General features: G+C 36.5%; 6 protein-coding genes and 2 pseudogenes across 8 annotated transcripts; 6 read left to right on the forward strand and 2 right to left on the reverse strand.

Annotated features, from left to right (window-relative positions):
* Positions 1 to 10,776: 10,776 nt before the first annotated feature.
* Positions 10,777 to 13,958, forward strand: LOC115923737 (insulin-like growth factor-binding protein complex acid labile subunit). Its single transcript, XM_030985010.1, has 2 exons — positions 10,777 to 10,867; positions 11,273 to 13,958. The coding sequence occupies exons 1-2, from the start codon at positions 10,777 to 10,779 to the stop codon at positions 13,588 to 13,590; spliced, it is 2,409 nt and encodes an 802-aa protein (XP_030840870.1). The 3' UTR covers positions 13,591 to 13,958.
* A 5,215-nt stretch (positions 13,959 to 19,173) lies between these two features.
* Positions 19,174 to 21,575, forward strand: LOC115923738 (insulin-like growth factor-binding protein complex acid labile subunit). Its single transcript, XM_030985011.1, is given in 2 exon segments — positions 19,174 to 21,547; positions 21,550 to 21,575. Coding segments are annotated over 2 exon segments (2,400 nt in total).
* A 6,531-nt stretch (positions 21,576 to 28,106) lies between these two features.
* LOC115918613 (tectonin beta-propeller repeat-containing protein 1-like) lies at positions 28,107 to 44,357 on the reverse strand (the record flags this gene model as incomplete). The annotated part of the gene is made up of 9 exons (XM_030985068.1): positions 28,107 to 32,902; positions 34,133 to 34,240; positions 34,941 to 35,047; positions 35,537 to 35,629; positions 36,272 to 36,407; positions 36,976 to 37,257; positions 37,550 to 37,601; positions 39,251 to 39,337; positions 44,257 to 44,357. Coding segments are annotated over 9 exons (1,134 nt in total), but the record flags the coding sequence as incomplete, so codon positions are not given.
* Positions 44,358 to 45,421: 1,064 nt separating this feature from the next.
* LOC115923779 lies at positions 45,422 to 48,501 on the forward strand (annotated as a pseudogene).
* A 3,820-nt stretch (positions 48,502 to 52,321) lies between these two features.
* On the forward strand, positions 52,322 to 55,149 carry LOC591392 (toll-like receptor 3). Its single transcript, XM_030985069.1, has one exon. The coding sequence runs from the start codon at positions 52,322 to 52,324 to the stop codon at positions 55,136 to 55,138; it is 2,817 nt and encodes a 938-aa protein (XP_030840929.1). The 3' UTR covers positions 55,139 to 55,149.
* Positions 55,150 to 55,161: 12 nt separating this feature from the next.
* On the forward strand, positions 55,162 to 60,790 carry LOC115923780 (annotated as a pseudogene).
* A 5,926-nt stretch (positions 60,791 to 66,716) lies between these two features.
* LOC115923781 (insulin-like growth factor-binding protein complex acid labile subunit) lies at positions 66,717 to 69,532 on the forward strand. The gene is given in 3 exon segments (XM_030985071.1): positions 66,717 to 66,726; positions 67,213 to 68,358; positions 68,361 to 69,532. Coding segments are annotated over 3 exon segments (2,328 nt in total).
* A 5,891-nt stretch (positions 69,533 to 75,423) lies between these two features.
* LOC591448 (tectonin beta-propeller repeat-containing protein 1) lies at positions 75,424 to 116,197 on the reverse strand. Of its 3 annotated transcripts, XM_030984210.1 has the most exons (24): positions 116,070 to 116,196; positions 113,559 to 113,930; positions 112,162 to 112,350; positions 111,222 to 111,350; positions 110,577 to 110,699; positions 109,254 to 109,434; positions 107,360 to 107,457; positions 106,547 to 106,669; positions 104,543 to 105,797; positions 100,787 to 100,920; positions 99,904 to 100,059; positions 98,542 to 98,694; positions 97,970 to 98,115; positions 97,258 to 97,382; positions 95,855 to 95,957; positions 93,959 to 94,037; positions 86,480 to 86,559; positions 82,023 to 82,085; positions 81,458 to 81,632; positions 80,735 to 80,870; positions 79,921 to 80,013; positions 79,332 to 79,438; positions 78,462 to 78,569; positions 75,424 to 77,219 (listed from the first exon to the last, which is right to left on the reverse strand). In XM_030984210.1, exons 2-24 carry the CDS (start codon positions 113,796 to 113,798, stop codon positions 77,052 to 77,054), a joined length of 4,164 nt encoding a protein of 1,387 aa, XP_030840070.1. In that variant the 5' UTR covers positions 113,799 to 113,930; positions 116,070 to 116,196; the 3' UTR covers positions 75,424 to 77,051. The 3 variants fall into 3 exon arrangements, with proteins under 3 accessions (XP_030840070.1, XP_030840071.1, XP_030840073.1); XM_030984211.1 differs by lacking the exons at positions 110,577 to 110,699; positions 111,222 to 111,350; positions 112,162 to 112,350; positions 113,559 to 113,930; positions 116,070 to 116,196 and adding an exon at positions 110,435 to 110,491; XM_030984213.1 differs by lacking the exons at positions 75,424 to 77,219; positions 78,462 to 78,569; positions 79,332 to 79,438; ... (2 more) ...; positions 81,458 to 81,632; positions 82,023 to 82,085 and adding an exon at positions 84,221 to 84,437 and having other exon boundaries at positions 116,070 to 116,197.
* Positions 116,198 to 117,907: the final 1,710 nt, after the last annotated feature.

Here is a 117,907-nt window from a genome sequence, read left to right on the forward strand (position 1 = left end):
TATTCTAAAGAGCTGATTTTTATCTCAGGCTTTTAGTATGGACCAATATCAAGTCTTCAAAAAGTACAAATTGTCTATATTTTTATTGCAATTGCTTATGTTAGCGGGGAGTATAACATCCCCCTCTCTCTCTCCCTCTCTCTCTCTCTCTCTCTCTCTATATATATATATATATATATATAAGTACATATATTAGATGAATACACTCTTTAATGTTTTTGATTTTGTATCAATAGATTTAAATGCATATGATGTAGAAAGGGATCAATCCAGGGCGCGAAAACAATATAAACCGTAATTTTTAATCTTTCATTTATGAATATAAATAACACTTTTTACCTCTTGCGCTTATACTCATGACATTTTGCCAGGCACCAAAGTGACCCTTTGATATTCTTAATACCAAAGTGTATACAATCATATTACTTTATTAATTAAGGGCTTATTTGCATTTGACCGATCGACTGAATGAATTGATGTAATCATGCTAAGTCTCAGGTACAAACAATCATACTATTAGATTAAAAATGCTGCTTAGGGTTAGGGTCAGCAAGTCTTTGATACAAACAAATATATAATGATATAGAAATATTTAGAAGATAAGATAAGCATAACATAAATTGAATACGATCTTCTTTCTCTGTGAGAGTATAAGGGCTGCATTGTTAATCAGGAAGGGTCTGGTATCATATCTTTATTGATCAAGTAATTTATATTTATCTTAAAAAATATCATAAATGTGGTATTTGAATGGATACAGGCTAATTAACACCCTCAATTTAAATAAGACTAATTTTATGCTGTTTAGCAACACATAAATTACTCTTCCAGGGCAGGTTCAAATAAATGGACTAAGTTTGGCCCAGACCAATTCCACGAATTTCTCGGCCTGTACATTAACAGTAAAAGTAAATTATCATGGAATGTTCATATTGATTATTTGTGTTAAATTCTGTCAAGAAATACACGTATTTTATATTAACTGAAATGTTATTTTCCTTCTCATGGAATGCACATCTTATATGGTACATTATTATCACCCTATCAAAATTATGGTATATTAGCATGGGGGAAATGTTCAAGGGTATTAGTATTGATAAAATGTTCATTATTAAAAAAAGATCAATACGAACAATTAACTTTGCTGATTTTTACTCGCATACTGATGGATATTTTCGTACTGACAACATACGGAAAATATCTGATTTGTACTATTTTTGTCTTGGCATCTTCATATACCAGCTTAACAAAGGTGGCTTACCCAGTGTCTTTACTCATAAAAAAACAATGCCGTCCACTCATATCGCAACAGACGAATTGATCATTTTCACCTTTTCCGTGTCCGCACTGTATTTGCACTAAAAACAATAATCCATTCAGGACCAACATTTTGGTAGGCGCTGAACAGGGAGATAAAAAAATCCCCGTCGTTGAATTGTTTCAAGCCCAAGTTTGAACTGTCCTTTTTGAATTTATATGACCCGCATTATAATTCAAGTACTTATGATATTCTACATTGAACATTCCAGCCTTGTCCGATAATTATGTTCTGATGCATGCGCGCCTGTCCTCGGAGGGCCCTTGGGAATGCGCACGTTCTCGCCTAGATGTGTCGGGTCCTTGTTTTTCTTGCTTGGGACGTCAGCATGAATCAGTTGTTTCTAGGTTGGCAAGCCATGTAGCTTGTCCGGCCTGGCAACGGCTGTTGTAAACTGATTCAAGCGAGATGATACTGCGGGGAAGGCGTGGGGCGTGGCGCAGGTGAATGTGTTTGCGTGCCTTAGTGCACTCTGGGAGCAGACGTGCATTGATTTAAATGCATGTTGGAAACTGTGGATTGTGTCTGGGCAACGACCTACATATTATTTTTTATTAAACTAAATCATGATTGTTCTTTTATACTGCCTCGCTCGAGTGCGGACCTCGATCAATGACCTCGTTCAATGACCTCAATATTTTAAAATGACTAACGCGCGATTTTTCTTCTTAACAAATTAATTTCTTTGCTGTATTTGCTATTTTTGCTTGTTTCACTTTGTATATCATCTTATGTTAAGGCCTTATTATGGTTACGTCTTTCACCATTGCAACCACTTCAATCAAATGATAGTTTTATTTATGGGAACCTATAATCTACAAGCTGAGCTTTTCAGTAGGTTCCTCACATTTTACCCTGTAAAATCTACTATTCAATACAATTAATTTCGACGTCTTTTCAAAAGAATCGATTATAAAATGTGACACTTTTATTATTTTTCATTTTATTTTCTAATTTTGTCAATTATGTAAATTCTTATTTGTGAAATGTGAAACAAAATAAACTTTAAACTTGGAACATATGCTTTCATTCTAACTGTTATCTAAAGGGTCGATTCCTATCACATGGTTTTATTTGAACCAAGTTTAAGTATTTAAATAGTACAAATTTTCTATAGTTTTATTTCAAATGCTTATGTTACCGGGAAGTATAACATCCATTCTTTCTCTCTCTTTCGTTATATATATATATATATATATATATATATTAGATAAATACGCATTTTAATTGAAATGATTTTGTATCTATAGATTGAATTTCATGTTATGTAGAAGAGGGCTATAGGGTTAAGTGTAAACAAAACTTTTACTTAGGTCCTACTTCTTATTCTGGAACGTCTCGCTACAATAATGATGTAGAAATGAATTGGGTTAAAAACAAAAGAAAAACATGAATGTACGTCTGATGTATTAAAAAGAAAAGGTATTCAATGGATGTGCCATGTAGCACAATGACAAGTAAATTTATTAACGCACGCATACTTCCTTTTGTCATTGCCATTTGAAAATATGAAGTATTATGTTCTAAAAATGTAATATATCATTTGTTAATGTCTATATTCATGTTCCTCCAAGGCTATTCATTATAAAGTACTAGGGTTTCTCCTTATAAGTCTTTTCGTTTGAAGGCTGTATGTTTGCATATATTTTTGTTCGTATGATATATATTTTTTTATTGATACATATTTTTCCTTAGATATATATTTTTCATAGGATCACGTGTAATTGAAATAAATGTTCCAATAGGGAAGACTGCTGAATATTTATTTGATTCCATGTGTGATTCATACAGTATGTTTTCAATACAGACAATTTAAGACGTGTGTGTATACTACACTGATGGTCAAAAAGGTGGAATAATTATTTTTACCCAAATTTGTCTAATGATTTCGAAAATTATTCATTCCTATTAGATCTAAGTGATAGTTTACATTCTCAGATTTATTGAATAATAATTTGCGAGTGTTTGTTTTACGTGACTGCTAAAGCACGTGGGTGCTAATATGCTAATTAAATAGGGGACCTACGTCCTTAAGTCATAACTGACAGTAATGAGGATAATGTCTCACGAAAGGGCACTAATATAGTTGATCGACACAATTCTGATCCTGGGGCCTCACAGTTACAAGGTCATTGCTTAGTCACTTAATCATAACTGTACGCAGCGGGGGGGGGGGGGGTAGGGTACGGGGCCGCCCAACAAATAAAAAAAAAATGCAATAAATTATCAATAATTCATTGCATTTTCCTCCGGTCCCCAACAGGAAATATTCCTCAGTAGAGGCATGCATTATGGTTCAAGGCATGGCCACACAAAGGATTTATTCCTGTCGGGTATCGGGGCAAAATGCAATCAATTATTGATAATTGATTGCATTTTTTTTGTTTGTCTTTTTGTATTTGTGGGGGTAGCCCCGTCAGTGGCTAACCAATTGCCTCGTTACTGTGACGCCCCATGATCAAAACCGTGTCGATGTGCAATATTAGTGCCCTTTTGTGAGGCATTAATCCTCATTTCTGTCAGTTACGACTTAAAGACGTAGGCCCCCCTATTTAATTAGCATAGTAGCACACACATGCTTTAGCAATCACGCAAAACAAACACTTACAAATTATTATTCAATAGAATCTGAGAATGTATATCATTATCTAGATCTATTAGGGATAAATCATTGTCAAAATCATTCGATAAATTGTGGTAAAAATAATAATTTCATCATTTTATTTTATTCATTTTATTATAGTTTTATGTTTTACGTTTCATTAAATTATTAGAGAAAGAAGTCGATTTGTTGTACCGTTGTCGACTCTTAATCCTCGTCCAAATCAATATGAAGAAAAAAAACACGAGGTAGAAGGGCATAGCCGGGAATCGAACCGAGTACATCTGTATTGTGAAGCGATGTCTTATCAACAAGACCACTGTGCTTAACTGATATTAACTTGTTCTGTTCAAAATGTTAACACTTTCTGATGTTAATGACTTTAAAAAAATATGCTGATAAACTACTTGTACTCCTTTTTTTGAGGAGGGGTTGGCCCCTAAACAAAAAAAAGAGATGAATAAAAAAAAACGCAAAGTAGAAAGCCGTAGCCGGGAATCGAACCGAGAACATCTTCATTATGAAGCGATGTCTTATCCACAAGACCACTGTGCTTCACTGATAATAACCCGTTCGGTTCAAGATGTTAACACTTTCTGATGTTAAAGACTTTAAAAAGATATGGTGATAAACTACTTTTACTCCTTTGTTGAGGAAGAGGGGGTGTCCCCTAAAAAGAAGAAGAGAAGGACAAATCAATATGAATAAAAAATGATTAACCAAACACGAGGTAGAAAGGCGTAGCCGGGAATCGAACCGAGTACATCTGCATTGTGAAGAGATGTTTTATCCACAAGACCACTGTGCCTCACTGGTATTAACTTGTTCGGTTCAAGATGTTAACACTTTCTGATGTTAATGACTTTAAAAAATATGCTGATAAACTACTTGTACTCACATTGTTGATTTTCATAACTCTAGCTTTTAAATCTATATTAAAAAATTATCAAAATCATATTCATATTTTATAAAAGGAGGAGGATATCTTAAATTAAGGGGAATATATAAATTACATAGAAGAACAGTTTCAGATTATTGATTTTCCATAACTCTAGCTTTTAAAATCTCTTTTTAAAATAATTACATAAAATATAAAGGATATTTTAATTAGAGGGGAATATCTAAATTACTTTTCAGTCACTGGACTTTTAAAAGCAAGACAGGTCCTCCTATCATAACTGTTAACATCTACTTGGTTTTGACTTTTAAGAGTAATCTATAAATAATGATAATCTTTAGAATACAACAAAGAAAAGTAAACATTAAATATACACAAAGGCATTGATTAAACAGAAAACATTTGATGTCTGCATATATAAAATCACTCTTCTTTTAAAAGATGTTGGAAAATGAAATATAAAACGTACAGAATATTTTGAATTCCACCTGGATTTTGGAATAACTAATCAATTGAAAGTTAACAAAGGTCCCTGACATCTATTTTTTCTCCTAAAGGGCCTCACTGAAGTTCTATTCCCTATCAACTCATTAAAGTTGGAGAAATCTAACTAAACAAGGGAAGGGAAGGTGGGAGTGAATGAGTGGGTGAATGAGTGACTGCCTGAATGAATGAGTAAGTGGATGAGGGAGTGAGTTCTAAGTGGGTGTGTGGGAGAGTGAATGAGTGGGTAAGCGAAGAGGGAGGTAGTGAGGGGTGGGTGAGTGGGTATGGGAGTCAGTGGGTGGGAGAGGGAGGGAGGTACTGAGGGAGGGAAGGACTGAGTGAGGGAGGGACTGAGGGAGGGAGGGAGCGAGTGAGGAAGTGAGACAGGGAAGGAGGGAGTGAGTGTCTAAGTGGGTGAGTGGGAGAGTGAATGAGTGGGTAAGCGAATAGGGAGGGAGTGGGTGAGTGGGTGAGGGAGTCAGTGGGTGGGAGAGGGATGGGGTACTGAGGGAGGGAGGGACTGAGGGAGGGAGGGAGCGAGTGAGGAAGTGAGACAGGGAAGGAGGGAGTGAGTGTATGAGTGGGTGGGTGGGAGAGTGAATGAGTGGGTAAGCGAAGAGGGAGGGAGTGAGGGGTGGGTGAGTGGGTGTGGGAGTCAGTGGGTGGGAGAGGGAGGGGGTACTGAGGGAGGGAGGGACTGAGGGAGGGAGGGAGCGAGTGAGGAAGTGAGACAGGGAAGGAGGGAGTGAGTGTATGAGTGGGTGGGTGGGAGAGTGAATGAGTGGGTAAGCGAAGAGGGAGGGAGTGAGGGGTGGGTGAGTGGGTATGGGAGTCAGTGGGTGGGAGAGGGAGGGACTGAGTGAGGGAGGGAGCGAGTTAGGAAGTGAGACAGGGAAGGAGGGAGTGAGTGTATGAGTGGGTGAGATTTGGAGAGTTAGAGGTAGGGAGTTACTGAGGGAGTGAGGGAGTGAATGAATGAGTGAGGGAGGGAGTGACTGAGTGAGTTAGGGAGTGGACGGGTGGGTGAGAGATAGAGGAAGTGCAGGGGTTTGTGTGTGGCTGAGTGAGCGAGTGGGTAAGTGACTGAGTGACTAGGTAAGTGAGGGAGGGAGTGACTGAATGAGTGAGTGGATGGGTGGGTGAGAGATAGAAGAAGTGCAGGGGTTTGTGTGTGACTGAGTGAGCGAGTGGGTAAGTGACTGAGTGACTAGGTAAGTGAGGGAGGGAGTGACTGAATGAATAAAGGAGTGAGTGGATGAGGGAGGGAGGGAGTGAGTGAGGGAGGGAGGGGTGAGTGGGTGAGGGATGGAGAGAGAGAATGAGGACCTGTGTGCAGGGGTGTGTGAGCGAGTGAGTTAGGGATAGAGTGAGGAAGGGAAGGTGGGAGTGAGTGAGTAGGTGAGTGAGTGATAGTGTGACTGAATGAATGAGTGAGGGAGTGAGTGGATGAGGGAGTGAGCGAGTGAGAGAGTGGGTGAAGGAGGAAGCGAGTGTGTGAGTGGGTGATTGAGGGAGTGAGCGAGTGGGGTCAGTGAAGAGGGAGGGAGTGAGTGAAGGGGAGAGAGTGAGCGAGTGGGTGGGTGAGGGAGTGGGTGGGTGAGAGAGTGTGTGAGTGAGTGAGGGAGTGGGTGCAGGGGTGTGTGCGCGAGTGATGTTTTGTTTTTTAACTTTCTTATTTTTAATCGAAATTTGCTGACCTATTCACTGACCTATTCCTCTCATTTTTTTAGTTTTTATCAAAATCAAACTCGCAGTGTCCATTCAGCTATAACTATTGAAATCAATCGATCACTCCCTAAAAGAGGACCTGGTTTTTGGAAACTTAATTCTTCTCTATTAATGAATGAAAAGATAAAAGAGGAAATTAGACTATCCATTGTCTCTTTTTTAAATGAAACTGAGGAAACAGAAATGGAAAGGAAATGGGAATATTTTAAATTCAAAAGAAAGCAAAAAATAACCTATTTGTCTAAATTAAATAAAAAAGAAAATAATCGAAATATAGATGAATTAAAAAAAGAATCGAAAAAAACACAACAACGTTTAAATTTGGATCCTCGAAATGATGAATTGAAAGAATTGATTGATGTTTATGAAACGGAATTGATCAGTTTACACGAAATTTACATAAGAGGTGTAATGGTTCGTACAAGCGCAACTTGGATAGCTGAAGGGGAAAGGAATAAACGATATTTTTTTAATTTAGAAAAACGGAATTTTGATAAAAAACATATAACAAGATTATCTGTCGATGGGAGACTAGTGATTGAGCCAAAAGATATTTTGTTAGAAGAAAAGAATTTTTATGAAAGACTGTATTCAACTAGACAAACGGAAAAGGAAAACAATGAATTTTTTGGGGATGAATATGACTTGCCCGTTTTAGAAGGAGAATCTGCAGTTTTATGTGAAGGTCCTATTACAGAAGCTGAATGTTTTGAAGCAGTAATGTCTATGCCCAATGATAAAACGCCCGGATCAGATGGGCTTTCTGTTAATTTTTATAAAGTGTTCTGGCAAGAGTTAAAAGATAACTTATGTCAGGTATTTAATAAATGTTTTGAAAATGGTGAACTTTGTCCCTTAATGAGAAGAGGAATAATTACTTTACTCCCTAAAGAAGGAAAAGATCATTTATATTTGAAAAATTGGCGTCCAATTTCTTTATTAAATACAGACTATAAAATATTAGCTAAAATAATAGCAAATAGAATAAAGAAAGGTACTTCCACTCTTAATATGTTCTGATCAAACTGGTTTTATGAAAAATAGATATATTGGAGAAAATATTCGTTTGTTTTTAGACATGATAGAATTTTGTAAATCACATTTTGTAGATGGTCTTGCTTTTTCTATTGATTTCGAAAAAGCATTCGATTCTTTAGAATGGAATTTTTTGTACATATGCTTAAAGAAATTTGGTTTTAAGGAAAATTGTATTCAATGGATAAAAACACTTTATAATAACATTGAAGGTTGTGTACTTAATAATGGATACTCCTCACCGTCATTCAATATACAGAGGGGTGTAAGACAAGGTTGCCCTCTTTCACCATATTTATTTTTAATTGGTGCTGAAATTTTAGGGGTGATGATTAGACAATCAAATGACATTATAGGGATCCGTGTAAACGACTCGGAAGTGAAACTTAGTAAATATGCAGATGATACTGTTATTTATTTATCAGCGACCGAGGATAGTTTAGAAAAATGTTGTAATATGTTATCACTATTCGCAAGTATATCAGGTTTGAAAATAAACATAGAAAAGAGCAATATCGTTCGTTTAGGTAATTTTCAGGGTACTTTATGTAGATAAGAAATTTAAATGGGTTTCTGATTCATTAATTTATTTAGGTATAAAAATACCTGTCTCAGATGAACTCGATCTATATGATTTAAATTTTGAAGAAAAAATTAAAGAAACTGATAATTTGCTAAAGGTTTGGAGTTATAGGAGTTTGTCTTTAGTTGGAAAAATTGCAGTAATTAAAACACTTGTGATTCCAAAGTTTGTATATTTATTTAGTAACACTCCTAGCCCACCCAAAAAGTTCTTTGACACTCTTCAAAAAAGATTATTTAAATTTATTTGGAACAATAAAGGTGACCGAATAAAGAGAAGTATTATGTATAATAATTTGAACGATGGTGGATTAAAAATGACGCATATAGAGAGTTTTTGTAAAGCCCTAAAAATTGCATGGGTAAAAAGAGTTTTGGACGAACAAAATGACGGTCATTGGAAAAAGTTGTTTTATGCCAATACTAAACAAATAGGTGGAGTGTATATATTTTTGTGTAATTTTGTAGGAAGTGATTTGAACTATAGCGGCATAAATGGATTTTGGAAAGATATTCTTTTTGCTTGGTCACACTACAGGTACTACAACCCCGTGAAATTTAAAGATATTATGAATCAATCGCTATGGAATAACTCTCATATCAAAATTGTATAAAATCGGCATACACAACTCTCCAGTCTGTAATTTCTGTAAAAAAGAACCACAAAGTTTATTGCATTTGTTTTGTACATGTTCTAAAATTCAACAATTTTGGTCTGATATAAATGCTTGGTTATTAAGAAAAAATGTAAACACTCAAAAATTTTCATACCTAGATATTTGTTTTGGTTTTGGCAAAAAAACTCACCATCTTATAAATACAATTATATTTTATGCAAAATATTTTATTTATAAAACAAAGTATGAAGAAAAGAATCTTTCATTTTTACGTTTTACAAAAGAACTAGATTTTCTTCAACAAGTACAGTATATAATTGCATTCAGAAAAGGAAAACAGAATACACACAAACAAAAGTGGAGACCTCTAATTTAATTTGATTTGATATTTGATATCTAATTAATTCGTTTACATGTTCATTTGTTTACTTTGTATTGTATTGTATTTGTTATGCAGATCGAATGTTAAAATGAACAACGAATGTAAATATCTTTGATTTGAAGCAATAAAAACATTTTTTTTTTTAATTTTAAAAAATCAAACTAATATCAGGGTGGGCTTTCCCTTTAGGAGCACTTACTTTATTATTACTGTATGATTTTTAAAAGAGCTTAATTAAGATCTTACTGTATGAACTCTTTTGCATATTGCCACCCTTCCTTGTCTGTGCTACCATGATAGCTGAAGAATAAAGCAATATGAACATTTAAACAAAATTGAAAATTATTGTCAAAAGACTGTTTAATACTGTTTAATTATATTAATTATGAATGAAAGCAAAAACATCCCTGACAGTTTAAAGAGTGAAAATCAACACTAAGCATACATGTAAAAAAAATGTCTCTGGTCATTTTCCATAAGAACAAAGTTTGAATGGCCTCAAAATCATTTAATTGCAAGTTCTCCTCATCTAAGTTTCATTCAGGAAGAGCTACACACTTCCTGTTTAGATAAGATTACAGATTTGAAAATGAAACATAAATTTCAACAACTTTAAAGCAAGCATACATTTTTGGCAAGGTTTTATGTACAATTTTTCATGTTAAAATTGGAAGAAAAATACACTTTTGAACAACTTTATTCAATATTAAAACTTAACCAGCACAAGATGACTTTTGACTATGTATGAATAATAGATATGGACTATACAACAGGGATCTGTATATAAGTTACATGTATATATTTATATATATATTCTCTTTAAGGCATAAAAGTATTGCTTCTTCATAACAAACAAAACTAGTTTTCGTCCTGTCATCATGATGACGCAGAATTTATGAGATTTTTAATATTTCCTGGTATCAATATTTTGAGGAAGCTATAGGATTTCCCTCACAATTTCATTTCAGGAGTTGTATGAATAGATGTACATGTATTGCGCTGTAACTCTACATAAAAGTTCATTGGTGAGCATAGATGACATCTGATGCACGCTGCTGCTATTCCTGATCTGGTTTCTAAGGGCTGTATCATCCACTCTCATACGTTAAGGTCTGTGAATGAAACAATATGGCTGCTAATGTGTCAAATACCATGATTTGTGTTCATTTGGTGCTGGTTGCATCAGGAATCATCTTCCTGCACCTGCCTCAGTCAGAGGGTACTGCAGAAGATGTGGCTTCATACAAGAATCTTCCGAAGTGCCACTTCACGAACTCTAGTCATGGACTTATCGCCAATTGCAATAATCTTGGGCTAAAAGCAGTACCTCAAGACTTGCCAATAGAAGTTAATGTCCTTGTTCTGACCTTAAACAACCTAACAACCCTGCATGACGAGTCCTTCAAACACCTGCCAAATCTTGTTACACTGGCTGCATCTAGAAACCCACTTTCTGTCATCGAAAGCAAGGCCCTGTGGCCTCTGACAATGCTAAGGTCGGTCGTATTATCTCATTGTAATCTACAGACTATGTCTTCTCTGCTCTTTGTCAAAAACACGCTACTCACCATACTACAGTTAGGTTATAATCAACTGAATACTCTCCCTTGTGAATCTCTTGCAGCCATACCAAGACTTTCACGAATAGAGCTAGATTACAACAAAATAAAAAGTCTTAACTTCAAGGGATGTTCCCGATGGTCTCATTTGACGGAAGTAATTCTTCAAGAGAATGAGGTGCAAGAAGTCCATCAGAGTGACTTTCTGCCCCTGCAAAATACTACTGTTGGTACTTTTTCACTGTTTAGGAATAGTATACAGAAATTATCCCCAAAAACCTTCTCTCATCTGACTTTCATAGACAGTTTTACACTTCAAGGAAATCTTCTCAAATCATTTGATATTCGACCATTTTTAGGAATGACTTATATAAACAAATTATCAATATCTGCATGTAAAATCCATCGGCTTCTCCCACCTGACAATGCCACTGATTATCATACCCCTTATCCATCTATTTTGAAACTTAACATGAGGAGAAATTTTATTGAGAATGTACCTCCTGGATCATTTTGGGGTTTCATATGGCTTAAGAAGCTGCTTTTATCTTATAACAAGGTAACTTCTCTCTCCAACGAGTCCTTCTGCCTGTTGACATCGCTAATAGAACTTGACGTATCCTCTAACAAACTAGTTGCCTTACCACCTGAAACTTTTGCTTGCTTGCCAAATTTAACAACATTGGATGTATCCAACAATTTACTTCAAAATATCTCACCCCAATCCTTTGACGGAATGTCATTAATACGGTTAATCTCCCTATCCGGTAATAGAATCACCGATCTTAACATTGGTAAACGACTTTGGACACTTGGGACTCTCAGAGTACTTGACATATCTAATAACGATATACCATTCATTTCTAAAGGGAGGTTTAAAGGGCTCACCAATCTGCAGGTACTCGATGTATCTAACAACCAACTTACCAGTTACAGTGAAAATGCATTTACGGACCTTGTACTCTTGAGGAAACTGCATTTGTCAAGAGAGAAAGTAGTACTCTTGAAAGACACCTTCAAGCAACTTCGGACAGTGCTCTACTTGGATCTGTCATATACAGATATTCAGGTATCTAGAAGTTCTATTGAACAATTTTATAATATGACATGTTTAGTAGATCTAAACTTAGAACGTGCCGAGCTGAGAGATACCGATTTATACAATGGGATTAATAATCGGTCGCTTTTCTCTGGTCTCTTTTCCCTAAAAAAACTACGACTCAACGACAATTACTTAGTGAGCCTGGATGAGCGAGTATTTCACAACCTTACAAAAGTTTACTATCTTGATTTGAGCAAATCAATAATACAAGTGCTGAGGCCGGGAGTCTTCAGTCCCCTCTCTTCTCTCAGTCATCTGTATCTCCGTGAAAACAAGCTGGTGGAGATGGCAGGAGACATTTTTCATGGTCTCTATCTACTGAGTGCTGTGTACATCTCAGATAACATGCTCAGTGGTCTGGAACCGACGACATTTGCCCAGGCTCCTCGACTGACCGTGCTCTCTTTATCGGGAAATCAAATCAGCACCGTTGAGCATGGGACAGTGCTGCCAGCGAATACATCACTAAGGTTGGACATTTCTAGAAACCCTTTCACATGTACATGCACCCTGACATGGTTCAGGAAATGGCTGCAGTCAGCTGACATTGATCTCCAACATCCAGAAAAGACACTGTGCTCTAAGACATCCTTAAAGGGATTGGTGAATCAGCCAATCATGGCATTCCATCCAGAGGATCACTGTGGTGCGGACATTGTCCTCATCACGGTTCTTACATTCACAGGTGTAGTGATTGTGATGATATCCATTCTTGCCTACAACAAACGATGGTGGTTGAATCACAAACTCTTTCTCCTCAAACTAGCTGTCATTGGATACGAGGAAATGGCAGAAGATTTCAATGCAGATACCTATCGTCATCATCTCAACCTCATGTTCGAGGAAGAAGAACAGGAATGGGTTGACCGGATCATAAGGCCTGCACTGGAGGAGAGGATGCCACATCTACAGAATATCATCTTTGGAGACGAAGACCTCCACCTTGGTATGTACTACATCCCTGCACTCTATGATGCCATCGACAACAGCTTCAAGACTGTCTTGTTGCTAAGCAACCATTCTGTCAATGATGCCTGGACCATGACCAAGCTTCGTATGGCTCTGGAGCATCTCAACGATTCGGGACTCGACAAAGTCATCTTGATCTTTGTTGAGGACATCGAGGATGAGAACCTGCCGTACCTTGTCAGGTTGTTCCTGAGTAGGAACAAACCTTACATGTTGTGGACGGATGATGAAGATGGACGGGAACTATTCTGGGCTCAGTTTGAGAAAAGCATGAGAGCTAATAAGGCTATCAACAATGCCATTCCTCTCTAAATTGTGATGCTGACAAGCCCAACATGAAGGTTTGCAGTGGAAAATGAGATGCACAGAGCAGAAGTCAAGTCATGACAACGGCAAGTCCAGTGCATTTTCCCCAATGTTAGAACATTGTCATCAATTTTAATACACCTTTAGATTCCAATACACTGTAGGTTGACAGCCCTACCAGAGTTTAATGAGACCAAATAACATGAAAAATAAACACTTTCATTGTTGATTACTTTTTATTGAGGCCGCCATTGGCATCAAGCAACTCGTTCATTAATAAGGCCGTCTCCTGCATTCATAAATTCCGTGATATTCTGTAAAATGTGTGTTTTATTTTTTTTATTTAAAAGTAATTTGTCATTTCTGAAAATGTGGTCATCATTATAATTAAATTCCTTATCATAATCATCATAATCAAAATCATAATTTTATTTTCATAATCATTGTAATCATAATCATAACCATGACGATGGTAATCATAATATATTTTAATCATAATTTTAATCGTAATCCTAGTCATCATAATCATGATCAACCATAACAATGATCATAATTATAATCAATCATAATAAAAAAAAAAACATAAACATAATCATAACAATCGTAATCATAACAATAATCTCTTTAGTTTGATGCATCATTGGCACTATAACAAAAGCACATGTTTAAAATGTATTTTACAACTCGGAAAATGCGATGTTATGATTCAAATAGATTATTAGCTTAAAACTTCTGACAACATGGTAACATAATAGGATATAATTATTTTGCTAATAATAATATATTTGTACAGGTGAATATCAAGATACAAATTAAGTGTATATAGATTATGATTCTTAACAAATATAAGTGTATGTGAAATGTAAGAATTCCTTTTGCTAATGAGGACAATGAGGAAAAGCAATTTCTTCAACTTTCTCTCCAACATCATTGTTTGCTATTTTGTTTACCTTGAATGGCTCTTTGTTTTATATCTACCTTGTGGAATTTTTCCCCACTTTTGAAAAACACTTATTCATTCTTGCAAATATGAACAAAGATAAATTTTGATTTATCAGTTGTCTTAGCTCAAAATAATTTACACATTTTGGGAGAATGTCATAGACATCGTATTGATATTTACTGAGTAGTACAAAGTATAAATTCAGTATTTTCTTACATTTTACAAACAAACATAACAGTGATAGTGCATGATAGTTTTAATGCTTTTCGTCTCCGGTGCTGTAGTATACAAGAATTTCAATGGAAGTCACATTGTTTCGAACATAGCAAAATTATTGAACCATGGAAATTTGGGTATATACTTTTTCCATCGAGTTAATGAATTTAATTCAATTTGGCTACGTACATTAATATGGTTTTGCTAGCATCTACGTGTACGTGTAGATATGTTAGCTTATGATATAGGTTTCAAAAGTCATAGAGGAAACTTGGTAATTATAATTGCACACACTGGACATTGCTAGTGACACACGAGAGTAGTTTGAATGAATTTGGTCATCCTCATTGATATATGCGTTCAATCTTGCATCTAATTTTGTGGTCCTTGGTGCCTTACTTTCATTTAGGTACATATATATTCTGGTCTCTCGCTCACTATACATTTGCAAACATGAACAATCGTTAATGTAAATTTATGAAAATATATATATATATATACATTTACCATCATTTTTTTGTTTTACTTACCAGAATTTTTTTTTATTACTAACCTACAAGTTCCTGAAGTAAACAGTTTCCAGTGAAGTAATAAATATGCATATTATATTACACATGCATTTAAAATCATGAACTAATTTTCAAATATTTTTTGATAGCATTATGATCACAGTTAGCGATTTGGATTACCGAGTATCGTTTCATACAGTAAAAAAATCAACAAATTATTAATCATTATTTTTTGTGTGCCTTTGATCTAATTTGAAAACCTTTTTAAACAAAAGATATAAGTGTCCTACCATATTTCATGAATGATATTACAGAATAAAATAATCAAATGTTTTCAATCGTGTCAATGTGATTGCAGGGCCCTCGGGGAAAACAAATATTTATACTGATGAGGCTACCCTGGGTAAACAAGACCATACTTTTTGGTATTGTCATCATCCCCAAGAAATATTAGATGTATTAGGATTTGTATGGATCAATATGTATTGTATTTGTAGTAAAAGTACTATACAATAAAAAAATAATAATAATCAAGTTGGATAGTATAATTTAAGCTGGGCAACTAATGTTTAGATATTTCAAGTTAGAAATAGTCATATGAATTTTTTGAGAAATCTTAATTCGTAAATGCATTACACTTCTGAAATGCAAGTATTTAACTGGTGTATTTTTTGTACAAAGAACACATTAAAAGAAGATAATGGAAATACATCACACGCTGGACTTTTCTGCTCATTATTTAAGAGTTCTACTTTTATTATTTTCATAATTATAGGCAAGTTAGAATCATTTCATGACATGCAAAGAGTTTAATAATCAGTACAAAACAAAACATGTTATATTTTCCAAAAAATTACCTTTGACACAAAAAGCCATTTCGTGAATGCTATCTGCGCATGGGCAGATAAAGGTCATTTCAGATAAAATTGTAAAACCCACCGAGAGGAATATGTGCTTATGTTATGTAATCATTATTCACGTGTGCACCTACGGTACATTCTATGATACAAGAGGGCAAACAAAAGCTTTTTATGAAGCACATCGGAATTTTGGCATTGATGATTGTTTGAGGCAAGCACCTTGTTACATGTATGTGAAGTGTTGACATTCATACACATTATAAAGACAACAACAGCTTCACATTGTTGATTTCCATAACTCTAGCTCTTAAATCTATATTAAAAATTATCAAAATTATATATTTTTTTTTAATAGATATCTTAAATTGAGGGGACTATCTAAATTACGTAAAAGAACATGTTCAGATTATTGATTTTCCATAACTCTAGCTTTTAAAATCTATATTAAAAATCATTACAAAAAATATATTTTTACTGCTTGAGGATATCTCAATTTGAGGGGAATATATACATTTCTTTTCAGTCACTGGACTTTTAAAATCAAGACAGGTCCTCCTATCATAACTGTTAACATGTACATGGTTTTAGTGACTTTTAAGAGTAATCTAAAAATAATGATAATCTTTAGAATACAACAAAGAAAAGTAGGCATTAAATATACACAAAGGCATTGATGAAACAGAAAACACTTGATGTCTGCATATATAAAATCACTCTTCTTTTAAAAGATGTTGGAAAATGAAAAATAAAACGTACAGAATATTTTGAATTCCACCTGGATTTTGGAATAACTAATCAATTGAAAGCCAACAAAGGTCCCTGCATCTATTTTTTCTCCTAAAGGGCCTCACTTACAGAAGTTCTACCCATTATCAACTCATTAAAGTTGGAAAAATCTACCTAAACAAGGGAAGGGAAGGTGGGAGTGAATGACTGCCTTAATGAATGAGTAAGTGGGTGAGGGAGTGAGTGTCTATTAAAGTGGGTGAGTGGGAGAATGAATGAGTGGGTAAGCGAATAGGGAGGGAGTGAGGGGTGTGTGAGTGGGTGAGGGAGTCAGTGGGTGGGAGGGAGCGAGTGAGGAAGTGAGACAGGGAAGGAGGGAGTGAGTGTATGAGTGGGTGAGATTTGGAGAGTTAGAGGTAGGGAGTTACTGAGTGAGTGAGGGAGTGAATGAATGAGTGAGGGAGGGAGGGAGTGACTGAGTGAGTTAGGGAGTGGACGGGTGGGTGAGAGATAGAGGAAGTGCAGGGGTTTGTGTGTGACTGAGTGAGCGAGTGGGTAAGTGACTGAGTGACTGGGTGAGTGAGGGAGGGAGTGACTGAATGAATAAAGGAGTGAGTGGATGAGGGAGGGAGTGAGTGAGGGAGGGAGGGGTGAGTGGGTGAGGGATGGAGGGAGAGAATGAGGGCCTGTGTGCAGGGGTGTGTGGACGAGTGAGTGAGGGATAGAGTGAGGAAGGGAAGGTGGGAGTGAATGAGTAGGTGAGTGATAGTGTGACTGAATGAATGAGTGAGGGAGTGAGCGAGTGAGAGAGTGGGTGAGTGGGTGAAGGAGGAAGCGAGTGTGTGAGTGGTTGATCGAGGGAGTGAGCGAGTGGGGTCAGTGAAGAGGGAGGGAGTGAGTGAAGGGGAGAGAGTGTGTGGGTGAGTGAGGGAGTGTGTGCAGGGGTGTGTGGGCGAGTGATGTTTTGTTTTTTAACTTTCTTATTTTTAATCGAAATTTGCTCAAACATTCACTGACCTATTCCTCTCATTTTTTTAGTATCGAAATCAAACTAATATCAGGGTGGACTTTCCCTTTAGGAGCACTCACTTTATTATTACTGTATAATATTTTTAAGAGCTTAATTAAGATCTTACTGTATGAACTCTTTTGCATATTGCCACCCTTCCTTGTCTGTGCTACCTGAGATTGTGAAATCAATCTTACAGCCAGATATCTGAAGAATAAAACAATATGAACATTAAAACAAAAGTGAAAGTTATTTTTAACATTTTGTTTTTATTTATTTATTTATTTTGTTTTATTTACCCAGGGTAACCTCATCAGTGAGTAAAACACTGTTATACTCGGGGGCCCTGCAATAGTACAACACAAATCACAAACATATAAATGAATACAAAACTACAAATATTACAAAGATTACAAATTACAAATACTGTTTAATACTGTTTAATTGTTACGTTGCTTCTCATGTTGACCATGAATGAAAGCAAAAACATCCCTGACAGTTTAAAGAGTGAAAATCAACACTAAGCATACATGTAAAAAAAAATGTCTCTGGTCATTTTCCATAAGAACATATTTTGAATAGCCTTAAATCAGTTAATTGCAAGTTCTCCTCATCTAAGTTTCACTCAGGAAGAGCTACAACTTCCTGTTTAGATAAGATTACAGATGTGAAAATGAAAGATAAATTTCAACAACTTTAAAGCAAGCATGCATTTTTATCAAGGTTTTTATGTACAATTTTTCATATTAAAATCGGAAGAAAAATACACTTTTGACCAACTTTATTCCACATTAAAACTTAACCAGCACAAGATGACATTTGACTATGCATGAATAATACATATGGACTATACAACAGGGATCTGTATATTAGTTACATGTATATATCTACATATATTCTCTTTAAGGCGAAGAGGTTTCGCTTCTTCAAATCATACAGGGGTAATTTTACTTCCTGTCATCATGATGAACAAGAACTTATGAGAGGCCTAATATTTCCTACTTTCAATATGTTGAGGAAGCAATATAGATGTACATGTATTGCATTGTAACTCTACAGAAGTTATGCTGATGAGCATTGATGAGATCTCACGCACGCTGCTGCCATTTCTGATCCAGTTTCTAAAGGCTGTATCATCAACTCTCACACATAAAGGTCTGTGAATGAAACAACCTAACAACCCTGCACGACGAGTCCTTCAAACTCCTGCCAAATCTTGTTACATTGGCTGCATCTAGAAACCCACTTTCTGTCATCGAAATCAAGACCCTGTGGCCCCTGACAATGCTTAGGTCGGTCATATTATCTCATTGTAATCTACAGACTATGTCTCCTCTGCTCTTTGTCAAAAACACGCTACTCACCAAACTAGACTTGGGTTATAATCAGCTGGATACTCTTCCTTGTAAATCTCTTACAGCCATACCAGGACTTTCACGAATAGAGCTAGAATACAACAAAATAAAAAGTCTTAATTTCAAGGGATTTTCCCGATGGTCTCATTTGACGGAAGTATTTCTTCAAGAGAATGAGGTGCAAGAAGTCCATCAGAGTGACTTTCTGCCCCTGCAAAATACTACTGTTGGTAATTTTTCACTGTTTGGAAATAAGATACAGAAATTATCACCAAAAGCCTTCTCTCATCTGACTTTCATAGACAGTTTTACACTTCAAGGAAATCTTCTCAAATCCTTTGATATTCGACCATTTTTAGGAATGACTTATATCAACAAATTATCGATATCTTCATGTAAAATCCATCAACTTCTTCCACCTGACAATGCCAGTGATTATCATACCCCTTATCCGTCTATTTTGAAACTTGACATGAGGAGAAATTCCATTGAGAATGTACCTCCTGGATCATTTTGGGGTTTCATATGGCTCAAGATGCTGCTTTTATCTTATAACAAGATAAGTTCACTCTCCAACGAGTCCTTCTGCCTGTTAACATCGCTATTAGAACTTGACGTATCCTCTAACAAACTAGTTTCCTTACCACCTGAAACTTTTGCTTGCTTGCCAAATTTAACAACATTGGATGTATCCAACAATTTACTACCAAATATCTCACCCCAATCCTTTGACGGAATGCCATTAATACGGTCAATCTCCCTATCCGGTAATAGAATCACCGATCTTAACATTGGTGGACGACTTTGGACACTAGGGACTCTCAAAGCACTTGACATATCTAATAACTATATACCATTAATTCCTCGAGGGAAGTTTAAAGGGCTCATAAATCTGCAGGTACTTGATGTATCTAACAACCAACTTACTAGTTACAGTGAATATGCATTTACGGATCTTGTACTCTTGAGGGAACAGCATTTGTCAAACGAGAAAGTAGTACTCTTGAAAGACACCTTCAAGCAACTTCGGACCTTGCTCTATTTGGATCTGTCATATACAGATATTCAGGTGTCTCAAAGTTCTATTGAGCAATTTTATAATATGACATGTTTAAAAGATCTAAACTTAGAAAGTGCCACGCTGAGAGATACCGATTTATACAATGGGATTAATAATCGGTCACTTTTCTCTGGTCTCTTTTCATTAAAGAAAGTACACCTCAACGACAATTATTTAGTCAGCCTGGATGAGAGAGTATTTCACAACCTTTCAAAAGTTTACTACCTTGATTTGAGCAAATCAAGAAAACAAGTGCTGAGGCCGGGAGTCTTCAGTCCCCTCTCTTCTCTCAGGATTCTGTATCTCCGTGAAAACAAGCTGGTGGAGTTGCCAGGAGACATTTTTCATGGTCTCTATCTACTGAGTGCTGTGTACATCTCAGATAACATGCTCAGTGGTCTGGAACCGACGATATTTGCCCAGGCTCCTCGACTGACCGTGCTCTCTTTATCGGGAAATCAAATCAGCACCGTTGAGCGTGGGACAGTGCTGCCAGCGAATACATCACTAAGGTTGGACATTTCTAGAAACCCTTTCGCATGCACATGCTCCCTGACATCGTTCAGGCAATGGCTGCAGTCAGCCGACATTGATCTCAAACATCCAGAAAAGACACTGTGCTCTAAGACATCGTTAAAGGGATTGGTGAATCAGCCAATCATGGCATTCCATCCTGAGGATCACTGTGGTGCGGACATTGTTCTCATCACGGTTCTTACATTGACAGGTTTAGTGCTTGTGATGATATCCATGCTTGTCTACAACAAACGATGGTGGTTGAAACACAAAATCTTTCTCCTCAAACTAGCTGTCATTGGATACGAGGAAATGGCAGAAGATTTCAATGCAGATAACTATCGTCATCATCTCAACCTCATGTTCGAGGAAGCAGAACAGGAGTGGGTTGACCGGGTCATAAGACCTGCACTGGAGGAGAGGATGCCACATCTACAGAATATCATCTTTGGAGACGAAGACCTTCACCTGGGTATGTACTACATCCCTGCACTCTATGATGCCATCGACAACAGCTTCAAGACTGTCTTGTTACTAAGCAACCATTCTGTCAATGATGCCTGGACCATGACCAAGCTTCATATGGCTCCGGAGCATCTCAACGATTCGGGACTGGACAAAGTCATCTTGATCTTTGTTGAGGACATCGAGGATGAGAACCTGCCGTACCTTGTCAGGTTGTTCCTGAGTAGGAACAAACCTTACATGTTGTGGACAGATGATGAAGATGGACAGGAATTATTCTGGGCTCAGTTTGGGAAAAGCATGAGGCTATTAACAATGCCATTCCTCTCTAAACTGTGACGCTGACAGGCCAAATATGTAGGTTTGCAGTGGGAAATGAGACCCACAGAGCAGAAGGCAAGTCCAAGGCATTTTGCCCCATATATTAGAGCATTGTTATCTATTTTAGGTTACCTTTAGATTCCAATACACTGTAGGTTGGCAGCTCTACCTACCAGAGCTTAATGAGACCAAATAAAATGACAAATAATACTTTTATTGTTGATTACTGTTTATTATGGCCGTCATCGTAATCAAGTAATTTGCTCTTGAGGGCCATGTCCTGCATTCACAAATTCTGTAAATTTCCCATGTGTATTTTCTTTATGTGCTTAAAAGTAGTTTGTAATTTCTGTAAATGTGGTTATCATTATAGTTATGTTTTCATCATCGTTATAAGCATAACCACGATCATTATTACAAAAATCATAATCATTATCGTAATCATCATAATCATTGTAATCACAATCATAATAACCATGACAATCGTAATCATAATCAAAATCCTGTAATCCTAATCCTAGTCATCATAATCATAATAAACCATAATCATTATCATCAAAGTCATTGTAATCATAATCATAATAATAATCATAATCATAATGATCAAAGTCAGTGTAATCATAATCATATTCATAATCAAAACCATCACCATAATCAATATCCGGCATACTGATCATCATCATAATCATTGTAATCGTAACCGTAATCATAACCATAATCTATTTAGTTTGATGCATCATTGGCACTATAATAAAAGAACATGTTCAAAATGTATTTTACAACTCTGAAAATGCGAGGTTATGCTTCAAATGGATTAAATAGGATATAATAATTTTGCTAATAATAATATATTTGTACAGGTGAATATTAAGATGAAAATTAAATGTATATAGATTATGATTCTTAACAAATAACATTTTATATGAAATGTAAATTCCTTTTGCTTATGAGGACAATGATGAAGAAGCAATTTTTTTTAACTTTCTCTCCAACATAATTTTCTTCCATTTTGTTTACCTTGAAAGTCTCTTTGATTTATATCTGCATTATGGAATTGTTCCCAACTTTTGAAAAACACTTATTCATTCTTGCAAATATGAACACAAATAAATGTTGATGTATCGGTTGTCTTAGCTCCACATTATTTATAATTGTTTTGGAGAATGTCATAGACATCGTATTGATATTTACTAAGTAGTACAAAAAGTTTAAATTCACCATTTTCTTACATTTTACAAACGAACATAGCAGTGATAGTGCATGATAGATTTAATACTTTTCGTCTTTGGTTATGTAGTATACAAGAATTTTGATGCAAATTATATTGTTTCGAACATTGCAAAATTCTTCAACCATAGGAATTTTGTTATATACTTTTTCCATCGAGTTAATGAATTTAATTCAATTTGGTTACGTACATGAATATAGTTTTGCTAGCAACTACGTGTACGTGTACATATGTTGGCTCATGATATAGGTATAAAAGTCAAGAAGAAACTTGGAAATAGTAATTACACAAACTGAACATTGCTAGTGACACACGAGAGTAGTTTGAATGAATTTGGTCTTCCTCATTGATATATGCTTTCATTCTGGCATCTCATTGTATGGTCCATGGCGCCTTAGTTTCATATAGGTACATAGATATTTAGTCTTTCTACCTATAGGTTTGCATACGTGAACGTTTGCTCATGTATATTTATGAATACATTTACATTAACCAGAATTCTTGTATTAGTAACCAACCAATTTCTCAAGTAAACAGTTTCCACTGAATAAATAAATATGCATATTATATTACACATGCATTTCAAATCATGAAATAAAATTCAACTATATTCTGAAAGCATTATGGTCACAGTTGAAAATGAATGTAAAACGTTCAAATGAAATCATGCCTACTATGTTGAATTTAAGTTAGTGATTTAGATGAATGAGTATCGTTTCATTCAGTCAATACACCAACTTACACCAACGAATTATTAATGAATATTTTCTGTGTGCCTTTGATCCGATTTGAAAACCTTTATTCCAAAAAAGATGTTGGTGTCCTACAATATTTCATAAATATTACAGAATGAATTAAGCACATATTTTCAATCGAGTCAATATGAATGCAGGGCCCTAGGGGGGGGGAATATTAATACTGATGAGGCTACCCTGGGTAAACAAGACATTTACATGTTTTTTATTATCATTATCCACAAGAAATATTAGGTGTATTAGGATTTGTATGTATCAATATGTATTGTATTTGTAGTAAAAGTACTATGCAATAACAGTTTTTAAAATTAAGTTGGATAGTATGAATTCAGCTGCGCAACTAATGTTTAGGTATTTCAAGTTAAAAGTCATATGAATTTGTTGAGAAATCTTAATTCGTAAATATATTACACTTATGAAATGCAAGTATTTAACTGGTGTATTTTTTGTACAAAGAACACCCATGGTGTGCACCTCTATAGGTAGCCTCTCTCATTTTGAGCTCTGTAATTTGTTTCATTTTTCACCAATTTTGGTTGGATTTAGTATTTGTATTTTCAACATTGTGTTTGATATTGGTCAAGGAACAGAGGTAATCAATTTGTAAGGTGTATTTTGGTGTGAATTTGCAGTATTTCTGTTAAGTTTAATGTTTGATGTTCTTGTTCAATTTTACTGTACAGGCATGTGCATTAAGCTTTACTGGTACTTTGCTTGTATACCATTTGAATGTACTGACATTCACAATAGTCTCTTTTGTATGCTCCTTTTGTTTTTGGTGTGAATTTGCAGTATTTCTGTTAAGTTTAATGTTTGATGTTCTTGTTCAATTTTACTGTACAGGCATGTGCATTAAGCTTTACTGGTACTTTGCTTGTATACCATTTGAATGTACTGACATTCACAATAGTCTCTTTTGTATGCTCCTTTTGTGTAAGCTATTCCTGCTTGTACAATGGATGGAAAGCCATTGAAAGTGTTGTTTTCTATAGGGCTTGTTATTTCTATTCTGTACACTTTGAATCAGCCCTATATAACCAAGGAATGTTTCACTTGTACTGGCTCACACATGAAGAGCCTCCACTGTAAACATCTCAAATATTGTAGTCAACCTATACTATACTACTGTAATTCGACAGCTACATTTCGATGTCTCCTTAATTCTGGAGATATCCAGCCCAATCCTGGTCCAGTGAATCGCACTGAGAATGTTTCCAATATTGGCCATACCAACTCACCTCCTTATTCAGCTGATTGTACAGCTTTACATATTTCATACAACTTGAATGATCTCCATCAGATTAATAACCAGCCGCTTAATTTACTACCCATGAATGTTTGGAGCAGGATCTGCGATCTTGGCATCGGTCGCCGACGTCGAACTCATCGCGGACGTGGGCGGCGTACGATACCAAGGCCGGATTTCCCTCCACCAATGTCGGTATCATCCAATAGCCTCAAACTTGGCCTTTGGAATGCACGTTCCATGACCAATAAAACACACGCAATTACTGATTTGATTGTTGAACATGATCTAGATGTTCTAGTCATCACCGAGTCGTGGCTCTCTGGAGACAGTAAGAGGGATGGTCTCATATTAGCTGATCTAAGATCTGGTTTGCCTAATTATGATTTCACCCATCGACCCCGGTTATCTTCCAAGGGCGGTGGGATTTTGCTTCTCTATAGATCCACGGCTCGCTGTACCTTGAACAACAACAATGATTTTGCATCTTTTGAATTACTGGATGTCACACTCAATCTGACACCTTCATCTGCTGTAAGGTTGTACTGTATTTATCGACCACCCCCGTCTGCCAATAATAATCTCTCCAACGGCACATTCTTGGATGAATTTCCAACTCTCCTTGAAGGTGCTGTTGTAGATGATCATTTTCCTCTATTATTGGGTGATTTCAACATACATGTTGATGATCCCAATGATAATTTTGCAAAATCTGTTATGACATGTGTTGATTCGTTAGGGTTCAAGCAACATGTTCGTGAACCAACCCATCGCGCAGGTCACACTCTAGATTTGATTTTCACAAGGAATTCGGATGATGTCTGCAACGTGAACTCGCTATCTTCCATGCCTTCCGACCATTGTGCACTTGTCACCACTGTCAATATCGCAAGGCCGAAGAATCCCAAGAAAGAGGTTTCCTTCAGGAAATATCGCAGCATTGACAAGGACTCTCTACGCAACTCTATTGACACAATGTTCCATTCACTTCCTGATCTATCTTGTCCATCTGCTTCCGCGGAGCATTACAACTCATCTTTGCGGACGTTGATTGATGAGCACGCTCCAATCCAGGTCAAGACTGTATCAATCAGACCTGATGCGCCATGGTTTACCGATGATATCCAGGAAGCCAAGAGGCGAAGGCGTCGTGCGGAACGTCGTTCGATCAAATCTGGACTTTTTGTTGATAGAGAGCTGTACCGCCGTGAATGCGAGTCATATTATGAGTGCATCTTCAATGCGAAGTCAGCGTATCTCAAAGATCTCATCAAGAATGCTGACACTAAAGAACTGTTTCGTCTTGTGAAGACACTCTCAACGCCCACTCAATCTTCACCTCTTCCAGATCATTCTTCTGATAGTGAACTCGCCAACAGATTTGCTACATTCTTCAGGGAAAAAGTCGCCAAAGTTGTATCCTCTTTCCCTAATGTAGTACCAGCACCAGCTTCAAGATCTTTTGCTCCAGGCCCTCGTCATGAACTCTCTGATTTCTGCCTTGTATCCCTCTCACAAGTCAGGAAGCTCATCACTTCACTTCCTTCTAAACACTGTAAGCTAGATCCGATTCCTACCTGGCTTCTAAAGGAAGTCCTCGATGAACTCCTTCCTCACATAACCAAACTGTTCAATCTCTCGTTATCATCCGGAATAGTTCCAGAGTCTTTTAAGACTTCTCTGCTTCTTCCCCTCCTAAAGAAGCCGAGTCTCGACACGAATGGACTTAAGAACTACAGGCCCATCGCAAACCTGCCATTCCTTGGGAAGGTTTTGGAACGTATTGTGTCACTACAGCTGAAAGCCCACATTGACAATCTCGGTTTGTTTCCAATCCACCAATCTGCCTATCGGAATCATCATTCTACTGAGACTGCAACTGTCAAGGTCCTAAATGACCTACTTCTAGCTGTAGATAAGGGTAATGAAGCTGTCCTCATCTTGCTTGATTACACTGCCGCATTTGACACTATCAACCACGACCTGTTACTCCATCGCTTAGAGAACGACTTCTCCATCACCGGCACCGTACTTCAATGGATTCGCTCCTATCTCATGCACCGAACTCAGAAGGTGATCATCAATGACACCAACTCGGAATCATTTCCCCTCATCTGCGGCGTTCCTCAGGGTTCCGTGGTCGGCCCCCTCCTGTTTATTCTTTACACCAGCCCTCTCTCAAATGTTATTAACCTTCATCAGAATATTCAACACACTATGTATGCAGACGACACCCAGATTTATGTAACTCTTCACCCAAACAGCAGGACAGTAGCCGCGAACAAACTCACCAGTTGCCTCAATGAAATCAAAACCTGGTCTTTTCAAAACTGTCTCTGCCTTAATGATTCAAAATCTGAAATGATTCATATTATTTCTAAATTTCGGAACTCAGACCCCTTTCCTGATCTTGTTATGAGTGATGGCTCTCTCAGTTGTTGTGCTTCTGTGCGTGACCTTGGTTTAAATATTGACAGCAATCTTACTTTCAAACAACACATTAGTAATATTTGTAAGTCTGCTTCCTTTGGTATATATAAGATCAGTAGAATCAGGAGGCTACTTGACCGACCCACAACTTCAAAATTAGTCCATGCTTTTGTCTCGACCCATATCGATTACTGTAATTCTTCTCTTTCTGGCCTCCCTCAGTCACATCTAGTCCCACTTCAAAGGGTACAGAATAGCGCTGCTCGGCTTGTGACTCTCTCGCGTAAATCAGAGCACATAACTCCAATATTGAACTCACTACATTGGCTTAAAATTCACCACCGCATATCCTTCAAAATTCTTCTCCTGTGCTACAAAGCTATCAATGGCTTAGCCCCCTCTTACCTTTCCGATCTCATATCCTTACGTTCCCGTACGTCGTCACGAACACTTCGTTCATCTTCCACATTACTGTTAACACCTGGACCCCGCACTAACACCCGGTATGGTGACCGCGCCTTTTCAGTTATTGCCCCCGCTCTCTGGAACAAACTGCCCGCCTTTATTCACTGCGCCCCCTCTGTATCTCAATTCAAATCTCTACTCAAAACCTATCTTTTCAAATTGTAAATTGCAGTTGTGCGTCGGTCAATGGAGGTGCGCACCATATTTGTCTTTATTTAGTTGATTGCCACTGTTTTTCTTACCTTATCTATGTTACTTTTGTATTTTTGCTTTTTCTTCTAATTTAATTCTACGGGTTATAGTCTTCTCTTAATCAGAACACTGTGCGCTTAGAAACATCAGTATTAAGCGCCTAATAAATGTTATGTATTATTATTATTATTAAGAAGATAATGGAAATACATCACACGCTGGACTTTTCTGCTCATTTTTTCAGAGTTCTACTTTTATTATTTTCATAATTATAGGCAAGTTAGAATCACTTCATGTCATGCATAGAGTTGAATAATCAGTACAAAACAAAACATGATATATTTTCCAGAAAATTACATTTGACTCAAGTACATGAGTCAAGCACCTCGTTACGCGTAGGCGAAGTGTTGACATTAATACAGATTATAACAGAGAACGACAGTTTCACAATATTGATTTCCATAACTATAGGTTTTAAATCATTATTAAAAATCATTACAATTATAATCATTTTTCGAAAGGATGAGGATATCTTAAATTGAGGGAAATATCTAAATTACAGAGAAGAACAGGTTCAGATTATTGATTTTCCGTAACTCTAGCTTTTAAAATCAACATTAAAAATCATTACAAAAAATATCTGTTTTGACAAGATGAGGATATCTTAATTTGAGGGGAATATTTTAAATTCCTTTCGAGTCACTCGACTTTTGAAAGAAAGACAGGTGCGCCTATCACAATTGTGTACATGTACATGGTTTTAGTGACTTTTAAGAGTATGTTATAAATAATGATAATTTTTATAATACAATAAAGAAAAGTAGACATTCAATAAACACAACGACATTGATGAAACAGAAAACACTAAAGTGGCCCCATGGAAGACCAGCGGCAACAATATAGTTGCAGCTGAAAATGGGCTACCAACCGTATTTATTTCCTTTTTTCTCTGTATGATCATATTGATTACTTTGTATGTATTTTGTTTAATTTTATTTTACAGAAATAAAAACAACAAACGATGACTGTAAACATAAAATCACTCTTCTTTTAAAAGAGGTTAAAAATGGAAAATAAAACATACAGAATATTTTGAATTCCACCTGAATAATGGTATAGCAAATCAATTGAAAGCAAACAAAGATCCCTGTCATCCATTATTTTCTCCTAAAGGGCCTCACTTACAAAAGTTCTACTGTTTATCAACTTATTAAAGTTGGAGAAATTTAACTACAATTTGCCTACTTCCACACTGTACTTGTACTTAGGGTAAATATATTTTTTTACATGTGTACATATAAATAAAAGACTAAAAAACTACCACACAATGATCCAAATTTCAAGGCCGTCGTACACAGCGACAATTTCAGAGAAAGTAACAAAAAGAAAGCAACAGAGACAGAAAAGGAATACTTAAGACAATGGCATGTGTAATTAAGTAGCATACCTGTATATAAATTAGTTGTAAATATACACTGTTTCCCATGAAGTAGGAATAATTGTTCTTTGTAGGTTTACCCTTTTTCAAGACATGATTGGGACAATATGGTTTATTCTTAATCAATTTTTGATACTTCCTCTCAGAACTTTATTGTTTGATCTATTAAAGAGTCACAGAGATTAATCAATAGATTTCTGAAAAGAGATGAAATTTATCTATAAAGAGTAAACAACATTGTCACAATTTTTTTCTCGAAAAGAGTTAATGAAAAATTAGTCCTACTTGAATAACCGAGAACCAACACACTACTACAACTGAAAATCGCACTGATTGCAAATCACGAAAGCATAATCCAAATTTTACTGGAATAATCCAAAGTACATAAAAACTAGTATACATAACAATAATCATTGAATATACAGTAACTGAGATGAACAATCACTATAGAAATATGGGACACATTTAATTCAAAAACTAAGGGCTACGCATGAAATAACAATTATTATTGCACTTTTTTATTGGTTGGAATATAAATCAACTCTTTAAAGTGGCAGATATCTAATCTTATAAGTATTTCATCAGCTGATGTCATCATTTTATGTAATACAATCTACTATTCAACATAAAAATATGATACTGTTAAAGTTTCATGTACATAATTTATAAAGACCCAGCATGAAAATATTGCACTTTAATTTACATGTGTCAATAAACATGTAATTTCTAGCATTTACCTTATTTTCAAAATAATTATATGCACTTGTATTTTACAAATCTTTCTTTACATCCTTCTTTTATCGTTTCCGCATGAGCATCTCAAAACTAAATTTGTTTTGTATTGAAACTGTACACTGCACTAAAGTACTTTCTATGACTTGTACCTTCGTACATTTTAAAGGACAATTTCAATCAGCTTCAATATTAGAACCTTAAGAAGAAAACAAGTTCTATCGAACAAAAATTACAGAACTACATGTACACATACAATGTACAAGTACACTAGTTCAAAACTAATGAAACTGTACATAAGTACAGTCAAACCTGTCTTTAAAGGCCACCCAACGCAAACAAGAAAACTGGCCACTATAGAGAAGTGGCCACTAAGACAGGTTATACTCTACATGTATACATTTGTACAAATAATAATAAAGGACAGAACATGTGTATAGATATTTCTGTAATTTCTACAAAATAAAAACTGAAATACAGTGAGACATAAAAAGTAGATTATGTTTGGTGTATGAATACAAGGAAAGTGGGAATCTTTTCATATTTTCTGGTATAGAAAATAACTCACAAACTTTTGATTGTTTTCAAAGTGATGGAAGACAACGTGACATCAAAAAGTAGCACCAATGAAGTAAAATTTTAGTTACCTAAAATCCATATATATATATATATATATATATATATATTTGCTTCATTCAAGTATACTGAAGTTTAAATTTTCATCAATTATTTTAGTCAAGTATTCATCATGATATTACTGCAACAGGGGTTTAACATGCTTAAAAGGCAAAACAAAATGCGTAAATTCAACATCTTTTGTTTTGTTTCTTCTGAATTTATATTTAAAAAAAATTAAAATTGTGAACTTTCATTTAGACTAAAATAAGTAGACATAGAAATCGATTAACGACTATAGATTTTTCTTCAATAACTATATATTTTAACTTCTGCAGGAGTGTTGACAAAATATATCCTACAATTGAAGTGCAAAGTCAAATGAGTAGTGTTATTTTAAAAATTCCCTCTCAAAGTGTATTGAATCTTATTAAAAAGTAATGAAATGAAACTCCCTTTCATAAAAAATATAACAAAACAGAAGTCATTATAATGATATGCACTGTACTTCTATATTATAAAAGTATTTTAAAAGATAGAGGTAATAAAATATGTTGCAAATTTCAAAATAACTTACAACTACACCTGCACTTCTTGATGCATACTATGTAGCCCAAGTAATATGCAACATGACATTGAAATGACATGGTCCTATTTTCTACTAGTCACAATAAAAATCAGTATCATTATAAGCATTTTATTAAACTAAAAACAATTGGCAAGCAGTTGGTTGTATTTGGTTAATAGTTACTCTTTTCTTCCTTGGCTGTAAAACAAACAATAAAATCAGTATCATTAAATCATACCTATATTCCTCCCGTGTAAATTTCATTCACATTTAATCATTTATTCATATCTATTTCTCGCAGATTAATTTTACGTTTGCCTTGCATAGTTTAATTTATTGTGTTAGATAATATTATATTATCTATATAACATAGATATCACCGTAATGGTTCAGGTATGTTTCTTAATAATTTACTTTCTACAATATTTATTACTGTGACCGTCCTGTGTAGAAAACTGGGACATGTACATGTACTTGTGCTTACTACAGGTAATTTTTCATAACTGATAACACACAACACATAACAAAGGTACATTTTGTGACCATAATGTTGTTCATGAAGAAAAAAGTATACTCTTTTTTATTGTTTACATTAACGGCAGGAAAGCCCTTATGCAGACTTGTTGCAAAGTCAGTGAAACTTGGCAAGTGTTAAAATATATCTTTCAGTTATCGTAGGTAAAATTTAACAGTCATAGGTTCTGTAACTTCTTTGTAAGAAATGAAAATGTAGCGCTATTTTCATAATGTCACAGAGGGAGATATTCTCAAATCAACAGATATGATGATCAAATTAATTTTGAATTACGTAAAAATATTTATCAAGTCTAGAAAATGAATATATATGGAATTTAAATTAAAAATTCATTTGTTAAAGGCCATTTTTCTTCATCTGGTGGTAGGTTCCTAAAACTAGACCTTTTCAATATACCACTGGATTCATGTAACTTTATTTCTAGTCATGTCACAGTTTTCTGGTAGTCGCATCATGAAAAATTCTGATCAAATTTTATTGATGCTTGACTGTGGTTTGTTGCTTCTAGGAAGATTGCAACTGATTGCACCTCACTAATCATCCAATCAGAATCTATCTGACAGATTAAAGATGAACTTTGCATATGATTGGTTCATTCTAAGAGTACAACCGACTGTATCTTACTGATAAACCAATCAGGAACAGTCTACTGACAGGTTACGGCAGAAAGAAATGTTGTGATTGGATGATCCTAGGAGGAGTGCCATTGATTAACCAATAAGAAACAATCTGATAGACTACGCTGGATACCGTGCTTAGACCTGGTTGATTTTTAGAGGGGTGCAATTGCCTGCACTCACTGGATAGTCACTCAGATTTCAATAAATCGACATGTTATCATGTGTAAGAGAACCAAAGGTTGTGATTGGTGATCCAAATGACTGCATTTTATGGATCAACCAATATGGCTCCTTCTTTGAACTGACAGACTTAAATTTTAATCACATGTTTCAGAGATAATCATGGTTAACAGAGAGCGTTTCCATCCGAGCTGGTGTATGGCCTCACAGGGTCCTCCTTCTTCTTGGTGTCCAGTGCACTTCCTTGAATGGTTGCCATGGCAATATCTTCTACCGACGGGGCCCTCTCTAGTTCCTTGGTGCAGCCTCGTATACACAGATGCATGATACCTCCCTGTAAGAGAAAGAGAGGGGGAGTGGAGGGTTACAAGGAGAGGGGAGAAAGAGGAGGATGAAAAAAGTTAGAGAGGGAAGAGAGAAGGAGATGGAGAGAGGGAAGAGAGAAGGAGATGGAGAGAGGGAAAGGAGATAGAGAGGGGGAGAGATCGGGAGAGGGGGGTAGGGCAAGAGAAAAAGAGGATGAAAAGGAGAATACCATTAAATATTGCACCTGCCAACGTTTTGCAATGCAGTATCATTAATAATTCATGACTCTGGGTTAAAAGAGGTGGTCTGGAATTTGTCTTGAATTTCAGCTGGCATGTACAATGGTCATTGTTGTGTTTTGGGAGTGAGTTGAGTAGGGAGGGTGAGTGAAAAGGGGAGTGTTTGAGTGTGGAGTGAGTGAGGGAGTGAGTAAGTGGGTCAGTGAGTGAGGGCATGACTGAGCGAATGCGTGGGTAGATGAGGGAGTGTGTGCGAGGGTGTCTGGGCGAGTGAGTGTGGGAAGGTGGGAGTGAGTGAGTGGGTACTGGGTCAGTGAGTGAAGGAGTGACTAAATGAGTATGTGGCTGAGTGGGTGGGTGAGGGAGGGAGGGAGGGAGTGGGTGGGTAAGGGAGGGAGGGAGTAAATGAGTAAGGAAGCAAGTTGGTGAGTGAGTGGGTGAGTGAAGGAGGGAGTGAGTGAGTAGGTGAGGGAGGGAGTGAGTGAGTAAGTGGGTGGATGGGTGAGGGAGTGAGTGGGTGGTTGTGGGAGGGAGTGAGTGGGTGGGGAAGGGAGGGAGGGAGTGGGTGAGGGAGGGAGGGAGGTAGTGAGTAAGGAGGTAATTGAGTGAGTGAGCGGTTGAGTGGAGGGGGTGAGTGTGTGAGGGGTTGAGCGAGGGGGTGAGTGGGTGGGTAAGGGAGGGAGTGACTGAATGAGTGAGGGAGTGGGTGGGTGGATGAGGGAGGGAGGGAGTGAGTCGGTTGGTAAGTTAGTGAGTAAGGAAGCAAGATAGTTAGTGAGTGGGTGAGTGAAGGAGGGAGTGAGTGAGTGGGTGGGTGAGTGAGCGAAGAGGGAGGGAGTGGCTCAGTAAACTGAGTGAATGAGTTGGTGAGGGAAGGAGGGGGTGAGTTAGGGAGGGAGGTAGTGGGTGAGTGGGTGGGTGAGGGAGGGAGTGATTGATTGACTGAGAGTGTGCGGGAGTAAATGAATGAATGAATGAGACAGTAAGTGAACGAATGTATGAAATGAAATATGACTTACCCCTGCTCCTTTATCCCATGCTTTACCCATGGGTTTAGCCGATGCAATCCCGTCTCGTCGACATACAACACCACGGGCCCCATCTACCTGATCAGCTATCACCCATACCTTATGAAACAAAATAGTGAAACCTGTTTTATAAAGACTGCTCAAGGGAAGGAAGAAATGTCATCTACATAAGCAGGTGGATGTTGTGCAGACCCCTTAATAGTAAAGGTTTTTATCTGTAACTTTGAGTGAAACAAAAAATGTGGTCTTTATGGACAGGCGGTCTTTACAGACAGGTGACCTTAATGGACGGGTGATGGTGACAGGTGGTATTTCTACTAACAGTTGCTAAATTAGGTTAGCTGTAATTCCAATGTTGGAGGAGGAAGTTCTGTGTTTACAAGCATGAATGTGATTTTATATCGGCTCTTTCACACATCTTTTGATCAAATTTTTTAATTTGAATTTTTTTTAAACAATGTCTCATTTTACACAAACCTAAGGTACATGTGCAATAACTTATATCTCAGATGGTACATGATGGTCTTTTTCCATTTGACATTTAAAACCTAGAACTGAAATTGTTAAAAAATTTGAAAGACCATTGAAACAATTCTTCTTTTTTTTCTTCTTCAATAAATGATATTACCTTCAGCATGAACAAGAAAAATAAATTAATCCTTCACCTGCATTGATTGACCAATGTTACACAAAGGGAACCGCCGCAGTTGACTTTTGTCACAAATAACGTTTACAACTATCAATCTTCTGATGCATAGAAAATAGAGAGTTAAGTGAAGCGATGACGGATGATTAATACCTGATCTTGAGGGCCAAGGGATACTTTACGGACCCTAGAACTAACGTGGATCCACTTGGTGCCTTCTGGGAAGGTCGGAGTGATGTCCTGACGATACCATAGGTTCACTGCAAAAACAGACATAATGGTTAAGATTTGTAGCACCTGTAAATTCTGTAATCGACTGTTTTAACGTGAAACTGATTTAGGCTAGTGTGCCGTTTTGTTCCCTCTATTTACCATTTCAATTCATCACATTCTATAAGGCATACAAAAATGAAAAAAATTAGGACTCTTTATTCACCCTTTCCACCCTTAGACAATTACATGCACAAGTGTTAAGAATCATATGAACTGACTCTACACATCAACTTTCTTTTTGCTCTTTATGAAACGCTGTAGGAAATTCTGCAGTAGTTTGTAACATTTAAATCATATACATGTAAGTTTACTTTTCTATAAATAATAATAATTTACAACAATAATATTTGACATTGATTTTGCGCTCATATGAACCATGCAAGGTATGCAAGGCATGGACCATTGAAATAATATTTTCCTAAGGTATATCGTTTTCTTTTCATAATATTGATTTGAGCAGTGTGTTTTCAACTTACTTTGTGTATCAATAGCCCATACAGAGCACTTGCCAGCCGAAATCTGTTTCAAAGGGGCGACTGACGGTGGAGCAATATGAAACCATGTATCTCCTGCATAGGGTGAACATAAAAACTGATTTCTTGCTTCATCCACGCCAAGTGGGTTACCATCATGCCCAAAGACATTCAGCTCGCCCGTCAGATACTCATGAAATTCAAATTGTCAAATGGAGGCAAACGTGTACAGAGTACGACGATCATGTCCATAGGAATGTATCGCTATTCCAGACACTACAACCTATTTTAATTGTTATTATAAATGGCAGAGTGGGTTTGAGTGAAATGTTTACCCACTTAATAATAATAATAATTGTAATAGATCCATTTATATAGAGCAGCTACTATTAGAATATACTCTACTGCACTTAATACAAAGTATCATATCATTACCCCAGTTGTAACTAAGCCACAATAATAAGGAAGCATTCAAGAGGTACCCATTTACTTCACCTGGATGGAGTGTGGCAAATCTAGATTACTATCTTGCCAAAGGACTAAGTGCCACAGCGGGACTTGATCTGCTATCCATGTGATCCACTGTGTGGTGTCATATCCACTACACCACGACACATCAATATATTATACTATAGGAATTGTCGATTACTGGAATCTACTTTGTAGTAGGAAAAATGACCTGTATCAATGTTCAGCAAGAACAAAGCACTATGAATGCTATAAAGATGTATTACATACCTGTACGATTGTAATCACTGACTCTGTTACGATAAAACGCTGAGCCATCCCGAGCCACAGCCCAGACTCTGAACTTTCCTCCGACCGAGATGGATTGGAATGGTTGATCTGTAGGTACATGCATCCATGCTGTACCCTGATAAAATGAAATAATTCAAGAACGAAAGCTCAACTCTCATCTAGTTTTGTTTTTCTTCTTCAATTGCAACAATCCTTGTCATGTCATTTTCAATGCAATTCCCACAAATATGGCACTTACACTAAGAAAAATTAAAGAATGAATACCGTTTGTTTTTAGAATTTACATGTACTAAAGTCGTTAGAATTAGCAATTTGTTATTGTGAAAATGCCTTCTTTTTAAAGAATTCTTGTGTATTTTTGCATCATATTCCGAACGACACAAATGTAATCAAGTAAATACTGTAATTTTATATGCCTATGAATGTTTCCTTCGTAAACTCGAGTATTAGTAGTTGCGAGAGTCCAAAGTATTTTAATTAATCGCAGAACTGATGGTAATTTCAATCTGGCACTCAAACCAAAGATGTTAATTCATCAAAATTACTTGGAAAATGACCTAATGCAGTACACTATACATGAACCACTATGCTTTGTTGCACAGTGTGTCATACACAAATATATATTAAAACATGATAGGCCTTATTTTTTCTAATCCTCCCTGAGAAATAAAAACCTTTCTCACCTCAGGACACGCCCTTGTCACCCCTAGCCTTGTCACGACATCACCGTTGGTTCCGATGGCCCACAATGCAATGGGTCCATCCCATTCTTCGTCCGTATCAACCTGTAGGGAGACATCTTTGAGTCCAAGGTTCGGCATTTGTTTCCATGGACCTGACGTCTTTATTTGACATCTCCTGCAAGTATAAAGATAGTCATTAAATAAAGAAACACAAAAATGTATGCATTCGAGAACCACCAAGTAACCACTTACTACAACTGGGTGGAGTGTGGCAACTGTAGACTAATGTCTTGTGGTGGGAATCGAGCCACAAACAATGTGATCCAAAGTCAAATGACATATCCACTAGACCAAGACACCTCTATAAAGCCTTGTTCAGATATATGAGGCATAACCGCGGCAGTTTGTATAAAGGACAACGTAAAATGCAATACGGTTCACATTTTCATATCTTTTAACACTTAAAGTCAATACATTTAAAGAGAAACGCCACCATTCTTTGTGCGGCGGATTATCCCATCGCATCTGACCAAGGGTTTAATGTGAACAAAACTATTTCTAACCTGACCTATCGCCTTCTTCTCACATAGTCGTTCCATCTTCTATCCTTATGAAATGCCTTGGTGCTGTTAACAAAGAAACATAACAATACAAAAATAAACATTGTATTCGATCACTCATCATAACAATGTACTACAATTTTTTGTCACATCCATGTTAATAATCAATAAGGAAACCAAATAACATCACATTAATACAAGATAGACAATCTGCATGTGCCCTGTTTACTTACGAAGTGCTTTGGTGAGTGTAAAACAAAATCATCTTTGGCTTTTTTTTTGCGTTCAAGACGATGTGCAATTCATGTGTTTGGTTTGTACATGTAACAAGGATGTGTGTAAAGGGAAACTACATGTACCTGCACAAGGTCACCATTTACTAGTGATTTAGGGTGCAATGGTGCAGCCTTACATTCACAACTACAACAAAGTGCACAAGATTCTACATAAAATTATTGGCGATCTTAATTTCATAGTCACTTTGACAGATGGTCCTAGCTGTAATGAATCATCCTACCCAACCACCTACAAAATAAAACAAAATGTTAATCCATGATACACATTATCAAATAGTGATATTAATAAAAGCAGTAGTTTAACAAACCATTATGAAATTCTCTTTACAAAAAAAAAACCCACAACACCAAATTGATTTTGAAAACACTTGAAATTTTTCAAGATATTGTTAACCAATAAGTTGCTACTATAGTGTAAACAAATAAACCAAAATAAGAAATGAAAATAGTATATTTACATGTATAACAGATTTTTCAAAATAATCAATAGCTTAAAAGTCCCTTGACAACATATCCTAAGATATCTAATGTACCAACTAAAAAGAGGAAAAGAAAAAAACATTGCCATATAAATCAGGATGAAATAATATAAATATTTAAACTTCCTATGCATCTATTTGTTCAAAAGTAGCGTATAATCTAAATTGGCAACTTAAACTTTGAGCGTTTCATTCCAGGATTCAATGGTATCCTCCTTCACCATATTAACAAATACAAATTTTGTCGATAGGTTGAATAATTATCCTTAAGTTTTTACAAGGAGAAATGCATGATAATGGTGAAATAAATTGTGTGTGTCTGTGAGGGGAGGGGGGGAGGGTCAAAATGAAGTGATGAAATCAAACAGGATATAAATTATACAAATATGATTCTCTTCAACATAACTCAAGAGCTGTATGAATAGCGCTAGGTACAAAGAGAAAAAGCTTTGACTAAAAGGAAGGTAAATTAATAGGCAGTGTAAAGCTACTACCACATATAAAAAATTCAAAACCAAAAATAAAAAAATTGATAAATGACTTGTACCAGGCAATTCTTCTAATTTCATGCTATATTAAAGCCAGGGGGTAGCCTAGACCATTAGGTATCACATCTCATTAGTGTAAAAAAAATATGTATGCATTATATTTTTTTTCCTGTTCTCCAAAACTTAATTGGGGGGTCGCTGTTTTAAAAGAGAACTAATGACATTTACTGTTTAAATATTGTACTAGGCAATTGCATCAAATACACAGTCATGCACATGGAGAATTAATTGGGGCAAAAAAGATACAGAAACCAAAAAAAAAAATCAGGATTCAAATTCAAAATGAACAGTGATATATTACCCAAGGACAAGGACAATCATCTGTCTTTAACAAGAGGTTAAATGAAAACATAGGAGTGGGACTATACATTAATATTTTTCACAGAAAGTACCTTGCATCATCCTGAACTATGCCTGGCATTTTCATGGGAATAGGAAAGAGTGCTAATCCCAGAAGGATTAGACTGCTAGGGGTATCACTGGGTAGCAAGGAAAGGATTATAGAAGAAATTAGACACAAATCATGATTAATATAGCATTGTTAGCAACTATTATCAATGAAACTGAAATGAAAAGACATGTATACCCTATTGTTGATGGTGCTGTCGATGTACAGTATACAACAATATATTTTGTAGAAGACAATTAGGCAATGTCTAAATATGGGCCATATATCTCCATTGTATCCTCTTTCCCTTCCCCATTAAAATGCAGTCTCTTTTTCTTCTTATTCTTCTTTACGCTATCGGTCTCAACCTTCATCTGTATGACCTATAAAATGGCAATCTTCCTCACTCCCTAATTCTTAATTGAATACTGCCAGGTAATAATGCACAGATATGGCACAAGAGGAAAGAACATGGACAACTATATCTGCCTAAATGCAAAACCACACACGGTCAATTCTCAATATCATTTATGGGCGTGAAAATATGGCAAAGTATTCCACATGATTTTAAGAGCAAAAAGATCTAAATGCTTTTCGGAAGGGATTAATGAATCATCTAAATACTTTAAGTTAAACAAAAGTTAAGACTTCTTGAAATGGCAAATACGAAATCTCAGATTAGAGAATTTCTAAAAATATCTTTGCATTAGATAATGATATTTTTTTTGTTTCTGATACGGAAGTCGACATACATTTGACTTACATGTATTTACACTGTATGCAGTGAGGAATATTTCTAAATACATACATACATACATACAATTGTCTTTTATATAGCGCAACATCCAACGAATTGCTCGAAGCGCTTTACAGAAATAATGACATAGTAAACACAAGATAATACATGTATAAAAGAGTAATTATAATAACAAACAAAAATATTAGAATTACAATTTACTTATTGAAGAGGTACGTTTTTAGTTTTTTCTTGAAAATTTCAACTGAGGGAGAGGTACGGAGGTCGAAAGGGAGGGTATTCCAAATTTTGGGGCCATAATAAAAGAAACTACACTCCCCCGATCTTGAATTGATACGTGGTAATCGGAGGAGCGTGGGGTCGTTAGAAGAGCGGAGGTTGTATTGAAGTCTAGGAGGAGTATGTAGAAGCACAGACAGATACATTGGTGCACAATTATTCAAACATTGGTAGACAATTAGGGAAACTTTGTATATGATTCTGTTATTTACGGTTAACCAGTGTAATTGCTTAAGTAGAGGAGATGCTGATTCATACCTGCTCCCTCCCAAAACAACCCGGGCAGCACGATTTTGGATTCGTTGTAATCTTTGAATGTCTGTCACATTAGCATTCAAAAGAAGAGAGTTGGCATAGTCTATTCTACTGAGGATTAATGATCTTACGACATGATGGCACGCATCAGAGGTCAACAGATTCTTGATTCTAGAAATATTGTACAAATGAAAGTTAAGCGATTTACACAAAGCAGTAATTTGTTTAGACATGGACATTGAAGATTGAAAGAAAATACCTAAGTTTTTGACATTGTCAGACATTTGTACTCTACCATTTCCTATGTTTATACTTATATCACGCGGTAAGTGATGTCTAAGCTTTGGTGACATGGCCAGCAGTAGTTCCGTCTTTCCTTCGTTCAGTTTGAGTTTATTTAAGGTCATCCATATACTAATTTCAGAGATACATTGTTCCAGTTTACTTATTTCTTCTTGAAAATTTGCAAGACTTTTGGGGTTGAAACTTGTGTATATTTGTGTGTCGTCAGCATACATATGATATCTAAGACCGTAGCGACTAATAATTCTTCCCAAAGGTTTGACGTATAGCGTAAAAAGGAGCGGGCCGAGTACGGACCCTTGTGGAACTCCATAATCTAAAGTATGAACATCAGAGTAAGTGCTATCTATGCGAACCCGATAGGTCCGACAGTTAAGATACGACCGAAACCACTGCAGAGCCGTGTCACGTATTCCAAATTCTGAGGAAAGCCTATCAATCAAAAATCCGTGGTCAATGGTATCAAAGGCTGCGCTTAAATCTAATAAAACTAGTATCACACCACGCCTTTTATCAATTTCACATAGAATATCATTTCTAACACGGGTTAGTGCAGATTCAGTACTATGATGTCTCCTGTATGCCGACTGAAATTCATCTTGTAAGCTAAGCTCTTCGACATGGGCTGTCAGTTTTGAGGACACCACGAGCTCAATCACCTTGGATATGTAAGCAAGATTAGATACAGGCCTATAGTTTTTAAGTTCCGAAGAATCCAACGAAGATTTTTTCAGGTGAGGAAAAACTATTGCATATTTAAGTTTGTCAGGGAAAACTCCATTCACTAACGAGCAGTTTATGATTGACGTGATAACGGGTACCATTACCTCTGAATTAGCTTTAAGCAGCCAGGTTGGCATGACATCCAGGTCACAGGACTTGTTTGCAGACTTCTTTATGACCCTCTTCACATCTTCATCGCTGACTGGTGTTAAAGCCAGCAGTAAGTCGTCATCCGCTACTGGACCAAGAGGAGGAACATTATCCGGATCTGGAACAGTCCACACTGTTTGCTGATTAGGTGGATGTGCATCAAGTAACCGTCTGATACTCCTAACCTTGCCCTCAAAGAAATTGGCAAAATCATTGCAGAGGCGAAGCGGTTCATCGGACACTGGGAGGACATGCTTTGAACGACCCAGTAATGAACTGACTGTTGAAAACATATTCCTGCAGTTAGACTCAAGAATAACATTTGTGTAATAATTACGCTTAGCTTTCCGAATGATAACATTTAGCTTATTCTTTTGATTTATGTAATTCTGTCGATCCGAAACAAGTTTGGATTTTCTCCATTTTGACTCCAGCGCTCTCTTTAGTTGTCGACTTGCCATCACACTGTCATCATACCACGGAGCACATGGTCTTTGTTTCCGTCTTCGCGTCGTTTCTGGGCAATGTTGATTCAGCACTCCCTGGACAGCACCATACAAGGAAGTCAGCATGTCGTTTACATCACTCTCCGGAAAATCCGCAAAACGTGATGAAAGATCAGCTAGAAACTTCTCACTGTCAATCTGGCGATAGTTTCTGGATTTGATAAGCACTCTGTCAGTACTCGAAGGGGGTGTCTGGATATTCAGATTGCAACGCACTACAAAGTGGTCTGACATGCCTTTGTCAATGACGTTGTAATTGCAGACTATGTCATCTCCAGTCTTCGTAATGACCAAGTCCAGCGTGTGATCACCATCATGAGTAGGTTCTTCAACGAGCTGGGAGAAGCCAGATGAAGTGACTGATTCCAGAAACTGGCGTGGGGTCGGTAGATGTGCCTTATCAACGTGTACATTGAAGTCCCCGAGAATGATGACGCGACTGCCCAACATTGAACATAAGCCTAAGAATTCATCAATCTCATCGAGAAAGGCCTTTACTGTAAAGCCATTAGTCGTAGAAGGTGGAGGCCTATATACGGCAATGATACGATACTGTTCACACCTGTCTACAACACAGGCAAATTCAAAAGTTTTAGGGGAAAATTCAATCTGCTTCAGTCTGAGATCTAGGTGAGTTCTGAACAGAAAACCCAAACCTCCATGAGCATCACCATGACGAGCAACATTGTGAAAGGAAAAATCGGGTGGCGACAATTCGGTTATGACAGTAGGATCACTTTCACGGAGCCATGTCTCTGTAATGACCATGATGTCAACATCATTTTGAAGTACATAGTCATATAGTTCAGTGGTTTTATTCCTCACAGATCTGGCATTCCATAGATGAAGTGCTACAGGTGACGGAGCATTTGATAGAGTCTCTACAAGTTTAAGATTATCGAAGTTAACACCATTCCGCCTTTCATGCGTGTACGAATTTCGAGTGTGGGGCCGAACACAAACTGGAATCGGACAGTGAGCAACTTTCTTTCTTTCATCATTTCCATCAACAACTGGTCCGAGTCGTGTTCCAGAAAGTTGACTCCTTAACCAGGCTTTCGTCTTAACACCTCCCCTGGTACCCCTTTTAGTTGGAGGTTTGCAACTAATACCTAGGGCTTTCACTTTGTCATATACATCACTTGGAAGTCGCTGATAACCAGTGATGTTCTTTAAGCGGTGTAGTTCTGAACCAGTGAATGTTGTCCGTTGAGGGTAGTACAACTGTTTACATTTCTGTGAGGTGTCACTGTCAATTGTAGTTGGTCCAGGGTTGGGGTTGATGTCCCCTGCTTTGAACAGTTCAAGTTGAAAAGTTGAATGGCTATTTGCATAATAGGCTATTCTAGTCTTTATGTAGTTCTTTCGGACAAAAGCTTGCCCAAATGAAGCTTCTTGGTTTGACTGATAGATGGTGCACAGTTGTGAATCAGTCAGGCAGACTGTTCTATTTCCTTGTTTACTTTCCTTATATAGTTTATGTGTTATATATATGTGATATAGTATAGTACCAACAGTTCTGGCCAAAGACAGGGAACTAGACTCAACCAGCACTTGTGCTAACTTCTGGTACCCCCTATAACAACAAAAATGTACATATAATCTTTCTTGCAATTGTATATGACATACTTTGTAAAACAATGTTTATCTTATTCACTTGTAATGTTATTTATCTTGTGTGATATTGTTATATTTCATGTAATCATGTTGATACATTATGTTTTACTTGTTCTTATTGTTGTTGTTAATAAACTCAAAGTCACACTCAAATGTTATGTGCAGAGCAAATGGGAGAGGAGCTCACAAGATATGTCACAGACTTGCCTATTTGTGTTTGATTGATCGCAACTTCAAAAATTCATAACTTTCTTATTTTTAATCGGAATTTGCTCAAACTTTAGCAGACCTGCTCGTCATATTTGTCTGTTTCTATCAAAGCCAAATTAATATCAGGGTGGACGTCCCCTTCGAGAGCACTCACTATATTATCACTGTATTATTAATATAATTTTAAATAGGGCTGAATTCAGATCTTACTGTTTGAACTCTTTTGCATATTGCCACCCTTCCTTGTCTGTGCTACCAGAGATTGTGAAATCAATCTTCCAGTCAGATATCTGCAGAAGAAAAAAATATAAACATTAACAAGAAAATGAGAATAATTTTTTTAAATACTATTTAACATTTTGACATGGTCATGGAAAATGTTAACTTGTAACTTGGCTTTTCATTTTGGTCTTGAATAGAGTCTTGAATAAAAGCAAAACATCCCTGACAGTTTCAAGAAGAAAAAATCAACACCTAGCATACATGTAAACAAAAATCTCTGTTCATTTTCAATAAAAACAAAGTTTGAAGGACCCTATAATTTATTATCTGCAATTTCTCCTCATCTAAGTTTCATTCAGGATGAGCTACAAACTTCCTGTTTAGATCAGATTTCAGACGTGAAAATGAAAGAGAAAAGCATGCATTTCAAGCAAGGTTTCATATTTAAAACTTCCTGTTAAAATTGCAAGGGAAATACACTTTACAACCACTTCAATAAAAAAAATTAAAAAACCTACACAAGAAAATATTTTACTATGCATGAATAAATGATATGGACTATTGAACAGGGATATGTATATTTGTTGGATGTACAGTTAACAACTACATTGTTCATACCCCTTGTATTTTTGATGTTTTTTTGTGTTTTCGTGCCTCAAGAATGAAAGGTGGACATTAGGGCATTCTTTTAATACTTTTAGATGTAGGTTTTAATACCTCACATCCTCAAGAAACATAAATCAAGTCAAGACAAGTCAATTTTTAAAACACTCCAAAAGACAAAACTTGGTAAGGGTATGATTAATTTAGTTGTTATTTGTATATATTTACATATATTTTCTTTACGGCATAGAGGATTTGCATATTAATATCATACAAAAGTTGATATTCTTTCTTGTAATCATGAAAAACCAGGATTTATGAGAGGCCTGGTATTTCCTGTTTTCATTATTTTCAGGAAGCTTTATGATTTCCCTCACAATTTCATTTCAGGTTTTGCATAAATAGATGTACATGATTTGCACTGTAACTCTACAGAAAAGTTATGCTGATGAGCATTGACGAAAGCTCATGCACGCTGCCGCTATTCCTGATCTAGTTTCTAAAGGCAGTATCATCAACTCTCATCATTAAGGTCTGTGAATGAAACAATATGGCTGCCATGATATGTGTTCATTTGGTTCTGGTTGCATCAGGAATCGTCTTCCTGCTCCTGCCTCAGTCTGAGGGTACTGCAAAAGATGTGGCTTCAAACAAGAATCTTCCAAAATGCCATTTAAATAACTCAAGTCATGGAATCATCGCCAATTGCAGGAATCTTGGGCTAAGAGCAGTACCTCAGGACTTACCAATAGAAGTGAATACCCTTGACCTGTCCTCCAACAACATAACAACCCTGCATGACGAGTCCTTCAAACACCTGCCAAATCTTGTTACACTGGCTGCATCTAGAAACCCACTTTCTGTCATCGAAAGCAAGACCCTGTGGCCCCTGACAATGCTTAGGTCGGTCATATTATCTCATTGTAACCTACAGACTATGTCTCCTCTGCTCTTTGTCAAAAACACGCTACTCACCAAATTAGACTTGGGTTATAATCAACTGGATACTCTTCCTTGTAAATCTCTTACAGCCATACCAGGACTTTCACGAATAGAGCTAGAATACAACAAAATAAAAAGTCTTAATTTCAAGGGATTTTCCCGATGGTCTCATTTGACGGAAGTATTTCTTCAAGAGAATGAGGTGCAAGAAGTCCATCAGAGTGACTTTCTGCCGCTGCAAAATACTACTGTTGGTAATTTTTCACTGTTTGGAAATAGGATACAGAAATTATCACCAAAAGCCTACTCTCATCTGACTTTCATAGACAGTTTTACACTTCAAGGAAATCTTCTCAAATCATTTGATATTCGACCATTTTTAGGAATGACTTATATCAACAAATTATCAATATCTTCATGTAAAATCCATCAACTTCTTCCACCTGACAATGCCAGTGATTATCATACCCCTTATCCGTCTATTTTGAAACTTGACATGAGGAGAAATTCCATTGAGAAAGTACCTCCAGGATCATTTTGGGGTTTCATATGGCTCAAGATGCTGGTTTTATCTAATAACAAGGTAACTTCTCTCTCCAACGAGTCCTTCTGCCTGTTGACATCGCTAATAGAACTTGACGTATCCTATAACAAACTAGTTGCCTTACCACCTGAAACTTTTGCTTGCTTGCCAAATTTAACAACATTGGATGTATCCAACAATTTACTACCAAATATCTCACCCCAATCCTTTGACGGAATGCCATTAATACGGTCAATCTCCCTATCCGGTAATAGAATCACCGATCTTAACTTTGGTAGACGACTTTGGACACTTGGGACTCTCAAAGTACTTGACATATCTAATAACTATATACCATCCATTTCTAAAGGGAGGTTTACAGGGCTCACCAATCTGCAGGTCCTCGATGTATCTGACAACCAACTTGCCAGTTAAAGTCAATATGCATTTACGGATCTTGTACTCTTGAGGGAACTGCATTTGTCAAACGAGAAAGTAGTACTCTTGAAAGACACCTTCAAGCAACTTCGGACCTTGCTCTATTTGGATCTGTCATATACAGATATTCAGGTGTCTCAAAGTTCTATTGAACCATTTTATAATATGACATGTTTAAAAGGTCTAAACTTAGAAAGTGCCACGCTGAGAGATACCGATTTATACGATGGGATTAATAATCGGTCACTTTTCTCTGGTCTCTTTTCACTAAAGAAACTACACCTCAACGACAATTATTTAGTCAGCCTGGATGAGAGAGTATTTCACAACCTTTCAAACGTTTACTACCTTGATATGAGCAAATCAAGAATACAAGTGCTGAGGCCGGGAGTCTTCGGTCCCCTCTCTTTTCTCAGGGTTCTGTATCTCCGTGAAAACAAGCTGGTGGAGATGACAGGAGACATTTTTCATGGTCTCTATCTACTGAATGCTGTGTACATCGCTGATAACATGCTTAGTGGTCTGGAACCGACAACATTTGCCCAGGCTCCTCGACTGACTGTGCTCTCTTTATCGGGAAATCAAATCAGCACCGTTGAGCGTGGGACAGTGCTGCCAGCGAATACATCACTAAGGTTGGACATTTCTAGAAACCCTTTCACATGCACATGCACCCTGACATGGTTCAGGAAATGGCTGCAGTTAGCTGACATTGATCTCCAACATCCAGAAAAGACACTGTGCTCTAAGACATCCTTAAAGGGATTGGTGAATCAGCCAATCATGGCATTCCATCCAGAGGATCACTGTGGTGCGAACATTGTTCTCATCACGGTTCTTACCTTCACAGGTGTAGTGCTTGTGATGATATCCATGCTTGCCTACAACAAACGATGGTGGTTGAATCACAAATTCTTTCTCCTCAAACTAGCTGTCATTGGATACGAGGAAATGGCAGAAGATTTCAATGCAGATAATTATCGTCATCATCTCAACCTCATGTTCGAGGAAGCAGAACAGGAGTGGGTTGACCGGGTCATGAGACCTTTCCTGGAGGAGAGGATGCCACATCTACAGAATATCATCTACGGAGACGAAGACCTTCACCTTGGTATGTACTACATCCCTGCGCTCTATGATGCCCTCGACAACAGCTTCAAGACTGTCTTGTTGCTAAGCAACCAGTCTGTCAATGATGCGTGGACCATGACCAAGCTTCGTATGGCTCTGGAGCATCTCAACGATTCAGGACTGGACAAAGTCATCTTGATCTTTGTTAAGGACATCGAAGATGAGAACATGCCGTACCTTGTCAGGTTGTTCCTGAGTAGAAACAAACCTTACATGTTGTGGACGGATGATGAAGATGGACAGGAATTATTCTGGGCTCAGTTTGAGAAAAGCATGAGAGCTAATAAGGCTATCAACAATGCAATTCCCCTCTAAATTGTATCTCTGACAAGCACAATATGAAGGTTTGAGGTGGAAAACGTGATCCACAGAGCAGAAGTCAAGTCATGACAACTGCAAGTCCAGTGCATTTTCCCCATACGTTAGAACATTGTCATCAATTTTAGTTCACCTTTGGTTTCCAAAACAGGTTGACAGCTCGACCAGAGCTTAATTAGACCAAATAACATGAAAACTAAACTCTTTCATTGAGGCCGCCATTGACATTAAGAAACTCGTTCATGACGGCCGTCTCCTGCATTCACAAATTCAGTAAATTTCCCGTATGTGTATTTTCTTTATGTGTTAAAAGGAATGTGTAATTTCTGAAAATGTGGTAATCATCCTAGTTAAATTCCTAATCATAAACATCAAGGTCATTGTAATCATAATCATATTCATAACCATCACCAAAATCAAAATCCAGCATACTAATAATCATCATAATCATTGTAAGTATAATCGTAATCATAACCATAATCTATTTAGTTTGATGCATCATTGGCACTATAACAAAAGAACATGCGTTCAAAATGTATTATACACCTCGGAAAAAGCGAGGTTATGATTCAAATGGATTAAATTTATGATTCCTGACAACATGGTAACATAATAGGATATAATTATTTTGCTAATAACAATATATTTGTACAGGTGAATATCAAGATGAAAATTAAGTGTATATAAATTATGATTCTTAACAAATAAAATTGTATGTGAAATGTAAAAATTCCTTTTGCTAATGAAGACAATGAGGAAAGAGCAATTTCTTCAACTTTCTCTCCAACATCAGTTTCTGCTATTTTGTTTTTACCTTGAATTTCTTTTTGTTTTATGTCTGCCTTATGAAATTTTTCTCACTTTTGAAAAACACTTATTCATTCTTGCAAATATTAACATGAAAACATTTTGATTTATCAATCGTCCTAGTTCAAAATTAATTATAATATTTTGGAGAATGTCATAGACATCGTATTGATATTTACTGAGTAGTACAAAAGTTTAAATTCACAATTTTCTTACATTTTACAAACGAGAATAGCAGTGATGGTGCATGATAGATTTAATACTTTTCGTCTCTGGTGCTGTAGTATACAAGAATTTTGATGCAAGTCATATTGTTTCGAACATTGCAAAATTCTTCAACCATAGAATTGTGGTATTTACCTTTTCCGTCGAGTTAATGAATTTAATTCAATTTGGTAACGTACATGAATATAGTTTTGCTAGCAACTACGTGTACGTGTAGATATTTTGGCTAATGATATAGGTATACAAGTCAAGAAGAAACTTGGTAATAGTGATTACACAAATTGGACATTGCTAGTGACACACGAGAGTAATTTGAATGAATTTGGCCTTCCTCATTGATACATGCTTTCATTCTGGCATCTGATTGTGTGATCCTTGGCGCCTTAGTTTCATATATAGGTACCTAGATATTTAGTCTTTCTACCTATAAGTTTGCATGCATGAACGATTGTTCATGTACATTTATGAATACATTTACATTTACCACAATTTTTGTATTAGTAACCAACAAATTTCTTAAGTAAACAGTTTCCACTAAATTAATAAATGTACATATTATATTACACATGCATTTAAAATCGTAAAATAAAACTGAACTATATTCTGAAAGCATTATGGTCACAGTTGAAAATGAATGTAAAACATTCAAATGAAATCATGCCTACTATGTTGAATTTAAGTTAGTGATTTAGATGAATGAGTATCGTTTCATTCAGTCAATACACCAACGAATTATTAATCAATATTTTCTGTGTGCCTTTGATCTTATTTGAAAACCTTTTAAAACAAAAAATGTTGGTGTCCTACTATATTTCATAAATATTACAGAATGGATTAAGTACATGCTGTCAATCGTGTCAATATGATTGCAGGGCCCTAGGTGGAGTTATCAATACTGATGAGGCTACCCTGGGTATACAAGACATTTACAATTTTTGTACTATCATTATCCACAAGAAATGTTAGGTGTATTAGGATTTGTATGTATAAATATGTATTGTATTTCAAGTAAAAGTACTATGCAATAAAGAAGAAATAATTAATTAAGTTGGATGGTATGAATTAGCTGCGCAACTAGTGTTTAGGTGTTTCAAGTTATAAAAGTCATATGAATTTGATGAGAAATCTAAATTTGTAAATGTATTACACATCTGAAATGCAAGTATTTAACTGGTTTATTTGTTGTACAAAGAACACATTAAAAGAAAATAATGGAAATACATCACACGCTGAACTTTTCTGCTCATTATTTCACAGTCTACTTTTATTATTTTCATAATTATAGGCAAGTTAGAAACACTTCATGTCATGCATAGAGTTGAATAATCAGTACAAAACAAAACATGATATATTTTCCAGAGTCAAGCTCCTCGTTACATGTAGGCGAAGTGTGACATTCATACACATTATAACAGAGAACAACAGCTTCACAATATTGATTTCCATAACTCTAGCTTTTAAATCTATATTAAAAATCATTCAAATTATAATCAATTTTCGAAACAATGAGGATATATTAAATTGAGGGAGAGAGGGAGTGAATGAGGTAGGGAGCGAGTGAGTACATGAGGGAATGTGGACAAGTGAGTGAGGGATAGAGTGAGGAAGGGAAGGTGGGAGTGAGTGAGAGAGTGACTGAATAAATGAGTGAGTGGGTGACTGAGTGAAGGAGGAAGTGAGTGTGTTAATGGGTGAGTGGGAGAGTGAATGAGTGTGTGTGCGAAAAGGGAGGGAGTCAGTGGGTGGGAGAGTGAGGGAGGGAAGGAGGAAGTGAGTGTATGAGTGGGAGAGTTAGAGGTAGGAGTTACTGAGTGGGTGAGGGAGTGACTGAATGAGTGAGGGAGTGATGAATGAAGGAGGGAGTGAGTGGATGAGGGAGGGAGTAGATGGGTGAGAGATGGAGGAAGTGCAGGGGTTTGTGGATGAGTGAAGGAGGGAGGGTGTGACTGGGTTATTTTTTTATTGGTTAACTTTCTTATCTTTAATCGAAATTTGCTCAAACCTTCACTAACCTATTTCTCTCATTTTGTTTAGTTTCTATCAAAATCAAACTAATATCAAGGGGGACTTTCCCTTTAGGAGCACTTGCTTCATTATTACTGTTTAATTTTTTTAAGAGCTTCATTAAGATCTTACTGTATGAATATTGCCACCCTTCCTTGTCTGTGCTACCAACGATTGTAGAATTAATCTTCCAGTCAGATATCTGAAGAAGAAAAAATATGAAGATTAACAAAATAATGAGAATGATTTTTAAAATACTATTTAACATTTTGACATGGTCGTGGAAAAGTTAAAATTGTTACATTGCTTTTCACTTTGGACTTGAATAAAAGCAAAAATATCCGAAACGTTTCAAGAAAAACACTTTGCATACATGTTAAATAAAAAAAATTCTGTTCATTTTGAATAAGAACAGAGTGTTAATGACCCAAAATTTGATTATTTTCAAGTTCTCCTAATCTAAGTTTCATTCAGGATGAGCTACAAACTTCCTGTTTAGAAAAGATTTCAGATGTGAAAATGAAAGAGAATTTTTAACAACTTTAAAGCATGCATGCATTTATGGCAAGTTTCATGTACAATGATTCATGTTAAAATTGCAAGAAAAATACTTTTTTTAACAACTTTAATCAACATAAAATACTAAACCACCACAAGAAATTAATTGACTATGCATGAACACAAGATATGGAGTATACAACGAGGATATGTATATATTAGTTACATGTATATATATATATATATATACTCTCCGAAAGGCGTAAAGGTTTTGCTTCTCGTTAACAAACAAAAATAGTTTTCGTCCTGTCATCATGATGAAGCAGAATTTATGACATTTTTAATATTTCCTGGTAACAATATTTTGAGGAAGCTCAATGACTTTCCTCACAATTTCATTTCAGGTTTGCATACAAAGATGTACATGAACTGTACTGTAACTCCATAGAAAAATTACGCTGATGAGCATTGATGAAATCTGATGCACGCTGCTGTCATTTCTGATCTAGTTTCTAAGGGCAGTGTCATTAACTCTCATACATTAAGGTCTGTGAATGAAACAATATGGCTGCCAATGAGTCGAATTCCATGATCTGTGTTCATTTGATGTTGGTTGCATTAGGAATCGTCTTCCTGCTCCTGCCTCAGTCGGAGGGTACTGCAGAAGATGTGGCTTCAAACAAGAATCTTCGAAAGTGCAATTTAAAGAACTCAAGTCATGGACTTATCGCCGATTGCAATAATCTTGGGCTGAGAGCAGTACCTCAACACTTGCCAATAGAAGTGAATACCCTTGCCCTGTCCTCCAACAACCTGACAACCCTGCATGACGAGTCCTTTAAACACCTGCCAAATCTTGTTACACTGGCTGCATATGATAACCCACTTTCTGTCATCGAAAACAAAGCCCTCTGGCCTCTGACAATGCTTAGGTTGGTCATATTACATCATTGTAATCTACAGACTATGTCTCCTCTGCTCTTTGTCAAAAACACGCTACTCACCAAGCTAGAGTTGGGTTATAATCAACTAGATACTCTTCCTTGTGAATCTCTTGCAGCCATACCAAGACTTTCAAAAATTGAGCTAGTTCACAACAAAATAAAAAGTCTTAACTTCAAGGGATGTTCCCGATGGTCTCATTTGACGGATGTAAATCTGCGGAAGAATGAGGTGCAAGAAGTTCATCAGAGTGACTTTCTGCCCCTGCAAAATACTACTGTTGGTAATTTTTCACTGTTTGGAAATAAGATACATAATTTATCAACAAAAGTCTTCTCTCATCTGACTTCTTCCATAGACAATTTTATACTTCAAGGAAATCCCCTCAAACCATTTGATATTCGACCATTTTTAGGAATGACTTATATCAACAAATTATCAATATCTACATGTAAAATCGATCAACTTCTCCCACCTGACAATGCCAGTGATTATCATACCCCTTATCCATCTATTTTGACACTTGACGTGAGTAAAAATTCAATTACGAATGTACCTCCTGGGTCATTTTGGGGTTTCATATGGCTCAAGATGCTGATTTTATCTGACAACAAGATAAGTTCACTCTCCAACGAGTCCTTCTACCAGATGACATCGCTAATAGAACTTAACATATCCTCTAACAAACTAGTTTCCTTACCACCTGAAAGTTTTGCTTGCGTGCCAAATTTAACAACATTGGATGTATCCAAGAATTTACTGCAAAATCTCTCACCCCAATCCTTTGACGGAATGCTATTAATACGGTCAATCTTCCTATATGTTAATAGAATCACGGATCTTAACAGTGGTAGACGATTTTGGACAATTGGGACTCTCAGAGTACTTGACATATCTTATAACGATATAGCATTCATTTCTCATGGGACGTTTACAGGGCTCACAAGTCTGCAGGTACTCGATGTATCTAACAACCAAGTAAACAGTTTCAGTAAATATGCATTTACGGACCTAATACTCTTGAGGAAGCTGCATTTGTCAAAAGAGAGGGCAGTATTCTTGAAAGACACCTTCAAGCAACTTCGGACTTTGCACTACTTGGATCTGTCATATACACAAATTAAAGTGTCTCAAACTTCTATTGAACAATTTTATAATATGACATGTTTAAGAAATCTGCACTTGGAAATGGCTCAGCTCAAAGATACCGATTTATACAATGGGATTAATAATCGGTCGCTTTTCTCTGGTCTTTTTTCACTAAAAAAACTACTACTCAATGGCAATTATTTAGTCAGCCTGGATAAGAGAGTATTTCACAACCTTTCAAACGTTTACTATCTTGATATGAGCAAATCAAGGATACAGGTGCTGAGGTCGGGAGTCTTCAGTCCCCTCACTTCTCTGAGGTTTCTTTATCTCCGTGAAAACAAGCTGGTGGAGATGGCAGGAGACATTTTTCATGGTCTCTATCAACTGAGAGTGGTGTACATCCCTAATAACATGCTTAGTGGCCTGGAACCGACAACATTTGCCCAGGCTCCTCGACTGACCGTGCTCTCTGTATCGGGAAATCAAATCAGCACCGTTGAGCGTGGGACAGTTCTGCCAGCGAATACATCACTAAGGTTGAACATTTCTAGAAACCCTTTCACATGCACATGCTCCCTGACATGGTTCAGGCAATGGCTGCAGTCAGCTGACATTGATCTCCAACATCCAGATAAGACACTGTGCTCTAAGACATCATTACAGGGATTGGTGAATCAGCCAATCATGGCATTCCATCCTGAGGATCACTGTGGTGCGGACATTGTTCTAATCACGATTCTTACATTGACAGGTGTAGTGATTGTGATGATATCCATGCTTGCCTACAACAAGCGATGGTGGTTGAATCACAAACTCTTTCTTCTCAAACTAGCTGTCATTGGATACGAGGAAATGGCAGAAGATTTCAATGCAGATAACTATCGTCATCATCTCAACCTCATGTTCGATGAAGCAGAACAGGAATGGGTTGACCGGGTCATGAGACCTGCACTGGAGGAGAGGATGCCACATCTTCAGAATACCATCTTTGGAGACGAAGACCTCCACCTTGGTATGTACTACATCCCTGCACTCTATGATGCCATCGACAACAGCTTCAAGACTGTCTTGTTGCTTAGCAACCAGTCTGTCAATGATGCCTGGACCATGACCAAGCTTCGTATGGCTCTGGAGCATCTCAACGATTCTGGACTGGACAAAGTCATCTTGATCTTTGTTAAGGACATCGAAGATGGGAACATGCCGTACCTTGTCAGGTTGTTCCTGAGTAGAAACAAACCTTACATGTTGTGGACGGATGATGAAGATGGACAGGAATTATTCTGGGCTCAGTTTGGGAAAAGCATGAGAGCTAATAAGGCTATCAACAATGCCATTCCTCTCTAAATTGTAATGCTGAAAAGCCCAATATGAAGGGTTGCAGTGGAAAATGTGTTCCACAGAGTAGGAGTCAAGTCACGACAACGGCAAGTCCAGTGCATTTTCCCCAATGTTAGAACATTGTCTTCAATTTTAGGTCACCTTTAGATTCCAATACACGTACTGAAGATTGGCAGCCGACCAGAGCTTCATGAGACGAACAACATGACAAATAAACACTTTCATTGTTGATTACTTTTTATTGAGGCCGCAATTGACATTAAGCAACGCTTTCATGACGGCCTTCTCCTGCATTCACAAATTCTGTAAATTTCCCATATGTGTATTTTCTTTATGTGTTTAAAAGTAATTTGTCATTTTTGAAAATGTGGTAATCATAGTTAATTCCTAATCATAAACATCGTGATCAAAATCATAATTATATTTGCATTATCATTTTAATCATAGTCATATTCATCATCATAACCGTGATCATATTTACAAAAAGCATGATCAATTATTATCATAATAAAAATTAAATTAGACGGTGATCGTAATCATAATCGTAATCAGCTAGGGTAATAATTTCCAAAGCTCTTTGGAAGCGCATAGACACCAAGTATTATGCGCTATACAAGTACGGACGATTATTATTATCATCATAATCATTGTAATCATAATCATATTCATAATGATATTCATAATCATATCCATCACCATAATCCAGATCCGGCAAGCTGATAATCATCATAATCAATGTAATCATAATCGTAATCATAACCCTAATCTCTTTAGATTGATGCATCATTGGCACTATAACAAAAGAACATGCATTCAAAATGTATTTTACAACTCGAAAAATGCGATGTTATATGATTCAAATGGATTAAGCTTAAAACTCCTGACAACAAGGTAACACAATAGGATATAATTATTTTGCTAATAACAATATATTTGTACAGGTGAATATCAAGATGAAAATTAAGTGTATATAAATTATGATTCTTAACAAATAAAATTGTATGTGAAATGTAAGAATTCCTTTTATTTATAAGGACAATGATGAAAGAGCGATTTCTTCAACCTTCTCTCCAACATCATTTTCTGCTATTTTGTTTACCTTGAAAGTCTCTTTGATTTATATCTGCCTTGTGGAATTTTTCCACACTTTTGAAAAACACTTTTTCATTCTTGCAAATATGAACAAAAATAAATGTTGATGTATCGGTTGTCTTAGCTCAAATTATTTATAATTGTTTTGGACAATGTCATAGACATCGTATTGATATTTACTGAGTAGTACAAAAGTATAAATTCACCATTTTCTTACATTTTACAAACGAAAATAGCAGTGATGGTGCATGGTAGATTCAATAATTTTCGTCTCTGGTGCTGTAGTATACAAGAATTTTGATGCAAATTATTTTGTTTCGAATATTGCGAAATTCTTCAACCATAGAAATTTTGTTATATACCTTTTCCACCAATGAATTCAATTCAATTTGGTTACGTACATGAATATGGTTTTGCTATCAACTACGTGTACGTGTAGATATGTTGGCTTATGATATAGGTTTAAAAGTCAAGTAGTTTGAATGAATTTGGTCTTCCCATTGATGTATGCTTTCATTCTGGCATCTCATTGTGTGGTCCCTGGCGCCTTAGTTTCATATAGGTACATAGATATATAGTCTTTCTACTCATACGTTTGAATAGATGAACGATTGTTCATGTACATGTATGAATACATTTATATTTACCAGAATGTGTGTATTAGTTACCAACAAATTTCTCAAGTATTAAAACAGTTTCCACTGAATTAATAAATATACATATTATATTACACATGCATATAAAATCATGAAATAAGATTCAACCATATTCTGAAAGCATTACGGTCACAGTTGAAAATGAATGTAAAACATTCAAATGAAATAATGCCTACTATGTTGAATTGAAGTTAGTGATTTAGATGACCGAGTATCATTTCATTCAGTCAATCATCAACGAATAATTAATCAATATTTTCTGTGGGCCTTTGATTTAATTTGAAAACCTTTTTAAACAAAAGATGTAAGTGTCCTACAATATTTCATAAATATTACAGAATTATTTAAGCACATGCTTTCAATCGTGTCAATATAATTGCCGGGCCCTAGGGGAGACAAATACTAATACTGATAAGGCTATACTAGGTAACCAAGACATTTACATATTTTGTATTATCATTATCCACAAGAAATGTTAAGTGTATTAGGATTTGTATGTATCAATATGTATTGTATTTGTAGTAAAAGTACTATGCAATAAAAAATTTAAAAAATAAGTTTGATAGTATGAATTAAGCTGCGCAACTAATGTTTAGGTATTTCAAGTTATCAAAGTCATTTGAATTTGTTGAGAAATCTTAATTCGTAAATGTATTACACTTCTGAAATGCAAGTATTTAACTGGTGTATTTTTTGTACAAAGTACACATTAAAAGAAGATACATCACACGCTGGACTTTTCTGCTCATTATTTGAGAGTTCTATTTTAATTATATTTTCATAATTATAGGCAAGTTAGAATCACTTCATGTCATGCATTGAGTTGAATAATCAGTACAAAACAAAACATGATATATCTTCCAGAAAATCACATTTGACTCAAGTATATGAGTCAAGCACCTCGTTACATGTAGGCGAAGTGTTGACATTCATACGCATTATAACAGAGAATATCAGCTTCACAATATTGATTTCATTAACTCTAGCTTTTTAAATCCATATTAAAAATTATCAAAATCATATTCGTGTTTTAAGGGAGGAGGATATCTTAAATTGAGGGGAATATCTAAATTAAAGAGAAGAACAGGTTCAGATCATTGGTTTTCCATAACTCTAGCTTTTAAAATCTATGTTAAAAATTATTACAAAAAATATATTTTGACAGGATGAGGATATTTTACTTTGAGGGGAATATCTAAATTTCTTTTCAGTCACTGGACTTTTAAAAGCAAGACAGGTCCTCCTATCATAACTGTTAACATGTACATGGTTTGAGTGACTTTTGAGAGTATGCTTTAAATAATGATAATCTTAGAATACAACAAAGAAAAGTAAACATTAAATATACACAAAGGCATGGATGAAACAAAAAACACTTGATGTCTGCATACATAAAATCACTCTTCTTTTAAAAGATGTTGGAAAATGAAAATAAAACATACAGAATATTTTGAATTTTACCTCCAACTTTTCATGTTAAAATTGGAAGAAAAATACACTTTTGACAACTTTAATCAGCATAAAATACTAAACCACCACAATAACTTGAATGACTATGCATGAACACAAGATATGGAGTATACAACGAGGATCATATACTCTCATTAAGGCATAGAGGTTCTGCTTCTTGTTAACAAAACAAAAATAGTTTTCGTCCTGTCATCATTATGAAGCAGAATTTATGACATTTTTAATGTTTCCTGGTATCAATATTTTGAGGAAGCTTTGCCCCTGCAAAATACTAGTGTTGGTACTTTTTCACTGTTTGGAAATAGGATACAGAAATTATCTCCGAAAGCCTTCTCTCATCTGACTTTTATAGACAGTTTTACACTTCAAGGAAAAACCCTCTAATTATATGATATTCGACCATTTTTAGGAATGACTTTTATAAAGGATCTATCAATATATGGATGTGGAATCCATCAACTTCTCCTACCTGACAATGCCAGTGATTATCATACCCCTTATCCATCTATTTTGACACTTGACATCAAGAGCAATTCCCTTGAGAATGTACCCCCTGGGGCATTTTGGGGCTTCATATGGCTCAAGAAGCTGCTTTTATCTTACAATAAGATAAATTCACTCTCCAACGAGTCATTCTGCTAGTTGACATCGCTTATAGAACTTGACGTATCCTCTAAGAAACTAGTTTCCTACTACCTGAAACTTTTGCGTGCTTGCAAAATTTAACAACATTGGATGTATCCGACAATTTACTGCCAAATCTCTCACCCCAATCCTTTGACGGAATGCCATTAATACGGTCAATCTCCCTATCCGGTAATAGAATCACCCATATTAACAGTGGTAGACGACTTTGGACACTTGGGACTCTTAGAGTACTTGACATATCTTATAACATACATAACGATATACCATTCATTTCTCAAGGGATGTTTACGGGGCTCGCCAATCTGGAGATACTCAATGTATCGCACAACCAAGTTACCGCTTACAGTAAAAGTGCATTTACAGACATCGAACTCTTGAAGGAACTGCATTTGTCAAACGAGATAGGACGTTCTTTGAAAGAAACCTTCAAGCAACTTCGGACCTTGGTCTACTTGGATCTGTCATATACAGATATTCAAGTGTCTAAAAGTTCTATTCAACAGTTTTATAATATGACATGTCTACAAGATCTGCGCTTGGAAGGGGCAAAGCTGAGAGATACCGATTTATACAATAAGATTAATAATCGGTCGCTTTTCTCTGGTCTCTTTTCCCTAAAAAAACTACGACTCAAAGACAATTATTTAGTCAGCCTGGATAAGAGAGTATTTCACAACCTTTCAAAAGTTTACTATCTTGATATAAGCAAATCAAGCATACAGGTGCTAAGGCCGGGAATATTCAGTCCCCTCACTTCTCTAAGGTTTCTTTATCTCAATGGAAACAAGTTAGTGGAGATGGCAGGAGACATTTTCCATGGTCTCAATCAACTGAGAGTGGTATACATCCCGGATAACATTCTTCGTGGTCTGGAACCGACAACATTTGCCCAGGCTCCTCGACTGACGGATCTCTCTTTATCGGGAAATCAAATCAGCACCATTGGACGTGGGACAGTACTGCCTGCGAATACTTCACTAATGTTGGACATTTCTAGAAACCCTTTCACATGCACATGCTCCCTGACATGGTTCAGGCAATGGCTGCAGTCAGCGGACATTGATCTCAAACGTCCAGAAAAGACACTGTGCTCTAAGACATCCTTAAAGGGATTGGTGAATCAGCCAATCATGGCATTCCATCCAGAGGATCACTGTGGTGCGACATTGTTCTCATCACGGTTCTTACATTCACGGGTGTAGTGCTTGTGATGATATCCATGCTTGCCTACAATAAACGATGGTGGTTGAATCACAAAATCTTTCTCCTCAAACTAGCTGTCATTGGATACGAGGAAATGGCAGAAGATTTCAATGCAGATAACTATTGACATCATCTTAACCTCATGTTCGAGGAAGAAGAACAGGAATGGGTTGACCGGGTCATGAGACCTGTCCTGGAGGAGAGGATGCCACATCTACAGAATATTATCTTTGGAGACGAAGACCTTCACCTTGGGATGTACTACATCCTTGCACTCTATGATGCAATCGACAACAGCTTCAAGACTGTCTTGTTGCTAAGCAACCAGTCTGTCAATGATGCCTGGACCATGACCAAGTTTCGTATGGCTCTGGAGCATCTCAACGATTCGGGACTGGACAAAGTCATCCTGATCTTTGTTGAGGACATCGAGGATGAGAAAATGCCGTACCTTGTCAGGTTGTTCCTGAGTAGGAACAAACCTTACATGTTGTGGACGGATGATGAAGATGGACAGGAATTATTCTAGGCTCAGTTCAAGAAAAGCATGAGAGCTAATAAGGCTATCAACAATGCCATTCCTCTCTAAATTATAATCCTGACAAGCCCAATATAAAGGTTTGCGGTGGAAAACGTGATCCACAGAGCAGAAGTCAAGTCGTGACCACTGCAAGTCCAGTGCATTTCTCCCCATACGTTAGAACATTGTCATCAATTTTAGTTCATCTTTAGATTCCAATACACTGAAGGTTGACAGCCCGACCAGAACTTAATGGGACCAAATAACATGACAAATATACGCTTTCATTGGGGCCGCCATTGACATCAGGCAACTCGTTCATGACGGCCGTCTCCTGCGTTCACAAATTCTGTAAATTTCCCATATGTGTATTTTCTTTATGTGTTTAAAAGAAATTTGTCATTTCTGAAAATGTGGTAATCATAGTTAAATTCCTAATCATAATCATCATGATCAAAATCATAATTATGTTATCAATATCATTATAATCATAGTAATATTCATTATCATAACCGTGATCATAATTACAAAAAGCATGATCAATTATAGTCATAATCAAAATTAAATTATACACTGTCGCTCATAAAGTTGGAATATTTTTGTTTCACCCCAATTTACGGAATTATTTTAAAAATAATTTCAAAATAATAGATCTAGATAATAGTATACATTCTCAGATTTAATTGAATAATAATATGCCAATGTGTGTTTTCTGTGACTGCTGAAGCATGTGTATGCTACTATGCTTATCAACTAGGGGACCTACTCCCTTAAGTCATAAATGACAGTAATAAGGATTAATGCCCCACAAAAGGGCACTAATATAGCACATCAACACGGTTTTGATCCTGGGGCCTCTCAGTTACGAGGCCATTGCTTTGTCACTGAACCATGACTGTACGCAGCGGGGGCTAGGGTAGGGGGCAGTTTCCATAAATTTCAAAAAACTCAGAAAATGCAATAAATTTTCAATAATTTATTGCATTTTACCCTGGTCCCCAACATAAAAAAATGCTCCGGACGACCATGCATTATAGCCCAAGGCATGGGCACACAGAGACAGAAAAGGAATACTTAAGACAATGGCATGTGTAATTAAGTAGCATACCTGTATATAAATTAGTTGTAAATATACACTGTTTCCCATGAAGTAGGAATAATTGTTCTTTGTAGGTTTACCCTTTTTCAAGACATGATTGGGACAATATGGTTTATTCTTAATCAATTTTTGATACTTCCTCTCAGAACTTTATTGTTTGATCTATAAAAGAGTCACAGAGATTAATCAATATATTTCTGAAAAGAGATGAAATTTATCTATAAAGAGTAAACAACATTGTCACAATTTTTTTCTCGAAAAGAGTTAATGAAAAATTAGTCCTACTTGAATAACCGAGAACCAACACACTACTAGAACTGAAAATCGCACTGATTGCAAATCACGAAAGCATAATCCAAATTTTACTGGAATAATCCAAAGTCATGGACAACAAGTACATAAAAACTAGTATACATAACAATAATCATTGAATATACAGTAACTGAGTTGAACAATCACTATAGAAATATGGGACACATTTAATTCAAAAACTAAGGGCTACGCATGAAATAACAATTATTATTGCACTTTTTTATTGGTTGGAATATAAATCAACTCTTTAAAGTGGCAGATATCTAATCTTATAAGTATTTCATCAGCTGATGTCATCATTTTATGTAATACAATTTACTATTCAACATAAAAATATGATACTGTTAAAGTTTCATGTACATAATTTATAAAGACCCAGCATGAAAATATTGCACTTTAATTTACATGTGTCAATAAACATGTAATTTCTAGCATTTACCTTATTTTCAAAATAATTATATGCACTTGTATTTTACAAATCTTTCTTTACATCCTTCTTTTATCGTTTCCGCATGAGCATCTCAAAACTAAATTTGTTTCGTATTGAAACTGTGCACTGCACTAAAGTACTTTCTATGACTTGTACCTTCGTACATTTTAAAGGACAAAGTCAATCAGCTTCAATATTAGAACCTTAAAAAGAAAACAAGTTCTATTGAACAAAAATTACAGAACTACATGTACACATACAATGTACAAGTACACTAGTCAAAACTAATGAAACTGTACATAAGTACGGTCAAACCTGTCTTTAAAGGCCACCCAACGCAAACAAGAAAACTGGCCACTATATAGAAGTGGCCACTAAGACAGGTTATACTCTACATGTATACATTTGTACAAATAATAATAAAAGACAGAACATGTGTATAGATATTTCTGTAATTTCTACAAACTAAAAAATGAAATACAGTGAGACATAAATAGTAGATTTTGTTTGGTGTATGAATACAAGGAAAGTGGGAATCTTTTCATATTTTTCTGGTATAGAAAATAACTCACAAACTTTTGATTGTTTTCAAAGTGATGGAAGACAACGTGACATCAAAAAGTAGCACCAATGAATTTTAGTTACCTAAAATCTATATATATATATATATATTTATATATATATATATATTTGCTTCATTTAAGTATACTGAAGGTGAATTTTTGGTCAATTATTTTAGTCAAGTATTCATCATGATATTACTGCAACAGGGGGTTTAACATGCTTAAAAGGCAAAACACAATGCGTAAATTCAACATCTTTTGTTTTGTTTCTTCTGAATTTATATTTAAAAAAATAAAAAATTGTGAACTTTCATTTAGACTAAAATAAGTAGACATAGAAATCGATTAAGGACTCTATAGATTTTTCTTCAATAACTATATACTTTAACTTCTGCAGGAGTGCTGACAAATTATATCCTACAATTGAAGTGCAAAGTCAAATGAGTAGTGTTATTTTAAAAATTCCCTCTCAAAGTGTATTGAATCTTATTAAAAAGTAAACAAATGAAACTCCCTTTCATAAAAAATATAACAAAACAGAAGTCATTATAATGATATGCACTGTACTTCTATATTATAAAAGTATTTTAAAAGATTAGAGGTAATAAAATGTGTTGCAAATTTCAAAAAAACTTACAACTACACCTGCACTTCTTGATGCATACTATGTAACCCAAGTAATATGCAACATGACATTGAAATGACATGGTCCTATTTTCTACTAGTCACAATAAAAATCAGTATCATGATAAGCATTTTATTAAACTAAAAACAATTGGCAAGCCGTTGGTTGTCTTTGGTTGATCGTTACTCTTTTCTTCCTTGGCTGTAAAACAAACAATAATATCAGCATCATTAAATCATATCTATAGCCTTCCCGTGTAAATTTTATTCACATATAATCATTTATTCACATCTATTTCACTCAGATTCACTTTACGATTGTCTTGCATAGTTTAATTTATTGTGTTAGATAATATGTTTCTTAATAAGTTACTTTCTAAAATATTTATTACTGTGACCGTGCCTGTGTAGAAAACTGGGACATTTACATGTACCTGTGCTCACTATAGGTAATTTTTCATAACTGATAACACATTCAAATTCATTTTAAAAGGAACATTTTGTGACCATAATGTTGTTCATGATGAACAAAGTATACTCTTTTTTATTGTTTACATTAACGGCAGGAAAGCCCTTGTGCAGACTTTTGCAAACTCAGTGCAACTTGGCAAGTGTTACAAATATATCCTTCAGTTACGAACGTATCATTTAACAGTCATAGCTTCTGAAACTTCTTTGTAAGAAATGAAAATGTAGCGCTATTTTCATAATGTCACAGAGGGAGATATTCTCAAATCAACAGATATAATGATCAAATTAATTTTGAATTACGTAAAAATATTGATCAAGTCTAGAAAATGAATATATATCTGGAATTGAAATATAAAACTCATTTATAAAAAAGCTATGACAAGTACAAGATAAGGAAAATGACAACATCAACGTCTAACACATTCAAGTGATACATTTCTTTGCTTTACTATTAAATTAGATATCAAAGTCAACATACTTGCAGAAGAACAGCTATTCAGGCTAAAGTGAGATTAACCATGAAAGAATGAATAAGGGAATGAATGAGGGAGTGAGTGCGAGGGTGGGTGAGGGAGGGAGAATATGGGTGTGAGATTAAGGGGTTAAGTGAGTGAGGGAGAGAATTCAGGAGGTAGTGTTTGAGTGGGTGGGTGTGGAAATGACTGAGTGAGCGAGTAAGTGATGGGCGAGGAAGTGTTTGCAGATGTGTGTGGGCGAGTGAGTGAGTAAGGGAAGGTGGGAGTGAGCAAGTGGGTGAGTGACTGATTGCGATGGGTGAGTGAGCAAGTGATTGAATGAGTGTGTAGATGAGGGAGGGATGGAGTGAATGAGGAATTGAGTATGTTAGTGGGTGAGCGAAGAGGGAGGGAGGGAGTCTGTGGGTGGGAGAGGGAGGTACTCAGGGAGTGAGAGAGAGGGGAGGAGGAATTGAGTGGGAGAGTAAGAGGTAGGGAGTTACAGAGTGAGAGAGGGAGTGACTGAATCAGTGAATGGGTGAGAGATGGAGGGAGTGCAGGGGTTTGTGAGTGAGTGAGGGAGAGAGTGACTGAATGAAGGAGGGAGTGAGTGGATGAGGGAGGGAGTGGGTGGGTGAGGGAGGGAGGGGTGAGGGATGGAGGGAGTGAATGAGGTAGGAAGCGAGTAAGTAAATGAGGGAGTACGTGTGCAGGGGTGTGTGGGCGATCGAGTGAGTGAGGACTGGAGTGAGGAAGGGAAGGTGGGAATGAGTGAGTGGGTGAGTGAGTGACTGAGTGACTGAATGAATGAGGGAGTGGGTGAGTGAGTGAAGGAGGAAGCGAGTGGGGGAGTGAGTGTGTGGTTGAGGGAGGGAATGTGTGTAGGGGTGTGTGGGCGAGTGATGATTTATTGGGGCTAACTTTCTTATCTTTAACCGAAATATGCTCAAACCTTCACTGACCTATTCCTCTCATTCTTTTTAGTTTCTATCAAAATCAAACTAATATCAGGGTGGACTTTCCCTTTAGGAGCACTTACTTTATTATTACTGTATAATATTTTAAGAGCTTCATTAAGATCTTACTGTATGAATATTGCAACCCTTCCTTGTCTGTGCTACCAGAGATTGTAAAATCAATCTTCCAGTCAGATATCTGAAAAAGAAAAATATGGACATTAAACAAAAATGAGAATTATTTTTTAAAATAATTTTTAACGTTTTGACATGGTCATGGAAAAGGTTTAATTGTTAGATTGCTGTTCACTTTGGACTTGAATAAAAGCAAAAACTTCCGAAAGTTTCAAGGAGAAAAAAAATTCAAAACTTAGCATACATGTTTTTAATTAAAAAATCTGTTCATTTTCAATCAGAACAGAGTGTTAATGACCCTAAATTCGATTATTTCCAAGTTCTCCTAATCTAAGTTTCATTCAGGATGAGCTACAAACTTCCTGTTCAGAAAAGATTTCAGATGTGAAAATGAAAGAGAAATTTTAACAACTTTAAAGCAAGCATGCATTTTTGGCAAGTTTCATGTTCACTGATTCATGTTAAAATTGCAAGAACTTTTTTTTTTAAAGCAACTTTAATCAACATAAAATACTAAACCACCGCAAACAGTTAAATGACTATGCATAAACACGAGATGTGGAGTATACAACGAGGGTCTGTATATTAGTTACATGTATATATATATATATATATATATATATATACATATACACTTTCCCTAAGGCATAGAGGATTTGCTTCTTCATAACAAACAAAAATAGTTTTCGCCCTGTCATCATGATGAAGCAGAATTTATGAGATTTTAAATATTTCCTGGTATCAACATTTTGAGGAAGCTATAGGATTTCTCTCAGAATTTCATTTCAGGAGTTGCATGAATAGATGTTCGTGTATTGCGCTGTAACTCTACATAAAAGTTACGCTGATGAGCTTAGATGACATCTGATGCACGCTGCTGCCATTTCTGATCTAGTTTCTCAGGGCAGTGTCATCAACTCTCATTCATTAAGGTCTGTGAATGAATCAATATGGCTGCCAGTGAGTCAAATGCCATGATTTTTGTTTATTTGGTGCTGGTTGCATTAGGAATCGTCTTCTTGCACCTGCCTCAGTCAGAGGGTACTGCACAAGACGTGGCTTCACACGAGAATCTTCCAAAATGCTACTTCAAGAACTCAAGTCATGGACTTGCTGCCAATTGCAGTAATCTTGGGCTAAGAGCAGTACCTCAGGACTTGCCAATAGAAGTGAACACCCTTGACCTGTCTTCAAACAACCTAACAGCCCTGCATGACGAGTCCTTCAAACACCTGCCAAATCTTGTTAGATTTGCTGCATCTGCAAACCCACTTTCTGTCATCGAAAGCAAGGCCCTGTGGCCCCTGACAAGGCTTAAGACAGTCATATTTTCTAATTGTAATCTACAGATTATGTCTCCTCTGCTCTTTCTCAAAAACACGCTACTCACCATACTAAAGTTGAGTTATAATAAACTAGATTCTCTTCCTTGTGTATCTCTTGCAGCCTTACCAGGACTTTTTGGAATTGAGCTAGTTCACAACAAAATAAAAAATCTTAACTTCAAGGGGTGTTCCCGATGGTCTCACTTGACGATTGTAAATCTGCAGGTGAATGAGGTGCAAGACGTTCATCAGACTGACTTTCTGCCCCTGCAAAATACTTCTGTTGGTACTTTTTCACTAATTGGAAATAAGATACAAAATTTATCAACAAAAGCCTTCTCTCATCTGACTTCTTCCATAGACCATTTTATACTTCAAAGAAATCCCCTCAAATCATTTGATATTCGACCATTTTTAGGAATGACTTTTATAAAAAGACTATCAATATCTGAATGTAAAATCCATCAGCTTCTCCTACCTGACAATGCCAGTGATTATTATGCCCCTTATCCGTATATTTTGCAACTTAACATGAGGAAAAATTCCATTACGAGTGTACCTCCTGGGTCATTTTGGGGTTTCATATGGCTCAAGATGTTGCTTTTATCATACAACCAGATAAGTTCACTCTCCAACAAGTCCTTTTCTCAGTTGACATCGCTAATAGAACTTGACATATCCTATAACAAACTAGTTTCCTTGCCACCTGAAACTTTTGCATGCTTGCCAAATTTAACAACATTGAATTTATCCAAAAATTTACTGCAAAATCTCTCACCTCCATCCTATGACGGAATGCCATTAATACAGTCAATCTCCCTATCAGGTAATAAAATTACCCATTTTAACATGGGTAAACATCTTTGGGCGCTCGGGACTCTCAAAGTACTTGACATGTTTAATAACGATATACCATCCATTCCTAACGGGAGGTTTACAGGGCTCACCAATCTAGAGGTACTCAATTTATCGCAAAATCAAGTTACCACTTGCAGTAAATATGCATTTACAGACCTTGTACTCTTGAAGAAACTGCAATTGTCAAACGAGATCGGATTACTCTTGAAAGACACCTTCAAGCAACTTCGGACATTGCTCTACTTGGATCTGTCATATACATCTATTAAAGTGTCTCGAAATGCAATTGAACAATTTAATAATATGGCATGTTTAAAAGATCTGCACTTGGAAAGGACAGAGCTGAGAGATACCGATTTATACAATGGGATTAATAATCGGTCGCTTTTCTCTGGTCTCTTTTCCCTAAAAAACTACGACTCAACGACAATTACTTAGTGAGCCTGGATAAGAGAGTATTTCACAACCTTTCAAACGTTTACTATCTTGATATGAGCAAATCGAGAATACAAGTGCTGAGGCTGGGAGTCTTCAGTCCCCTCTCTTCTCTCAAGTTTCTGTATCTCCGTGAAAACAAGCTGGTGGAGATGGCAGGAGACATCTTTCATGGTCTCTATCTACTGAATGCTGTGTACATCTCTGACAACATTCTTAGTGGTCTGGAACCGACGACATTTGCCCAGGCTCCTCGACTGACCGTGCTCTCTTTATCGGGAAATCAAATCAGCACCATTGAGCGTGGGACAGTTCTGCCAGCGAATATTTCGCTAAGGTTGGACATTTCTAGAAACCCTTTCACATGCACATGCACCCTGACATGGTTTAGGAAATGGCTGCAGTCAGCTGACATTGATCTCCAACATCCAGAAAAGACACTGTGCTCCAAGACATCGTTAAAGGAAGTGGTGAATCAACCAATCAAGACATTCCATCCAGAAGATCACTGTGGTGCGAACATTGTTCTCATTACGGTTCTTACATTCACAGGTGTAGTGCTTGTGATGATATCCATGCTTGCCTACAACAAACGATGGTGGTTGAATCACAAACTCTTTCTCCTCAAACTAGCTGTCATTGGATACGAGGAAATGGCAGAAGATTTCAATGCAGATAACTATCGTCATCATCTCAACCTCATGTTCGATGAAGCAGAACAGGAGTGGGTTGACCGGGTCATGAAACCTGCACTAGAGGAGAGGATGCCACATCTACAGAATATCATCTTTGGAGACGAAGACCTTCACCTTGGGATGTACTACATCCCTGCACTCTATGATGCCATCGACAACAGCTTCAAGACTGTGTTGTTGCTAAGCAACCAGTCTGTCAACGATGCCTGGACCATGACCAAGCTTCGTATGGCTCTGGAGCATCTCAACGATTCTGGACTGGACAAAGTCATCTTGATCTTTGTTGAGGACATCGAGGATGAGAACATGCCGTACCTTGTCGGGCTGTTCCTGAGTAGGAACAAACCTTACATGTTGTGGACAGATGATGAAGATGAACAGGAATTATTCTGGGCTCAGTTTGGGAAAAGCATGAGAGCTAATAAGGCTATCAACAATGCCATTCCTCTCTAAATTTTAATGCTGAAAAGCCCAATATGAAGGTTTGCAGTGGAAAATGTGTTCCACAGAGCAGGAGTCAAGTCATGACAACGGCAAGTTCAGTGCATTTTCCCCAATGTTAGAACATTGTCATCAATTTTAGTTCACCTTTAGACCTTTGACAGCCGACTAGAGGTTCATGAGACCAAATAACATGAAAAATAAACACTTTCATTGTTGATTACTTTTTATTGAGGCCGCAATTGACATCAATTAAGCAACGCTTTCATGACGGCCTTCTCCTGCATTCACAAATTCTGTAAATTTCCCATATGTGTATTTTTTATATGTGTTTAAAAATAATTTGCCATTTCTGAAAATGTGGTAATCATAGTTAATTCCTAATCATAATCATCATGATCAAAATCATAATTATATTTGCATTATCATTTTAATCATAGTCATATTCATTATCATAACCGTGATCATAATTACAAAAAGCATGATCAATTATTATCATAATAAAAATTAAATTATACGGTGTTCATAATCATAATCGTAATCAGCTAGGGTAATAATTTCCAAAGCTCTTTAGAAGCGCATAGACACTAAGTATTATGCGCTATACAAGTACGGACGATTATTTTTATCATCATAATCATTGTAATCATAATCATATTCATAATCATATACATCACCATAATCCAGATCCGGCAAGCTGATAATCATCATAATCAATGTAATCGTAATCGTAATCATAACCATAATCTCTTTAGTTTGATGCATCATTGGCACTATAACAAAAGAACATGCGTTCAAAATGTATTTTACAACTCGGAAAATACGATGTTATATGATTCAAATGGATTAAGCTTAAAACTCCTGACAACATGGTAACATAATAGGATATGATTATTTTGCTAATAACAATATATTTGTACAGGTGAATATCAAGATTAAAATTAAGTGTACATAAATTATGATTCTTAACAAATAAAATTGTATGTAAAAATTCCTTTTGCTAATGAGTACAATGATGAAAGAGCACTTTCTCTACAACATAATTTTCTGCTAGTTTGTTTACCTTGAAAGTCTTTTTCATTTATATCTGCCTTATGGAATTTTTCCCCACTTTTGAAAAGAAACTCATTCATTCTTACAAATATGAACAAAAATAAATGTTGATGTATCGGTTGTCTTAGCTCAAAATTATTTATAATTTATATGGAGAATGTCATAGACATCGTATTGATATTTACTGAGTAGTACAAAAGTTTAAATTTACCATTTTCTTACATTTTACAAACGAGAATAGCAGTGATGGTGCATGATAGATTTAATAAAATACAAGAATTTTAATGCAAATCATAGTTTTTCGAATATTGCAAAATTGCTCAACCATAGGAATTTAGGTATATACTTTTTCCATCGAGTTAATGAATTTAATTCAATTTGGTTACGTACATTTATATGGTTTTGATAGCAACTACGTGTACGTATATATATTTTGGCTCATGATATAGGTATAAAAGTCAAGAAGAAACTTGGTAATAGTAATTACACAAAATGGACATTGCTAGTGACACACGAGAGTAGTTTGAATGAATTTGGTCTTCCTCATTGATATATGCTTTTATGATGACATCTAATTATGTGGTCCTTGGCGCCTTAATTTCATATAGGTACATAAATATGGTCAGGCGCATACGCAGGACTTTTTTTCGAAGGGAGGGGGTTTAAAATGTGAAAATCGTGCCAAAAATTTCGCAACGACTCAGCCAACCGCTGAATAAGCGGGGGGGGGGGGGGGTAAGAGCACTTTTTTCCCCCAATTTTTTAAAATTTGTCGATCTATATTTCGTTCCATTGGGGGTCACCTTTTTGGGATCTCATAAGCACAATTTTGTTTAATTATTTTTTAATTATTTTTGTAATTAAAAAACTAAATTGAGGGGGGGTTCCTCCAAAATACACGTACACACACACAAAAAGAGGGGGTTCGACCCCCCCCCCCCCCTTTACGTACACACATGGATATGTTAGCCTCTTTACCTATCAGTTTGCATACATAAACGATTGTTCATGTACATTTATGAATACATTTACATCTACAAGAATTTTTGAATTAGTATAACCAACAAATATCTCAAGTAAACAGTTTCCACTTAATTAATAAATATGCATAGTATATTACAGTGGCGGATCTAGGGGGGCCCGGGGGCCCGGCCCCCCCCCCCCCCTTGAGAAAAAAATCATGTAAAAAGCGCCGGGGGGGTGCAAATTGAAAATTTTTCGAGGACCAACAAAAAAAAATTGCTCACTCCCCCCCCCCCCCCCCCCCTCATACTGATGAGGCTACCCTGGATAAACAAGATATTTACATTTTTTGCATTATCATTATCCACAAGAAATGTTAGGTGTATTAGGATTTGTTTGTATCAATATGTTTTGTATTTGTAGTAAAAGTACGATGCAATAAAAGTTTTTTTTAAATTAAATTGGATAGTATGAATTAAGCTGCGCAACTAATGTTTAGGAATTTGAAGTTATAAAAGTCGTATGAATTTGTTGAGAAATCTTAATTCGTAAATGTATTACACTTCTGAAATGCAAGTATTTAACTGGTGTATTTTTTGTACAAAGAACACATTAAAAGAAGATAATGGAAATACATCACACGCTGGACTTTTCTGCTCATTTTTTCAGAGTTCTACTTTTATTATTTTCATAATTATAGGCAAGTTAGAATCACTTCCTGTCATGCATAGAGTTGAATAATCAGTACAAAACAAAACATGATATATTTTCCAGAAAATTACATTTGACTCAAGTATACGAGTCAAGCACCTCGTTACGCGTAGGCGAGGTGTTGACATTAATACAGATTATAACAGAGAACGACAGTTTCACAATCTTGACTTCCGTAACTCTAGCTTTTAAATCTATATTAAAAATTATTAAAATTATAATCATTTTTCGAAAGGATGAGGATATCTTAAATTGAGGGAATATCTAGATTACAGAGAAGAACAGGTTCAGATTATTGATTTTCCGTAACTCTAGCTTTTAAAATCAACATTAAAAATCATTACAAAAAATATCTTTTTTGACAAGATGAGGATATCTTAATTTGAGCGGGATATTTTAAATTCCTTTCGAGTCACTTGACTTTTGAAAGAAAGACAGGTGCGCCTATCACAATTGTGTACATGTACATGGTTTTAGTGACTTTTAAGAGTATGTTATAAATAATGATAATTTTTATAATACAATAAAGAAAAATAGACATTCAATAAACACGACATTGATGAAACAGAAAACACTAAAATGGCCCCGTGGAAGACCAGCGGCAACAATATAGTTGCAGCTGAAAATGGGCTACCAACTGTATTTATTTCCTTTTTTCTCTGTATGATCATATTGATTACTTTGTATGTATTTTGTTTAATTTTATTTTACAGAAATAAAAACAACAAACGATGACTGTAAACATAAAATCACTCTTCTTTTAAAAGAGGTTAAAAATGAAAAATAAAACATACAGAATATTTTGAATTCCACCTGAATAATGGTATAGCAAATCAATTGAAAGCCAACAAAGATCCCTGTCATCCATTATTTTCTCCTAAAGGGCCTCACTTACAAAAGTTCTACTGTTTATCAACTTATTAAAGTTGGAGAAATTTAACTACAATTTGCCTACTTCCACACTGTACTTGTACTTAGGGTAAATATATTTTTTTACATGTGTACATATAAATAAAAGACTAAAAAACTACCACACAATGAACCAAATTTCAAGACCGTCGTACACAGCGACAATTTCAGAGAAAGTGCCAAAAAGAAAGCAACAGAGACAGAAAAGGAATACTTAAGACAATGGCATGTGAAATTAAGTAGCATACCTGTATATAAATTAGTTGTAAATATACACAGACTGTTTCCCATGAAGTAGGAATAATTGTTCTTTGTAGGTTTACCCTTTTTCAAGACATGATTGGGACAATATGGTTTATTCTTAATCAATTTTTGATACTTCCTCTCAGAACTTTATTGTTTGATCTATAAAAGAGTCACAGAGATTAATCAATAGATTTCTGAAAAGAGATGAAATTTATCTATAAAGAGTAAACAACATTGTCACAATTTTTTTCTCGAAAAGAGTTAATGAAAAATTAGTCCTACTTGAATAACCGAGAACCAACACACTACTACAACTGAAAATCGCACTGATTGCAAATCACGAAAGCATAATCCAAATTTTACTGGAATAATCCAAAGTACATAAAAACTAGTATACATAACAATAATCATTGAATATACAGTAACTGAGATGAACAATCACTATAGAAATATGGGACACATTTAATTCAAAAACTAAGGGCTACGCATGAAATAACAATTATTATTGCACTTTTTTATTGGTTGGAATATAAATCAACTCTTTAAAGTGGCAGATATCTAATCTTATAAGTATTTCATCAGCTGATGTCATCATTTTATGTAATACAATCTACTATTCAACATAAAAATATGATACTGTTAAAGTTTCATGTACATAATTTATAAAGACCCAGCATGAAAATATTGCACTTTAATTTACATGTGTCAATAAACATGTAATTTCTAGCATTTACCTTATTTTCAAAATAATTATATGCACTTGTATTTTACAAATCTTTCTTTACATCCTTCTTTTATCGTTTCCGCATGAGCATCTCAAAACTAAATTTGTTTCGTATTGAAACTGTACACTGCACTAAAGTACTTTCTATGACTTGTACCTTCGTACATTTTAAAGGACAAAGTCAATCAGCTTCAATATTAGAACCTTAAAAAGAAAACAAGTTCTATCGAACAAAAATTACAGAACTACATGTACACATACAATGTACAAGTACACTAGTCAAAACTAATGAAACTGTACATAAGTACAGTCAAACCTGTCTTTAAAGGCCACCCAATGCAAACAAGAATACTGGCCACTATAGAGAAGTGGCCACCAAGACAGGTTATACTCTACATGTATACATTTGTACAAATAATAATAAAAGATAGAACATGTGTATAGACATTTCTGTAATTTCTACAAACTCAAAACTAAAATACAGTGAGACATAATATAAATTATGTTTGGTGTATGAATACAAGGAAAGTGGGAATCTTTTCATATTTTCTGGTATAGAAAATAACTCACAAACTTTTGATTGTTTTCAAAGTGATGGAAGACAACGTGACATCAAAAAGTAGCACCAATGAAGTAGAATTTTAGTTAACTAAAATCTATATATATAGATATATATATATATATATTTGCTTCATTTAAGTATACTGAAGTTTAAATTTTTGTCAATTATTTTAGTCAAGTATTCATCATGATATTACTGCAGCAGGGGTTTAACATGCTTAAAAGGCAAAACACAATGCGTAAATTCAACATCTTTTGTTTTGTTTCTTCTGAATTTATATTAAAAAAAATAAAAAATTGTGAACTTTCATTTAGACTAAAATAAGTAGACATAGAAATTTATTAACGACTCTATAGATTTTTCTTCAATAACTATATATTTTAACTTCTGCAGGAGTGTTGACAAAATATATCCTACAATTGAAGTGCAAAGTCAAATGAGTAGTGTTATTTTAAAAATTCCCTCTCAAAGTGTATTATGGAATACTCTCCCTCAATGGGTTAAGAATAGCAGTTCTGCTGAGGTGTTAAAAAACAATCTTAAGAAATATCTGTTTAATTTAGCTTATAATTGATTACCATTACCTTTCATGTCTGTACCTTTCCTATTGCACTTTGTATAAATGTATCATGTATGTATTTCATCTTTTGCACAAGCTGCGCCTTGAGCATTTGACTGTCAAGTGGATTTGGCGCCTTATAAATCATATGTATTATTATTATTATTATTATCAAATGAAACTCCCTTTCATAAAAAATATAACAAAACAGAAGTCATTATAATGATATGCACTGTACTTCTATATTATAAAAGTATTTAAAAAGATTAGAGGTAATAAAATGTGTTGCAAATTTCAAAAAAACTTACAACTACACCTGCACTTCTTGATGCATACTATGTAGCCCAAGTAATATGCAACATGACATTGAAATGACATGGTCCTATTTTCTACTAGTCACAATAAAAATCAGTATCATTATAAGCATTTTCTTGAACTAAAAACAATTGGCAAGCAGTTGGTTGTCTTTGGTTGATAGTTACTCTTTTCTTCCTTGGCTGTAAAACAAACAATAAAATCAGTATCATTAAATCATATCTATATTCCTCCCGTGTAAATTTCATTCACATTTAATCATTTATTCATATCTATTTCTCTCAGATTAATTTTACGATTGTCTTGCATAGTTTAATTTATTGTTTTAGATAATATTATATTATCTATATAACATAGATATCACCGTAATGGTTCAGGTATGTTTCTTAATAATTTACTTTCTACAATATTTATTACTGTGACCGTCCTGTGTAGAAAACTGGGACATGTACATGTACTTGTGCTTACTACAGGTAATTTTTCATAACTGATAACACATTCAAATTCATTTTAAAAGGTACATTTTGTGACCATAATGTTGTTCATGATGAAAAAAGTATACTCTTTTTTTTGTTTACATTAACGGCAGGAAAGCCCTTATGCAGACTTTTTGCAAAGTCAGTGAAACTTGGCAAGTGTTAAAAATATATCTTTCAGTTATCGTAGGTAAAATTTAACAGTCATAGGTTCTGAAACTTCTTTATAAGAAATGAAAATGTAGCGCTATTTTCATAATGTCACAGAGGGAGATATTCTCAAATCAACAGATATGATGGTCAAATTAATTTTGAATTACGTAAAAATATTTATCGAGTCTAGAAAATGAATATATATGGAATTTAAATTAAAAATTCATTCGTTAAAAGCCATTTTTTTTCATCTGGTGGTAGGTTCCTAATACTAGACCTTTTCAATATACCACTGGATTCATGTAACTTTATTTCTAGTCATGTCACAGTTTTCTGGTAGTCGCATCATGAAAAATTCTGATCAAATTTTATTGATGCTTGACTGTGGTTTGTTGCTTCTAGGAAGATTGCAACGGATTGCACCTTACTGATCATCCAATCAGAATCTATCAGACAGATTAAAGACGAACTTTGCATATGATTGGTTCATTCTAAGAGTACAACTGACTGTATCTTACTGATAAACCAATCAGGAACAGTCTACTGACAGGTTACGGCAGAAAGAAATGTTGTGATTGGATGATCCTAGGAGGAGTGCCATTGATTAACCAATAAGAAACAATCTGATAGACTACGCTGGATACCGTGCTTAGACCTGGTTGATTTTTAGAGGGGTGCAATTGCCTGCACTCACTGGATAGTCACTCAGATTTCAATAAATCGACATGTTATCATGTGTAAGAGAACCAAAGGTTGTGATTGGTGATCCAAATGACTGCATTTTATGGATCAACCAATATGGTTCCTTCTTTGAACTGACAGACTTAAATTTTAATCACATGTTTCAGAGATAATCATGGTTAACAGAGAGCGTTTCCATCAGAGCTGGTGTATGGCCTCACAGGGTCCTCCTTCTTCTTCGTGTCCAGTGCACTTCCTTGAATGGTTGCCATGGCAATATCTTCTACCGACGGGGCCCTCTCTAGTTCCTTGGTGCAGCCTCGTATACACAGATGCATGATACCTCCCTGTAAGAGAGAGAGAGGGGGAGTGGAGGGTTACAAGGAGAGGGGAGAAAGAGGAGGATGAAAAAAAGTTAGAGAGGGAAGAGAGAAGGAGATGGAGAGAGGGAAAGGAGATAGAGAGGGGGAGAGATCGGGAGAGGGGGTAGGGCAAGAGAAAAAGAGGATGAAAAGGAGAATACCATTAAATATTGCACCTGCCAACGTTTTGCAATGCAGTATCATTAATAATTCATGACTCTGGGTTAAAAGAGGTGGTCTGGAATTTGTCTTGAATTTCAGCTGGCATGTACAATGGTCATTGTTGTGTTTTGGGAGTGAGTTGAGTAGGGAGAGTGAGTGAAAAGGGAATGTGTGAGTGAGGAGTGGGTGAGGAAGTGAGTAAGTGGGTCAGTGAGTGAGGGCATGACTGAGTGAATGCATGGGTAGATGAGAGGGTGTGTGCGAGGGTGTCTGGGCGAGTGAGTGTGGGAAGGTGGGAGTGAGTGAGTGGGTACTGGGTGAGTGAGTGAGTGACTAAATGAGTATGTGGCTGAGTGGGTGGGTGAGGAAGGGAGGGAGGGAGTGGGTGGGTAAGGGAGGGAGTAAATGAGTAAGGAAGCAAGTGGGTGAGTGAGTGGGTGAGTGAAGGAGGGAGTGAGTGAGTAGGTGAGGGAGGGAGTGAGTGGGTAAATGAGTGGGTGAGGGAGTGAGTGGGTGAGTATAAGTGGGTGGATGGGTGAGGGAGTGAGTGAGTGGGTGGTTGTGGGAGGGAGTGAGTGGGTGGGGAAGGGAGGGAGGGAGTGGGTGAGGGAGGGAGGGAGGTAGTGAGTATGGAGGTAATTGAGGGAGTGAGCGGTTGAGTGGAGGGGGTGAGTGTGTGAGGGGTTGAGCGAGGGAGTGAGTGGGTGGGTAAGGGAGGAAGTGACTGAATGAGTGAGGGAGTGGGTGGGTGGGTGAGGGAGGGAGGGAGTGAGTCGGTGGGTAAGTTAGTGAGTAAGGAAGCAAGATAGTTAGTGAGTGGGTGAGTGAAGGAGGGAGTGAGTGAGTTGGTGGGTGAGTGAGCGAAGAGGGACGGAGTGGCTCAGTAAACTGAGTGAATGAGTTGGTGAGGGAAGGAGGGGGTGAGTTAGGGAGGGAGGTAGTGGGTGAGTGGGTGAGTGGGTGGGTGAGGGAGGGAGTGATTGATTGACTGAGAGTGTGCGGGAGTGAATGAATGAATGAATGAGACAGTAAGTGAACGAATGTATGAAATGAAATATGACTTACCCCTGCTCCTTTATCCCATGCTTTACCCATGGGTTTAGCCGATGCAATCCCGTCTCGTCGACATACAACGCCACGGGCCCCATCTACCTGATCAGCTATCACCCATACCTTATGAAACAAAATAGTGAAACCTGTTTATAAAGACTGATCAAGGGAAGGAAGAAATGTCATCTACATAAGCAGGTGGATGTTGTGCAGACCCCTTAATAGTAAAGGTTTTTTTCTGTAACTTTGAGTGAAACAAAAAATGTGGTCTTCATGGACAGGCGGTCTTTACAGACAGGTGACCTTAATGGACGGGTGATGGTGACAGGTGGTATAGAAATACCACCTGTATTTCTATACTGTTAGTATAGAAATACAGGTGGTATTTCTATACTAACAGTTGCTAAATTAGGTTAGCTGTAATTCCATGTTGGAGGAGGAAGTTCTGTGTTTACAAGCATGAATGTGATTTTATATCGGCTCTTTCACACATCTTTTGATCAAATTTTTGAATTTGAATTTTTTTTAAACAATGTCTCATTTTACACAAACCTATGGTACATGTGCAATTACTTATATCTCAGATGGTACATGATGGTCTTTTTCCATTTGACATTTAAAACCTAGAATTGAAATTGTTAAAAATTTAATGTAAACTTTGAAAGACCATTGAAACAATTCTTCTTTTTTTTCTTCTTCAATAAATGATATTACCTTTAGCATGAACAAGAAAAATAAATTAATCCTTCACCTGCATTGATTGACCAATGTTACACAAAGGGAACCGCCGCAGTTGACTTTTGTCACAAATAACGTTTACAACTATCAATCTTCTGATGCATAGAAAATAGAGAGTTAAGTGAAGCAATGACGGATGATTAATACCTGATCTTGAGGGCCAAGGGATACTTTACGGACCCTAGAACTAACGTGGATCCACTTGGTGCCTTCTGGGAAGGTCGGAGTGATGTCCTGACGATACCATAGGTTCACTGCAAAAACAGACATAATGGTTAAGATTTCTAGCACCTGTAATTTCTGTAATTGACCGTTATAATGTGAAACTGATTTAGGTTAGTGTGCCGTTTTCTTCCCTCTATTTACCATTTCAAATCATATAACATACTGTATGGCAAACAAAAATGGAAAAAATTAGGACACCATTTATTCACCCTTTCCACCCTTGGACAATTACATGCACAAGTGTTAAGAATGATATGAAATGACTCTACACATCAACTTTCTTTTTGCTCTTTATGAAACGCTGTAGCAAATTCTGCAGTAGTTTGTAACATTTAAATCATATACATGTAAGTTTACTTTTCTATAAATAATAATAACCTACAATAATAATATTTGACATTTATTTGCGCTCATATGAACCATGCAAGGTATGCAAGGCATGGACCATTGAAATAATATTTTATCTTTTTCTTTTCATAATATTGATTTGAGCAGTGTGTTTTCAACTTACTTTGTGTATCAATAGCCCATACAGAGCACTTGCCAGCCGAAATCTGTTTCAAAGGGGCGACTGACGGTGGAGCAATATGAAACCATGTATCTCCTGCATATGGTGAACATAAAAACTGATTGCTTGATTCATCCACGCCAAGAGGGTTACCATCATGCCCAAAAACATTCAGCTCGCCCATCGAATACTACTCATGAAATTTAAATTTTCAAATGGAGGCACACGTGTACAGAGTACGACGATCATGTCCATAGGAATGTATTGATACCCCAGACACTGTTACCTTTTTCAAATATTATTAAGAGCACTACTTTCATATATTATTATATTAAATGAAATGTTTCTTAAATAAGAGGATAGTTGAATAGCGGATGGGGTTTGAGTGAAATGTTTACCCACTTTATAATAATAATAATTGTAATAGATCCATTTATATATTACAGCTACAGTATAAGAATATACTCTACTGCACTTACGGTAATACAAAGTATCTATTTTTACCCCATGTGTAACTATATAAGCCACAATAATAAGGCACTTAAGCATTCAAAAGGTACCCATTTACTTCACCTGGATGGAGTGTGGCAAATCTAGATTACTATCTTGCCAAAGGACATAAGTGCCACAGCGGGACTTGATCTGCTATCCATGTGATCCACTGTGTGGTGTCATATCCACTACACCACGACACATCAATATATTATACTATAGGAATTGTTGATTACTGGAATCTACTTTGTAGTAGGAAAAATGACCTGTATCAATGTTCAGCAAGAACAAAGCACTATGAATGCTATAAAGATGTATTACATACCTGTACGATTGTAATCACTGACTCTGTTACGATAAAACGCTGAGCCATCCCGAGCCACAGCCCAGACTCTGAACTTTCCTCCGACCGAGATGGATTGGAATGGTTGATCTGTAGGTACATGCATCCATGCTGTACCCTGATAAAATGAAATAATTCAAGAACGAAAGCTCAACTCTCATCTAGTATTGTTTTTCTTCTTCAATTGCAACAATCCTTGTCATGTCATTTTCAATGCAATTCCCACAAATATGGCACTTAAACTAAGAAAAATTAAAGAATGAATACCGTTTGTTTTTAGAATTTACATGTACTAAAGTACATTAGAATTAGCAATTTGTCATTGTGAAAATGCCTTCTTTTTAAAGAATTCTTGTGTATTTTTGCATCATATTCTGAATGACACAAATGTAATCAAGTAAATACTGTAATTTTATATGCCTATGAATGTATAAAACATTTACAATGTTTCCTTCGTAAACTTGAGTATTAGTAGTTGCGAGAGTCCAAAGTATTTTAATTAATCGCAGAACTGATGGTAATTTCAATCTGGCACTCAAACCAAAGATGTTAATTCATCAAAATTACTTGGAAAATGACCTAATGCAGTACACCATACATGAACCACTATGCTTTGTTGCACAGTGTGTCATACACAAATATATATTAAAACATGATAGGCCTTATTTTTTCTAATCCTCCCTGAGAAATAAAAACCTTTCTCACCTCGGGACACGCCCTTGTCACCCCTAGCCTTGTCACGACATCACCGTTGGTTCCGATGGCCCACAATGCAATGGGTCCATCCCATTCTTCGTCCGTATCAACCTGCAGGGAGACATCTTTGAGTCCAAGGTTCGGCATTTGTTTCCATGGACCTGACGTCTTTATTTGACATCTCCTGCAAGTATAAAGATGGTCATCAATTAAATTAAAAAAACATAGATTTATGCATTTAGAAAATGAGTTCCCACCAGGTAACCCTTTACTACACCTGGGTGGAGAGTGGCAAGTGTAGATTAATGTCTTGTGGCGGGAATCGAGCCACAAACAATGTGATTCAAAGATAAATGACATATCCACTAGACCATGAGGCACAACCGCGGCAGTTTGTATAAATGACAACGTAAAATGCAATACGGTTCACATTTCTGTATCTTATAACACATAGCTTAGTTGCTAAGTTAATACATTTAAAAAGAAACACCACCATTTATTGTGCAGTGGATTACCCGATCGCATCTGAGCAAGGCGTATTAAAGTGCTTAGTGTCAATAAAACAATTTCTAACCTGACCCATCGCCTTCTTCTCACATAGTCGTTCCATCTTCTATCCTTATGAAATGCCTTGGTGCTGTAAACAAAGAAACACAACAAGATAAAAATAAATATTGTATTCATCAGCATTCATCATTATTCCCACTCCTACTCCTTATTCTTCTTCTAGTAAAGTAGAGTCTAACATGTGATGTATTGTCGTACTATTAGGCGGGTCTGGTGCAGTATGTGTATAGTGCCCCCTTTTAAATTTTTGGACATCAGTGCCCCGCTCTTTAATAAATAAGCTCCATGGACATCAGTGCCCCGCTCTTTAATAAATAAGCTCCATGGACATCAGTGCCCCGCACTTTAAAAAGCTCCATGTGGTAATTTCCTCTCCAAACGATGTCATCTGTTTAATTTAATGCCAGAGTAACCAACAGCTGAGAACAAACTGGATTTAAACCAAATATTCAAAAAGCTCTAATATTTAGTGCAATAAAAGTGTAATACAATTTTTGGTCACATCCATTAATAATCAATAAGAACTTCAAATAACATCATTTTGATATAATACAAGATAGACAATCTGCATGTGCCCTGTTTACTTACGAAGTGCTTTGGTGAGTGGAAAGCAAAATCATCTTTGGCTTTTGTTTTTCATTCAAGACGATGTGCAATCCATGTGTTTGGTTTGTACATGTAACAAGGATATGCATAAAAGGGAAACTACCTGTGCAAGGTCACCATTTACTAGTGATTAGGGTGCAAAACTGCAGCCTTACATTCACAACTAAGACAAAGTGCACAAGATTATAACTAAAACTATAGGTGATCTAAATTTCATAGTCACTTTGACAGATGGTCCTAGCTGTAATGAATGAAATCTATCATCCTACCCAAACACCTACAAAATAAAATCCCATACACATTATTAAATAGTAATAATAATAAAAGCAGTAGTTTAACAAACCATTATGAAAATTCTCTTTATAAAAAAAAAACCCAAAACACCAAATTGATTTTGAAAACACTTGGAATTTTTCAAGATATTGTGAACCAATAAGTTGCTACTATTGTATAACAAATAAACCAAAATAAGAAATGAAAATAGTATATTAACATGTATAACATATCCTAAGATATCTAGTGTACCAACTAAAAAGAGGAAAAGAAAAAAACATTGCCATATAAATCAGGATGAAATAATATAAATATTTAAACTTCCTAAGCATCTATTTGTTCAAAAGTAGCGTATAATCCATATTGGCAACTTAAACTTTGAATGTTTCATTCCAGGGGGTTGTTTCACAAAGATTCTAAGTCAAATTTAACTCTAAGTTGGACTTAAATATTATGGAGAGCCATTTGTAGCGCTATAATTAAGTATATTCAAAAGCAAACATTCAAGTATTTTAGACTTTTCATAAATTCCACATCAAGAATATGAAATCTCCCATGATAATAGAAAATATGAATGATTTGAATCAACATTTTATGCCTTTTAAAATAACTTTTACAAAATATTTTCAAGGATGCTAACGGCTCTCCATAATTGTTAAGTCCAACTTAGAGATATGTTCAACTTAGGATCTTTGTGAAACACCCCCCAGGATTCAATGGTATTCTCCTTCACCATATTAACAAATACAAATTTTGTTGATAGGTTCGAATAATTATCCATAAGTTTTTACAAGGAGAAATGCATGATAATGGTGAAATAAATTTTATGTGTCTGTGAGGGGGGAGGGGGGGGGCAGGGTCAAAATGAAGTAATGAAATCAAACAGTATGTAAATTATAAAAATATGATTCCCTTCAACATAACTCAAGAGCTGTATGAATTGGGCTAGGTACAGAGAGAAAAAGCTTTGACTAAAAGGAAGGTAAAATAATAGGCAGTGTAAAGCTACTACCAGATATAAAAAATTCAAAACCAAAAATAAAAAAATTGATAAATGACTTGTACCAGGCAATTCTTCTAATGTCATGCTATATTAAAGCCAGGGGGTAGCCTAGACCATTAGGTATCACATCTCATTAGTGTAACAAAAATATATATGCATTATATTTTGTTTTCCTGTTCTCCAAAACTTAATTGGGGGGGTCGCTGTTTTAAAAGAGAATTAATGACATTTACTGTTTATATATTGTACTAGGCAATTGCATCAAATTCACAGTCATGCACATGGAGAAATAATTGGGGCAAAAAAAGATACAGAAAAAAAAAAATCAGGATTCAAATTCAAAATGAACAGTGATATATTACCCAAGGACAAGGACAATCACCTGTCTTTAACAAGAGGTTACATGAAAACATAGGAGTGGGACTATACATCAATATTTTTAACAGAAAGTACCTTGCATCGTCCTGAACTATGCCTGGCATTTTCATGGGAATAGGAAAGAGAGCTAATCCCAGAGGGATTAGACTGCTAGGGGTATCACTGGGTAGCAAGGAAAGGATTATAGAAGAAATTAGACACAAATCATGTTTAATATAGCATTGTTAGCAACTATTATCAATGAAACTGAAATGAAAAGACATGTATATCCTATTATATACCTCACTTAAGTAATCCAGCAATCTGATTGGTCGAAATTGCATTCATAAACTTTAACTGTTCCCGAAAATTCCCGGTAACCATGGTTAAAAAACAGTTCAAAATCCCAATAACCATGGTTATTGGGAAAATAGGTCAGTCTCCATGGTTACCCCATAGGTTTACATGTTAAAAAATGGTCTGAGCGATCGAGGATACCGTACGTGTGCGAAGAATTGGTCGGTAATTTCAATACAATGGAATCTCGATCGATCTTACCGACAATTTTATCTTGCATTGTTGACATGAAGACGAAAATAAACTTGATCTAAATTCGTGCCAATATGCATTGCAAAAGTAAAAGAAGGGCCTGTTTAATGGAGCAGCCGCGAAGCATCCACCACGCGAAGCCGTTTCAACCCATTTTAATGTATATATATTAGAAAAACTGCTATGAATGGTAACAGAGCACGATAGCCGAGCGGTTAAAGGCGCTGATTTGAGTTACATCACCTTTTGAACGCAAGAGATCGAATCCCATCTTCAAAAAAAAAATCTTTTTTAAAAAAAAATTTTTGGGCATATAAAAGTATTAATGACTGCTTTAATATTTGAGAATTTTATACGCTCAAGGGAAGGTTACAATTGGGCTATCACCCTCGGCACGCCTCGGGTAATAGCACAATTCTAACCTTCCCTTGAGCGTATAAAAACAACTGTTTCTCTCAAAGCAGTCATTAATACTATATTGTTGATGGTGCTGTCGACGTACAGTATACAACAATATCTTTTGTAGAAGACAATTAGACAATGAATACATATGGGCCATATATCTCCATTGTTCCCTCCTTCCCTTCCCCATTAAAATGCAGTCTCTTTTTCTTCTTATTCTTCTTTACGCTATCGGTCTCAACCTTCATCTGTATGACCTATAAAATGGCAATCTTCCTCACTCCCTAATTCTTAATTGAATACTGTCAGGTAATAATGCACAGATATGGCACAAGAGGAAAGAACATGGACAACTATATCTGCCTAAATGCAAAAACCACACACGGTCAATTCTCAATATCATTTATGGGCGTGAAAATATGGCAAAGTATACCACATGATTTTAGGAGCAAAAAGATCTAAATGCTTTTCGGAAGGGATTAATGAATCATCTAAATACCTTAAGTTAAACAAAAGTTAAGACTTCTTAAAATGGCAATTACGAAATCTCAGATTAGAGAATTTCTAAAAATATCATCGCATTAGATAATGATATTTTTTTTGTTTTTGATACGGAAGTCGACATACATTTAACGTACATGTATTTACACTGTATGCAGTGAGGAATATTTCTAAATGACTGTTCTATTTCCTTGTTTACTTTCCTTATATAGTTTATGTGTTATATATATGTGATATAGTATAGTACCAACAGTTGTGGCCAAAGACAGGGAACTAGACTCAACCAGCACTTGTGCTAACTTCTGGTACCCCCTATAACAACAAAAATGTACATATAATCTTTCTTGCAATTGTATATGACATACTTTGTAAAACAATGTTTATCTTATTCACTTGTAATGTTATTTATCTTGTGTGATATTGTTATATTTCATGTAATCATGTTGATACATTATGTTTTACTTGTTCTTATTGTTGTTGTTAATAAACTCAAAGTCACACTCAAATTTTATGTGCAGAGCAAATGGGAGAGGAGCTCACAAGATATGTCACAGACTTGCCTATTTGTGTTTGATTGATCGCAACTTCAAAAATTCATAACTTTCTTATTTTTAATCGGAATTTGCTCAAACTTTAGCAGACCTGTTCGTCATATTTGTCTGTTTCTATCAAAGCCAAATTAATATCAGGGTGGACGTCCCCTTCGAGAGCACTCACTATATTATCACTGTATTATTAATATAATTTTAAATAGGGCTGAATTCAGATCTTACTGTTTGAACTCTTTTGCATATTGCCACCCTTCCTTGTCTGTGCTACCAGAGATTGTGAAATCAATCTTCCAGTCAGATATCTGCAGAAGAAAAAAATATAAACATTAACAAAAAATGAGAATAATTTTTTTAAATACTATTTAACATTTTGACATGGTCATGGAAAAGGTTAACTTGTAACTTGGCTTTTCATTTTGGTCTTGAATAGAGTCTTGAATAAAAGCAAAACATCCCTGACAGTTTCAAGAAGAAAAAATCAACACCTAGCATACATGTAAACAAAAATCTCTGTTCATTTTCAATAAAAACAAAGTTTGAAGGACCCTATAATTTCCTTCCTGTTTAGATCAGATTTCAGACGTGAAAATGAAAGAGAAAAGCATGCATTTTGGGCAAGGTTTCATATTTAAAACTTCCTGTAATTTATTATCTGAAATTTCTCCTCATCTAGGTTTCATTCAGGATGAGCTACAAACTTCCTGTTTAGATCAGATTTCAGACGTGAAAATGAAAGAGAAAAGCATGCATTTTAAAGGGGCTTTCACACCGGGCCTTGCGTAGAGTTGCGTAGAGTTGCGTAGAGTTGCGTAGCGACTACGCCGATCGTACGCAACCCTACGCAACTGTACGCGGAGGGACGCGAATGGGTACGCGAGATGAACGCAAAAAATTAAACATGTTTAATTTTTTTCGCGTACCTTCGGCGTAGACTTTACTACGCAACTGTACGCCAAGCCTACGCAACTGTACGCCAAGCCTACGCAACTGTACGCCAAGCCTACGCAACTGTACGCCAAGCCTACGCAAATGTACGCCAAGCCTACGCAACAATACGCTACCCTACGCCAGTCCGACGAAGCATTAAAAACGTATGGTATAAAGATTTTTTTTTGTATATACCTGGATGTAAATTTGGCAGGTATTGATCATTGATCATTCTTGCTTGTAATTCTGTTTGTACTACTACAAGGTATTTCAGACTGACATGTTTTGTTTTGTTATGGTTTATTCAATTTGTGATAATTGACATCTCAGGCTGTTGATATAATAAACAGAGATAAGATTCATAAACTGATGCCTCATGCGAAATGTTATTATGTTTTGTGGAAATCTGTATGTATTTGTGTCGGTTTGTTTGCTTGTGTGTACGTTTGGGGTCCTGTTTGTATGTTTGTAATATAATATTGTTTAATTGAAATGAGCAAAGAAATAATTTTGTATTAAAGTATTTCTTTAAATCTAATAATTGACTAACATTTATATCATTACATTGTCACACACAATACGCTACGGACCAAGGACAACAGATATCGTCTTCAAACTTTCAGGAAACTGTTATGGAATGATATTTTACAAATGAGTGAAAAAATGGATATGGTCAACAAATATCAGACTTCTGTCCACATTTATTCACAAATCAAAATAAGCGCTCTCTTTTGTTGGCGTTTTGAGGTATCAAATCACATCACGTGACCTTGCAATGTCCATCAAAAGAAAGTTCATGTATCACGCTTTTGAATGATACATAGTACAATAATGTAGTACATCAACAAAAATGTCTGCATTTTTTGGAAAATAAAATCTTGAACAAATTAACATTACTGCAAAAATAACCTCAGCAGTTGCTAATACCTACTAAAAAAACTGAAAATTTAACGGTCAAAAACGTGTACCAAATGCTACTATTAAAACTAATGGCAGGTTTATAAATGTTATTTTCTGCAATCACTATTTTACGCAAATTGGCGTTTCAGCCCTATTTCACGCATGCAAAAGAGACCCACTGCCCCTTGGGTGTGTCAGAATGTTATTATTATACTAAGATCAAGTTATGTTCACATGTAATAACATGTACAATTCTTTGTACACTGCACAGTTCATATTGAACTGTCTTTTTAACATATTTTTTTATTATATATGTTTATAAAGCGCCTATGGCTATACTCGCGTCTATAGCATTTTTACATGGCATTTTCGCACACAGTAAGCAACCGTACGCAACCGTAAGCAACCCTACGCCATGCCTACGCAAGCGTACGTAACCCTACGCCAGGCCTACGCAAGCGTACGTAACCCTACGCCAATTGCCTACGCACAGGGTACGTAACTATACGCCGATCGTACGCAAGCCTACGCAGGGATTACGCCGAAGCATCAATTTATTCATGAGTACGCAGCTTAACTTCGGCGTAGTCGGTACGCAACACTACGCAACTCTACGCAGATCCGGTGTGAAAGGGGCTTAAGCAAGGTTTCATATTTAAAACTTCCTGTTAAAATTGCAAGGGCAATACACTTTTCAACCACTTTAATAAAATTAAAAATTAAAAAACCTACACAAGAAAATATTTTACTGTGCATGAATAAATGATATGGACTATATTTGTTGGATGTACAGTTAACAACTACATTGTTCATACCCCTTGTATTTATGATGTTTTTTGTGTTTTCGTGCCTCAAGAATGAAAGGTGGACATTAGGGCATTCTTTTAATACTTTTAGATGTAGGTTTTAATACCTCACATCCTCAAGAAACATAAATCAAGTCAAGACAAGTCAATTTTTAAAACACTCCAAAAGACAAAACTTGGTAAGGGTATGATTAATTTAGTTGTTATTTGTATATATTTACATATATTTTCTTTACGGCATAGAGGATTTGCATATTAATATCATACAAAAGTTGATATTCTTCCTTGTAATCATGATGAACCAGGATTTATGAGAGGCCTGGTATTTCCTGTTTTCAATATTTTCAGGAAGCTTTATGATTTCCCTCACAATTTCATTTCAGGTTTTGCATAAATAGATGTACATGATTTGCACTGTAACTCTACAGAAAAGTTATGCTGATGAGCATTGACGAAAGCTCATGCACGCTGCCGCTATTCCTGATCTAGTTTCTAAAGGCAGTATCATCTACTCTCATCATTAAGGTCTGTGAATGAAACAATATGGCTGCCATGATATGTGTTCATTTGGTTCTGGTTGCATCAGGAATCGTCTTCCTGCTCCTGCCTCAGTCTGAGGGTACTGCAAAAGATGTGGCTTCAAACAAGAATCTTCCAAAATGCCATTTAAAGAACTCAAGTCATGGAATCATCGCCAATTGCAGGAATCTTGGGCTAAGAGCAGTACCTCAGGACTTGCCAATAGAAGTGAATACCCTTGACCTGTCCTCCAACAACATAACAACCCTGCATGACGAGTCCTTCAAACACCTGCCAAATCTTGTTACACTGGCTGCATATGATAACCCACTTTCTGTCATCGAAAGCAAGGCTCTGTGGCCCCTGACAATCCTTAGGTCGGTCGTATTATCTCATTGCAATCTACAGACTATGTCTCCTCTGCTCTTTGTCAAAAACATGCTACTCACCAAACTAGAGTTGGGTTATAATCAACTGGATACTCTTCCTTGTGAATCTCTTGCAGCCATATCAAGACTTTCAAGAATTGAGCTAGTTCACAACAAAATAAAAAGTCTTAACTTCAAGGGATGTTCCCGATGGTCTCATTTGACGGAAGTAACTCTGCGGATGAATGAGGTGCAAGAAATTCATCAGAGTGACTTTCTGCCCCTGCAAAATACTACTGTTGGTACTTTTTCACTGTTTGGAAATAAGATACATAATTTATCAACAAAAGCCTTCTCGCATCTGACTTCCATAGACAGTTTTATACTTCAAGGAAATTCCCTCAAATCATTTGATATTCAACCATTTTTAGGAATGACTTATATTAAAAAACTATCAGTATGGGGATGTGGAATCCATCAACTTCTCCCACCTGACAATGCCAGTGATTATCATACCCCTTATCCATCTATTTTGACACTTGACATGAGGAGAAATTCCGTTGAGTATGTACCTCCTGGGTCATTTTGGGGTTTCATACGGCTCAAGAAGCTGCTTTTATCTTCCAACAAGATAAGTTCTCTCTCCAACGAGTCCTTCTGCCAGTTGACATCGCTCATAGAACTTGACATATCCTCTAACAAACTAGTTTCCTTACCACCTGAAACTTTTGCTTGCTTGCCAAATTTAACAACATTGAATGTATCCTACAATCTACTGCAAAATCTCTCGCCCCAATCCTTTGACGGAATGCCATTAATACGGTCAATCTTTCTATTCGGTAATACAATCACCGATCTTAACAGTGGTAAACAACTTTGGACACTTGGGACTCTCAGGTTACTTGACATATCTTATAACAATATACCATTCATCTTAAAAGGGACGTTTACAGGGCTCACCAATCTGCAGGTACTCAATATATCGTACAACCAGGTTTCCAGTTACAGTAAAAATGCATTTACAGACCTTGTACTCTTGACGGAACTGCATTTGTCAAACGAGATGGTAGTACTCTTGGAAAACACCTTTAAGCAACTTCGGACCGTGCTCTACTTGGATCTTTCATATACAGATATTCAAGTGTCTAAAAGTTCTATTAAACAATTTTATAATATGACATGTTTAAAAGATCTACACTTAGAAAGGGCCAGGCTGAAAGATACAGATTTGTACGATGGGATCAATAATCAGTCCCTTTTCTCTGGTCTCTTTTCACTACAAAAACTACGACTCAAAGACAATTATTTAGTCAGCCTGGATAAGAGAGTATTTCACAACCTTTCAAATGTTTACTATCTTGATATGAATGAATCAAGGATACAGGTGCTGAGGCCAGGAGTATTCAGTCCCCTCTCTTCTCTCAGGTTTCTTTATCTCCGTAAAAACAAACTCGTGGAGATGGCAGGAGACATTTTCCATGGTCTTTATCAACTGAGAGTGGTGAACATCCCAGACAATATTCTTCGTGGTCTGAAACCGACTACATTTGCCCAGGCTCCTCGACTGACTGATCTCTCTTTATCGGGAAATCAAATCAGCACTATTGGACGTGGGACAGTGCTGCCAGCGAATACTTCACTAAGGTTGGACATTTCTAGAAACCCTTTCACATGCACATGCTCCCTGACATGGTTCAGGCAATGGCTGCAGTCAGCCGACATTGATCTCAAACATGCAGAAAAGACACTGTGCTCTAAGACATCGTTACAGGGAGTGGTGAATCAGCCAATCATGGCATTTCATCCTGAAGATCACTGTGGTGCGGACATTGTTCTCATCACGGTTCTGACATTGACAGGTGTAGTGCTTGTGATGATATCCATGCTTGCATACAACAAACGATGGTGGTTGAATCACAAACTCTTTCTCCTCAAACTAGCTGCCATTGGATACGAGGAAATGGCAGAAGATTTCAATGCAGATAACTATCGTCATCATCTCAACCTCATGTTCGAGGAAGCAGAACAGGAGTGGGTTGACCGGGTCATGAGACCTGCCCTAGAGGAGAGGATGCCACATTTACAGAATATTATCTTTGGAGACGAAGGCCTTCACCTGGGTATGTACTACATCCCTGCACTCTATGATGCCATCGACAACAGCTTCAAGACTGTCTTGTTGCTAAGCAACCAGTCTGTCAATGATGCTTGGACCATGACCAAGCTTCGTATGGCTCTGGAGCATCTCAATGATTCGGGACTGGACAAAGTCATCTTGATCTTTGTTGAGGACATCGAGGATGAGAACCTGCCGTACCTTGTCAGGTTGTTCCTGAGTAGGAACAAACCTTACATGTTGTGGACGGATGATGAAGATGGACAGGAATTATTCTGGGCCCAGTTTGAGAAAAGCATGAGAGCTAATAAGGCTATCAACAATGCCATTCCTCTCTAAATTGTGATGCTGATAAGCCCAACATGAAGGTATGCAGTGGAAAATGAGACCCACAGAGCTGAAGTCAGTCATGACAACGGCAAGTCCAAGGCATTTTGCCCCATATACTAGAACATTGTTATCAACTTTGGTTCACCTTTAGATTCCAATACACTGTAGGTTGACATCCCTACGAGAGCTTAACGAGACCAAATAACATGAATTTTAACACTTTCATTGGCGTGTTTCAATAACCGGTCAATTTTCAGATATGCACGGTAAACCACTAGGAGAAATATATAGGCGATAAGGTATTTAGTATCATGTTTATGTTGATGATACGCAGCTGTATTGTAGTTTCGATCCTAAAAGACCTAGTAGTCTTATGGAATTAATGGATGTTCTTCATGATTGCTGAACTAAGAGAATGGATGTCATACAATAGATTAAAACTTACTGGTAATGAAAATAAGACAGAGATGATGGTTATTGTATCTCCTAAACTCAGACATCATCTTCCAGAAAATTGTTCTATATCTGTTCGAAATTCCCAAGTTGAGACATCAGATCATTTTCGTAACAAAGGGGTGATATTGATTCTTCGTCCACATGCAAACAAGTTACTGCATTGAGCCAATCTCTGAATTTTCAGCTTCACAACATTTCAGGGGTGTGGAGATTTTTGACAGAAGAAGTGGGTCATCATGCTGTCCATTCACTAGTCCTTAGTCAGCTGGACTGTTCCCATTCCCTCCTCATTAATGCCCCAGTAATAGAAATTCAAAGACTTCAGTGCATTAAAAACCGTGCTGCTCGTGTTTTTTCTTCAAGCTAAGAGACAGGATCACACATCACCCCTACTTTAATAGACAACTTCATTAGCTACCGGTCGAAAACAGAGTAATGTACAAAGCCGCACTGTTTGTTTATAAATGTACACATTATGTTGCCCCTGAATATTTGTCTTTCTTATTACAATCTTCCTGTCACTCCACGTATAATCTTCGCTCAACTAACGATAGGTGAGCGAAGTTTTTATTACAGTGGTCCGGTTACATGGAATAGGTTACCTTGTGAATTATGCTGTAGTATGCCAGTTTAATTATTTAAGAAGTATCTTAAAACACAACTATTTAAATTGTAATTAACTGCATTACATTACTATCATATATTTTGTTAAGTTAATTCATAGATATATTTATTTTTTAAAGCGCTCTGATCAGTTCTAAATTGGATATAACATTATAAAAGACACAATTTATTATTTTTATTATTGAGGCCACCATCGACATTAAACAACCCGCTCACTAGCGCCGTCTCCTGCATTCACTAACTCTGTAAATTTCCCATGTGTATTTTCTTTATGTGTTTAAAAGTAATACGTCATTTCTGAAAATGTGGTAATTATCAGAATTAAAATCATAAGCATAATCATCATAATCAATGTAATCATAATCACTGTAATCACAATCAAATTCATAATAATAACCATAATCATAATCATCATGATCATTGCAATCATAATCATATTCATAATCATAACCATCAGTATAATCAAAATCATAAGCATAATCATCATAATCAATGTAATCGTAATCATTGTAATCATAATCAAATTTATAATCATAACCATAATCATAATTATAATCCATCATAACCATAACAATCTTAATCATAATCATAATCATAATCATAATCGTGATCACAAGCACAATCATACTCCCAATCACGCTCATGATAAACTTACCCACTGCCAGAGTGATGAGGGCATCTGCACATTGTCTCTCGATTCAATAATCTTCCCAGAATCATTTGTCCACAATCCTCTAAAGAAATAATTAATAAATTTACAGGCACAGAAACAAAAGTTGAAAATTTACATGGAATTATTAATCTCCTTTGACCGAAGGAAATTAAATGGGATATTCATGTAAATACAAGTTTAATTTGCTACAATCCAAATAACAAGGTACACGTTTAACAGTTCGTTCCAGAAAAAACGAAAACGAGAATTATTGATGTTTTATCATAACTTAATTACAATTATACTTAATAAATGACACATATTTGTAAAGCTTAGATCCTCCTCTTTCATTTGATCGAACTCATATAATGCATATTTCACGCAAGAGTGATTAAATCAAAATTGAAGAGAGGAAACCTAAAAGTTATTTGACAGGCGGTATCTGAAATTCAAAGAGAAAATCACATTTCTAGAAAGTTCATTCCCTGCCCTTTCATATGACACCTCAATCAGGAAAAATGAGCCAGGAATAACAAAGTTCTGTTTGTTTAAAGTAATGCTTGCATTTCCATAATTTGACTAAACAAATTCGTTTTCACTGTCTGCCTGCCGTAGCAACAAGCAGAGTTGACAAAAGACTTAACCCCCTTTCGTTGACGATCAGCAATGCATCAAGTCTTTTGTCTTCTTCGTGCATGGCTGATCGTCAATGAAACAGAGTTAAGTCTTTTGTCAAATGTTTGTTGCTACAGCAGGCAGCCAGTGAAAACGAATTCGAGAAAAAATCATGGTATTCGTGGTATTCTTTTAGACTTATTTCAATTTTTTTAACTTATCGTAAAATATATGTAGTTGTCAATGGTCATGAGTCTTATTTGAATGCTGTAGGATGTGGAGTACCCCAGGGATCCACTCTTGGTCCACTTTTATTTCTCATTTATATGAAAGATATTTGTGCAGCATCTCAAAAGTTAGAATATATTTTATATGCCGATGATACCAGCGTCTTTTTATCCTATAACAATATTAATAATTTGATTCTTGATTTTAATGATGAATTATTGAAAATAAATTAGTTTAAAATACTAGAAAGACTCACTATAAGATTTTTACAAATATGTTAATCGATATGATATGTTGGTTATTTCTTTAAATAATAATGAAATTGATCGTTGTAGTTCCTTGAAATTTGTAGGCGTAACAACTGACAGTAAATTATCTTGCATGGAACACAATGATGTTATCTGCAGGAACATTTCTAAAAGTATAGGTATTTTGAATGAAATCAAACATTTTCTTTGAAATATTTCAATTATAATTTATGATGCCATTATATCTCCTTATTTTAATCATTGTAACCTTGACTGGGGATCGTCAACTGATCTTGCAATGAGTAGACTATTATGCTTACAGAATAGAGCTATTCAATTAGTCTAACATGCCGGTTATTTTGCTCATACTAAACCTTTATTTCTGAAATTAAAACTTTAGAAATGTTTATGATGTTTTTACAATGGATTAAATAAAGATCAATTTCAATTTCAATTATTCATGTCACACAATCAATCGGAATATCACATTAGAAACTACATGTACATAATGACTAAGATCAGTGTAAGTCTTTAACAAAAATACAAGTTATGATCTTTAAATATTGCCTAAAATGTTGTTTTTTTTATGGTTACAATTCATTGGTTCAATGCATATTTCTATATCTATTCTGTTTGGTTCACTTGTTTTGTATTTAATATTTTGACCTTAAATGTAAATATCTATGTTTTATATGTAAAAACATTATTAGTCTCTGGTCTTCTGTCTCATACTTTACTTTTAATGTTAATAAACCTGAAGTGAATTTGACTTTTACTCTGAAATCAAAGGATTTTTTTTGTTTAATACCTGTCAGTGAAGCCTGCTAGAGGGCTCCATCGTTGGTTCTCAAACACACAGATGTTCTTGGAGTCCGTCTGAGGCTGGCTGCCAAAAGAGCTGCTGTAGATCCCTGCAAAATAAATCGTAGTTACAGAGCTGCCAACCTTGTGCAACCAAAAAAAGGAATCATGATGGCAAAAAAAAGGAATTTCAAGCAAAAAAATGGAATTCTTAAAAACGAAACATACAACCACGCGCGACACATTTCCAATGCAAAAATGTTCATTCATCATGCTGTTTTTTCCATACAAGCAGGCATTTTTTGGGGTGGTTATTTTGGTATTATCGCTATTTCATTCTTTTTGAGAATATTTTTCGCTTCAAGTATGTTTTATAATTAGTTTTCTATTGAATTTGAGATCAAATCACCATTTTAGGGCAGTTGTTAGACGTACGGTATGAAAAAAAAAAAAATGAACAAAAAACAATGTATTTATGAAGAAAAAACGTAATACCATAATTTGGAGGAAAAAACAGAGTAATTCCGGCAAAAACGGAATGGTTGGCAGCTCTGTAGTTATTCTCCCATTAAATATTTTCCATCTTTTTCTTTTTTATAACCATTGTATACATCTTTGTGAAAAAAAATGTATCTTTTTGCACATGGGATGTTGTTGTGTATCTTATTTAAACAGTATTGCAACGTAGTTCATTTGTAAATTTATGATTCAAAAGTCGTATCATCTCCTCTCCTTCTACATACCCAAACCAAAATTCTTCACCTATAACTTAAGCTTATCTCACCTTTAAAATGATACTGAACAGATGAACTTTCTGTACTGTTTATTGTACAGCGCCATCTCATGGTCAACTTGCCAACAGTGCATAACCCAATCGTAATTCCCACTTCGCAGACAGAGGGGTCGATGTAAGAACGGCTACAGCCGACCTGACATGGCACTAGAGAGGATTTTAGCTGTAGTGCTTCTAGTATAGTATGGCTTTAAATATCCCTGCCCAAAGATAGACCCATGATGTATGGTCTTGCCTAATATCCCTCTCATATCTGCATCCACTCACCCTACCACCTACCCCTCCTCCTTCTTCTCCTCATTTACCATAGCACCATCCCTAACATACCACCTCATCTTACCCTACATGTACCTTTAAATGATAAATGTACCTCCTCCATTTAGACCCAGGGTGTGTGATTTTGTCTGATATATCCTTCCCCTCCCCCTCCTCATCCACTCCCCCCCCCCCTCTAATCCCTCATTTCATATCCATCTCTTCCTTACTCTCACACTCAAACCTTTCCTCCCTCCATCCATCCCTTCCTCACTATCTCTTCCTCAGTCCCTTCCTCCCTCCAATTATCCTTCCCCTCCCATCTCCATCTCTACCCTTCCAAACATCTTCACCCATCTTACCTTTGAACATCCCTCCGTAACCTCCCAGGTAGACCCAAGGGGTGTTGTCTTGCCCCAGACCCCAGACCACTCCTGCTCCACATGCTTCAATGTAAGCCAGATGTCCTCCAATCTGTCTCCAGTATCTTCAGATAATCAATGAAATGAAACCATCATTCATAAATGTAAGCGATAATTTGTATATTATTTCATACTTTCAATTTGAAAGACATCGTTTTAGGATAAATATTCACATGTATGTATCCAAATCAATCTACAAGTACAACTGTAGGAATTAAACATTATTAGATCAACATAATTACTATGAGGTACTTGAATACTCCCAAATGTTTTTATCATCCCCCCCCCCCAAACAAAAAAGGGTATTGTACTATGAAATATTGTAATATGAAAATTGTGTCTATGGGAGAAATTTGTGTCCTTTCCAACAATAAAACAAAGAAAGATAATCTACAATCTGGCACTTAAAGGTTATTTTGCAGAAATTCTTCCTAAACCTAGAAGTATAAAACAAGACATATATTACATGTACTCAGTAGAAACATTTCCATGTAAGGGAGGGAACTTCTACTTCATTCATCGCCACACTTGTGTATGCGTAATGTGCATGTTACAACTCTCTCTCTCTCACTCTCTCAATATGCTATGATATAGGTCACAGCAATCATTTGCACAAATTAAAAATTAAAAAAAATAAATAAAATCTACTTACAAGTGAGACGAGGGCGCAATCTGCATGTTTGGCAAAGTTTCATGAACGAAGACATCTCCTCGGCATGTCACTAACCACGACGCCCTGCAAGAGGGCGCTCCATATATTCCTCTGACCTCCGTGCACGCTTGGCTGATTGCAGCAACCTTTATAAAAATAAAAAAAATTTACAGTGACAATATAAAATATTATGGTTCAATAGGACTCCCAGGAATGTAATCAGGGCCCTGAAAAAGCTGATGAACATAAATCATAAAAAATAAAAATGTGACACAATTCTGTTAAATTCTGTTAGCTAGCGTTGTGGCGTGCACCTGTAATCCAGCTAAAAGTGGAAGTTACAAACTGATTCAGCCGAGGACACAAGTTCGAAACTGAGTCTCGTCTACGTCTTTCGGATGGTGACGTTAAAGGTCGGTCCCCAGACGTAAATAATCATATGTAATTGATACACGTCTGTAAAAACCCAACACACACACAATTCTGTCTGGATCTTCATCATCGTCATCATCATCATCATCATCATCATTATCCATGCCTGTTACTATAGCAACACTACTACATATTCTCACCCATTCTTCCAGCTCCTTGTCGCTGTTTGCTCGGAGAGTGATCGGCTTTCTGTCTAGCACCCTCTTTGGTGTGAAGATGCAGAAGGAAGGGTATTCCGAGCCATTGTTTACCTCCTGGACGCACGTTATCTCACTCAACAAGAAACGGATCAGCTGTGAAAAAAAAACGCAAGAGCAAACATATATTGATAAAGCTTTTAGGCTCATATTTTAAAGGTAAAGACCAGTTCTGGTCAAGCGATTGCATTGTGAAAGAACCATTGTGGAATCGATCAGAAAAGGTTGATCAACTAGCATATAAGTATTGGTTTGTACTGCAAGGTTCTGGAATCATCAAAATGATACCAGATCAGAAAAAAATTTGGCCAGTCTTGGTAAAGTTAAAAGCACTGTACACAGAAAGATATATATATCCGGTCCGGATAGATACATGTATAATAATTTTCCAAATATATCAATAAGTAGGCGGTTTCCCGGCAAAATTTGTATCATCACGTATTAGTCAAAACTTTCACATGATTGGTAATAAGAGCTTCCATTTCATTTTTTGAGAGGGGGGCGTTTCCAAAACTGGTCTTTGCCTTTAAAGGTGGACTAAGTTAAACTAAATTAGCCCACTAGCTCATAGAACATCAAGTGTCATGCTTTTTACCGGTATTTATCATAGATTATTGTAATTCTGCAATAAAATCAATAGAAAAATTAATCTAGTCATGAAGTGAAAAAAGGGGATATTTTTGAAAGCTTTAAACCCAATAATTCTAGAGTAATAAAACTTCAAGAGATTGGCATCAAATGTTCCCTCTACCAAGAGTCACAGTGGCATTGACTCATATCCTCCTAAAGCAACAGGTAATGTCCTTCTAGCTCCCAGCAGACATCTTGGTCTCCCTATCAAACTGATACAGTATTCAGGGGAAAAAACGGTAAAAAACTTTCGGGGGCTACTTTTCAAGCTTGCTTGCTTGCATGAAAATAACACATTTTAATTTGTTTTGCATTGAACTCTATGCACAATTTTGGGGGCTCTTTTATGACTTTCGGAGGCTCTTTTTGGCATTTTGGGGGCTAATTCGCCCCGAGCCCCCGTGTATGTTTTTGCCTGGCAGTATTAATGGACACACTATTTTCGACTTTCTATAAGAATGATGCCTCGTTGAGATATGACCCAGCAAAACTGTATTGTTTTTTTGTTTTACTTAAAGTAAAGCAAAATACAATTTCTGTATCTTATAACACAAAGCTCAGTGAATAAACATAAGACCTTTGCTGCACACAGTTGCTGTTAATTTACATGTTATAAAAGGCGGCGGTTTACGACAGCATAGTTGAAAAAGCCTTTAAAAGGGTATCAAAACTTACTTTCTGTTTGCCAAATGACTGGTAATGGAGGGAGAATCTACTCTGCTGCCTCCCTGTCCCATCCACACCCCTCTCCAGCTCAATGGTACAGTCTGCCCACTGTCGCCTCCTTCCTTCACTGTGCCACTGAAGACGACCCACTTTGGCCCAGGAACTCTGCATTTAAACAATGGGGGTGCATAAAACAGATTTGAAGTGTTTTGAACTACATATAATTTAAAACCCATTTTTAAAATCACAGGATATGTTCTGAAATTAATCTCTTGAATATCATACTTACATGTAGTATGGCATAGAGCTTGTACCATACAAGCATTAAGCACTTTCTCAAAATATAAATAATAGATGTAATATCTTTAGAGAGTTAGAGCATATAGGAAAAATATGATCTCATCACATTTGGAAAAGAAGTATGAGGGAAATGTCTTTTTGGAGAAGATGATGAGAAAAACAATATTTCTCTTTAGTTTGATGCTTCATTGCCACAATGACAAATGCACATCTGCAAAATGTATTTTACAACTCAGATGATGCGAGGTTACGACTCAAATCAGGGATTAAGCTTAAACTCCTGACAACATGGTAACATAATAATATATAATAATATTGCTTCTACTCTATAAATGCTGATTGACAAATGGGAGTGGGGTCCGCCTGTAATCCAGCTAACGATGGAAGTTACAAACTGATTCAGCCGAGGACGCAGGTTCGAAATTGAGTCACGTCTTTCGGATGGTGACGTTTAAAGGTCGGTCCCAAGACGTAAATAATGATATCTGATTGATACACGTCTGTAAGAAAACCAAATACGCACATACACAGAGTCAAGGCCATGCTACATCTATCTTAAAGCAGTACGGCTACAATTGGAAGAATATCTTACCCTTTCGACCGCATTAGGATAGTGCTCGAAAAACTTGCTCTCTTCGTCTCTACGTCTCCTAAGTGAACTGAGGATGGCGCCACGCCAGGGCCCTTCTTGGAGACGATGGCGGAAGCTCTGTTGGCTCAGGGTGGCTAGAGGGCGCATCAAATATTTCAAATCAAATTATCAAGTATCTCTCTTTTAATCCCGAAGCTGCAGGGACACATGTAAGTCTTTGTTTGAATAATGACTTGTGCATGAATGTCAACACGATTGAAGATAGTAGTTTGTGAATGTAGTTTAAGTCACATTAATTTCAAGAAACCTTCAACGTAGTATGATTTTCATAGTAATATTGACATATAATTTGCTGGAAAAAAGAGAAAAGTTTCAAACTAAAGTCATAAACCCTTTGGCTGCTTTATTCTGTAGACATACACATGTGTGAAATCTTTTTGTAAGAATGAACAATTTTAAACTTGTTTCCTCAAAATGAAGAAGATACAATTTTTACACTTAACACTCATCTATGCTAAATACCAGTGGCGTACCTGGGGTACTCCGTCAGGGGGGGCAAGCGACCGAAACAAAAACAAAAGGCGATGCTAATTTTCACTTCTGGCGAGCGAGCGAGCAAAAAAATATCTTTAAGTAACGTTGGGTATATAAACTGGTATTGTTGCAAGTCAGGGGTGGGCACATTCATTCAGTGACGTTAATTTCATTTTTGCAAGTGAGCATAGCGAGTAAGAAAAAAAATCACTTCTTTTTTAATAATTGCCACTTAAACTTGGTTCAATTGTCCCATGCCGGGTGTGGGAACAATATTGTGTTTAGGGTGTTTTAGGGTGTTTTTATACCCATTTTAGCTAGCGAACGAAAATACACCTTCCTCAATAAATTGCTATATAAAATTTGTTTCATTGTTGCAGGTCGGAGGCAGCCAGAATTGTGTTTAAGGCAATGCCAATCCCATTTTGGCGGGCAGGCAAAAAATCCCACATTTCTCTTTTTAATGATATTGTAGCAGGTCAGTGGTGGGCAAAATTCTACGAGCTAGCGAGCGAAGCGAGCGAGCGAAAAATCACTTCTCTTTTAGTAAGAACATGGTACATAAACTTGGTTTCATTGTTCCATGTCAGGGACGTGATTATTAAAAGCGATGTTATTTCTATTTTGGCGAGCGAGCGAGCGAGCAAAATTTTTGTAATGATAATTGGTTCATAAATTTCAAGTTTTTTGTTGCAGGTCAGGGCTTACACAATCATGTCTAAGGTGATGCTAATTCCGTTTTGGCGAGCGAGCGTAGAAAGCAATAAAAAAAATCGCTTCTTTTTTTAATAATTGCCAATTAAACTTGGTTCATTTGTCCTCAATGAATTGGTACATAAACTTTGTTTCATAGTTGCAGGTCGGGGGTGGGTACAACCGTGTTTAAGCCAATGTCAATCCCATTTTGGCGGGCAGGCAAAACAAAAACACATTTCTCAATGATATTGTAGCAGGTCAGCGGCGGGAACATTAAATTTTGTTAGTAATGTAAGCATAATTCCACTTCGGCGAGGGAGTGAAAAAAATCACTTCTCATTTAGTGAGAACATGGAACATACAATTGTTTTTATCGTTCCATGTCAGGGGCGGGCACAAGCGTGATTTATAGTAAAAGCGATGTTACTTCTATTTTGGCGAGCGAGCAAAAAAAAATTAATGATGCTGATTGGTACATAATTTTCAGTTTGTTGTTGTTGCAGATTGGGGCTTACACAATCATGTTTAAGGTGATGTTAATTCCATTTTGGCGAGGGAGCGTAGCCAGCGAGCAAACCAAATGTTCTTTGAATAACGTTTGGTACATAACTATTAACTGGTAATTTGTTCTAGGTTGGGGCGAGCATGTTTGTTCGCGATGTTAATCGTAACAAAATAAAATTAACAAAAATTTAAAAAAAAAAAAAAAATCAATCAATTTTCTTTTAATGTTGATTGGTACATGAACTTGGTTTATTGTTGCAGGTCAGGGCGGGCAAAATCATAAAGGCGATGGTAATTCCATTATGTCGAGCAAGCTCGAGCCAAGCTGGAAAATACACTATTCTTTCAATAATAATTGGTACGTAAACTTAAGATTTTTTCGTTGCATATTGGAGTGGACACGATCATGTTTTAAGATGATGTTAATTCCAATCGGCTAGCGAGCGTAGAATATAGTTGTCTTATGATGATTGGAACATAGATTAACATCTACCCTAGCAGGTCGGGGCCTTATTATTAGGGCAATGTTTATTCAATTTTGGGTAGAAAAAAGCGAATAAACTTTTCTATATATTTTTTTTTACTGATTTGCTGCAAGTTGAGGCAAGCACAATCGCGCTTAAGGTGATGTTAAATACATATTTGGGAGTGAGCGTATAGCGAGCAAGCAAAAATACTCATTTCTTTCAATGATAATTGGTATATAAACATATATCTTTATGTTGCAGGTCGGGGTGACACAAATCAACTCATATATCAATCACTAAAATCAATTCATCAATTCTGGCGAGCGAGGAAACAATATCTCTTAAAATAACGTTTGGTACTTATTTACTGCGATTATTGTTGCAGGCAACAATATGTCAATTCCATTTTGGCACTAGAGCATAGCGAGCAAGCAAAAAAAAAATCAATTCTCTTTTAATAGAAATTAATACATAAACTAGTTTTTATTGCTGCAGGTCGGGATGGGCGCAATCGCGTTTAACGCGATATCAATTCCTTTTTGGCGAGAGGGCGAAAAAACACTTCCATTTTTAATGATATTGTTGCAGGTCAAGGGTGGGCACAATTGTTTTCAAAGCAATGTCTATTCCATTTATTCGCGAGCGAGCATAGCGAGCGAGAAAAAATGAATTAGTCTCTTTTAGTAACATTTGGTACATAAATTGGGTGTTATTGTTGCCATGGTTGCAGGTCGGGGCCCGTCGGGGCAGGCACAATTGTATTCTAGGCAATGCTAATCCTTTTCTTTTTTCAGGGGGATGAGCAAGTGAAAACAATTAATACAAATAGGCTAGCAAGCAGCTCGCGCCAGCGAAGAGTTTCGAATTTGTTATATCACTTATATTTTCCTATTTTCATTTGTCTTTTTCAGGGCCGTATGCGGAATATTTTTCTGGTGGGGGAGGCGGGGAAAGATGCGTAATTTTTTTCTCGAAGAAACTCAAAAGCGAAAGGAGTGAAGGGAGTTCGAGTGACCGAACTAGTCATGAGGGTACTTCTGCATTTTCAAAAGTAGAATTGAAGGATTTGATATAGGCCTACACTACTTGTGAGCTTTGATAAACATTTTCAGGAAAAAAACTGTACGTTTTCAAAATATCTGGGGTTAACTGCCCCCCCCCCCCTCTCGTGCGTATGGCCATGGCCCTTTTTTTTTTTTTTTTTCCCCCTTTTTTTCTTTCCTTTTCTTTTCCCTTTTTCTTCCTTTTCTCTTCTTCTTCCTTTTTTCTTTCCTTTTCCTTTTTTCTCTTTCTTTCCTTTCTATTCGTTTTTTTCTTTCCCCTTTTCCTTTTTTCCTTTTCTTTTCTTTCCCCTTTTCCTTTTTTCTTTTTCTTTCCCCTCCTCTCTTTTCTTTTCTTTCCTCTTTTTTTCTCTTTTTTTCTCTTTCCCCTTTTTTCCCCCTTTTTCTTTTTTCCCTGGAGCCCGTCAGGGGGGGCACTCTTAATACTGAATACCACCTCTTCGGAGTTTACGCACTTTACAGATATACATTAAATGGAAAGGCTGGATTCGTACCTTGATGAAACCATTTAGGTAGTGATGTCGGCTCGACCACACACCCTCCACCGCAGACCCACATCCATAGTGGTTCCTCCAGGTCCATCTCGTCTTCCACTGAACATAGGTCTGCCATGCTGTCATTCCGTATCGGTAAGGATGAATCCACTGTCCTAGAGAACGAGTTCATAAGACCCCGCTGCCGTGACTGTGAGGTGAATAGATGTGGTCTCGGTCGGCTATCGAAGTCCTCCACCATAATGGAAGGTGTAGTCCTTAAATCACCATCGCTAACGGTTCCGGAATCCAGCCCAAGTTCCTTGTCACCTACACTGAATTTAATACTTCCTAGAGAATTCTTACTATTGTCTACAAGGTAAGCGGGTCTCCCGTCTTCCCTCTCCACACTGTCAGGGATTCCTGTAGTGGACGTTGACTGGTTGCTCTGTAGTTGCAACCGCTTCACCAGGTCTACTGTGATATCTGGGCCCACCAGTGCACCGTGGTGGAGATTGACACAGTCTGGTAGAGTCTCTGTTTGCGTACCTTTCTCGCTTCCACTATCCTGCAGGTTCTCACAAGAGTCTTCCTCGTTAAAATCTGTGATGTAGTCAATGGTGTTGTCGGAGACGGAGACATCCGTGTGATAACTAGGCTGCCTGGTAAAAGCACGCACAGGCACTGCTATAGGACTCAGGTTATGAATGTCTTCTACTGTTAAACCCTTGGCAGGGACAGATACTGATGGGGAATCAGTCTCGGGAGGCTCTGACACAAGTTCAGGAACACCGGGTACATTCACAGGACTCGCAGACGCCGATCTGCCAATAGTGCCTCCATCTCCTGGCAGGAAGGCCGAGTTCTGGCTGTCCTCAAAACCAGAGTGCAGTGCGACCGAATTGCTAGCCATGGACAGATCAACTGTCTGCGCACACATCGTTCTCATCAACTTGCCATTGTGCATGAACTCATCTCCCAGGACAGAAGGTACGCAGGAATCATATCCCATGAGGGACAAAGCCGATGGCTCACTCACGCTTCTCATGAACCGGCTATCGGCATCAAGCAAGTGCTGGGTCTTGCCGCAGATGCTAACAGAGTTTGACACCATGCTGTCTGCTACACTGATGGTATCAGGCGGTTGGTAGATGTATCTCTGATCATTCTTCTCGATGATAATGACTGCTTTCCATTCTCTACCGCTGAGCTCTTCGTAGGAAACACCAGATCTGAAAATGATAGAGCGACCTTCCTCAGCAGTCAGAGCCCAAACCTAGAATTCCACATTGAAAGTAACCAAAGATATCATGGGAGTATGGCAGCTTTAACAACATCTGGGTAAGCCTGCAATATAGGGTAAGCCTGAATTCGATGACCGGGTAATAATATATCTGTAAAGCGCTTAGGCACACCGTTGTATCGATGTATTGGGCACTTTATAAAAGTGGAATATTATTATTATTATTTGAAGAATATTTATCCTGGCTAAATGTAAGTTATTGTCTTGGATACAGATGAAATTAGTCATTATGTTTTCAATCTATTAACAAAACTCTAAACTCTAAGCTCTAAAAGCCACTCAGAACCCAACCTGGAGACTATACCCAGATGAATTAAATGGGTAATGGTATGAACTAATTCCTTAAAGCTTCGGCACTTATATTACGGCTGCTAGGCTGAGAAAGCTAGGGTAATAATCAAAAGTTCTTGGAAGTACTTGAGAGAAATATACCTGTATTAGTTATAATAAGCAATGGCAAATATAGACATTAGGAGATATAATTTGACTATTTAGGGAGGCTAGTATTAAAGCCCCACTGCACCGATTTGGCCAGGAGGGCTTAGGCCTCCCTGCATGGTCACTGACAGGTGGTTATCTCATCAAGTCAGCTCTCAATTAACATAAGAAATAGGGGATCATGGGGGGACCAATGGTCACCAATAAGGCATTGTTTGCTATATAGAGGGCGCAAGTAGCTACAAATAGTGCAATGGGGCATTAAAGTGTTTTCTCTACTCTACCTGATCATTGGGTCCGACCGTGAGCTGTGCCACCTGGCCGCACATTTCAATCCAGCTGGTCCCTGAGCGGTTGCTTCTATTCTCCTTCATATCAGTCGACATGAAGCCTTTTCTGAACCAAACCTAGTAACATATGAACAAAGAAGTTGATAGTGCTAGAAGTTGATAGTACATGATTAACTTACTCTGTCCACATTAATGTAAATTTCATATGTATTGTAGACTAATCTGTAGGCTTACTTGCACTTTATTGTTTTGTTTAATATGTAATTGTTTATCATTGTATCATGTCTGTTATAGCTAGCACTTAGAGACTTGGGTAGTAAGCGCTTTATAAGCACTGTTTTTATTGTTATTATTATTATAAGCACTAGAAGTGATAGCAATGGTACAAGCCAGCTTTGAATTACATGTAAGCTGAATCTGGTAATGTTGCACAACCAAAACATAGTTTGCCTTTATGCAAGCATTTTGCAGGGGTTGCATGCATCACGCAACATCCATTGTCATAGCATCCGTGTATTTAAACACGTATTCACTTTTTTACACGTTTACGCACCCCAAACCATAAGATATTGAATCAATATTGCACAGTCATCTGAGTACTTTTCCACAAACCATGAGATTTTTTTTCTTCTGATTGCATGGTAACCGGGTTACTATCGTGCAAAGTGAAAGATTTGTCAAATTGTCTAGTCAACGCAAGGCCCAGATCATACAAATAATAATATCGAAAATCTTCCAAAATATGTACATATTTTTGATGACATATAATTGATGAAAGTCTATTAATCATTGATATCATGTCCGTACCTTCTGATCTCTGGTGAGTGCCCAGACCACGTTGTTACCCACAGCAACGCTGGTTAGGAGAGCTGTCTCAGGTGGACTCACGTAAGTCCAGCCAGTGCCTGGTGAAGAAAAAAATGTACGGTTTCTTTCTTAATGACATGTATGTGCACTACAGGAACATGTCTTCAAGAACTGTGTGGATCCACGTTAGTGTCAGAGGACAAAATGTCAGACAAGACAATTGCCCTTCACCATCTAATGAAAAACATCGGTCAAATCGATATAATGTATGTACCGGTACTTATATGCCTTTTTATACATTTTAGAAGCAGAGCTCATGGAAAGGTTGGGTCTGGAAGGTTGGTGGAAGTGTCAAAGAGAGGTGGATTGAGATGAATTGGTCTTGTGTTCAGAAGGAAAAATTATGAACCTGTGAAAAAGAACATGGGATCCGTAAGTGGATGCCATACAATGTATAAGAAGGAAAGGAAGACTGCAGATTTCATGGAAAGATATAGAAGAGAAAGAGGGCAGTAAGGTCGGTCGAAATGAAGAGGATGCTTAAGGGAGGGAGTGCAATCATGACGTGAAAGTCAGTAACCCTTCATAAGAAGGAAAATGCCGACTTTAATAAATGATGATGATTAATCCATCTCTTCCACATTTCATATTGGCATGTTTTTAGCCAAAAAATGGCATGTCCATCATCTGAGCTCTATATTCTATGGCAAACAACCACAAATTTGTGTAGCACTTCTGACATGATTTCTGAAGTTCCGAAGAACCTTGAATGTATGTATTGGAGTTGAGTTATGTTCACCTCAGAAGCAAAAGTATGTGTGTTAGATTAATTCCTGTGTCTATTTAAATTCAACAACAATTAGTATGATATGTAGTTCACCATTCAGGGGAGAAAAAAAATTGTATAGAATAAACAAATTATTTTGGACAAATTTGGATTTGTTAAAGTCCCTTAATGCAAGTCAATAATGGGAAAGTACATGTATGCTGCTATTATTTCATTAGGTCAACTTCATTTTTAAAGAGAAGGTTGAGTTCTGGGAAGAGGTGAAAAATAATTTGTGAGCGTTATCATTCTTATTATGCAAGTGTGGAAGAAAATCAGATAAGACATGTTCCCTGAAAAGCATGGCTCTTCAAACGCCTTCATATTCCAAATATGTCAATAACATCGTAAAACTCGGGGGTAGGATTTTTACGCCACGTGTTCGTGTAGTCCCATATACATCTTTCTGTGTACAGTGTTTGTAACTTTACCAAGACTTGGCCAAATTTCTTATCATTTTGATGATTCCAGAACCTTGTAGTACACACAAATTCTTATATGCTTGATGATCAACCTTTTCTGGTCGATTCCACACCGTTTCTTTCACAATGCAATCGCATGACCAGAACTCAACTTCATCTTTAACATGCTCACTTATACTCATATGGAAGTTTGAAAAACTAAACAAGAGACTGTCATTGAAAACTTATTTGAAAAGGTGTCAATAAAGAATTACAATGCAAATAAAATTTACTTTAAAATGTTTTTTCAGGATTTTTTGTTTTTTCTTCTGTTATCTTTTAAATCGGCTCACTCTTCAACCTGAACAACATATGATTATTTATATTAATGATCTCATGATTTGTCCTTTGCATCTTTTTGGTATTGAATTAAATATATCTTATGTAATTATATATATTTATGTTTATGTATTATTCCATCAACTAAGAAGGAGAGCCTCCTACAGAAACTCAGTTTCTTTTGGTCATCCTCAGGCATTAGTTGATGGCTTTTTGCTGTATTTACTTTTATAATTTGTTTTCTTGTATTCTTTGTTATTTTAAACTCCTTTATGTTCCTGGTAATGAAATCAAATGAAAAAAATTGAAACTGAAACTGTTCTCTTACCTAGGGGATGATCCCGAGACACTCCTATCCGTATGACCCCCTGGCCGTCCCATGTCACGCCCCACACGACCCCTGTAGGGCCTACAGACAGCTGAACAAGACCCTTGCCTTCAGAGGTGAAGACCTCCCTCCACAGGGTGCCCTCCGGGTTCTTCCTCGTCACACCGACCCTGAAGAATACCTAGATGGTAAAACAAAGAATAGTAATAAAAATGATACAGAAAACTTTCATCAGTTGGAGATAATGATAACATGTACATGTAGTTTTTAAGCTTCTACCAACCTTAAATTTGTTATGCAAGCTTTCATCCACTCCTGTGGACTTTCTCAAGCTAAGTGATGAAAGCTTGCAGAACAAATTTAAGGTTGGTAGAAGCTTAAAAACTACATGTTAGTAATACAGATTGTTTACCTTTCATAATCTATCGAATATATCATGAGTACAAATATTTCACTACATTCTAACAAGCAATTAAAAGATAGGGCAAGACATTGATCTACATTTGCCACTCTCCACCCAGGTGTTAAATGGGTACCCGGTAGGATGCGAAAGCTAATGTGGTTTGATTAGCAATGGCGCTTGTAAAATGGCGACTGGCTGGAATGCTCCCCAGGGAGTGGAGAATGTGCATGCCTTGTGTGCGGGTAAGCATGAATCCGATGACCGGGTTAATAATATATATCTGTAAAGCGCATTGAGAGGGCCTGCGGTCCTGAAATGCGCTACATGTATATTAGGACGAACTATTATTATTATTATCATTATTATTATATCAATAGATCTCTTCTATTAAACTATCACAACAAAATACCTATCCGGTTTGTTGGTAAGCAAGAAGAGAAGGTACAGAAGATTGGAAAACAAGGAAAGAGAAGCAGGGGCAACAGCGTATCAACTCCATGGACGTGTTCAGTGGGTTAAACGGCAACAGAATTGTCAGTACATAAACATAAAACGTCAGAGATCCTTTAGTAACAGAACAAAATAAATACCAAATAAATACCTTTCAAATTCAATTCAATTCAACTTTAACAATTTGAATACTGAGCTTGAAAAACCCTTAAGCTGGAGTTTATGAAAAAATGCGTGCAATACCAAAATCAATAAGCTCTAGAAATATGATAGATGCAACTAGGCTATCTTGAATTCAGTAACAATCCCAAACATCAAAGCATCTCACCTTTCCCAATGCTGATATAGCCCAGACTGAGAGATAGCTCATAGCAATATGCTCTTGAAATACGATATATCAGGAATATGATAGATGCAACTAGGCTATCTCGATCCTGTAACAAACAATCCCAAACATCAAAATATCTCACCTTTCCCAAAGCTGATATAGCCCAGACTGAGAGATAGCCCTCGTGTTGACCCGGCAGTTCGTGTCCACCTACCGATAGCTCCATCAATGGCTCTTCTAGAGGGTCTGCATTGATGCTCTGTACCTGTGTGTTTTAGTGTGTGTTCAAATCCATCATTAGTCAATTTCCTACTACTTGGGTACAGTAAACAACCAAATCATTTCTACTATTACCAAGTTTTGTTACTTTTTAAGTATGTGATTAATCAATTTGTCCTGATTTATGTTTCTTGAGAATGCGATATACTGTATTAAAGTTTACATCTAACAGTATTTAACAGAGGCCCTAACTCCACCATTCCACCTTTTATTCTTTAGTTACGAAAAACACAATAAAACATCACATGTACAATATACATTTTCTTTGCCAGTAAAAACAATAGTAATACAAGTTAGCTTGCAAATATCCACCACATCAAAATAAATACATCCTAACAATTTACCAATATCAGTTTGATTAAAACAACTGAATTTAATTGGAAACCCAATCTGAACTTCCTTACACACAAAATACAGGACTATAATAATTACTAAATGAAAAAATAAGTGCATTTGTACATACTACCATCGGAAGATTCACAAAAAACACGATCTTAAAAAATATTACCTGTGCCCAAGCATCAGTAGCAATGTATTTCCTATATCGAATCCACTTTCTCCGCCGAACGCAAGAGTTCCATCTTTTTTCAGACGTGTAATTCTCATTTGTGTTGAAGTTGACTGCATACTGCCATCCCTACAGGCAAAAGGAAAACAAAGTAATTAACCAAATAAGGCATTGTTCTTAAAACGTAATATTTTCATAAGGGCTGATTGAACTCACAATACTTTAAAAGCAAATTACAATTTTAGTTTGTTCATTTTATTAGAGATAACTTTTGAGCACTTACTGTCAAATAATTATGTTTGTCATCTTACTTAAATAAATATGAAATATGGAACAAATGACCTGCTGATGACTTTGCCTCAGATACAATATACTTTTTCAGCTTTAGCTTTAGTTTATCTGCAAATACCATCTTTCTTGAATGTTTTTAAAAGAAGGCTCTCAAAACTCTTCTATTCAATGATCATTAACTTCCGTTAGTTGTTAGCCAATTTATCAGAACTTTGTAACGTGCTTTCAAACCATTTCATATGTACATGTATAAGAGTGTTATATAAACAACATCATAATTATCATCATTATTATCATTAATATTATTTCTTTCTTTATTATTGGTATCATTATTATCATTACCATTACTATTATTATTTCTCTATTATTATTATCATTACAATTATTATAATTATTTCTTTCTTGTTTTCATTATTATTATTTTCATCATCATCATCATCATCATCATCATCATCGTCGTCATCATCGTCATCGTCATCATCATCATCATCATCACCATCATCATCAGCTACATGTATAAGAACTAAGAACTATAAAAACTATAAGAACTAGCTATTATCATCATCGTCATCATCATCATCATCATCATCATCATCATCATCATCATCATCATCATCATCATCATCATCATCATCATCATCTTCGTTACCTCTTTTCCAGTGGGTTGACCTTTGTAATTCTCATCTACATGCCAGTCTGACTCCCACTTCCAGTGCTTGTTCGGAAGTCTTACATCACGGGGGCGGGGGAAGACCCTTGTACCCTTCTCGTCACTCCAAGGAGGACGGTCGGAGAAGATGAGACTCCGATCGGAGTAGCCTCTCACTGGACCCCATCTCTGAGAAAATATATTATAATACTTTTATTCAATGCACAGTATGAATAAATTAAGAGAGAAAAGAGACAGAACATCAGAAATGACAAGGAATAAATATTTGTGCTCCTGAGTGTGCTTTTGAGGCTGCCTTTAGAAAGAATATTAATAATGATATTCAGCTTTTAAATAGCGCTTAATACATCTTAAACGTCTCTATGCGCTTTGCAGATATACTATTACCCTAGTCATTGGATTCAGTGCTTGCCCGCACACATTGTGTGCACAATCTCCACTCCCTGGGGAGCATTCCAGCCAGGCATTACTTGAAATACACTGTACATGTATATATATATCTATATCAATCAAATATACCATTCACTGACAAGCTCCCATTTAAATTATGGATTCTCTGAGGTGACTGGTCGAGCACCCTTTTTTTTGAGGGGTGCACCCTAGAAGAAAATAGTCACTATGCCAGGCACCTAAGATCTGCACTTTTACCAGTGCCTCGTAAAGACCTGGTATACTTGTTTATATCCCTCACCAAAAAATGAAAAACTAAAAAAGTAAACCATAAAGAATTAAATCTGAAAATGCACATTAACTCACATTTTTGTGAAAAATATACACACACTATGCTTGCAAGAGTACTACCCCGCCCATGCCACACCACAGTGGCTGTAGTGGCAATATCGCGATAGGCCTACGGCCTAAAAAGAAAAGATGTTGTATTGCCCTTTGCGACCAACCCCAAAATCTTGAAATCAATGGTCGGCTTTTTGTAAAAGTAAAAAGTCATGCAATATCTATTTTTCATTCATGGTAGAAGTATTTAATGTCACATGAGCCATCCATGGCCAGTCCTTGTACTGGGTCTTTTTAGATGTGGGATTTAAATATATATATTCTCCTCACTATAATATTATTGCTACATTTAGCATACAGTGTATAGTTTTGATATTATGAAATAACATAAGATGATAATATTTTTCAATACTGCTTCTTTCAATTAAGATAAAGAAGCTTAGGTAATGGTTTTATAGTGAAGCAAATATATGTCACAAGACTGGATTCTTAAAGTTAAGTTAATGTTTTAATATTTTTATATTTCTATCCCTCCACACCCTAAGCCCCCCCCCCCCCCCCCCCCGAAAAAAAAAAAAAGAGGGGGAAGTATTATTTGCCTCATTGCAAAAATAAATTTAACAGAGAAAAACAATGTGACCAACCTGGTTTTCATAAGTGTATTCAAGGAATCGAATGGGAACATCCATACCAAACACATAAACATAGGGCTGTTGGTTGTAGGCCAAGCCCCAGACCACGTGCTTGGCTGCTGAAATCCTCTTAAAGCCCAGGACTCGCTTGACGTTATACTCCATGCTGCGAAGTTCCCAGATCTGATTGTTCGTGGACATGGCATAGGCCCGGCCACGGTTGCCGATGGCCCACAGATAGGTAGCCGGCATGGTGGTGGTTGAAGATCAGATAACACGTACTGTATATGGTAGTCTCTATATGCTATAACCTTGGACGTGATCACCTAGACTTCTTTTGAAGCATGGCTACAAGACGTTCTGCATGTGTGGCATTCTCAACAGCTATAAAGTAAAACAAAGAAAAAATAATTTAAAATAAGAAAAAGGAAAAGGAAAACAAAAGGAAAAACAAAAGAGAATAGATCATTAAAAAAAAGCAATGTGGTATTATGTATGTTGCTTCACTGATTCAGAAAATATAAAAATTAGTAGTCTAAAGAATAAGGGTTTTAAAAACATTCATATCCAACGTTAAATTAATTAATCTAACTTATAAGCAATGCATAACTGTTACCTATCCAAACTTAACTAGGAACTGCAATTTACAAATGCGAGATATGAACCAGCAAAAAACAGTATGATGGGGTATTGGGTGTAGTTAACAAACGAAGTGTACGCATCAAATAAACACTTGCCATAATACAATATTGTCTTATAGTTACACAAGTCTTGGAAAATTTATGAAATACTGCTTGTAAACTCCTTCAAACTATCCGAACACAAAATGTCTGTAACACTAAAAGTAACGGACAATATGAAATCTAATCATATAGAAAAACTCTTCTGATTGATAATAGCTCTGAATCGTCTTTTTTGTTCAGTCCTTGTGTTCATTAAACAATTGGCACATACTGATATTAGTACTGGCTGTCCTTTCTGTTCATAATAAATCTTTCAAAATTCATCACTTAACAATTTCAGGCTCATTGACAGGTACTGGTCACCTAGAAATTTTAAAGTAAGCTTTTGACTAAACAAAACTTCAATTACCGGTAGACCTAGCCCAGCACCCGTTAGCCGTGTTCACACGATGGCAACTTTGGCCGTGTTTAAACCAGAGCTAGTCGGCGTAAATATGGTAAGGTCGGCGTAGCGACTGTCTGAACGATAGTCATGTTAGCTTCGCCCACCTTTACGCGGACTGATTTACAACTGTTATTTTCCAGGAATATTAAACGCGCTAACACGTCAGGGTAGTGTAAGTTGACCGTGTGGATGCTCTCACTTGCACTCAGAGTATCTGTGACCTTTCACAATTGTTTGTTTACAATAGAAAATGAAAAGTAGTTTTCGCATGGTTTAGATGTGGAAGCTGGGTTGAGGTCGACCAGTGCCAGCGCCACCACTTCAGGAAGTTACACTGAGTAAGACTAGCCTTAAGGGCTCTCTCGAAATGTTTTTTTAATGATATTATTCGAGAGAGCCTTAAACGGCTCCCATACCCCTGCACGGAGAGGCATGTAAACAAAACTCAAAAGTGGTCCAAAATCACACTTTCGCGCACCCGACCAATATTGGACAGTGGCTTTGATAAATTTTGTCGTAGTTTTGGTCTTAATTACCACTTTAATTTCAAAATCGGATCTAAAAATAACAAAATAAGAGCAATTTTCTTACCAGACCGATACAGCTCAGCTCCCTTTTCACGTGTACCGTGTGAATTCACGATGTCTACACAATGGTGATGACCTCTGACTGGCACTTCCGTAATTGTGGGTAAATTGTGCTGCTTCCGTATAATGCGCTGTATGAGTGTTATTCAGCGCATTATACGGAAGCAGCACATTTACGAAGTGCTAGTCAGAGGTCATCACCATTGTGTAGACATCGTGAATTCACACGGTACACGTGAAAAGGGAGCTGAGCTGTATCGGTCTGGTAAGAAATTGCTCTTATTTTGTTATTTTTAGATCCGATTTTGAAATTAAAGCGGTAATTAAGACCAAAACTACGACAAAATTTATCAAAGCCACTGTCCAATATTGGTCGGGTGCGCGAAAGTGTGATTTTGGACCACTTTTGAGTTTTGTTTACATGCCTCTCCGTGCAGGGGTATGGGAGCCGTTTAAGGCTCTCTCGAATAATATCATTAAAAAAACATTTCGAGAGAGCCCTTAAGGCTAAGTAAGACTGGGTCGGTGGAAGGTCGTGTTAACTTCATGTGGAAAGTTGTTTTGGGCCGGGTAAGAGCAGCATATGGACAATAATGGTGTAGGCTTAGCTAAGTCAAATATTTATTTATTGCTGCAGGGAAAAACTTACGTCGACTAAGTTAGGAAGCCCCGTCTGAACATGGCCATTGTTAATCATTCTTGCCATTCGTATATTAATGTGACATTTACTATCTAGATTGCTTGAATGTAGTGGACTGAAAGAAAAGATTCTAAACTATTTCTTTTGAAGAATAATATTGGTACTCACCTGTATGTTCTCTTCACGCAGCTCAACGCAGTGCAGTCAACTAATCCTGTGTGCGCTAATTGACTTCCAGGTGTCCCATTCATTCCCATGCACAAAGTCAATGATCTCAATACGTTCGCTTCCTTTCTTGTATGGCAAGCGGCTTGTGACAAAGCAATTAGTGCATAATATAATGCCTCTGTCAACTGTTCTGAGCTTCGGTAAATGCAGTAGCATACAAGAGAAATAGGCGGTGACGACGAAATGTAGCGTACTTGAGGATGAGGGGGGGGGGGGTTGAGATCTCAACTCCCCCCCCCCAAAAAAAAATGATAATAATCTTCAAGCTAGGTACCATGTAGAAAATGAATGCAAAACCCCCCAAAGAAAGAACCGCTTGTGCGCGCGGGGAGGGGAGTGGAGGGGAGGGGGGGGGGGGGGGGGGGGGGGGAGGGGGGGGGTAACATTCAAAGTGTTATGACCAGAAAGGATACTTTTGTAGCTATGCAAAAAAAATATATCATTAAATTATAATAATAACACCAATGCCATGAATTATCTACTGAAGATTTGTTCGTTTGTTTTATTTCCGAAAGTCATCATAAAAACAATAACACAATATAAAAAATCGAAGACTTATATATAACAGAATGATAAAACGGTCGGATAGCCAATTTCAGAGGCTTTGTTTTTCCATGGAGTCCAATATATACATAATGATAATGTAATAAGTAATGATTATTTTAAAAAAATAGTACGGCTTAATTAAAATACACTGAACATGTACTAAACTAAATTAAACTTAAACAAAAACAAAAATCATTAAAATCTATTCAAAATTTAATATACCCTCTTATCCCTATAATGTAAACGAACACGACCCCACCCTTATCACCGTCCACCCTGCTAACAATTGATTTAATTCGTTTCAAAATATTTTACATATTATATAATTTTGTTTGTTATTACATTGATTATGTTCACGGCAAAAGCCAACGGGATTGAGAAATTCTTATATCAAAATAAGATGAATTTTATGATGCTGAAAGAGGTCATATGTGCTGATGTATGTTTATAACTTTTCTTATATTATAGAGGCTCTCTGACTCCTCCCTCAATTAAGCTCGCCTCCTGTTTTGTATTTTATATTTTTGTTTTTAATAGTGAAATTGATAGGTGTATGCATTATGGTCAGATGAGCATCCAGGGGCCAACGTTAGGGTCTTTGGTGGGTTCAGGGGGTAGAACCCCCAGAAGCTCAGGGGTTTTAGGTATTAAATTAAGGTCAGATGAGCTTCCAGGGACCCTCCTTAGGGCCGGCTTGGTGGGGTCCAGGGGGCAGAGCCCATGGAAACCGAGGGGTTTAGGTAGGTCAGATGAGCGTAGGGGTCCAGGGTGCGGAGCCCCCGCAAGCTCAGGGGATAAGGCAATTCATAACGGTCAGATGAGCATATTTGATACAGCATTTCTCTCTATATTTCTCTCTTTTTTTCTCTTTAACATACTTTTTCAAAAAAGTGACGGGGGCCCCGGACCCCGCCGTTCTGCGGGCCCTGACATACATTTTTTTACCTGACTGTTAATTTTGGGAATTTGTAATTTTCTAACAAACGGATAAAATAGAATATTTTACAAAAGAAATTGAGAAAAATCTCGGAAAATCATGTCATTTCAGCAACATTTGTAAAACACTGGTATCGAATTAGAAATAAACCACGTTTGAATTTATTTTGGGGCGAATCCCCCCCCCCCCCATCAGTAGACCAGTGTTAAGGGGCTCATGTCTTCTCACCCCTATAATAACAAAATGCGGAATGTTTAGAAAATTTAATTCCTGTTTACTCTCCTTTTCTTTTAAT

The sequence above is a fragment of the Strongylocentrotus purpuratus genome, unplaced genomic scaffold (assembly GCF_000002235.5).
Source record: "Strongylocentrotus purpuratus isolate Spur 01 unplaced genomic scaffold, Spur_5.0 spur5_scaffold_14, whole genome shotgun sequence".
Lineage (NCBI taxonomy): Eukaryota > Metazoa > Echinodermata > Echinoidea > Camarodonta > Strongylocentrotidae > Strongylocentrotus > Strongylocentrotus purpuratus.

Excerpts from the sequence above, each read along its gene's own strand:
- LOC115923737 (XM_030985010.1), top strand. The coding sequence starts at position 10,777 with ATGGCTGCTAATGTGTCAAATACCATGATTTGTGTTCATTTGGTGCTG. Across the intron at positions 10,868-11,272 it reads GCACCTGCCTCAGTCAGAGG|CCATACCAAGACTTTCACGA; the intron begins GTACTGCAGAAG and ends AATCTCTTGCAG.
- LOC591392 (XM_030985069.1), top strand. The coding sequence starts at position 52,322 with ATGGCTGCCAATGAGTCGAATTCCATGATCTGTGTTCATTTGATGTTG.
- LOC591448 (XM_030984210.1), bottom strand. The coding sequence starts at position 113,798 with ATGCCGGCTACCTATCTGTGGGCCATCGGCAACCGTGGCCGGGCCTAT. Across the intron at positions 95,958-97,257 it reads TTACGGAGGGATGTTCAAAG|GGATCTACAGCAGCTCTTTT; the intron begins GTAAGATGGGTG and ends TTTATTTTGCAG. Across the intron at positions 79,439-79,920 it reads ATGGGCTATTGATACACAAA|TGAACCTATGGTATCGTCAG; the intron begins GTAAGTTGAAAA and ends CTGTTTTTGCAG.